The sequence below is a fragment of the Chiloscyllium punctatum genome, chromosome 13 (assembly GCF_047496795.1).
Source record: "Chiloscyllium punctatum isolate Juve2018m chromosome 13, sChiPun1.3, whole genome shotgun sequence".
Classification (NCBI taxonomy): domain Eukaryota; kingdom Metazoa; phylum Chordata; class Chondrichthyes; order Orectolobiformes; family Hemiscylliidae; genus Chiloscyllium; species Chiloscyllium punctatum.
In genome coordinates, this window is record NC_092751.1 from 1498754 (window position 1) to 1642932 (window position 144179).

Consider the following 144179-nt stretch of genomic DNA (forward strand, 5'->3'; position numbering starts at 1 on the left):
GAGACAACAATATTAAGATGAATTGCATTCTTTAATAACAAATTTGGGAAATAACTGACTAACGTATAACAGGAAGTGACATTTGTTTATTTTGCTGACATTAAAATTGACTTGTTTTTCATCTTTGTAACAGTGCAGAATCGAGTTATGTGCCCGAAATATTTGAATGAAGCTCTTTCCAATAAAAAAAAGTAAATATCAATACGATCACTTAGACTTCTTCATCTTTACGACAGCAACATTCTCAAATACTTTCCAGGAATTTAGAACCAACAGAATGAGTTAATTTGTTTTATTGGGAACTCAAAGAGAATAAACAGCAGATTCTGTGAATTTGTCATTCAATGCATGTATTCAGCTGAAGACAACGACTCTTCTTTGCAAAAATTTTAAACTTCTAAAAATTCTGTGTCATTGTTTAATGAAACGATACAGAGATGTTAATTCTTTTTCATTTAACTTAACAAAATGCATGAATTTTACATGATTTTATTGCATGAAAATACTTAAATCTTATTGTGAGTGCAACCACAATAAATATCCGCAACAAAGTGAAATATATTTAAATGAATTCAAAGATGGGTAAAGTAAGAATTGATATTAACAATGATTGAGAGATTGTATATGACAATATATTTCTAGTTATTCATGTAAACAGCCGTAATTCCACAATTCCAGCACATACTGGAATGAATAATCATTAGGTATGAGCAACAACTGAACTGTAAAATTCAATCAATGCATTTAGAAATAAAGAAAAATCTCATTTTGCGATGTGACTGAGGATTATGTGGAAATGAACAGAAATTATTGCAGTGAAAAGTAATTGCAGCTCCGTGAATTTAAAGCCTGTAATTCCGGTGATCATTTAAATTAGCAAACATCAGATATTTACAATGAATACTGGATGGAAATCATTGGATCCATTGTGGGATAGTTGATCTGAAACGAAGATGCAGTTTCATTCTGCAGCATTTGTACTCATAAACAACTGATTACTATACTTGTTCAAAAGACTTTCTTAAATAATTGTAATTATTGTCATGGCAATGACTTGATAAATCATGTTATAATATGAGCTATTAAGATGATTCAATATTTCAAAACCACTTTGCTGTGATGTTGATTGGATATTTATTAAGACCGGTAAACTGAGGAATAAAATATAGCAGCTAGCTTTATGGATTGAAGAAAAAAATACATTCAGTCATTATAGAACAAAATGCTTTCTTTTTCCACAAAAATATAGGTAATAAAAGAATTATGAATTTCCCTCTCATGGTTCCTTCATAAAGACATGGTAGTTTGATTCATATGGTTAATATTGTGATCAGTGTTCAGACATAAAGCCGTTTTCATAACTGTGTCATCAGTGTACAATGATGAATAATGTTGGACTAGAAGCAACAGGAAAATCAACATGTTCAAAGCAGTTCTTTTCTTACAATGAAATGAAACCAATAATCATTTTGCAGTGCCCATGATTTAAAAAGCAGTCATTTAATGTGTTATATAAACTGAAGACTACATTTCTTTTCGCAAAAATGCAGGAATCCACAAATTTGAAATTTAAGTTTTTGAATATACAACAAAATGATTGTGATTTGAAATTTCTATTGCACACAAATTTAAAATAAGTAAACTTAATGATTTTTAGAATGACAAAAGTTTAGTTGTTTGTGTGGTTGTATTACAGTCAATATCCATGATAAAGTAGAGTTCTTGTTTTAAATAACAAAATTCATCTTTAACTACTGAACTGAAATAAAAGATATCAATTGCACTTGTTGCATGTAACAGTAAATAAATGCTTAGTGTTGTCACTGGTTTCAGTAGCAATAAGGTACTTGCTCAGGTTATTCTACTGAACAGTAATCAGGTGGTCTTCAAGACCTTTGTGTTGCTTTATATGCACTGTTTAGTGTGAACATTGACTTCTATCAAATTGGGATATTTACATGAATGAGGAAAGACTGATAACTGGGTATGAACGATCTTATTTAAAATCAGATAATTTTTGATATTTACCAGGATTGCTGAGTAAATTGTTCTTAAACTGTCATGCGATAAATGGGAAAAGTGAGAGATATGCAATGTCAACTTTCAAATGAACACACCCTGATATTTTCAGACCATTTCAATGTCACATTCAATATGAATAGGTAACTGGAATGCGAAAAACAAATCCCACACAATTCTTAAACAGATAAATAATTAGAAATTGATAAATAATTACAAGTGGCATTTGTTTACTTTACTGAATAAATAATTGATCTTTTCTCATATTTATAGCATTGGATCATAATGTGGGCGGCATGGTGGCACAGTGGCACAGTGGTTAGCACTGCTGCCTCACAGCGCCAGAGACCCCGGTTCAATTCCTGCCTCAGGCGACTCTCTGTGTGGAGTTTGCACATTCTCCCCGTGTCTGCTTGGGTTTCCTCCGGGTGCTCCGGTTTCCTCCCACACTCCAAAGATGTGCAGGTCAGGTGAATTTGCTGTGTTAAATTGCCCGTAGTGTTAGGTAAGGGGTAGATGTAGGGGTATGGGTGGGTTGCGCTTCGGCGCGGTGGTGCAGACTTGTTGAGCTGAAGGGCCTGTTTCCACACTATCAGTAATCTAATCTAATTATAACGTTCTATTTGTTGTTTGAACTAAGCTCTTCAGAACAAGAGAAAATTAGTGACTATCACTACTTCGTATATTTCAGCTTTGTGACTGCAATATTCTCAAATTCATTCTGAGGGATATTGATTGAGTGGAGTTAGATACATCTTTCTATTAGTGACTCGAAGAAATTATGTAGCAGATAAAATAATTATTGGAATGAACAATGATACCTCAAAGAATCTACTGATATTGTGATTGGAGACACAATAATGTTACCATCAAAGTAAATTATAATCAACTCAAATCAAAAATGTTTCCAAGGTTAAAATTAATAGAATATTCGCAAGGATTGAGAGATTGTAGATTGCAACGTCCTTTCGTTATTTATTGTATGGAAGCATAATTCCACATTTATACCCCTTACAGGATTGAACAATTATTAGATATAAGATATGAGCAACAAATGGATTTAAAAATTATATTCGTGAATTTGTGAATAATGAGATACCTCATTTTTTAATCAATATTTTATTGAAAAAAATCCTATCCACTCAACTGAAACTAAACTACAAACATATTGAATAAATACTAGCTGAAGTTACATTCAAGTGACTTAAATTAGATAATGTCCTATTATTTTATTGGGTCTTACTTATCTCACTGCCACTGAGGCTCTCATCCCTGGGGGGAGCCCCTTCAGTATCCATATTCATTTCCTTCCAGTCTCCTCCTGGTGGGGTCCCACGGGCACCCATAAAAGTTCCCACGGCTATACCAATGCCCTGACTATGACTGTGGATATGTCAGTTTCAATATAATTTGAAAAGGGCCACCACGTCCATTAAAACTGTTTAATTTTGCAGTGCACCATATTTATGAAGTAATCCTGGGGGGGGGGGGGGGGGAGGGGGGGAGAGATATCTCATCTTGATATAAGACTGAGTAATGTGCACAAATGAAGAGAAATATTGCAGTGAAAAGTTACTGGAATTTTCTGAATTTCAATGGCTGAGATTACTGTGATTTTTCAAATGAGGAAGAATTTTGCAAGGGATATTATTGGTCTTTTTGTGTTTGCAATGTTCTGAACAAATATGTTTTAATATTGTCGCATTAACAATAAGAAATAATGAATGAAATCAAAAAAAGACATTGCATTTGTTAAAACGTCTAAGTTAAAGTGCTGTGCATTTATTGAAATTGACAGTTGTTTCCAAAATCCAGATGGATACATTAATATACTTAATATTTTGGAAACAATTTGTTTTCTTCCTTTAGCTTTCTTGAAGAGTCAAGTCAATTTTATTAATTTAATTTTCATTATGATAAATGTTTCGACATTTTTTTCAGAAGTATGAGGATAATAATTAAGCCATGAAAGTGACTATTATTGTGAACAAAAGATAGAGTCAATGACATTTGGTACAGAAAGGAATTCTCATGAATGTGTAATTATTGTGCATTGACAACTAGTGTTGGAAGGAAAAGGAAAATTGTCAACATTTCCAAGTTGTTTTTTCTTATAATGAAATGAAAATTAAACAAAAATCATTTTGGAGGGCACATGATTTGAAAAAAGGAAACAAGCATTTAATGTGACATTTCAGCTGTAGACTCATTCCCGTTTCCCCCATTGTAGTATTTTAAATAATTTAAAACATAGTGTTGGTTGAACTGAAAACCAAATGGATATACCACCATTGTTTTCTCATACACCAAATAAAAAGGAAAATGTATAGCAATTTTTTAATGATAATGACATCACTCTGAATGTAATCATTTCACACGCAATAAATGCTTGTATTGAATTGAAATTTCATCATAGCTGCGTGAGTGTTTTCCTCGACAGTGAGTAAAGACTCAGGAGGCAGGCAGACCTCAGGCAAGTGGTCGATGTTTACTCGTCCTGCAACCAGTTGATGCAGGTATCATCCCCCGAGGCCAATCTGGGAAGGGAGATCCATGGCACACTGTAACGTGTACAGTAAAAAGGAGCATTTTTCTGCACTTGCTGAATTACAATGGTCACATGCAATGTGGTTACAGCCCTTCCCTCCACATCCAAACACCCAATCCAAACACATAATCTCAGATGGGCATTCTAATGAACAGCCCCAGGTTCTTATGATCTCATGTTGTTTCACGGTAACAATAATCTTCAGGCCTTGGGATTTTCCAAGCATCTTGTTCACTCGGATTCCAAAGTTATTTGCTACACTCCTTCGTGCCTCTCAGGATGCTTTATCTGTAGGGGCATTTTGAATTCTGCTATTCATTGTATGCTATTTTATTAAAGTCAGTTAATCCTCATATTGTTCCTAATTAATTATAAAGTCCTGACAGTAAGATGTGCAGGCCAGGTGAATTGGCCATGCTAAATTGCCCATAGTGTTAGGTAAGGGGTGAATGTAGATGTAGGGGTATGGGTGGGTTACGCTTCGGCGGGGCAGTGTGGACTTGTTGGGCCGAAGGGCCTGTTTCCACACTGTAAGTAATCTAATCATCTAATCTAATCTAATCTAATCTAATCTAATCTAATCTAATCTAATCTAAATCTGTACAAAAAATACACATTGAGTTAGTTTTAACTTACTTGCTATAAAATTAGTAATATGACTTGTATTATAAAGTTAGATATACAGTGTAAAATTATGTAACCACTCTTACTGTCAGGACTTTATAATTAATGGGCAGTGAACATCATATCTTGAAGTTCGTTCCTAAAACTAGCTATCTTCACATCTCGGTCTAAATGCTTTTCTATAATGCTTTTTTTAATAGGCACTTGTTACATGTATCTAACTCATATTGCAAATTATCCCTATGATATTCAGGAATCTGTAATTAGAACTTTTGTTTAGTGCTCTAAGTAACTTTAAAATAATAGCTATTCCTGACAAACGACCCCTGTCTGTTGTCCTAATAGCTGCTTAGTGAGCTAATTGGGCTACCTCCTGAAGCTGCTGTTTATTCATTTACTGGGACATTTATCCTTTCATTAATGAAGATCAGGGTTTGTAGTTTGTCTGCATGTCGGCTGGAATTTTCTGGAATGCTGTACACCTAGCATTGGAGTAGGTCTATTGAAAGTGTTTTTTTTAAATTAAAGGATGGGCCAGACTGTTATTATTGTTTATCTCCCCTCTGACAGGTGCTTCATTTTGTTTGTCAGGCATTTTTTTATGATCCAACATGGACCATTCTGTTCCAGATAGGAGCAAGACATCTCTACAACAGCAAATCAATAAGGATTCCAGTATTAAAATCAAAATCAGCATTCGCTACCATTGATATCTGTACAGCACAATACGTTTACGTCACTGAGCCATAATGCCACACTGGATTTGATCAATTATTAAATCTTAGATATAAACAATATTTAATCTTAAAAACATTTTTAACAAACGTAAAATTGATTAGAAATCTCATATAGCTGTATGTGATATGAAGAAATGAACAGTTATTATTGGAGTGTAGAACTTAATTTGTAAGGCTGAATATTAATCCAATGCTTTCTGTTTACTGTGAGTGTTGGATGGGGAATGATTGGTTATTTTGTGGTTGTTCATCTGGAATAAAAAATCGATTATTCTTTGTAATATTGGCACGACGAAGTAATGGATTAAATTAAAATGTGAATTTGACGATGTTTGTTACAAAACCTAAGCAGAATTATTGTGTGATTGTTTGAATGAGAAAGAATTGATAATTAATTTTAGAACTTTGGCAAAGTAAATGATTCAATATTTCCAAATAGGTTTGCTCTGATGTTGACGAGGTATTTCTTAACAACAGTCAAATAAGAACTACAGAGCTGGCATGAGGGTTTGGAAATGACATTAGATTTTTTGGCAACATTGATTGGAAATGGTTTGTCATTCATAATTCTCAGATCTTCAAAAAAATTATACTTGGTATCTCTGCTTTTCTTTTGGATAAATATAATATATAAGAAGAACAAGTTATTTATTATATTTACTTCATCCATTTTTTCATATCATCAATAATTAGACATTTGAGTCAGCATTACAAAGAAAATAAGTCAATAAGGAACTTATCTTTTCACGGAAAAATACAGTCAATGGCATTTATCGAAGTTTTTGTTTCAATATTGTCTCTGAATACACAGATGAATATGTTTAAGGGGGATATGTTCATAATGTAATGAATCACAATTATATTTTTATCATAGATTTGGACTGGGAAACCTATCAGAAAACTTGCCTATGTTCAGGATTTCCTTCATCTTGATAAATGTTACGATTAGCATCCTCAGCCATAAATAATAAAGTGTCATTATTGGTCTCGGAAAGATGTAGTCTGTAAATTATCAGATGGTGTCATTTAAGATCTTTGGCTCTGGTGAGAATTTGATGTTTGCTGTGGTCATTCATCCATAGAACAAGAAGGTACACATAAAGAGTTTTTTTTTTTCCTGAACAGTAATTAGGTGTCCTCGTAGACTATTGCGGGTACTTTGATTTCAATAATGTTGACCTGATTTCCTTGACCTGGGAAATGTTTCACAACATTTTGCCAAAATTCTGGATTCTTCACATCCAATGGGTTCCGTGCACACACCCTTCACTTGTTGTCATTCTCAACCGAGGTGTATAATGCTCAGGCACTGGCTGGAAGTCAAGGGGCCAGGAAGTGTGCTTCAACCTCTCCAGAACATAACTCTCGGGTTGGTTGTAATGGATCTCCCGAACCTTTGTGACCTCCTTATCCTGGCTTTCCACTGTTTTCTGGAGCTAATTGACTCTGTCTATTGTTTCCGTTAGTTTGAACTTTTCTGTAGCTCCGATTTCTCCATCTGTAGGAATATATAGAATGTTCAATTATGGGCCAGAGGTCACTTGAACTCAGTGGATAGATAAAATGTGGTTTACTTATTGTTATAACAATGAATTGATAATTAATCTTTACATTTTACAAATAAAACGATTCAATATTTTTTAGCAGTTTACAATGACATTGATGAGATACACATTCAATGAGATCAAATGACAATTATAAGCTATTTACAGGATTATTTAATTTCAAAACGATACGAACACGCAGGGAACTTTTTTGCAAAGAATTGCTTTTTAATTCAAATATATAGGCTGTTCAAGAAGATGATGTAGCTGTTCATTGGTTCTCTTATCTGGATGATTATTCATAATTCATACCCTTTTTATTGAGCCCAGAATTTTGAGATTTGTATCAGAGATAAGAAAAGGAGGAGCAATTAATGTGAGAACTTGAGTGAATAGAAAGCACAGTAAATTTAAATTACAGAGAAACTTTCAGTATTTGCTCCAAATAAGCAGACATAGATTTTTAATGTCGACAGTGTTGTGCTGGAAAAGCGCAGCAGGTCAGGCAGCATCCATGAAGCCAGGCAGTCGATGTTTTGGGAATACGCCCTTCATCAGGAAAGATTCCCAATGAAGGCTTATGCCCAAAACGTTGATTCTCCTGATTCTCAGATGCTTCCTGGCCTTCTGTGCTATTCCAGCGGCACTGTCCTGACTCTGATCTCCATCATCTGCATTCCTCACTCTCTCAAAATATTTTCCATGGCCAACAACCGAACATGTTAACATCAGCAATTGAACGAAACCAAATTTACACTTTTTTTGCAATATTTGGACTGAAAACCTGTCTGTGACCATGCAACACATCAGGACAGATCAACATCTCTTCCATTAAAATCTTTGTCCGTTCATAATGTTTCCACTGATGGGTGAGTGCCGAACCAGAGGACACAGATAAAAATACGGGGTAGACCATTTAGGACAGAGATGAGGAAAAACGTCTTCACCCAGAAAGTGGTGGCTGTGTGGAATGCTCTGCCCCAAGGGCAGTGAAGGCCCAGCCTCTGGATTCATTTAAGAAAGAGTTGGATATAGCTCTCAAGGATTGTGGAATCAAGAGTTATGGACATAAGGTAGGAACAGGATACTGATTAAGGATGATCAGCTATGATCATATTGAATGGTGGTGTAGGCTCAAAGGGCAGAATGGCCTACTCCTGCTCCTATTGTCTATTGTCATAATAAAGAATAACCACAGCTTTGACCAATCAGTATCGTGTGGAATTACTGAACTGAAATACCAGAGGACAACTACTGCATTTATTGGAGGGAATTTTAATCAGATCCTTACTGTGATAGTAGTGACTGATCTCAGGAACAATAAGATAGTTACTGTGATTATTGCATTGAACAATGATTAGATGTTCATGAAGATCTTTGTGTGGCCTCATGTATAGTGTTTTATGTGAGCATTAATATCAATAACATAGTTTACAAGATTTAGGAACACATTGATAATCGAACGTTAAAGATATTAATCAAAGTCAACAAGTAAAAATGTGACAATTGCTTAAAGAAACACAATTAAACGATTGTAAAATCCCTGTCGTAACAGGCCAGTTACTTGAGAAAAATGACCCTCTAAAGAGTAACCCACCCAAACACTTTTCCCGATCATATCTTTTCAAATTTACTGCTAACTAATACACACATCCCTGAACACAATGTGCAATTTAGCATGGCCACCTCACCTGACCTGCACATCTTTGGATTGGGGGAGGTCACCACAGCAAAGTTACATAGACTTGTGGAGAACGTGCAAAGTCCACGCAGACAGTTACCCGAGGAGGGAATCAAACCGAGGTCCCTGGCACTGTGAGGCAGCATTGCTAACCACTGAGGTACAGTGTAATCTTATGTAATAAGTAAAATCAGTGAATGATACGAAACGGCAAGTTTCAAATAAACACTCTCCAATATTGTCAAAGCATGTCAATCTTACATTCAATACGAATAGGTGTATAGAAAACAAAAAAAGAACAAATTCCCGGCAATTCATAAATGAACAATAATTAGAAATTTAATTTAATCAAAGGTCATAACAATATTTAGAGGAATTGCAATTTTTAATAACAAATGTTGGTAATTAGCTGACTAATGAATAATTGGAAGTGGTATATATTTACTTAACGGCAAAGAAAGCGACTTGTTTTTCCCCTTGTCACACAGCAGTATAACAATGTGTGTGTTTGTGAGTGTGTGTGTGTGTGTTTGAGATGTTTGAATCAAGCTCTTTCTAACAAAATAACTGATGACTTACGATCACTTAGCCTTGTCACCTTTAAGACCACAACATTCTCAAATATTTTCCAGGAATTTACAACCAGCAGAACTAGTTAATTACTTTTCATAGGAACCCAAAGAGAATAAGTAGCGGACACTGTGAATTAGTAAGTCAATGCAAGCATTCAACTGAAGACAACATCCCTTCTTTCCAAAAATGTTCAATATTTGAAAAAAATCAAAATTTATTGCCATTGTTGAATGAAAGAATAAAGAGATGCTAATTATTTTTCATTTGATTTTGTTGCATGAAAAATCCGTAAGTTGTATTATGATTACAAGCACAATAAATGTGAGCATTGAAGTCAAATATGATTACTTGAATTCAATTATGTTTCAACAGGTAAAATAAAAATTGGTATTTACAATGATTGAGAGATTGTGCACTGCAATATCTTTACAGTAGTTCATGTATTGTGCCGTAATTCCACATTTGCGCAACCTACTGGATTGAATAACTATTATATATTATTTTAATTCAGCAGCAAATGAATTATCAAAGTCTGTCAAAGCATTAAGGAATAATGAAAAATCATTTTTTGGAAGTTGTTTAGCAATGTCTGGAAATGAACTGGAATTAATTCAGTGAAAAAGTAATTACATTTTCCTGAATTTTAAGGCTGAGATTACCGTGATCATTGGTTCCTTTGTGGGATAGATGACCTGAAAAATAAATGCATTTTCATACTGTGCTATTAGTACTCAGAAATAATGGATTAAATCTAAAAGTGAATAACACTATACTCGTTCAAATAATTGCGCCATTATTGTTATGGCAATGACTTGGTAATTAATGCTGTCTTTTGAAGAATTAACATGATTCAATATTTCAAAAGCACTTTGCTGTGATGTTGTTTGGATATTTATTAAGATCAGTAAACTCAGGAATAAAACATAGTACCTAGCTTTATGGATTGAAGAAAAGTGAGCCATTCAATGATTATTGATCAAAATTCTTCTTTTTTAAAGTCAAAAATGTACGTAATACAAGAATTGTGAATTTCCATCTTCTGGATTTCTTGGAGAGATATGTCACATCGATTTATATGATTAATATTATGATCAATGTTTCAAGATTTGTGTCAGAATTAGGAAGACAATTAGTAGATCATGAAAGTGAGCTTGAAACTGAACAATGTAGTCAATGACGTGGTGCATAAGCGATTTTAATAATATTGTCATTGTACAATGATGAATAATGTTGGAATAGAAATGACAAAAATCATCAACATGGTCAAAGCAGTTCTTTTCTTACCTTGAAATGAAAACAATAATCATTTTGTAGCACGCATGATTTGAAATAGCAGTTTTTTAATGTGACATATACAGTGAAGACTAAACCTTTTGCAAAAATGTAGGAATTTCACAAATTTGAAAAGTAGTGTTTGTTCAATTTGTTATAAAAATGGTTATAATTTGAATTGCCTCTTGTATATACACAACAAAAAAGGAGCTTAAAGATTGTTAGAATGACAAAACTTTGCTTCCCAATGTTATTGTAACACAGTCAATATCCGTGATAAAGTAGAATTATTGGATTAAACAATATAAATCAACATTAACGACTGAATGAAATATATCACATCAATTGCATTAACTGCATAGAACAGTAAATAAATGCTTACTATTGTCATTTGTCCCAGGAACAATAAGATACTTACTCAGGTTATTCCACTGAATAGTAAACAGCTGATCATGAATATCTTTGTGTCGCTTTATGTGCCCTGTTTTTTTGTGAACATTGATTTCAATAAATATAGATATTTACATGAATGACAACAGACTGATAACTGGGTGTGAAAGATCTTATTTAAGATTAGTACATTTTTAGCATTCACTAGATTTGCTGAACAAAACACGGTTAAAACATCATGCAATAAATGAGATTAGAGAGAAATATGCAAATTCAATTTTCAAATGAATGCTTTCGGATATTTTCACAGCATTTCAATCTTACTTTCGATATAAATAGGTGAGTGGAAAACTAAAAACAAATTTCAAGCAATTCATAAACAGATCAATAACTAAAAATTGATATGTAGCAGGAAGTGGCACTTGTTTATTTTACTGAAGAAGAATTTGATTTTTTTCTCATATTTATACCTTTGAAGCGTCAAGTTCTATGTGCAGTCTGAACTCAGCTCTTCAGAACAAAAGAAAATCAAAAAATATCTTTACTTTGCATATTTCATCTTTGTGAGTGCAACATTATCAAATATTTTGCAAAGAATATTGATTGAGTGGAATTAGATACATTTTGTTATTAGCGAACTGAAGAAAATCCATAGCAGATACTTTGATGATTGGAATGAACAGCAAATGGAAGCATATCTAATGTTGAATTGAAAGGCAATTTATTTGATTCTTAGATATTTTCTAATCGATATTCAGAGCTGCTCTGGCACAGCCATCTGCAAGTTGGGAATTGAAATTGTACCCATTGGTCTGGTAACAGAGACACTACCAGAGTTGCACAAAATTCCTTCATAACATTACCAACTAGGCTGGGCAGGGCTAAAAACTAATCAGATGTTTATTATGATAATTGGAATGGAATTAAATGGTTGGATACTCTGTGTAATCGACTGAAAATTCAGTAGTAGTTTACAATAATAATGGGAGTTAACAAATGTCTAAATTAAACATGATGTTTCAGTAAGATTAGGGAGGGTGGTAAAAAAGGGGGTGTGTGGCATTGCTAATTAGAAATGGTATAAGGGCTGCAGAAAGGAAGTTTGAGGGGGATCTGCCTTTGGAGGTAGTATGGGCTGAAGTCAGAAATAGGAAAGGTGCAGTCACCTTGTTGGGTGTTTACTATAGGCCCCCCAATAGCAAGGTAAAAACAATGACTGCAGATGCTGAAAACCAAATACTGGATTAGTGGTGCTGGAAGAGCACAGCAGTTCAGGCAGCATCCAATGAGCAGCGAAATCATCCAATAGCAGCAGAGATATGGAGAAACAGATTGGGAAACAGATTTTGGAAAGGTGCAGAAGCCACAGGGTCATAGTCATGGGCGACTTCAAATTCCCAAATATTGATTGGAAGCTCTTTAGATCACGTAGATTGGATGGGGCGGTGTTTGTGCAGTGTGTCCAGGAAGCTTTTCTAACGCAGTATGTAGATTGTCCAACCAGAGGGGAGGCCATATTGGATTTGGTACTCGGTAATGAACCGGGACAAGTGGTGGGCTTGTTAGTGGGTGAACATTTTGGTGATGGTGACCACAATTCTGTGACTTTCACCTTGGTTATGGAGAGAGATAGGTGCGCACAACAACGTAGATTTTACAATTGGGGGAAGGGAAATTACGATGCTGTAAGACAGGATTTGAGGAGCATACGTTGGGAGCATAGGCTGTCAGGAAAGGATGTGGTGGAAATGTGGAACGTTATCAAGGAGCAGATACGACTTGTCCTTGATATGTATGTACTTATCAGGCAGGAAAGAAATGGTCGTGTGAGGGAGTCTTGGTTGACGAGGGAGGTTGAATGTCTAGTAAAGAGGAAGAAGGAGGCTTACATAAGGTTGAGGAAACAGGGTTCAGACAGAGCACTGGAGGGATACAGGATAGCCAGAAGGGACCTGAAGAAAGGGATTAGGAGAGCTAAGAGAGGGCATAAAAAATCCTTGGCGGATAGGATCAAGGATAACCCCAAGGCATTTTATGCGTATGTGGGAAACCTGAGAATGACGAGAACGAGGGTAGGTCCGATCAAGGACAGTCGTGGGAGACTGTGTATTGAGTCGGAAGAGATAGGCGAGGTCTTGAACAAGTACTTCTCTTCAGTATTTACGAACGAGAGGGACCGTATTGTTGAAGAGGAAAGTGTGAAACGGACTGGTAAGCTAGAAGAGATACTTGTTAGGAAGGAAGATGTGTTGGACATTTTGAACAACTTGAGGATAGATAAGTCCCCCGGGCCTGACGGGATGTATCCTAGGATTATATGGGAAGCACGAGAGGAAATTGCAGTACCGTTGGCAATGATCTTCTCGTCTTCACTGTCAACGGGGGTGGTACCAGGGGACTGGAGAGTAGCGAATGTTGTGCCCCTGTTCAAAAAAGGGAATAGGGATAACCCCGGGAATTACAGGCCAGTTAGTCTTACTTCTGTGGTAGGCAAAGTAATGGAAAGGGTACTGAGGGATAGGATTTATGAGTATCTGGAAAGACACTGCTTGATTAGGGACAGCCAGCACGGATTTGTGAAGGGTAGGTCTTGCCTTACAAGTCTTATTGAATTCTTCGAGGAGGTGACCAAGCATGTGGATGAGGGTAGAGCAGTGGATGTAGTGTACATGGATTTTAGTGAGGCATTTGATAAGGTTCCCAATGGTAGGCTTATGCAGAAAGTCAGGAGGCATGGGATAGAGGGAAATTTGGCCAATTGGATAGAAAACTGGCTAACCGGTCGAAGTCCGAAAGTGGTGGTAGATGGTAAATATTCAGCCTGGAGCCCAGTTACAAGCGGAGTTCCGCAGGGATCAGTTCTGGGTCCTCTGCTGTTTGTAATTTTTATTAGAGACTTGGATGAGGGAGTCGGAGTGTGGGTCAGTAAATTTGCAGATGATACGAAGATAGGTGGAGTTGTGGACAGTGAGGAGGGCATTTGTCGTTTGCAAAGGGACTTAGATATGATGCAGAGCTGGGCTGAGGAGTTGCAGATGGAGTTCAACCCTGCCAAGTGTGAGGTTGTCCATTTTGGAAGAACAAATAAGAATGCGGAATACAGATTTAATGGTAGGGTTCTTAGTCAGGTGGAGGAACAGAGGGAACTTGGGGTCTATGTACATAGATCTTTGAAAGTTGCCACTCAGGTGGATAGAGTTTGTAAGAAGGCCTATGGTGTATTATCGTTCATTAGCAGAGGGATTGAATTCAAGAGTCGTGAAGTGATGTTGCAGCTGTTCAGGACTTTGGTTAGGCCACTGTTGGAGTACTGTGTGCAGTTCTGGTCGCCTCACTTTAGGAAAGATGTGGAAACTTTGGAGAGGGTGCAGAGAAGATTTACCAGGATGTTGCCTGGAATGGAGAATAGGTCATACAAGGATAGGTTGAGAGTTCTCGGCCTTTTCTCGTTGGAACAGCGAAGGATGAGGGGTGACTTGATAGAGGTTTATAAGATGATCAGAGGAGTAGATAGAGTAGACAGTCAGAAACTTTTTCCCCGGGTACAACAGAGTGTTACAAGGGGACATAAATTTAAGGTGAAGGGTGGAAGATTTAGGGAAGATGTCAGGGGTGGGTTCTTTACCCAGAGAGTGGTGGGGGCATGGAATGCCCTGCCCGTGGGAGTGGTAGAGTCAGAATCAATGGCGACCTTTAAGCGGCATTTGGATAGGTACATGGATGGGTGCTTAATCTAGGACAGAAGTTCGGCACAACATCGTGGGCCGAAGGGCCTGTTCTGTGCTGTATTGTTCTATGTTCTATGTTCTATGATTTTTATGATAACTTGTGGAACGACAACTTGACAGAATTGTGTGATTACTGTGCATTATAAATAAAAATGAATACAATTATTCTATATGTTCATAAGTTTCTCATTTTCTGAAATGCAAATTAAAATGTTTTTGATCTACACGTAAATTGGAACAAAATGATGACTTGGTCAATCAATGTGCCTAATCAGCTGAAGACAACTTTCATTCTTTCTGAAAATTTCTAAGAATTCTAAGACGTTACCATTTCCTGTGATTGTTTCATGAAATAAGAGAGATGTTAACCCTTTTTTTGTGCTTCAAAAAATTCATGGGGATTTAAATGATTTTGCACATGAAAAATATTCAACTGTTATTGTGATTAAAAACACAATAAATGTTAACATTGAAGTGATTTCCAATCAAATCAATTCAAAAGTGTTTCCAAGTTTAAAATGAAAAGCAATATTCAGAATGATTGACAGATTGTACATTGCAATGTCCTTGCATTAGTTATTATATGAAAACATAGGTCCACATGTACACCCCTAACCGAATTGAACAATTAATAGGTATTGGCGACAAATCGATTTGAAAACTTTGATTAATGAATTTAAGAATAATGAGGCATCTCCACTTACTATTCAACTGAGTAATGTTCAGAAATGTAGAGAAATATTGCAGTGTAAAGTAACTTGTGTTCTCTGAATTTCAATGGATGAGAAGACTGTGATCTTTCAAATGAGCAAAATTCTGACATTTACAAATGACGTTGCAATGGCAATTATTTGTCTTTTGTGGGTGTATTGGTCTTATCAAACAGGTATTAATATTGTAGCACTCACACTAAGAAATATGGAAGATATTAAAGGCATATTGTGCTTGTTATAATGCCTAAGTTAAAGTATTGTGTAATTATTGCAATTGAAAATTGCTTCTAAAATACTGATAGATAAATTGACTTAATATTTTGAATGCACTTTGCTCTGATGTCGAATGTATACACATTAAGATTAATAAACTCAAAATTAATATATAAAATGTGGCTTTAATAATTGTAAAAACTCAGCAACAATTGAACACAGTTCAACATTTTTTTGGTTGGTTCATGTCTATTTTATTAATGTAACTTTTATCATGATAAATGTTTAGACAAATGTCAGAATTAGGAAGTAAATAATTAGGCCGGGAAAGTAAATATTATTATGAACAAAACATCGAGTTAATGACATTTGGTACAGGAAGATATTTTGTAGCAAATGACTAATAATTGTGTGATAATTGTTCATTGGCAACTAATGTTGGAAGAAAATAAAGCTATCTCAAAATGAAATTAAAATAAATATCATTTGGAGGTCACATGATTTTAAAAACGGAAATTGTCACTTAATGTGACATTTGAGCTGAAGAATCCTTCTCCCCCCCCCCCAACACCCCCCCCCCCCCACTGTGTAGTCTTTTCAATAATTTAAAATTTAGTATTATTTGAACTAAATAACAAATGGTTATACCTACATTGTTTTCTTGCACACAAAAAAAGTTTAAAAATTTTAACGTGAAAATGATATTACTCTGCAAGTAATAATTTCACAGGTAATAAGTGTTTGTTTTGAATTGAAATGTCACCATAGCTGTAGGAGTGATTTCTCCTTACAGGGAATGGAGACTCAGGAGATAGGCAGAACTCAGGCAAATGGAAGATGTTTACTCATGCTGCAATCAGTTAATATAGGGATCATCCCCCGACGCCAGTCTGGGAAGGGAGATCCATGATACACTGTAACGTGTACAGTAAAAAGCAGTATTTTTAGACACTTTCTGTATTACAATGGCCACATGCAATGTGGTTACAGTCCTCCCCTCCTTATACAGACACCCGATCCTGTAGAACACCTAATCTCAGATGGACATCGCTATGGATAGCCCCAGCTTCCTATTGTTTCATGGTGTTTTACAGGTGCTATAATCCCCAGGCCTTAGGATCTCTCTGTGCATTTTATTCCCTCAGATTACAAAAGTAATTGCTGGAGTACTTTGGGACTCTCACTTTGCCTTATTTACGATTCTCAAGAATATGCAATTAGAAACTTTTTAAATGTTCTGAGCAACTTTAAAATAGCAACGATTTCTGACAATAAAACCCTGTCTGTTTCCCTGATAGCATCTGTGGAAGTTAGCTGGGCCCTGTCCTGCAGCTGGATTTTATTCATTCACTGGGACAATTAGTCTTTTATTAATGAAAGTCATGGTTGGTCATTTTTCTGTATGCTGACATTGTCTTATCACTGTCTGGAATATGACTGTCTGTAATGGCATACTTACGGATTTGGAGTAGGATTGTACAAAATGTTCTTTTTTATACTTAAGACTGAAACAGACTGTTAGTCCTATTTATCTCCCCTCCACCATTTGTGTTTTAGTTGCAAGGCAGGCTGCTCAGGGCATCCCTACAGCAGAAAATCAACAAGAATTTCAGCACTAAAATAAAAATCAGCATTCGCTACCATTGGGAAACAGTACCATGCTACATGCTTACGTCATTGAGACTTAATTCCACACTTAAAGCCGACTATACTGGATTAGATCAATGATTAAATCTTAGATATCAGTAACAATTAGTGTTAAAACTGGTCACTGTAAACTTAAAATGATTAGAAATGTCATATTGCTATCCGTAACATGTAGAATTGAACGTTAATTATTGGAGTCTAAAACAATCAGACATATCTTCATTTGTATGGCCGAATATTAAACCAATGATTTCCGTGAACATTCAAATGAGAAGATATCAGATATTTCCTGTCATTGTTGGATCGGAATCATTGTTTGGTTTGTAGTTGTGTTGACTTAGAATAAAAGATTCATTTTTCTTTGTAAAATCGGCACTAAGAAATAAGTGATTTAAATTTAAATGTGAATCTCACGATATTTGTTACAAAACCTAAACTGAATTACTGTGTGATTGTTGGACAAACAATGAATTGGTAATCTATTTACGAACACTGACACATTAAGTGATCCAATATTTCCAAACTGGTTTGCTGTGATATTGATTACATACTAATTAGTATCAATGAACTGAGCATTAGAATGCTGGCATGATGTTTTGGAAAATACATTCGATATGCAGTCATTATTGATCATTCAACATTCTCAGATACTCCTGCAATCTTTACTTGCTGTCTCAATTTTCTTCTGTGGAAATGCAATATAGAAGCCATGCAACTTTTCATGTCATCAATATTCAGACATTTGTGTCAGCATTACAAAGAAAATAATTCGACAAGGAACATGGGTATCACAGCAAAAAACAGTCAACCGCATTTATAGAGGAATTTTTTAAACATTGTCTCTGAGTAAATACATGAAAAAGTTTAATGGGGATCTGTTACAATGTACTGAACCGCAATTACATTTTTATCATGATGACTGGGGGGATTCTATCAGAAAACTCGCCTATATTCAGGAATCCTTTATCTCAAAACATGTTACGATCAGCATCCTTAGTCGTAAATAATGAAGTGTGATTATTGGTGTGTGAAAGATGTAGTGTATAAATTATAAGAAGGTATCTCTTGCATATATTTGGGAAGGTGTGAAAGCGTTATGTTTGCTGTGGTTATTCATCTTGAGAACAATACAATACTGCCAAAAGGTTTTGCACTGAACAGAAGTTAGGTGGCCTTGAATACTATCGTGTGACTTTATTTGCATTGATTACTTTTATTTCAAGAGCTTTAAGCTGTTTTCCTTGATTTGTAAAATGATTAATAATTTTGTGACAAATGGCCACATGTGGGCATGAGCTGGATTTAAAGATTCCAATGTGTTGGTGTGAAAACCCTTCATTGTTGACATTTGTAAGCGAGGTGTATAATGCTCAGGCACTGGCTGGAAGTCATGGTGTAAGAAAAGCTGATTCATCCTGGAGCTGATTGATTCTAGTTACTGTTTGACTTAGTTTGGTTAATTTTGTATTTGCCCCAATTTCTCAGCCTGCAGGTGAAGTTAGAACGTCCAATTTCTGTCCAAGGGTCACCACATCACTGAAGAGCTAAAATATAATTCACATATTGTGATAACAATGAATTTTCAATTAAAGTTTGCCTTTTAACAAACAAAACGATTTGATGTTTTCCAGAAATTTACACTGACATTGATTAGATATTTATTAAGATAGATAAACTGAGAATTATAATCTAGTTGCTGGATTGTTGAATTGTTAAACCACAGATTTAAGAGATTTGTTTTGGAATGAATTTAGAGGCGCCAGTTTTGGACTGGGCTGTACAAAATTATAAATCAATCACCACCACGTTATTAACCAACATGTTTATTATGAATAACTAGCTTTCAGAGCGCTGCTCCTTCATCAGGTGGTTGAAGGAGCAGCATTCCGAAAGCTAGTGCTTCCAAATAAACATGTTGGACTATAGCCTGGTGTTGGGTGATTTATGATTTTGTTTTTTGGAAGGAATGTTTTCTTTTATTCAAATATACAGGCTGTTCCAGAATTCTATCCAGCCTTCCGTGATTATCTTTCAAAGACCACTCATGTATAATTCATACAATTTTAATTGTAGCCAGTATTTCAAATTTCCATCAGATTTAAGATGAAAATGAGGACCAATTAATGAGTACTTCCATGAATGGAAAGCACAATAAAGTCAATTTACAGAGGCATGATTCAAGTTTTACCTGAATAAGCAAGTAAACACTTTGAGTGGAAAATATGTGAAAATGTTTACTTTTAAATTTGAGCTAAGTCAAAATACTTTTTTTTAAGTTCATGGCCTGAAAACCTGTTTTAAAATATGAACAAATCAGGACTATTAATATGTCTTGCTGTCAGTGTCCTTGGCCAATTGTCATTAAGAATAAAAACCACTTTCAGCAACAAGCATCATGTATAATTACTGAACTGAAAAGTAAGAGGATAGCTCTTGTATTTATTGGCAAGAATGATAACCAGATGGTTACTGTGGTTATTGCACTCAGTAATAATAAGATCAAGATCAATGGTTATTAGAATCATTGGCCACTCGTAATGAAGAATAGACACTGCTTTGAGCAACAAGTATCACGGATAATTACTGAACAGAAATTTCAGAGGATACCCATTGTATTTATTGGAGGGAATGCTGACCAGATGCTTACTGTGTTGATTAATCTCAGGAACAATAAGACAATTACTCAGATTATTTCCTGAACAGTAATTAGATGGTCATGAGGACCATTGTGTGGCTTTCTGTATCGTGATTTGTGTGAGCATTGATTACAATAACAATGTGATAGTATACAAGTGTGCAGCTGAGGTGAGTTGGCTATGCTAAATTGCCCATAATATTCATGGATGTTTAGGTTAGGTGCATTAGTTTTTGTTAGAGTGGTACTGGAAAAGCACAGCAGTTCAGGCAGTATCCGAGGAGCAGTGAAATCGACATTTCGGGCAAAAGCCCTTCATTAGGAATACAGCCTGTATTCCTGATGAAGGGCTTTTTCCCGAACGTCGATTTTACTGCTCCTTGGATGATGCCTGAACTGCTGTGCTTTTCCAGCACCACTCTTATCTAAACTCTGGTTTCCAGTGTCTGCTGTCATTGTTTTTACCAAGGTTAGGTGCATTAGTCAGGGAAAATGTCGAGTAACAGAGCAACGGAGTGTCTGGGTGGGTTACTGTTTGGATGGTCAGCCTGGACTGTTGGGCCAAATGGCCTGTTTCAACACTGTAGGGATTCTATGACTCTATGATTCTATGATTTTGGAATAGATTGATAAGTGAATGCTAAAGATACCACTTAAAGTCGACAAAATATTTAACTTTAGCAAAGTGTATTGAAGCCGTCATTCATGAAGTGAGATAAGTGAGAGCGAGAAACAAATTAAATGTTCAAATGAAAACACGCCAATAATTTCACAGCATATCAATCTTACATTCAATATGAAAATTTGAATGGAAAATAAAAACAAATTCCTGACAATTCATGAATGACTAATAATTAGAAATTTAATTTGATCAAATTACACACCATTATGAAGACGAATTGAAATATTTAGTTACAAATGTAGGTGATCAGCTGACCAATGAATAACATGAAGTTGCATTTGGTTATTTTGCTGAAGAGGAATTTCGACTGATAATATTTTCATCTTTATAATACCAGAGAATAAGGATTTATGTGCTCGAAATGTTTGAACTATGTTCATTTAAACAGTAAAATAAATCATGTGTATCATTTCTTAGGCTCTTCCAACTTTATGATTGCAACATCGTCAAATATTTTTCCAAGGAATGTAGAACCAGCAGAATTAGATGTAACATTTTATGAGTGAACTGAAGAAAATAAGTGGGAGATATGGTGATGATTGAAATGCAGAACAGATTGAAGAATATCAAATGTTGTTTTGAAAAGCAGTTCAATCTATACTCAGATATTTTCTAATGAAATTTCCGAGCTGCTTTGACACATCTCTGCTGAAGGTGGGAATTGAAATCATTCCTCTTGATCTTGTTGTAGAGACACTGTCAGAGTTCCACAGGGACCCGTCATAATGTTACCATCCGGGAAGGGCGGGTGTATAATCACATGCTTAAGGCAGCAACTCAAATGAAAATTAATCAGATGTTCCTTGTAATTATTTGGTTGGGAATTAATTACGTATTTCCTGCGCGTAATGAACTGACAAAACGAATTAGTAATTTACAGTAATGATGTAACAAAGCGATAATGACTTTAATTAAATATGAATCTCGTGATTATTCATGATAAGAAAAAACCTAATCATTTCATCAGTGTACACTAATGAACGAAACTCAATCAATCAAATAGTTCCATATGTTCAATGCAGTTTGTCGCAGAATGAAAAAAATAATATGCATTTGCAACATAAATGATGAGGAAAATAAATGAATTAGTCACTCAATGCGACTATTCATCTGAAGACAACTTCCCTTCTTTCCAGAAATGTTCAACTTCCCAAAGTTCAAAACGTACTGTGACTATTTCAAAAAAACAATAAAGATATAGTTGTTCTTTTGTTGTACTTCAAACAGTCACAAGAATTTTAAATGATTTTGTTCCATGAAAAATGATTAACTTATATTGTGTTTATAAATACAATAGATGTTAACATTGAAATTAAACATAATTAAATCAATTCAATTGTTTCCACGGTTAGAACAAAAATAGATATTCACAATGCCCTCTGCAAAATCTTGACATTATTCAATTTATGAGCCATAATTTCGTAGTCATACCCTGAACTATATTGAGCAATGATAATAGCAACAATTGGATTGTCAAAATTATATCATTTAATTTAAGAATACTGAGAAATCTCAGTTGATTATTTAACTGAACAATGTGGAGAAACGACCAGGAATTGTTCTGATGAAAATAACTACAGTTCTCTGATTCCTTCAGGCTGAGATTACCGCGATCATTCAAATGAGCAATCATCAGATCTTTACAATGAGGCATCGAATGGGAAGTCATTTGTTTCATTATGGGATCGTTCACCTGAACAATAAATTTATTTATATATTGTAGTGTACGTAAAAAGAAACACTTGATGCAATTAAAATGTGAATAGCACTATATTTGTTAGAAAGACTAAGTTCAATAATTGTGCGATTATTGTCATTGCAGTGATTGGAAAATTACGTTGTAATCTAAAAAAAAATAAATCGATTCAATATTTTAAACTCACTTTGCTGTGATGATGTTTGGATATTCATTGAAATCGGTAAACTGAGAAATACAATATGGCAGCTAGCTTTATGGATTCACAAAAATGAGCCATTCAGTGATTATTCAGCAGAATTGCTTTTGGCACAAAAATGCAGGATTACAAGAATTATATGTTTCCATCCATTGGTTTGCTTATTGAGATGTAGCTTTAATTTACAACTTTTTGTTCATGACCAATGTTTAGACATTCATGTCAGACGTAGGAAGTAAATACGTAGACAGTGAAAGTGCATATTGCAGTGAACATAGGATACAGAGAACTTCCATAATTTTGTGATTATTGTACATCGATAAATATCTTGGGAGCAAAAACGTAAAAAGAAATCAACATGTTCAAAGCAGTTTTTTTTCTTATAACAACTTGGAAGAAATCCTTATGCGTTGCGCATGGTTTGAAAACACATCAGTCACCAAAACATCAGTCAAAAATAAAATCAAGGTCATAATAAGCATCGGTTTAAGATAATAAGACCCTTATGAAGAGTATTCTGCTCAAAGTAATTAGAGGACCTTGAACATCTTCATGTCGTTCTTGCAGAGAAAACTCTTTCATTATGCATAAAGAGTTAATATAGTAAATATTTTGACATGTGTATCAGAACTAGGAAGAAAATGAGAAGCAATTCACATGATTGTTTTCGTGAAAGAAACTCAAAATAAATTAAATGTACAGTGCCACCTTTCAGTATTTTCTCTGAATAAGCAGATAAAGGTTATTAATGCGCAAAATCAACATGTTTTCACCTACAGTTGCACTAAGCCGAAATTAAATTATTTTATTTTGCGATACTTCAACTGGAACCCTGATTGACAAGCTGCTACATATGTTGATGTTAGCATCCTCGGTCATTTGTAATAAAGCATGGTCATTGGTTTTAGCTAAACATTTTGTGTGCAATTACTGAACCAAAATGTAAGAAATCAAATGCATTTATTGGATGGAACTGGTCACCAAATGTTTATTGTGGCGCTTGTTCCCAGGAACAATAAGAGACTTACTCCGGTTTTTCTCCTGAGCAGTAATAAGATGACCAGGAAGACATTTGTGTGGCTGTATGTGCCCTGTTGCGTGAACATTGATTTCACTTACATTGAGATATTTACTAATATTGGAAGGGAGTAATAATCGTGTGTAAAGTTCTTAATTAAAGTCATATTTTCTTTTTTTAAAAGTATGAGAATTCCTTTGTAAAACAATGATTTAGAGATGCTGGAGTTGGACTGGGGTGAGCAAAGTTAAAAATCACATGACACTAGGTGTTAGTCGAACAGGTTTATTGGGAAGCACTAACTTTCAAGGTGCTGCCTCTTCATCAGGCGATCTGCATCTCTTCATCTGCTCGGACTAGAGAATGAGGATTGGTGTATGTGAGGTGTTGAAATGCACAATAATGATGTGTTAAATGTTTATTGAAACTCTTCTGCAGAATTAAGTTCACAGAATAAACAAAATTTGAGCATTCATGAGCTGACTGGAAGTAAAATCCTGTTGCCCACCATATGAATAATACCCGAATGTATTTTGATTAAATAAAATGAATTTCATTTCTTAGACTCTTTAAAATTTTAAAAACTGCAGTGTCCTCAAATCTAAAATTTAGATATAATGTCATATGATACATAATGTTATTAGTGACCTGAAGATAATAAATTGCAGTTTGAGAGATTAATGGAATGAACAACAGACTGAAGCAGATCCAAAACTGGATTGAAAATCAATTCAAACTCTGCCTAGATATTTTATAATCACCATTCTAAGCTGCTCTGGTGTATCTCTGTTGGAGAAGGTAACTGAACCCACACCCCCTAGTCTCATAGGAGAGACATTATGAGAGCTCCACAAGTGTTTTTCATTATGTTCCTAACAAGGAAGGGTGGGATTATAATCAATTGTGATTACTCAGATGAAAACAAATCTGTGTTCATTGAAATAATTGGGCTAGGAATTAATTAGACTGTTTCTGTGTGTAATGGACTGAGAATGAAATAGTAATTCACAATAATGATGGTATTAAGCACATGTGCTCTTACTTAAAAATTAAAATCATGACAATTGAAAGAAAGATAAATACACATATCATGCGCTTATTGTAAATTCATGAAAAATATGACTGCAGAATGTGTTTAAACCAGTTTTTCTTATAATGGAAAGATAGCTACAATGCTTTGCAGCAGGATGTAACAGCAAAAAAAATCGTTCAATGTGACTATTCTGCTGCAGGCAGCTCCCATTCCTTACACACATGTATATCTTCCAACAATTCAAAATTTACTCTGATAAAGCGTGTAAATTCTTTTTTCTTGTTGACAAAAAGTCACAAATTTGAATTTTTTCAGCTTTAAAATATTTAACTATTACTGTGATCAGAAATACAATAAATCATCACGTTGAAGAAAAATCAAATCAAATCAAATCAAAATACACATCGATATTCACAATAATTGGGAGAGTGAACACAACAATACCTTTCCATCAGTTAATGTACTGAGCCATAATTCCATTGTTATACCCCTTACTGGAATGATCAATTATTAAATATTAGCAATAACTTAATTATTAATATGCTATCAGTGAACTGAATATTAATGAGAAATCTCACATTGCTGTTTGAATGAGCAATTTGTCGAAACAAACAGTAATTATTAGTGAAATGTCTTAGATATCTCTTAATCAATGAGGCTGTGATTATTTTGTTTATTGAAACGAGTAGCATTCATTTATTGACAATCATCATTGGATGGAAAACAATGCTTTTTGGTGTAGATCTGAAAGATTTTGTTATTGTAGTATAGGCAGTAAGAAATAATGGATTAAATTATGAAGTGCATCTCACCTTACTGAATATTTTCAAGTTTTCTAACATATTTCTGGTCCAATCTTCAGTTTAACAAGGGTAATTTTGGATTAGAACATCAGTAAAAGCAAACATTTTCAAAACATCTCCATCAAATTTCTTAATCTGATAATTCAGAACAAATATTTTAAAAAACCTCTGTAAATTTAATTGATTTTATTTTTAGATTGTAGTCAAGTTTGTTTTCTACTAATTTCCTTCCTATTTCTGACACCAGTGGCTAAATATTAATTAGATTAAATGTCACATGAGTTAGACGTTAGTTTTCTCTCACAGATCTGTGCAGCACAGGAATGGGTCCTTTGGCCTATAACATTGTGCTGAACGTAATGCAAAAGAAACTCATCCCTTCTGCCTCCCCTTGGTCCATATCCTTCCAAATTATCGGAATGAACAGTAAAGAGCCTTAATGTATATGCCTCCACCACCAACCCTGGAAGTTCATTCCAGACACCCACCACTCCCTGTGTAAAAAAACAAATTGCCCCTTACATGCCCCTTGAACTTTCCCCCCTAACCTTAAACGTATGTCAGATAGTTTTTGACGCTTCAACTCTGGGAAAAGACTTTCTGACCGTCAACCCTATCTACGTATCTTATGATTGTACAGACTTCCATCAAGTCTTCCCCCAGTCTCCACCACTCCACAAGAAAGCAATCTGAGTTTTTATTGCCTCTCCAAATCCAGGCAGAATCCTGGTAAACGCCCTCTGTACCCTCTCCAAAACTTCCATACCTTTCCTGTAATGTGGCGAACAGAAGTGAAAACAATACTTTAAGTCTGCCTTAACCAAAGTCTTATAAAGTTACAACATGACTTCCTGACTCTTGTAACTAGTTCCCCGACCAATAAAGGCAAGCATACCATTTGCCTTCCTAAACACGTAATTACTTGCATAGTAACTTTGAGGGAGCCATGGTCTTGAATGCCAAGATCCCTTTGAATAATAAAGCTGTTAGGGTCCTGCCATTAACTATCTACTTTTCCTTAACATTTGAGCTTCCAAAGTAAAACACATCACACTTGTATGGATTAAACTTCCCCTTTAATTTCTCTGCCCATATCTGCGATTTAACTTTTTCCTGCTGCACTATTTGACAACCCTCTACATTGTCCCCAACTGCAGTGAATGCTACATCATCTGCAAACTTATTAACTCACCCAATTAGATTTTAATCCATGTCATTTCTATATAGTTGTATCGCAAACAGAACGGTTCCAGTACAGATACCTGTGGAAAAAAGACAGAAAGTAAAGGAAATGCAGAATTCTTGAAGAAATTAGGTTTTTTCAATGACAGAACAATTCTGATGAATAATCTTCTAAGGTGTGATTTTTGTTTTTAACTTAACTCAATATTTTAATTCTCAGTTTACTGATCTTAATGAAAATCCAGTACAAACTGCTTTGATAATATTGAATCATTTTAAGTGTTGAGTTCTAACATTAACAATTATTTAATTGTTATTTCAATTATCACTCCAATATGTGATTTACATTTTAGTTCAATCCATTATTACAGCCATTATCATAATGAAATATTAACATTCTTTTCAGGTCAACGTCTGCAATCAACCAAAGTTGTTTCACCCAACAATCATTCTAACTCTCTCATTCTCTTTCATTTCAATTCTCATATTAATGGAAGGATCATTAATCAGTCTTATCAATTAAGAGATGGCTAACTATTTTTCACATAAATACTTCATTTTTTCCCAACATATTGCACAATTACATTGCAATAAGGGTTTGCTCATTATTCTTAAATTTGTTATCAGCCATTTTAAAACTAATTATTGCAATTATCAAACCGGTAATCATTGTTGAAATCCATATCTCCAGCTTTAGATGTGGAATTATGGCTCATTACATCAACTGACACAAACAATATTGCACTCTACAATCTCTTAATCTTAGCAAAAATAATTGGAAGTGTGGAAGCTTAGTTGGATTGAATTGGCTGTGATCAAAAATACATTCTGAGGAAAGGTCACTGGACCAAAAGTAATAACACCGAATGCTCCCCGCAGATGCTGCCAGACCTGCTGAATTGTTTTCCAGCAACTACTGATTTTGTTTCTGAGTTCCAGCATCCATAGTAGTTTGTGTTCTTGTATTAATTGTATTTCACTTCAATTCTAACATATCTGTATTTCTGATTGTTACAATAAGAGCTAAGTATATTTCATGTTCAGCATTATTTAAATTTCACATGGTACATGTGTAAATAAACCAGAATTAACAAATGTTTGTTCTATGCTTTTACAATAAATCTTGAATTCTTAGAAATCGCAATTGTTTGAAACTGAGGGAAGGTGTCTTTCGCTGAGTAGTCACATTGAATGACTAATGATTTATTTCCAATTCATATGCATTACAAAGCAGGTTAATTTTAATTTATGCAGACGAGTAACTGCTTCAAACATATTGACTTCCTTGATTATCATGAGATTTATGTTTATTTAAGATCATTGTTGCTCCGTTCCATCATTATTAGAAATTACTAATTCTTTTTATCGGTCCATTAAACACTGGAACTGTCTAATACAATCTTAGTCCAATTATAACAATAAATATCTGAGCAGTTTTCCCTGTGAATAAACACAGTAAGTATATGATTATAGTCCTGCCCTTCCTGCATGTGAATATTATGGAGGGTTCGAATAATGTCTGTTCTACTAGACCAGGAGCCATGGGTTCCAATCCCACCTTCAACAGAGATGTGTAAAAACACCTCAGAGTTGATTCGAAAATATCTAAGTGTCTAGTGAATTACTTTTCGACCACATTGTCTCAACTTGTATCTGTTGTTCATTATAATCATCACAACATTTTGGAATGTATTTGCTTCACATCATGATTAAAGTATGAATGTTATTACGATGCTTCTAAATACCTCTCAACTTTTAATAACTTTGCAGTCTTAAAGATTCTATGGTGTAAATAATATTTAAGGTGAGGGGAAAAGGGGCAACTGAGGGGCAACTTTTCCACACAGTGTGTTTCACATATTGGGAGAGGAAGGGCAGTGGCACGTACAGTTAAAACATCTAAAAGACTTTTGGACAGTTTATTGGATAGAAAACATCCAGAGGGATATGGGACAAACACAGTGAAATGGGACTAGTTTAGTTTAGGAAACCTGGCCAAAATGCCAAGTTAGGCTGAATGGCCTGTTTCTGTGCTGTATCGATCGAGCCTTCTACAATTCAAACTTCACTGTGATTGGTAAAGGAAAGAACAAACGGGTGTTAATTCTATTTCGTGTCCATAAAAAAGTGGCATGAATTTTAAATAATTTCGTCACGTGAAATAGTTCACTCTTATTGTGATTAGGAATACAATGAATGTGAGCATTGAAGTCAAATATAATTAAATGAATTCAACTGTGTTTCCATGGTTAAAATAAAAATTGACATTCACAATGATTGTGAGTTTGTGCATTGCAATATCTTCACATTACTTCATGCACTGAGCCATTATTACACATTTATACCCCCTACTGAACTGAACAATAATTAGATATTAGCAACACTTTAATTTTCGAAAATCTATCAGTACACTTAGAAGAAGCAGAAATTTAATTTTGCTACATGACTGTGCAATGTGCAGACATGAACAGGAATTATTGCAGTGAAAAGTAATTACAGTTCTCCAAATTTATAAGGCTGAGATTACTGTGATTATTCAAATGAGCAAAAGTCAGTTTGCAAAGCGTGTTTGATGCAAAATCATTGGTTCCACTGTGGGATAGTTGACCTGAAACCAATAGCATTGTTGCAATGGATTAAATTAAAATTTGGATTAAATTAATATATGGGTCTGACTATACACGTTAGAAAGACAAACAAATTATTCTGCAATTATTATAAGGACAATGAATTCAGAATAGATGTTGCATTCTGTACAAATACATTGACTTAATATTTTAAAAGCACTTTGTTCTGATGTTGATTAGACGTACATTAAGATCAGTAAACTGAAGACTGAAATATAATACCTAGATTGATGGATTGAGGACAATAAATGAGCCATTCGGTAATTATTGAAAATAAATTATTTTTTCTCAAAATGCAGACAATACAGAAGTAATGTATTTCATTCAATTAGTTTACTTGTAGAAACATGTGCTTTTAATTTATGTAATTTTATTCTGATCGATGTTCAAACATTTGTGTCTGAATTAGGAAGTAAATAAAAAGATAATGAATGTGAATGTCAGAGTGACCACAAGATACACTCCATAACATTTGATCGAAAAAGGAATTTACATAATGTCATGACTATTTAATATTAATAAATAATTAACTCCTGAGGTACTGAAGCAGTCCAAGTCCAAGTACAACAAGATCTGGACAATATCCAGGCTTGGGATTACCAAGAGGCAAGTAACATACATGCCACACAAATGCAGGCTATGACCATCACGTATAAGAAATAACCTAACCACCATCCCTTGACATTCGATGATGTTACCATCACTGAACACCCACTATCAACATTATCCTGTGGATTATCATTGATCAGAAACTGAATTGGTCTCACCACATAAACACAGTGGCTACAAGAGTAATTCAACTCCTGGCTCCTGAAATCCTGTCCAACAGGTACCAGAAGAAAGTGAGGACTGCAGATGCTGGAGATCAGAGCTGAAAGTGTTACTAGAAAAGCGCAGCATCGAAGGAGCAGGAGATTCGACGTTTCAGGCCCGAAACATCGATTCACCTGCTCCTTGGATGCTGACTGACCTACTGCACTTTTCCAGCAACACATTTTCAGCAACTGATACCAGACACAAGTCAGGAGTGTGATGGAATACTCCCACTTGCCTGGATGAGTGAAGCCCTAACAACACTCAAGAAACTTGATACCATCTGGAATAAAGCAGCCCACTTGATTGGCACGGCATCCACAAGCATCCACCCCCCACCACCACTGATGCTCAGTAGTAGCAGTGTGTAATATCTACAAGATGAACTGCAGGAATTCACCAACCAGCACCTTCCAAACTCATGGCCACTTCCATCTAGGAGGACTAGGGCAGCAGTTAACTGGAAAGACAACTAACTTCAAGTTCCCCTTCAAGGTACTAACCATCCTGATTTGGAATTATATCGCCGTTCTTTCACTGTCGCGGGGTCAAAATCCTGAATCCTCATCCCAATGGTATCGTGGGTCAACCCACAGCAGGTAGACTGCAGCGGATCAAGATGACAGCACACCGCCAATTTCTCAAGGGCAACTAGCAATAGGCAATAAATGCTGGGCCCAGCCATGGACACCCACATCACATCAAATAAATATTAAAAAGAATGTCTGCAATGTCAAAACAGCTCCACACTGCCCTAGCTGCAATCTCTGCCTCTTCTTATTGACAAAGATGAAAGAATCTTACATTGCTCAACTTTCTCATCAAAACTGAGTACAGTATTCACCCCAGCCCTCTCTGATATCAACCAGCAGTATTTCCACCACCAATAACAGCTCCTCTTAAAATATTTTGTCAGTAGCTTTTAATTAACAGTTTACTACAATTACAATGCAATCTCCACAAACTGACCTAGTACCTTTTAGGCAACAACAAATTTTCTAACAACTTTTCTCGGTCTCTCTCTGTCCTTTTGGTTAATGAGGTAGGGAGGGATGGAAATACGTCAGTGATGTAAGATATATGTAATACAGTGAGACAGGAAAGCTAGTATGGCTCATGTTGACTCTTAGACCCACACAGTGGAACAACACATTCACTGCATAATAAACACAACACAACATTTCAATCCCACTCACACCTGGCGTGACAGAAATAAAATGTGGATCGGTTAGACAGGCTGGGTTTGCTTCAGCTAGAATTTGGGAGAGTGAGGGGTGATATGACTGAAGTGTCTAAGATCCTGAATGGTTTGATAAGGAGGATGTGGAAAGTTTGTTTCCTCCTGTGAGCCATTCCTGAACTAGAGGGAACTGCTTTAAAATTGAGGTCACCCTTTCAGGGCAGATACGATGAGATTTGTTTCCTTTCAGAAGGCTGTGCAACTTTGGAACTCTCTGCCCCAGAAGGTGGATTTACTGAATATTTTTAAGACATAGGTTGACAGATTCTTGTTTAGGGACATTGGGGGAAGATGGAACACAAATCACTAACAGATGAGGGCTGGTATTATTGAATGGTGGGGCAGGCTTGAAGAGCCGAATGGTCATCTGATTCTTTCCCACATTAGATTAGATTACTTACAGTGTGGAAACAGGCCCTTCGGCCCAACAAGTCCACACCGCCCCGCCGAAGCGTAACCCACCCATACCCCTTACCTAACACTATGGGCAATTTAGCATGGCCAATTCACCTGGCCTGCACGTCTTTGGACTGTGGGAGGAAACCGGAGCACCCGGAGGAAACCCACGCAGACACGGGGAGAACGTGCAAACTCCACACAGTCAGTCGCCTGAGGTGGGAATTGAACCCGGGTCTCAGGCGCTGTGAGGCAGCAGTGCTAACCACTGTGCCACCGTGCCGCCCATAAGGAATCATGCCGCCCATGATCTAAGGAATGATAGCTTTGTTTAAAATTCATTCACTGGGATTAGGTGCCACTGGCTATGGGCAGCATTTATTACCCAGAGGGCAGATAAGATTCAACCATATTGCTGTGGGTCAGGAGTTACATGTAGGCCAGACCAGGTAAGGATGGCAGTTTCCTTCCGTAATGGGCAACAGTGACTCAGATGGGTTTTTCCTTTCAATTGAGAATAATTTCTTCAATAGGCTTATAATTCTACATTTGTATTGAATTCAACTTCCACATCTGCCGTGATGGGATTCGTATCAGGGTCCGCAGAATATTACCTGGGTCTCTGAATTAACAGTTCAGCAACGATACCACGGGGCTGTTACCGAGCTACAAAGGGACAGTTTTAAGAGTGGAAACCAAAACCTTGATCAAACAGGTAGAAATTAAGGAGAGCTGATAGAATGGAGGAGAATTGAAGGGAATTGGGGAAGAGACTGACCAAGTTTAGGTTCAAGGCAGCTAAAACTTAAATCATCAAGAGGGAGGAGAATAAAAGAAGAAACTCTCACACAGCTGGATAAGTGCAGATAACTCAGGGAGGTGTGGAACGACGCAGGGAGGACAGGGTGAAGTCACGGGTAGGTTTAAAAGCAGTGAACCAAATTTTGAAATATCTTCCTGAACATAATATAGATCAGGTTAAAACTGAAGTAGGTGTCTTACACAACTTGCTGCAAGGACACAGACAGTAGAATCTGAGGTGATCATGAGGATATGGAGGTGAATGTGGGAGACAAGCTGGGACTGTATTGGAGTAGTCACGGTGAGAGGGAACAAATGCTGGTTGCAGGGTTTCAGCAGCTGATGGACTGACGCTCAGATGAGCAATCGGAAACTGAGCAAGTTACAACCATCTAATAGGACAGAGAAACTGATCCATCAGCCTGAAACTGACTGACCACGTGGCTGTCAGTGACTCCAACACAAGTGAATGGAAACATTGCTCAGAGCCTGTTTCTGTAACATTCAACACAACCATAAAATGGAAAGTGAATAATTAGCTGAAAACAAGGCAACTGCTCTGTTCGTGTCAAAATCATTCAATGTTCAGTTATGGACATTATTGACTCAAATAATATTCTAACCTGCAGAATCACAGTAAAAGGGGGAAGTAAAGATATAATTCTTGGCAAAGACATAATGAACCAACTGCTTGTAAAAAGACAGCTCAAAAAAAACGGGTCTGAATCCTCCACAAACTGACAAACACAGATACCATCGGATTTATAGATAGATATTGGAATTCTTTAGAAAAAATCACTTCCCTGCTTAAGGTGTGTGGTAGAAACCATTCTCAGTGAGAACTGCCACTTATTTCCTTTTGAAAAGAATTTCTGTTTCCCCTCAGAAAAGCAGGTGTGTCGCGCACTTACAGACTGACTTACAGACAAAGGAAACCTGATCTGAGACTCGCAGGTTATTTAAGCTATTAGTGACAGTCCATTGCACACAACAAGAGCTTAGACCACAACAAATTCTAGTGAAACCAGCAATGCAATGAAAAAGGCGAATTAGTCTTTATAATCATGTAGCCTCTCTCAATCAAATAATCCCAGTCAACTTCCAAACATTTTTAAACTATTAATACCAATGTATACATATTTATTTATTTTGCTAATTTCCTCCAAAAACTATATCTGATTATTCTCTTCAAATTATATTTTAAATGGTCAATTCATAATCACAATTCATTTCCAATTATTTTTAGTCCAAAACAATTTGCAAACTAAAATAGTTTTCATGTCAATAATGACACTGGAAACTTTATTATGTAGTTTAACCATAATTCCAAATATTGTTTTGGCTCATTATTGCAGTGAAGCTAAAATTAAAGTCTATTTATTTTCTCTGATATCCTTCCATTACTTTATTCCTTAATAGCAATGCATGGTGTAATGAGTGACAAACATTAAATAAAATTGAATTTTCAGTGCAAGAACTGTTACAAATAATCACATATTATTCAGTTCATTCATTGTCGTTGATTATCAGTTACTTTCACTGTATGATCACGTTAAATTCACTTAAATAGTCACAGTACAATTCTCACCTCCATAGATATGTAAAGTGAATGTCAAATTATTAATGTTTCAAGTTAAACCAAATTTACATTTTGTTCTGTTTTCTTCCAGGAATGACGGAACATGTTACATGATTATGAGAAACAGGAACAAGTGAAGGTTGTGGCTGTCAGACGTGAGGCCTTAAAGCCAAAGGGCCAGGTGGTAGTTACAGTGGGGGAGGTACCTAGTGCCCCACTCTCCTCAGAAGGCAGTGAGGATGGTGACATTGACTGGAACAGGTTAGATGACAAAGCACCCACGTATGGACAGAGGGATCACCCACTGTCCTGTAACACCCAGAAGGACGTGTCCATTGCACCACTGGGCATCAAAGCTCAATTTGGACAGACAGTAAGGAGCAACAAAGGGAACTGACAGAAACCAAACCTGAACCGTTCACCTGCTGAACGACAGATGTTGGTGAATGAACACCCAGCCTGATAGAGAAATGGTAATAATGGACCTTATTGGGACAATGTGGATGAATTAGTAGAGGTACACAGTCTCACCGAAGATGGGGTCAGGCCAAGATCTTTCAGGCCAAACTCCCCTGAAGTGTACAGCAGAACATGTCCCTGCAATGAGAGGGTGAGGGTGTGAGCCGGTTCCCCCCAGAGTACAGCCGATCAGTGCCTCCAGGCATTTACAGATATTACAGAGACACACTGGGGAGGGGACAGGCTGAATGGGCTAAAATAACCTTGGTGATTCAGGGACCCAAGGGTAATAACGAGGATCATACAGAGAGGAAGTCTGAGGTGTGTACGGACCACGTGGGATTACCAAACCCCAATCTGTGATGATGAAATAGGTTTGAAGTATTTTAAAGATGACGTGGGACCCTATTTAAGTGTAATTATAAACATGGGACTCCCAGTGGGAGATACTTCTAACCACGCTCTGAATTGGACCATGAGTGCTGAGGCAAACTCAGAAACACAGGGGAATAGCTGCAGTACAGGCAGGGGAACCTGACCCACAATGTTACAAATGAAGCAGGAAAGGGCACATAGCCAAGGAACGTACACAGAGAGAGGGAGATAGATGTTCACATTGTGCGTGTACCTGTGTTCACGTAGGCACATGAATATTCATTGATGCTGTGTTTGGGAACCAGCAGAATATAATATTAACATCTATATCAGTTACCGATACGGATTTGCACCTCACCCCTCAATTACTAAAATGAGAGCAGTTGGAGAGAGAATCGAGGAAGCTGGATGTAATGAACCTGTCCCAATGCAGATTATGGATATGGCAAAATATATTCAGATATGGGAGTGTGAAACTGAGAAAGGGACCATTCTGGGAGTTACCCTTTTAGAACAGTTTGGAGCAACTATTGATGTAGAGAAACAAACTCTAATAAGGGAACAACCTGGACAGGCCCGGGACAGGAAGCAAAAGAGAGTCAACATCTCCAGGGTAGTTACCTTGCAGGGAGACTGGAACAGTCAGGGAATCTGGGGATTTATAGCTAGGACCCAAACAGCAGTGTGGGTAACTCAAACAGGAATGTGGGTTATTATCTGTGGATCCTGTAAAGATCGAGGGCCGTCTCACTCCCCACACAAACAGGATCCCATTTAAGCTGGGGCTGAGGAGGCAATAATTGTGACAGTAACAGATTGAGAGAAGCAGGGAATAGTCAGACCGACTATCCCAGACTAACTCATAGAAGCCGGGCGGCTCATCCCACCTCACTATTGAGTATACCTCCCTCAGTAAATCCGCCACTAAAGAGTATCCTACAATAGCGAAACCTGCTGCAGTATTTAATGGATTAAAATTGCAACAGGATACAGTCTCAACCCTTGATATTGTGAATGGGGTCTGATCCATACCTGTGGACCTGGAATCCCAGAATAAGCTGGTGTTTACTGTCTGAGGAAAACAGTACTCCTGGATTCAGTTACCTCAGCGATCCCACAATATTCCACTGTATCCCACCATTATATGGCTGATGGAGTTCGTCGATTTAATCTTACCAACACCTCATTATCTCAGTTGGAGAGAAAGAACAAATCTGGATATTAAACAGACTATAAGGTCAGGTCAGGCAGGCTGGACTTAAAATTAACCCACAGAGAGTGGGAAGGTAAGGAGTGATGTACCTGGGACATCACATCAGGGAGAACAAATCAGTAAGGGAGAGGGGAAAATCCCAGTGGAACGAAAGACCATGATTTTAAAACTATTCACCCGCACACCATGAAGGTTCTAAGGCAAACTTTAAGATTGGTTAATTACTGTGGGAATTTTGTGGAGAATTATCCAGAAATGGCAGAACCATCACAAGCCCTAATAGAAGAACTGACCTTAGGCAGGAGTCAGGGAGTCAACATTGACACAGTCAGACAGCATGCCTTTGGTATAGTTCATGACCATGTCCTGGGCTCGGTGAGGGGACATCACCCTGTCTGGGGGCACATAGAGTATGAAGGACAGGTCAGAGAGTTTTGGAAGCAGCTAACTTTCCCAGTGAAGCAGCAATAATGAAGATTAGGGCTTACAGGAAAGTAGAAAACCCACACCAACGGGACAGTAAGTATGTGGGTAAGGCAGGGGAATAGACAATAGACAATAGGTGTAGGAGTAAGCCATTCTGCCCTTCGAGCCAGCACCACCATTTATTATGATCATGGCTGATAAGGGCTTTTGCCCGAAACGTCGATTTCGCTTCTCCTTGGATGCTGCCTGAACTGCTGTGCTCTTCCTGCACCACTAATCCATCCTCAATCAGTATCCTGTTCCTGCCTTATCTCCATAATCCTTGATTCCACTATCCTTAAGAGCACTATCCAACTCTTTCTTGAAAGTATCCAGAGACTGGGCCTCCACTGCCTTCTGGGGCAGAGCATTCCACACACACACCAACCTCTGGGTGAAGTGGTTTCTCCTCAACTCTGTCCTAAGTGGCCTACCCTTTATTTTTAAATTAAGTCCTCTGGTTCGGGACTCACCCATCAGCGGAAACATGCTTCCTGCCTCCAGAGTGTCAAATCCTTTAATAATCTTATACGTGAAGTACTGACTGAAACAGTGCAGACATTTGAGGAGATGGCAGTGGCCATAGCTACATAAGTGAGAGAGGAAGGTTTAAAGATATTCCCAGAAACAGTCCCACAACAGGAGAATTAGAATGGGAAAAGGGTGGAGCAGTAATAGGACAAGACAGATTCTGGATGATCCAGCTGTGCCAATACACTGTGTAAGACAAACATTATTAAAATCATATCATGGGCTGGCCCATATTGGGCAGAACACAATGCAATATCAGATGATCCACTACAAGGGTGGCCTGGAATAGGGAGAGATATAGCAAGGTTTTGTCGAAGGGATGTAGTCTGTACACAGTGTGAGCCAGGGAAAGCAAACAGGACAAAATGGAGGGAGCATGCAGGGACCCAGGAGCCCATGGGAACAATAACAGATGGATTTTACATACACCCCCATCCCAATGCCAGGGATGGAAATCCTGCTGGGTCTTAATAAACAGGTTGATGCAGTGGGTGGAAGCATTCCCCTGCAGATGCTGACCAAGGGACACATATTACACGGAACGTAGTTAAACAGCTCTGTGGTCTATTAGGTACTGAATAGAAATCCCATCTCCCATACAATCCTTAGAGCTCAGATACAGTAGAAGGAATGAAGCATACACTGAAAGCTAGTCTGACTAAGGCCCTGACAGAGACAGGCCGGGATGGGTTCGAGTATTCCCCACCATCCTAATGAAACTGACGTCAACCCCAACAAAGGCAACGGGGCAGTCCCCCTTTGAATTAGTGACCAGACGGATTACGCAGATGCCACAGGGTATGGTATTGGGAGTGCCCGAGATTTGCAATGGCAAGGATAGGGTTAAACAATTCTTGAAAGAACTGGTAAAGCAACTGCATGAGCTGAGTGGGGAAGTTGCAGAGGGACAGAGAATCAGCAACTGGGAAAGGGAGCACAGAAACATCCAGGCTGACATTCCAAACCCAGGAGATCGGGTCAGGGGAAAATATTACTGGAACGCATGAAGGAAACCCAGCTGTACTTGGCTCGGGAAGCCAGAGAGTTCTCGAGATGGAACTATCCCATCATGCCTCAGTAAGGAGCGCTGAATACAGGTCACTCGTGCTGCTAAACACAGGCTTCTCTTTGACATTTCTCCCAGCAACAGTTGTGCAGGTGCATGTTGCTGGCTGGAGGTCTGTGGCCTTTGCTGTTCCACAAGGATTGCATGAAAATGCAAAGATTTAATTCGCAAGTTTGTAGATGGTGCAATTGATGAAGTTGTGAATTGTGAAGAATGTTGTCAAAGGACACAGCAAGAAAGATCAGTCAGAAGGTTACGTGGAGAAATTACAGATAGATTTGATTTGGACAAATGTGTGGTGATGCATTTTGGGAGGCACATTGCAAGAGGAATGTATATACTAAACGGAAGGTTCCTGAGCAGTATTGATATACAGAGGGATCTTCAGGTGCAAGTTCACAGCTCCCTGAATGTGGTGAAGGAGATGGATGGCAGGCTTGGCTTCTTCTGTCAGGGGAGTGAATACAAAACGGGAATTAGACCACCTTTGGTGGATTGTGTGCTGTTTTGAGCACCGCATAAGGAGGATGTGGAGGCTTTCGAGAGGTTGAAAACAGGTTTACCACGACGTTGCCTGAATTGGGAAAGGTTGGAAAGACTTGGATTGTTGTCACTGGAAAGGCATTGGCTGCGGGGTAAACCGAAAGGCACAGACAAAGTGAATAATCTGAGTCTTTTTCAAGGTGGAAATGATAAATTCTAGAGGCTATAGATTTAAAGGGAGAGGGGGCAAGTTTAAAGGAAATGAAAACCAAAACAACTGCAGATGCTGTAAACCAGAAAGAAAAACAGAAGCTTCTGGAAAAGCTCAGCAGTTCGAGCAGCATCTGTGAAGAGAAATCAGAGTTAACGTTTCTGAGGAAGGGTGACCAGACATGAATCATGAACTGATTTTTCTTCACAGATGCTGCATGATCTGCTGAGCATTTCCAACAACATGTGCAAGTTTAAAGGGAGTTGTATCAGGCAAGTTTCTTATGCAGGAGGTGTTCAGTGACTAGAATGTACTTGCCTAAGAGATGGTAAAAGCAGAAACAATTGCTCACAATGTTTTTGAGACATTTGGGCTGACAGATAAGCAGGCATGGGTTGGCAGGGATATGGATCATGTAAAGGCAAATGGAATTAGTTTGGAATATCATAATGATACGCACAGACATGGTGGACCGATTATTCCGGTGATGTCTTGTTCTGTTTTCCAGTTGGTAGAATGTCTGATTCGGGAGTTCATATTTTGAGTGGAATATGTCTCTTCTTTATAACACACAGTAAGTTGATGAATTTTGAGAAAAGCAATGTAGAAAGGGAATATATATTTGAATGGCACAGACACAAAGAGCAGGACAGTGGGAATGGGGGACAATGTGTACAAATCATTAAAGGAGAGAGAACACGAAGTATTTTGTGGAAAACATATGGGATGCTGGGTTTCATTAATAGGGGGAATTCATGGAATTCATGAATGGAAAAGATGCTGACCCTTGACAAAGCTCTCATTGGGTAACATTCAATCATTGCATTCAATTCTGGTCAACAGATTCCTGATCAGGATGAGGGAGTTAAAATACCACCGAGGGGCCAGTTCCATGCTTTGCTTCTCTTTCAGGACTCAAGGTTTACGGGTGGCACGGTAGCACAGTGGTGAGCACTGCTGCCTCACAGCGCCAGAGATCCGTGTTCAATTCCCACCCCAGGGAGTCGTCTGTGTGGAGTTTGCACATTCTCCCCATGTCTGCGTGGGCTTCCGCCGGGTGCTCTGGTTTCCTCCCACAGTCCAGGGTAAGTGAAATGGCCATGCTAAATTGCCCATAGTGTGAGGTGAAGGAGTAAATGTAGGGGAATAGGTTTGGGTGGGTTGCCCTTCGGCGGGTCGGTGTGGGCTTGTTGGGCCTAAGGGCCTGTTTCAACACTGTAAGTAATCTAACCATTACCCGGCCAAAATGCAGTATCAAATGAAGGCATGTAGCCTTACAATACAAACAGAACAGCTTAGAAGGGGAGAGGCTGACTGGAGCTTAGATAATAGAACCTATTTGAGCCATACATACGGGTAACTCCAGACAGAGAAATTTGCCCTTTCCAGACAAGACTGAGACCCCTGGTACAACCCTGTTAAACTGCCTCCCACTCCCATTGTCTTACCTCCCCCCATGTGAGCATAGGTAAGTGAATCCCCCAATTACTGAAGGAAGAACCTTTCTGCCTTAATCTCTTCCCATCAACACATAATCATGAACAATGTGATAATCAGTTACTTTAATTCATTCACAGGTTATCACAGGACATCGCCATTCATCAAGCTTTGTAAATTCATAATTACCTGCTTCAAACTATGTAATGACAATCACCCATGTGACTGATATGCCTTTGTCTAATTCCTATTAAATATACTGTCCCTGTGGGTAAGGCAGAGATTCGTGAAGAAGAGTCTCTGCAAGTCGACACTCGGCGACTTAGAGACGCTTTGAAACTCTCGCCGGCTGTCCAATAATATGGCGACTGCTGTTGTGCAGAAAACTTGCGTCATCTGGATTTGTCGAACAAAATGGGCATCAACAAGGAAGGATATGAGTGATTTTCAGAGTGTGGAGTACAGACTTACTGGAGTGGTTCACTGATGAAAAAAATGCAGTCACTGAATTGATTTGAAGAAATTTGTATTTTCTTTGAAGTAAGCAAGTTGAATATATTTTTGATTGAGGTGTATAAAATTATAACAGACCTAGATATAACAGACAAAAATATCTGTATTCGATAGGTGACAGCACAAGAATTAAGATCAGATATGAGATTTTGAGACAGTGGGAGATGAGTAAGTGTTTCTGCTGACTGTATTGGCTGGAAATATGCAGAACATGCTGCCTATTATGGTGTTGCAAGCAGAGAAGATGAATGATTGATAAAAAATAATTATATCAGATCTGAGGGAAATAAAATTGCAGAGTTTGGGGGACATATGGGGAATGAGAATGTTGGATTCTGCTACAGAGCGCCAGCTTGGATTTGATGGGCCTCTTTCTGTGCTATAAAGCATTTTGTTTGGACTTACCTAACTTGCTCTGGTCACCAATTAAATTGTCATTGAGGTAAATCTGCTCAGTGTTCCTACACAGACCAATACAAGGCTGTCCCTCCACAGCAGGTGATAATGTTTACTGCTTTATACTGTGTTCTGGGGGTAACGGTGTGTGTAACAGTCTGCCAGTATTTATCTGAAATGGCAAAACACTAGCGCAGCCACACTATGGACAGACTCTGGAAATGTGGGGAATGCCAGAAGGGAATACTTTACCCATCCCACCTGGAAACTGGCCAAACCAGCCAGACTGGGGAGAAGCTGTTCACCTGCTCTGTGTGTGTGTGTGTGTGTATGTGTGTGTGTGTGTGTGGGGGGGGGGGGGGGGGGTAGGTGGGGGTGCGGGGGCTGGTGGGGGGAGGGATTGACTCAGGCATCCAACCTGCTGAGTCACCAGTGAATTTACTCATAACCACATTTGGATGATTTTTTTTTCTTGTTAACACCAAGTAATGAACAATGGTTTTGGCAGTTCATAAAGTTTTGCACATAGAGAACTTAGTTTTGGAAATGTTCACCACATTGCTGAATATGTATAGATTCATACTGGGTAGAGATTTTCATTTTCCTTTGTTCATTCACAGGATGAGGATGTCGCTGGCCCGGCAGCATTTACTGCCCATCCCTAATTGCCCAGAGGGCAGGTAAGAGTCAACCACATTGCTGTTTATATTAATATTAATCAACAAGAATGTCAGACTAGATTAATTATCATCAAACTCAAATCCATTTGATATTCATATATTTACAATCAGTGTTCAATTCACCAAATGTAGCTGAAGGTAATGATAATCTTCAAGTGATTGTAACAGTGGAGACATCTGAATACTTGATCAGCAAATTAAAGCCTGTTGTGTTTAGATAGTAATAATTTTAAACAGGTTTTAAAAAGTAAGGTGATTTGAGAATAATGGAAGAAGTTGATTGGTGGGTAGCTGATAATGTTGTTTTAATCTGAAGTTAATTTAGGATTAGTGAACAAATAAACACATGGTAGGGAATCCCAGCCCCATGGAGTGCACATCCAATTCCATGTGGGAAAATCAGGACACTTCTTGTATCAGCGACAACCACAAGAACACAGAGGTGACACGGGAAATGTCAGGAACACTAGTTAATCCACAGTTAAAGTACTGCACTCATTCCTAGTCCACACATTGATGTGTTCTCATCAGAGAGGGTACAAATGATATTGAGCACAGTGTATCCATGATTGGAGAATGTCTGCTCTGAGGAAAGGTTGGATAGATTGGGGATAATTTCCAAGGAGGATGAGCTGAGATTTAATTGAAGTGATAAGATGCTGAGGAATCCACATCGAGAGGATAGGAATGAGCTATTCATAACAGAGTGGTCAAAAACTGAAGGCTTTCGATTGAAACTAATTCTCAGAAAGAAGGGGAGGGGAGAACTTATTTCACTCGGAGATGGTGGGGAGCAGGAACTCATTGATGGGGTGAAAGAGGCAGTAACCAGCATCACATTAGAATAAAAGGAGATGGATGTAACTGAAATGCTGGAACATGTAGGGCTATGGACTGAAGTTTGCTGAATGGGATCATTGCGATTTATTTGACATTTCTCCAGAATATTAAACTAAAGTCCAATTAAAAATTTATGAATATCATCCGACCTGAATTCCAAATGTCTGAATAAATTTGACAGAAAGTTCCAGCACAGATCGAGGCCACTTGGCTTATCCTGCATGTGTTCGCTGTAATAGAACGACCCAGGATTTACAGCATTCTGTACTCACCAATGAGAGCAACAATTTCAGACTGCATACTCTGCTCTCTATGTTGTTTTAATCTGTTTTTTTCAATGTATTTCTTTGACAGCTGCTCACCTTGTTTCCTGGTTTCTTACCCAGTCCTAACTCCATTCCCCATGGTCCTGAGGGACTACCATTTCTGCTACTTAATCTCTCCTGCCTACGCCCGTGTGACAGACTGTCTTTTTGTCCTTGTCTCAGTCCCACCTTGCTCACAACCTGTTACATTTCTGATGGTTCCCAGATCTCTGTGACTTCACAGCGCCCCCTGGGTCAGTAGCACGAGTTTTGAATTCTATTCCTCATGCGATAATTCGAAATCTTTCTGGCTGCAGTTTCCCCCAGATTCTATTTTGAAAAAAAGAGGATTTGCGTCAGAGTCAAGTATTTGTGAGCCTTCATCCACAATCCTGAGCACTTAGACATAATATGTGACCCTCCCACAGATGTGCAGGTTTGATGGTTTGGCCGTGGTAACATGGCCTGCAGTGTGTAGGTTAGGTGGGTTGGGTTAGCCATGCTAAATGTGGGGTTATGGAGGTAGGGTGGGACAGCAGGTCATTGCAGACTCAATGGATCAAATAGTCTCTTTGTGCGCCTAAGGGATTCTGTAATTCTAACTAGTTGTGATTGTCGTCACATTTTCCTAATGCCAGGTTCATTTAATCAGGTACACATGCTGCCTTTTGTGTTTCTGTGGGTGCTCACTCAATCCTTTCCTTCTGTTTTAAATCAATTTCACACTGTATGTGAGGGTGGGAATGAATGTGTAAATATAAATACTCCAACCGAAACCCACATAGGTCAGGAACTGTTTCTGCTACTAGCATCACTCACAACAGGATAATAAAGGTTCAGTCACAAATCTGACAGAAACACAGAGGTTATAATCACCAGGAAAGGCTTAATAGCTTAAAACTCTCAAGAAAAGAGGAGGCTGAGAGACAACCTGGTACAAGTAGGAAGCTTTGTGTCTGTGTTTTCAGAGATTTGAGATTGAAATCATTGGGTTGAAGCTTGTTTCATTGCCCCAGGTCATCAAAGGTGCTGTCTAAATGTGCATCTTTCTTTCTGCCTATCTGTCTGAGTCAACAATCAGATGGATAGGTCATTGTCTGAGTGTTTTCCCAAATCCCTGATTGAATCTGCCTCCCCCCACAATCTCAGGTGCCAGCTGCCTCTAGTCCACCCACATGGGCATGTTGAAGAGCATGACAGGAGAATGGATTGAAACCGAGAGTGCAATGCCAGAATTAAATAGGAAGAAGGAAATAAACGGGATTTTTGGATCCCACGGGAGACAGACTCCAGGATTAGTCCTTGTGGGCATTCCTGCAGTAACACGAGACAGCATTCCATGATGAGAGTTAAATCTGGGTGGCAGTGGAGGGAGCCACTGTTCATGAGCAGGTTTAGTTCAAACACAGGAGGTTTGTTCAGTCAGTAACAGTGTGTTAGACATGGATGTGAAGTGAGCATTGAAGGGAAATGTTACCACAAGCTGCAGATGGATAACTTTCATTGGAACAGGAGGAGGCCATTCAGCCCTTCAACCCTGATCTGCCATTCAATAGATCATGGCTGATTTGTGGCCTAAGTTGAAATGTTCAAAACTCTCCAAACTCATCAATAAACTCCTCTGCAACAGACAAGATCAATATTCAAAAACGAAACATCTGCAAATGCTGGGAAATCATGAACAAAAACAGAAATTGCTGGAAAGAATTCAGCAGATCTGGTAGCACCTGTGGAGAGTGAACCATTGGGTCCAGCGACCGGTCAGGGGACCAGCTGCAGCTGACCATTCTGCCTTTTTTGTAACACTCTCTGGAACAGGTTCTGGTGCGAGGGGAATGAGATTGTCAATAACAACTGAGAAAATAGGAGGACATGCTCAATCAGAATAAAACCCATTTTGGTCTTTCACTTTTAATTCAACTGCAAAAATTATTCATTATCATTTCAGAAATAAGATAATAGGCCAGAAATCAACTCTTCATGTCATTGGGTCTGAGAAAATGTTAATTCTGACCTGGTCCAGCCTACAAGTGAATCCAGACATTGAATAACGTGGTTGACTCTGAACCATCTCTTGGGCAGATAGAATGGATGACAAATGCTGCCCCAGCACGTGATGCCATGATCCCACGAACAAACAAAACAAATCCAATAGCTGTGGTTACTTGGGAACTCTCCGGTGTTCTTGGAAGAGGATGAATGGGAAGGTTTATGGGGTAAAGGCAGAAGAATAGCATTCAGTGAGGTGATCCTTTGGTGAGCTGATGAGCCAATCAGCCTCCTTTTGCACAGTAACATTTCTGTGAATATTTCATTCTGAGCCATCTAAGGAAATATCAGGGCAGGGTTTGTAAAGAGGTCAGATTGAATGAGTGTCTCAGTGAGCACAAGTGAGACACAGGTACGGAGAGGTTTTGGGATAGATTAAATTATATTTTATACATTTGCATAGTTATCAACATTACAGCAGTTAAAACTGGGACTCTAATTAGAGCAGCAAATAAATCTTAAACAGTTACGCAGCTAAAGGGGATGCTGGGTAAAGATACTGTAGTTAGCGATTATTTTATTCCAGGCACACCAGCCTAGGAGCACATCCTTCCTGTATCTATCCTCTGGAGCTCTTGAAGATTTTTGTTCCTTTGAAGGGTTTCATGTTTAGATACTCCAGAGAAGACAGCTTCAAGCTCCTCAATCTCTCCTGCCAGGGCAATGCTGCTGTTAGAATTCAATTCACTGGTGCATGTTACTGGCTGCTTCATGGACTGGAACTGACAACTGACACTGAAAGGTTACTGTATAAAATATCTTCAATGGTATTGCCAGACGTGAGTGGTTTTAGGAAAATGACCTTGGCTTACAGGCATTGAGTGCCAGAGCACTTCCTGTTGTGGGGCATCCTGTTTAGATTCAATCTATTGATAACTATTCGAACTGACTTGCACTGGCTCCGTCAAAGTGGTCAGAGCATTATGGCTGTCATCGAAGTGGTAACAAACTTCTCATGGGTTAAAAATCATAAAAGATAGAGTAGTCTGAATTGCAGAACTGCACACAGTAATCTAGCTAGGATCCCGCTGGGCCTCTGTATATCGCACTGACGACAGCAGTTTCCAGCCGTCTTCCGCTTTTTTGTAGCAAGTACCTTCGCGGATGACATCAAAAGACGTTCGCTGTTACTGTGTGATACTCTACCAATGGAAACAGCTCGATCACTGGAGGCAGCTCAGTCCGCTGGGACGGGTTAATTTCTGCAGTGTGTCCTGTGGATCATATACAGTACATTTTATCATTCAGATCATACAGAGTGAGAGTGCTCGAAAAGGCCAATTGGTCACTCGTACCTGTGTCAGCTCGGGAGTTACAAAATATGGGTTAAAGTGGAAACACTGGGGATTGGATCATGTTTCAAGTATTTACGTGAGGCAGGAAGCAGTGAAAGATACACTGTGAAGCGATGTCTTCTTTCTAATTTACCTGTTATTGTGCCTGCATTGAAGTTGCTTTGCTCCTTCTGCGTATCTTTTACAGTCTGGGTGATGTGATGCATTTGTATTGACCCACCTTCTGGCAGAATTTTCCACTTCACTTCAGCCCGCCCTAACTTCGCTGTCTGATACCATTCCCGTTGTCTGGGTGTTAAGCGCTCGTCTCAGACACAGACTACCCTCACCCAAAATAAACGCAAAACTCAGACACACTGTGATCACTGCAATATACCGGACAATAAAGTGGACAGCTCGAACTGACAACTGGAAGCGGCAGAGACAGGCCACTATAAATGCCGGAAGAAACAGCACAGAAGCGCGTCACAGGAGGCTCCCAAGCACTGAGGATGTCACCGAGACGAAACGTTTGCAAGACAAATTCCCAGCTCGGCGAACAGAACCACAACAGGGACTCTATTCTCTTCTCATGAGGTAGAATGTACTTATTTCAATGTGTTGTGGATCTGTGGAATTCCCTATTCAAAATGCGGTGGATGCTAGGACAATGAGCCAATTAAATGAAGAGATACAGATGTTTAATTTGCAATGAGATGAAGGGTGAGAGAGCAGGCTGGAAAATCCAGCTGAGACCGATGTGAGCTCAATTATCACCGTATTTAATGGTGGGGCTGGTTCTCCAGTGCCCAGTGCTTATTTTCTTACGGTAATAACTGGAAAGCTGAATCCAAAACTCACAACTTTCACCAAAGGAGATTTTCGGAAAATGACAGATAGTCAAGTGCATTTACATACCAAGCTTAGATAGTGAGGAAGTGTGTAGGAGATAATGATTTTGCAATTTTAAACTCAGGGAAGACAGTGATTTATGGTTTTAGACTGTGTGGTACATTCACACCGTCCAGAATACTCTGTTGTGATTACCTATCCTGTACTTTATTACAAAGCCAAGGTCTCTGGCAATGAAAACCAAAACACCCAGGAAACATCGCCTCCCCTCGTAATCTGATAAAAGAATTCTGAGAAGTCTGGTTGAACTTAGAACACAGATGGAAAGCTGGAAGATTAGATCCACTACCAAGATCCAGTGCTTAAACAAAAGGAGACTACAATAGGATGAGGCAGGAGTTGGCTAATGGAGACTGGAAACAAAGACTTTATGGTGGGAAAGTTGACGGACAGTGCCAGAATATCAAAGCAATTTTTCGAAGTGCTCAGCAAAAGTATATATCAGGGAAAAGGAAGGACTGTAGGAAAAGGAATAATCTGCCGTGGGTGGCTCAGGAAATAAGGGAGTCTATCAAAATGAAATAAAATGCATAAATATTGGCAAAGACCAAGGAGATTAGAAAAACTTTAAAGATCAACAGAAAACGAGATGGAATTGGCGGAGAAAAGTGATTAATACCTGTCCCTTGGGCTGGAATAGCAGTTTACACTGCTAGAGGGGAACCTATTGTGTGTGGAATATCTGGCCTCTGTAATTGCTGAAGTACTTAACTGTTACATTTGAGATAATCTTGATCAAGTTAAAAATCACAGCACACTCCAAAGGCTTGTACTTCCAAATAATCCTGTTGGATTACAACTTGGTGATGTGTGGTTTTTAACTTTGTCCACCCCACCACCGGCTCCTCGACATCAGAATCCTGAGAGATACCCCACTGAAACTGAAGCGCCTGTCAGATACTTGAGGGAGTCACAGGGGTGTGGGGGAAGGGTGTGTGGTTTACCCACAAAGTGCTGAACTGAACTAGACTTTCTAACTGCCGTTGCCATGGAGATAATACTGAGAGACAGTCTCTATTCAACGTCCCAAACCACAAAGGTATAAGAATGGGAGCTGTACATCAGACAGGCGGGGAGTTACCTGATGCTGTCTGGAGGTATTTTGTATGTACACTATCCAGGTATCTGCCATGTCTCATCAATAAAGACTCAAAGTAGACCTCTCACAGTTCTGTGCCGAGTTATTCCTATCCAGCAGGGTTCAGGAATATGAGAACACAGCAGTCAGCCTTCACAGTGGAGTATACGAAGAACATGGCAGTAATTGATAAGGAGACTAAGGAAGGTGAGGACCGAGATAATAACAATTATCGTGAAAGAGTTAGAGCTGGGTAAGTTAATGGAGCTAAAGGGACACAAGTCTCATTGCCCTGATGGAATACATCCCAGGATACCAACAGAGTTAGTGGGAGAAATAGCAAATGCACTTAGAATTGTAGAATCTTACAGCAGAGATAGGCCCGTTGGCCCAAACTGGCCCATGCCGACCAGAATGTCCATCCACGCTAACGCCATTTCCCTGCACTTGCCCATTTGCTTCTGACCCTTTCCTATCCATGTATTTGTCCAAATGTCTTTTACCTGTTGTGAGTGTTCCTGCCTGAACCACTTCCACTGGCAGCTCATTCCATATACATACCACCCTCTGTGTAAAACAGTTGCCCCTCAGCTTCCCTTTTATTCTTTCTCCTCTAACCTTAAACTGATCTAATCAAGCCGTCCAATCCTTGAGTTCCTGCGAAAAGGACTGAGTGCATTCACCTTATCCATGCCTCTCATGGTCTTATACACTTCCAGAAAAGAATCCACTCAGTTTCCTCTGCTCTAAACGTAAAATCCTCACTTGTCCAACCTCACCCTATAACTCAGACCCCTAAGCTCTGGCAACATTCTTGCAAATTGTTCTGCACTTTTTGCCGTTTCATAACAGAAAAATACATTACATTCATCATATTCTCACTATTTCCCCACGGTGCTGGAAACGACGTGACAATGCAAATGGATTACAATCCATGATCGAGAATGAACTCCTTGACAACAATCCCGTTTTCATAGTGTTTCCCATGGTGCAGGTATCCTTGTGTCTTTCTGGTTGTATGGTTAATTCTCACAGATACATTTGGAGCTGAAAAGAGTCTGAGATGATAGACTTAGCTTACTATTGATTTTTGTCTGGATTGATGGGCTCTCATTATCTGCTGCGAAATTGATATTGCCGACGGGCACATCCCAGCAGCTGTGCGAGTCGGAGAGTGATCATGGAACCCTTTTCATGTGACTTGGCATCTGTTGTTATGCAGGAGAGCACAGTTGGAAATGCAAGAAAATGGCGCACGCGGCCCGCTGGTTGTGTGGCCGAGCGGTCTCAGGCGCTGGATACAAATTCCACTCTTGAACAGGGCGTGGGTTCGAATCCCACCACTGCCATTTGTGCAGATCAACTCCAGCGCTGCAGCATGTTAAAATGCTGCTTCTGTCCCCACTGTATTGATGTGATGTGGTGAGCATGGACGAGATACACCGAAGTATCTGTTTCCACGCGATGTCCCCCAAGAACGTTGTGTTGCTTATACGTGCTTTAAAGGACTAGTTTTTAGCGGAGCTTGCCGTCGCAGTGTGTGTCACAATCCTTTACTGTGTTCGACTGCTCACGGGAAAGGTAGTATTGCGAAACACTGCAGAAAGGAACGACTTCCTTACTTTTGCTCCGACTGACCATACTCTGTGAAATTTTCCCAGATCCTCAGTTAAGGACTTTTGCAGCTGGAAGTTTCCTCAGAAACCCTGTTAACTCGTAAAGTATTGAGCGAATCGCAAAACAGAAAGCATTTAACACGGAACACAAACAAAGCTGGCATACCTAATGCATTTTCAGACACAGAGATGCATGAATGCTAAATGTGAGACAGTCCGAGGGCATGATTTATAAAGTAATCTCACAACTAACAACAGGACAATTCCAAACTACTCTTTCAAACATACTGCAGCCTTAGGGAACCACCACTTCCCAGACAATACTGAAAAGAGAGAAAGAAAGAACCTAATAAGAATGCGCCATAAAAAGTGAATTTCACCAATCACAGTCTCGATTAGATTACCTTTCCCTTCCGATGTCACCAGGACGGAAACTAAGGAAATGGGAGAAATTCAACAACATATCACATCGAAATTCGTTGGAACGATTTTCCCATTGGCCAAAAAACCAAAGAACGACGAGTCGAGTCACCCCAGGACTTGGTTTCACAACAGCGATGAAATAACGGTCTCCATTCGGTTCCAGTACGAGCTCAACTTGCCTGGAACAGCACAGCTGCTTGCGATTTTCTGCGCGGGAGGCGAACACGATCATGACAGACAGAGACACTTTTAAACATTCGGCACTATCCCACACCACAGTTAATTCCACGGGAAGCAAAGCCATTTTACTTTTGTTTTCAACATCAATACAGTGGGGACAGAAACAGCATTTTAACATGCTGCAGCGTTGGAGTTGATCTGCAGAAATGGCAGTGGTGGGATTTGAACCCACGCCCCTTTCGAGACAGGAATCTGGATTCAGCGCCTTAGACCGCTCGGCCACACTACCAGCCGGGCGCGCGCGCCATTTTTTGCATTTCAAACTGTGCTCTCCTGCATAACAACAGATGCCAAGTCACACGAAAAGGGTTCCATGATCCCTCTCCGACTCGCACAGCTGCTGCGATGTGCCCGTCTACAATATCAATTTCGCAGCAGATAATGAGAGCCCATCAATCCAGACAAAAATCAATGGTAAGCTGAGTCTATCTTCTCAGACTCTTTTCAGCTCCAAATGTATCTGTGAGAATATATGTTCGGTTATGATTTGGTCAAATAACCACGAGCTGCTTGACATTACTGCAATTTCGATTCTTGCTTTGCTAAATGATTTCACCCATTGCTTGAAACAGGACAAGTTTCACGTTTACACGGAACATGAAGCACACCGGACTACAGGGAAAATGCACAAAGCCGTGTTCCACATCATACCGTGCAGCATAATTTCAGTCACTGTGTCTGTTTTGCGGAATAAGAGTCCCAAACAATGTTCTCCACCCTAAAACCGGAGGTCGCATTCCTATTCGAGAGCGACAGATCACATTGTGAGAACGCTCTGACCTCGGGGCCAGTTCGAGATGACACTTTCATTGCCTTTTACCTTAACCGTGCAATTTGCTGCAGAGATGTTCACTCCTGGACATCAGCCACATGGATAGCAACTGAGTTGGAAACCTGTGTGGGAATCGATGAGAAGCGACTCAATAAATTTTGCTCAATTCCATGGTGCTTATTAGAAATGCATTTTCTGTTCACCTCAATCTAAAAGGCAGTTTCTCAACATAGTAACAAAGTCAAAAGGTAATTACCTCACCCCACCCCCACTCCGGAAGAGGTGCTAACTGCCCTTGATTGCTTTTTGTTCTCGATGTGAAGAGCTCTCACGCCTCTGAGTCACCTTCACGTGTCTGGTTGCTGAGTGAGTCACAAAGAAGGAGTTTCTCCAGAGCTGCAACTGCCTGACTTCCCCACTCGACTTCGCCGTTTACATTTTCCTGCTCCTCAGTGATTTCAAGAAAACCAAATGGATGCGATGTCATTCTGTAACCTCTCTGTCGATTCCTCCGTTTCAGTTCCAACGTGGCTTAGGTCTCGGGGCGCACCTTAATACTAGCGACACCATGAAAGCACAGGTCCAGAGGTTCCTCTGAGAGTGTAATTTCTTTCATTGCTGTTGCTGATTGAAAGAGCCACTCAAGTGCGAACTGCTCCAAAACATGATTCAGGACCTCTGGTGCCAATTCTCGTACGTTGAATAACGACAGACAGCTTCCAAACGAGGCCTTTCAGAGACGCCTTTGGGGGACATTTAACAGACAGACAAGTTCAGGAATCCGTGGTGCACTGTGACACCAGCGCATCGGCTTCTTCCCTGTCTTTGAACCGAGCCGCCTGCGCAAGGAATGCAAATGCGGTACTGCTTTTCGTAGAAGAATCAGAAGGGGGTAACTACACTCTCAAACAGAATTGCATATGATCAGAACCAGTTTGGATAAAAACTTTACAATTCTTTGCACAGTCATTAAATGGAATTGCATTACATTTCACTACGCGAGCAGATTTGTTCAAGCAACTTCGGAGGCAGGTTTGCAGATGGGCAAGCAAGCAAGAAAGCACCGTTCTTGTCCATGTAAAAGGTTGCCGATGAAGAACAAAGCAGTTTCTGCCCAGTTTCGAACTGGGGACCTTTCGCGTGTGAGGCGAACGTGATGTCCACTACACTACAGAAACAAGCCGCAGCCGCCCGTCCGGCAGCTCAGGCGCAACCAGCACTGAAAGTTGAAGCCATTCTTCGTTTCACCTTTCTGTTTCCAATAGCTCGTTGTTGTCCAGCGTAATTGACATCTTCAAAACATAAAAAAAAGACACGTGAAATTGATGATAAAATATAGACAAGGATGTGGTCAATGTTTGGACCGTAGGGCGAGGTCGACTAGGCTGGGACGACTTTCCCTGCAGCGTAACGACTGCGACATGATCTAATGGAAGGGTTGGAAACTGAGTATTTACGTGTTTTACCCAAGTTGGGGTGAGTTGAAAACTCGAGAGCATAGGTTTAAGGTGAGTGGGCTGAAATTGACAAAGGACCTGAGGCACATTTCCCACACAGAATGTTGTGCGTGTATCGAATGAGCTACCAGAGGAAGCGGAGGAGGCTCAGAAAATTGCATGAGTTTCTGGATAGGATGGGTTGAGAGGGTTTGGGGCCAAATACTGGGGAACCGGACTTGTTTATATTTGGCTATGTGCTGAGCATGGACGAGATACACCGAAGGATCTGTTTCCACGCGGTGTCCCCCAAAAACGTTGTGTTGCTTACACCTGCTTTAAAGGATTACTTTTTAGCGGAGCTTGCCGTCGCAGTCTGTGGCACAATCCTTTACTGTGTTCGATGCTCACGGGAAAGGTAGTATTGCGAAACACTGCAGAAAGGAACGACTTCCTTACTTTTGCTCCGACTGACCATACTCTGTGAAATTTTCCCAGATCCTCAGTTAAGGACTTTTGCAGCTGGAAGTTTCCTCAGAAACGCTGTTAACTCGTAAAGTATTGAGCGAATCGCAAAACAGAAAGCATTTAACACGGAACACAAACAAAGCTGGCATACCTAATGCATTTTCAGACACAGAGATGCATGAATGCTAAATGTGGGACAGTCCGAGGGCATGATTTATAAAGTAATCTCACAAATGGGAGAAATTCAACAACATATCACATCGAAATTCGTTGGAACGATTTTCCCATTGGCCGAAAAACCAAATAACGACGAGTCGAGTCACCCAGGGACTTTGTTTCACAACAGCGATGAAATACCGGTCTCCATTCGGTTCCAGTACAAGCTCAACTTGCCTGGAACAGCACAGCTGCTTGCGATTTTCTGCGCGGGAGGCGAACACGATCATGACAGACAGAGACACTTTGAAATATTCGGCACTATCCCACACCACAGTTAATTCCCCGGGAAGCAAAGCCATTTTACTTTTGTTTTCAACATCAATACAGTGGGGACAGAAACAGCATTTTAACAAGCTGCAGCGTTGGAGTTGATCTGCAGAAATGGCAGTGGTGGGATCCGAACCCACGCCCCTTTCGAGACTGGAACCTGGATCCAGCGCCTTAGACCGCTCGGCCACACTACCAGCCGGCCGCGCGCACCATTTTCTTGCGTTTCCAACTGTGCTCTCCTGCATAACAACAGATGCCAAGTCACATGAAAATGGTTCCATGATCCCTCTCCGACTCGCACAGCTGCTGGGATGTGCCCGTCTACAATATCAATTTCGCAGCAGATAATGAGAGCCCATCAATCCAGACAAAACTCAATGGTAAGCTGAGTCTATCTTCTCAGACTCCTTTCAGCTCCAAATGTATCTGTGAGAATATATGTTCGGTTATGATTTGGTCAAATAACCACGAGCTGCTTGACATTACTGCAATTTCGATTCTTGCTTTGCTAAATGATTTCACCCATTGCTTGAAACAGGGCAAGTTTCACGTTTACACGGAACATGAAGCACACCGGACTACAGGGAAAATGCACAAAGCCGTGTTCCACATCATACCGTGCAGCGTAATTTCAGTCACTGTGCCTGTTTTGCAGAAAAAGAGTCCCAAACAATGTTCTCCACCCTAAAACCGGAGGTCGCATTCCAATCCGAGAGCGACAGATCGCATTGTGACGATGCTCTGACCTCGGAGCCAGTTCTAGATGCCACTTTCCTTGCCTTTTACCCTAACCGTGCAATTTGCTGCAGAGATGTTCACTCCTGGACATCAGCCACATGGATAGCAACTGAGTTGGAAACCTATGTGGGAATCGACGAGAAGCGACTCAATAAATTTTGCTCAATTCCATGGTGCTTATTAGAAATGCAGTTTCTGTTCACTTCAATCTAAAAGGCAGTTTCTCAACATAGTAACAAAGTCAAAAGGTAATTACCTCACCCCACCCCCACTCCGGAAGAGGTGCTAACTGCCCTTGATTGCTTTTTGTTCTCGATGTGAAGAGCTCTCACGCCTCTGAGTCACCTTCACGTGTCTGGTTGCTGAGTGAGTCACAAAGAAGGAGTTTCTCCAGAGCTGCAACTGCCTGACTTCCCCACTCGACTTCCCCGTTTACATTTTCCTGCTCCTCAGTGATTTCAAGAATACCAAATGGATGCGATGTCATTCTGTAACCTCTCTGTCGATTCCTCCGTTTCAGTTCCAACGTGGCTTAGGTCTCGGGGCGCACCTTAATACGAGCGACACCATGAAATCACAGGTCCAGAGGTTCCTCTGAGAGTGTAATTTCTTTCATTGCTGTTGCTGATTGAAAGAGCCACTCAAGTGCGAACTGCTCCAAAACATGATTCAGGACCTCTGGTGCCAATTCTCGTACGTTGAATAACGACAGACAGCTTCCAAACGAGGCCTTTCAGAGACGCCTTTGGGGGACATTTAACAGACAGACAAGTTCAGGAATCCGTGGTGCACTGTGACACCAGCGCATCAGCTTCTTCCCTGTCTTTGAACCGAGCCGCCTGCGCAAGGAATGCAAATGCGGTACTGCTTTTCGTAGAAGAATCAGAAGGGGGTAACTACACTCTCAAACAGAATTGCATATGATCAGAACCAGTTTGGATAAAAACTTTACATTTCTTTGCACAGTCATTAAATGGAATTGCATTACATTTCACTACGCGAGCAGATTTGTTCAAGCAACTTCGAAGGCAGGTTTGCAGATGGGAAAGCAAGCAAGAAAGCACCGTTCTTGCCCATGTAAAAGGCTGCCGTTGAAGAACAAAGCAGTTTCTGCCCAGTTTCGAACTGGGGACCTTTCGCGAGCGAGGCGAACGTGATGACCACTACACTACAGAAACAAGCCGCAACCGCCCGACTGGCAGCTCAGGGGCATCCAGCACTGAAAGTTGAAGCCATTCTTCGTTTCACCTTTCTGTTTCCAATAGCTCGTTGTTGTCCAGCGTAATTGACATCTTCAAAACATTAAAAAAAAGACACGTGAAATTGATGATAAAACATAGACAAGGATGTGGTCAATGTTTGGACCGTAGGGCGAGGTGGACTAGGCTGGGACGACTTTCCCTGCAGCGTAACGACTGCGACATGATCTAATGGAAGGGTTGGAAACTGAGTATTTACGTGTTTTACCCAAGTTGGGGTGAGTTGAAAACTCGAGAGCATAGGTTTAAGGTGAGTGGGCTGAAATTGACAAAGGACCTGAGGCACATTTCCCACACAGAATGTTGTGCGTGTATCGAATGAGCTACCAGAGGAAGCGGAGGAGGCTCAGAAAATTGCATGAGTTTCTGGATAGGATGGGTTGAGAGGGTTTGGGGCCAAATACTGGGGAACCGGACTTGTTTATATTTGGCTATGTGCTGAGCATGGACGAGATACACCGAAGGATCTGTTTCCACGCGGTGTCCCCCAAAAACGTTGTGTTGCTTACACCTGCTTTAAAGGATTACTTTTTAGCGGAGCTTGCCGTCGCAGTCTGTGGCACAATCCTTTACTGTGTTCGATGCTCACGGGAAAGGTAGTATTGCGAAACACTGCAGAAAGGAACGACTTCCTTACTTTTGCTCCGACTGACCATACTCTGTGAAATTTTCCCAGATCCTCAGTTAAGGACTTTTGCAGCTGGAAGTTTCCTCAGAAACGCTGTTAACTCGTAAAGTATTGAGCGAATCGCAAAACAGAAAGCATTTAACACGGAACACAAACAAAGCTGGCATACCTAATGCATTTTCAGACACAGAGATGCATGAATGCTAAATGTGAGACAGTCCGAGGGCATGATTTATAAAGTAATCTCACAAATGGGAGAAATTCAACAACATATCACATCGAAATTCGTTGGAACGATTTTCCCATTGGCCGAAAAACCAAATAACGACGAGTCGAGTCACCCAGGGACTTTGTTTCACAACAGCGATGAAATACCGGTCTCCATTCGGTTCCAGTACAAGCTCAACTTGCCTGGAACAGCACAGCTGCTTGCGATTTTCTGCGCGGGAGGCGAACACGATCATGACAGACAGAGACACTTTGAAATATTCGGCACTATCCCACACCACAGTTAATTCCCCGGGAAGCAAAGCCATTTTACTTTTGTTTTCAACATCAATACAGTGGGGACAGAAACAGCATTTTAACAAGCTGCAGCGTTGGAGTTGATCTGCAGAAATGGCAGTGGTGGGATCCGAACCCACGCCCCTTTCGAGACTGGAACCTGGATCCAGCGCCTTAGACCGCTCGGCCACACTACCAGCCGGCCGCGCGCACCATTTTCTTGCGTTTCCAACTGTGCTCTCCTGCATAACAACAGATGCCAAGTCACATGAAAATGGTTCCATGATCCCTCTCCGACTCGCACAGCTGCTGGGATGTGCCCGTCTACAATATCAATTTCGCAGCAGATAATGAGAGCCCATCAATCCAGACAAAACTCAATGGTAAGCTGAGTCTATCTTCTCAGACTCCTTTCAGCTCCAAATGTATCTGTGAGAATATATGTTCGGTTATGATTTGGTCAAATAACCACGAGCTGCTTGACATTACTGCAATTTCGATTCTTGCTTTGCTAAATGATTTCACCCATTGCTTGAAACAGGGCAAGTTTCACGTTTACACGGAACATGAAGCACACCGGACTACAGGGAAAATGCACAAAGCCGTGTTCCACATCATATCGTGCAGCGTAATTTCAGTCACTGTGCCTGTTTTGCAGAAAAAGAGTCCCAAACAATGTTCTCCACCCTAAAACCGGAGGTCGCATTCCAATCCGAGAACGACAGATTACATTGTGAGGATGCTCTGACCTCGGAGCCTGTTCGAGATGACACTTTCCGTGCCTTTTACCCTAACCGTGCAATTTGCTGCAGAGATGTTCACTCCTGGACATCAGCCACATGGATAGCAACTGAGTTGGAAACCTGTGTGGGAATCGACGAGAAGCGACTCAATAAATTTTGCTCAATTCCATGGTGCTTATTAGAAATGCAGTTTCTGTTCACTACAATCTAAAAGGCAGTTTCTCAACATAGTAACAAAGTCAAAAGGTAATTACCTCACCCCACCCCCACTCCGGAAGAGGTGCTAACTGCCCTTGATTGCTTTTTGTTCTCGATGTGAAGAGCTCTCACGCCTCTGAGTCACCTTCACGTGTCTGGTTGCTGAGTGAGTCACAAAGAAGGAGTTTCTCCAGAGCTGCAACTGCCTGACTTCCCCACTCGACTTCCCCGTTTACATTTTCCTGCTCCTCAGTGATTTCAAGAATACCAAATGGATGCGATGTCATTCTGTAACCTCTCTGTCGATTCCTCCGTTTCAGTTCCAACGTGGCTTAGGTCTCTGGCGCACCTTAATACTAGCGACACCATGAAAGCACAGGTCCAGAGTTTCCTCTGAGAGTGTAATGTCTTTCATTGCTGTTGCTGATTGAAACAGCCACTCAAGTGCGAACTGCTCCAAAACATGATTCAGGACCTCTGGTGCCAATTCTCGTACGTTGAATAACGACAGACAGCTTCCAAACGAGGCCTTTCAGAGACGCCTTTGGGGGACATTTAACAGACAGACAAGTTCAGGAATCCGTGGTGCACTGTGACACCAGCGCATCAGCTTCTTCCCTGTCTTTGAACCGAGCCGCCTGCGCAAGGAATGCAAATGCGGTACTGCTTTTCGTAGAAGAATCAGAAGGGGGTAACTACACTCTCAAACAGAATTGCATATGATCAGAACCAGTTTGGATAAAAACTTTACATTTCTTTGCACAGTCATTAAATGGAATTGCATTACATTTCACTACGCGAGCAGATTTGTTCAAGCAACTTCGAAGGCAGGTTTGCAGATGGGAAAGCAAGCAAGAAAGCACCGTTCTTGCCCATGTAAAAGGCTGCCGTTGAAGAACAAAGCAGTTTCTGCCCAGTTTCGAACTGGGGACCTTTCGCGAGCGAGGCGAACGTGATGACCACTACACTACAGAAACAAGCCGCAACCGCCCGACTGGCAGCTCAGGGGCATCCAGCACTGAAAGTTGAAGCCATTCTTCGTTTCACCTTTCTGTTTCCAATAGCTCGTTGTTGTCCAGCGTAATTGACATCTTCAAAACATTAAAAAAAAGACACGTGAAATTGATGATAAAACATAGACAAGGATGTGGTCAATGTTTGGACCGTAGGGCGAGGTGGACTAGGCTGGGACGACTTTCCCTGCAGCGTAACGACTGCGACATGATCTAATGGAAGGGTTGGAAACTGAGTATTTACGTGTTTTACCCAAGTTGGGGTGAGTTGAAAACTCGAGAGCATAGGTTTAAGGTGAGTGGGCTGAAATTGACAAAGGACCTGAGGCACATTTCCCACACAGAAGGTTGTGCGTGTATGGAATGAGCTACCAGAGGAAGCGGAGGAGGCTCAGAAAATTGCATGAGTTTCTGGATAGGATGGGTTGAGAGGGTTTGGGGCCAAATACTGGGGAACCGGACTTGTTTATATTTGGCTATGTGCTGAGCATGGACGAGATACACCGAAGGATCTGTTTCCACGCGGTGTCCCCCAAAAACGTTGTGTTGCTTACACCTGCTTTAAAGGATTACTTTTTAGCGGAGCTTGCCGTCGCAGTCTGTGGCACAATCCTTTACTGTGTTCGATGCTCACGGGAAAGGTAGTATTGCGAAACACTGCAGAAAGGAACGACTTCCTTACTTTTGCTCCGACTGACCATACTCTGTGAAATTTTCCCAGATCCTCAGTTAAGGACTTTTGCAGCTGGAAGTTTCCTCAGAAACGCTGTTAACTCGTAAAGTATTGAGCGAATCGCAAAACAGAAAGCATTTAACACGGAACACAAACAAAGCTGGCATACCTAATGCATTTTCAGACACAGAGATGCATGAATGCTAAATGTGGGACAGTCCGAGGGCATGATTTATAAAGTAATCTCACAAATGGGAGAAATTCAACAACATATCACATCGAAATTCGTTGGAACGATTTTCCCATTGGCCGAAAAACCAAATAACGACGAGTCGAGTCACCCAGGGACTTTGTTTCACAACAGCGATGAAATACCGGTCTCCATTCGGTTCCAGTACAAGCTCAACTTGCCTGGAACAGCACAGCTGCTTGCGATTTTCTGCGCGGGAGGCGAACACGATCATGACAGACAGAGACACTTTGAAATATTCGGCACTATCCCACACCACAGTTAATTCCCCGGGAAGCAAAGCCATTTTACTTTTGTTTTCAACATCAATACAGTGGGGACAGAAACAGCATTTTAACAAGCTGCAGCGTTGGAGTTGATCTGCAGAAATGGCAGTGGTGGGATCCGAACCCACGCCCCTTTCGAGACTGGAACCTGGATCCAGCGCCTTAGACCGCTCGGCCACACTACCAGCCGGCCGCGCGCACCATTTTCTTGCGTTTCCAACTGTGCTCTCCTGCATAACAACAGATGCCAAGTCACATGAAAATGGTTCCATGATCCCTCTCCGACTCGCACAGCTGCTGGGATGTGCCCGTCTACAATATCAATTTCGCAGCAGATAATGAGAGCCCATCAATCCAGACAAAACTCAATGGTAAGCTGAGTCTATCTTCTCAGACTCCTTTCAGCTCCAAATGTATCTGTGAGAATATATGTTCGGTTATGATTTGGTCAAATAACCACGAGCTGCTTGACATTACTGCAATTTCGATTCTTGCTTTTCTAAATTCCCGCCTGAGGCGACTGACTGTGTGGAGTTTGCAGGTTCTCCCCGTGTCTGCGTGGGTTTCCTCCGGGTGCTCCGGTTTCCTCCCACAGTCCAAAGATGTGCAGGTCAGGTGAATTGGCCATGCTAAATTGCCCGTAGTGTTAGGTAAGGGGTAGATGTAGATGTCGGGGTAGGGGTAGGGGTAGGGGTATGGGTGGGTTACGCTTCGGTGGGGCGGTGTGGACTTGTTGGGCCGAAGGGCCTGTTTCCACACTGTAAGTAATCTAATCTAATCTAATCTAATCTAAATGATTTCACCCATTGCTTGAAACAGGGCAAGTTTCACGTTTACACGGAACATGAAGCACACCGGACTACAGGGAAAATGCACAAAGCCGTGTTCCACATCATACCGTGCAGCGTAATTTCAGTCACTGTGCCTGTTTTGCAGAAAAAGAGTCCCAAACAATGTACTCCACCCTAAAACCGGAGGTCGCATTCCAATCCGAGAACGACAGATTACATTGTGACGATGCTCTGACCTCGGAGCCAGTTCGAGATGACACTTTCCTTGCCTTTTACCTTAACCGTGCAATTTGCTGCAGAGATGTTCACTCCTGGACATCAGCCACATGGATAGCAACTGAGTTGGAAACCTGTGTGGGAATCGACGAGAAGCGACTCAATAAATTTTGCTCAATTCCATGGTGCTTATTAGAAATGCAGTTTCTGTTCACTTCAATCTAAAAGGCAGTTTCTCAACATAGTAACAAAGTCAAAAGGTAATTACCTCACCCCACCCCCACTCCGGAAGAGGTGCTAACTGCCCTTGATTGCTTTTTGTTCACGATGTGAAGAGCTCTCACGCCTCTGAGTCACCTTCACGTGTCTGGTTGCTGAGTGAGTCACAAAGAAGGAGTTTCTCCAGAGCTGCAACTGCCTGACTTCCCCACTCGACTTCCCCGTTTACATTTTCCTGCTCCTCAGTGATTTCAAGAATACCAAATGGATGCGATGTCATTCTGTAACCTCTCTGTCGATTCCTCCGTTTCAGTTCCAACGTGGCTTAGGTCTCGGGGCGCACCTTAATACGAGCGACACCATGAAATCACAGGTCCAGAGGTTCCTCTGAGAGTGTAATTTCTGTCATTGCTGTTGCTGATTGAAACAGCCACTCAAGTGCGAACTGCTCCAAAACATGATTCAGGACCTCTGGTGCCAATTCTCGTACGTTGAATAACGACAGACAGCTTCCAAACGAGGCCTTTCAGAGACGCCTTTGGGGGACATTTAACAGACAGACAAGTTCAGGAATCCGTGGTGCACTGTGACACCAGCGCATCAGCTTCTTCCCTGTCTTTGAACCGAGCCGCCTGCGCAAGGAATGCAAATGCGGTACTGCTTTTCGTAGAAGAATCAGAAGGGGGTAACTACACTCTCAAACAGAATTGCATATGATCAGAACCAGTTTGGATAAAAACTTTACATTTCTTTGCACAGTCATTAAATGGAATTGCATTACATTTCACTACGCGAGCAGATTTGTTCAAGCAACTTCGAAGGCAGGTTTGCAGATGGGAAAGCAAGCAAGAAAGCACCGTTCTTGCCCATGTAAAAGGCTGCCGTTGAAGAACAAAGCAGTTTCTGCCCAGTTTCGAACTGGGGACCTTTCGCGTGCGAGGCGAACGTGATGACCACTACACTACAGAAACAAGCCGCAACCGCACGTCTGGCAGCTCAGGGGCATCCAGCACTGAAAGTTGAAGCCATTCTTCGTTTCACCTTTCTGTTTCCAATAGCTCGTTGTTGTCCAGCGTAATTGACATCTTCAAAACATTAAAAAAAAGACACGTGAAATTGATGATAAAACATAGACAAGGATGTGGTCAATGTTTGGACCGTAGGGCGAGGTGGACTAGGCTGGGACGACTTTCCCTGCAGCGTAACGACTGCGACATGATCTAATGGAAGGGTTGGAAACTGAGTATTTACGTGTTTTACCCAAGTTGGGGTGAGTTGAAAACTCGAGAGCATAGGTTTAAGGTGAGTGGGCTGAAATTGACAAAGGACCTGAGGCACATTTCCCACACAGAATGTTGTGCGTGTATCGAATGAGCTACCAGAGGAAGCGGAGGAGGCTCAGAAAATTGCATGAGTTTCTGGATAGGATGGGTTGAGAGGGTTTGGGGCCAAATACTGGGGAACCGGACTTGTTTATATTTGGCTATGTGCTGAGCATGGACGAGATACACCGAAGGATCTGTTTCCACGCGGTGTCCCCCAAAAACGTTGTGTTGCTTACACCTGCTTTAAAGGATTACTTTTTAGCGGAGCTTGCCGTCGCAGTCTGTGGCACAATCCTTTACTGTGTTCGATGCTCACGGGAAAGGTAGTATTGCGAAACACTGCAGAAAGGAACGACTTCCTTACTTTTGCTCCGACTGACCATACTCTGTGAAATTTTCCCAGATCCTCAGTTAAGGACTTTTGCAGCTGGAAGTTTCCTCAGAAACGCTGTTAACTCGTAAAGTATTGAGCGAATCGCAAAACAGAAAGCATTTAACACGGAACACAAACAAAGCTGGCATACCTAATGCATTTTCAGACACAGAGATGCATGAATGCTAAATGTGAGACAGTCCGAGGGCATGATTTATAAAGTAATCTCACAAATGGGAGAAATTCAACAACATATCACATCGAAATTCGTTGGAACGATTTTCCCATTGGCCGAAAAACCAAATAACGACGAGTCGAGTCACCCAGGGACTTTGTTTCACAACAGCGATGAAATACCGGTCTCCATTCGGTTCCAGTACAAGCTCAACTTGCCTGGAACAGCACAGCTGCTTGCGATTTTCTGCGCGGGAGGCGAACACGATCATGACAGACAGAGACACTTTGAAATATTCGGCACTATCCCACACCACAGTTAATTCCCCGGGAAGCAAAGCCATTTTACTTTTGTTTTCAACATCAATACAGTGGGGACAGAAACAGCATTTTAACAAGCTGCAGCGTTGGAGTTGATCTGCAGAAATGGCAGTGGTGGGATCCGAACCCACGCCCCTTTCGAGACTGGAACCTGGATCCAGCGCCTTAGACCGCTCGGCCACACTACCAGCCGGCCGCGCGCACCATTTTCTTGCGTTTCCAACTGTGCTCTCCTGCATAACAACAGATGCCAAGTCACATGAAAATGGTTCCATGATCCCTCTCCGACTCGCACAGCTGCTGGGATGTGCCCGTCTACAATATCAATTTCGCAGCAGATAATGAGAGCCCATCAATCCAGACAAAACTCAATGGTAAGCTGAGTCTATCTTCTCAGACTCCTTTCAGCTCCAAATGTATCTGTGAGAATATATGTTCGGTTATGATTTGGTCAAATAACCACGAGCTGCTTGACATTACTGCAATTTCGATTCTTGCTTTGCTAAATGATTTCACCCATTGCTTGAAACAGGGCAAGTTTCACGTTTACACGGAACATGAAGCACACCGGACTACAGGGAAAATGCACAAAGCCGTGTTCCACATCATACCGTGCAGCGTAATTTCAGTCACTGTGCCTGTTTTGCAGAAAAAGAGTCCCAAACAATGTACTCCACCCTAAAACCGGAGGTCGCATTCCTATTCGAGAACGACAGATTACATTGTGAGGATGCTCTGACCTCGGAGCCAGTTCTAGATGCCACTTTCCTTGCCTTTTACCCTAACCGTGCAATTTGCTGCAGAGATGTTCACTCCTGGACATCAGCCACATGGATAGCAACTGAGTTGGAAACCTGTGTGGGAATCGACGAGAAGCGACTCAATAAATTTTGCTCAATTCCATGGTGCTTATTAGAAATGCAGTTTCTGTTCACTACAATCTAAAAGGCAGTTTCTCAACATAGTAACAAAGTCAAAAGGTAATTACCTCACCCCACCCCCACTCCGGAAGAGGTGCTAACTGCCCTTGATTGCTTTTTGTTCTCGATGTGAAGAGCTCTCACGCCTCTGAGTCACCTTCACGTGTCTGGTTGCTGAGTGAGTCACAAAGAAGGAGTTTCTCCAGAGCTGCAACTGCCTGACTTCCCCACTCGACTTCCCCGTTTACATTTTCCTGCTCCTCAGTGATTTCAAGAATACCAAATGGATGCGATGTCATTCTGTAACCTCTCTGTCGATTCCTCCGTTTCAGTTCCAACGTGGCTTAGGTCTCGGGGCGCACCTTAATACTAGCGACACCATGAAAGCACAGGTCCAGAGGTTCCTCTGAGAGTGTAATTTCTTTCATTGCTGTTGCTGATTGAAAGAGCCACTCAAGTGCGAACTGCTCCAAAACATGATTCAGGACCTCTGGTGCCAATTCTCGTACGTTGAATAACGACAGACAGCTTCCAAACGAGGCCTTTCAGAGACGCCTTTGGGGGACATTTAACAGACAGACAAGTTCAGGAATCCGTGGTGCACTGTGACACCAGCGCATCAGCTTCTTCCCTGTCTTTGAACCGAGCCGCCTGCGCAAGGAATGCAAATGCGGTACTGCTTTTCGTAGAAGAATCAGAAGGGGGTAACTACACTCTCAAACAGAATTGCATATGATCAGAACCAGTTTGGATAAAAACTTTACATTTCTTTGCACAGTCATTAAATGGAATTGCATTACATTTCACTACGCGAGCAGATTTGTTCAAGCAACTTCGAAGGCAGGTTTGCAGATGGGAAAGCAAGCAAGAAAGCACCGTTCTTGCCCATGTAAAAGGCTGCCGTTGAAGAACAAAGCAGTTTCTGCCCAGTTTCGAACTGGGGACCTTTCGCGTGCGAGGCGAACGTGATGACCACTACACTACAGAAACAAGCCGCAACCGCACGTCTGGCAGCTCAGGGGCATCCAGCACTGAAAGTTGAAGCCATTCTTCGTTTCACCTTTCTGTTTCCAATAGCTCGTTGTTGTCCAGCGTAATTGACATCTTCAAAACATTAAAAAAAAGACACGTGAAATTGATGATAAAACATAGACAAGGATGTGGTCAATGTTTGGACCGTAGGGCGAGGTGGACTAGGCTGGGACGACTTTCCCTGCAGCGTAACGACTGCGACATGATCTAATGGAAGGGTTGGAAACTGAGTATTTACGTGTTTTACCCAAGTTGGGGTGAGTTGAAAACTCGAGAGCATAGGTTTAAGGTGAGTGGGCTGAAATTGACAAAGGACCTGAGGCACATTTCCCACACAGAATGTTGTGCGTGTATCGAATGAGCTACCAGAGGAAGCGGAGGAGGCTCAGAAAATTGCATGAGTTTCTGGATAGGATGGGTTGAGAGGGTTTGGGGCCAAATACTGGGGAACCGGACTTGTTTATATTTGGCTATGTGCTGAGCATGGACGAGATACACCGAAGGATCTGTTTCCACGCGGTGTCCCCCAAAAACGTTGTGTTGCTTACACCTGCTTTAAAGGATTACTTTTTAGCGGAGCTTGCCGTCGCAGTCTGTGGCACAATCCTTTACTGTGTTCGATGCTCACGGGAAAGGTAGTATTGCGAAACACTGCAGAAAGGAACGACTTCCTTACTTTTGCTCCGACTGACCATACTCTGTGAAATTTTCCCAGATCCTCAGTTAAGGACTTTTGCAGCTGGAAGTTTCCTCAGAAACGCTGTTAACTCGTAAAGTATTGAGCGAATCGCAAAACAGAAAGCATTTAACACGGAACACAAACAAAGCTGGCATACCTAATGCATTTTCAGACACAGAGATGCATGAATGCTAAATGTGAGACAGTCCGAGGGCATGATTTATAAAGTAATCTCACAAATGGGAGAAATTCAACAACATATCACATCGAAATTCGTTGGAACGATTTTCCCATTGGTCGAAAAACCAAATAACGACGAGTCGAGTCACCCAGGGACTTTGTTTCACAACAGCGATGAAATACCGGTCTCCATTCGGTTCCAGTACAAGCTCAACTTGCCTGGAACAGCACAGCTGCTTGCGATTTTCTGCGCGGGAGGCGAACACGATCATGACAGACAGAGACACTTTGAAATATTCGGCACTATCCCACACCACAGTTAATTCCCCGGGAAGCAAAGCCATTTTACTTTTGTTTTCAACATCAATACAGTGGGGACAGAAACAGCATTTTAACAAGCTGCAGCGTTGGAGTTGATCTGCAGAAATGGCAGTGGTGGGATCCGAACCCACGCCCCTTTCGAGACTGGAACCTGGATCCAGCGCCTTAGACCGCTCGGCCACACTACCAGCCGGCCGCGCGCACCATTTTCTTGCGTTTCCAACTGTGCTCTCCTGCATAACAACAGATGCCAAGTCACATGAAAATGGTTCCATGATCCCTCTCCGACTCGCACAGCTGCTGGGATGTGCCCGTCTACAATATCAATTTCGCAGCAGATAATGAGAGCCCATCAATCCAGACAAAACTCAATGGTAAGCTGAGTCTATCTTCTCAGACTCCTTTCAGCTCCAAATGTATCTGTGAGAATATATGTTCGGTTATGATTTGGTCAAATAACCACGAGCTGCTTGACATTACTGCAATTTCGATTCTTGCTTTGCTAAATGATTTCACCCATTGCTTGAAACAGGGCAAGTTTCACGTTTACACGGAACATGAAGCACACCGGACTACAGGGAAAATGCACAAAGCCGTGTTCCACATCATACCGTGCAGCGTAATTTCAGTCACTGTGCCTGTTTTGCAGAAAAAGAGTCCCAAACAATGTACTCCACCCTAAAACCGGAGGTCGCATTCCTATTCGAGAACGACAGATTACATTGTGAGGATGCTCTGACCTCGGAGCCAGTTCTAGATGCCACTTTCCTTGCCTTTTACCCTAACCGTGCAATTTGCTGCAGAGATGTTCACTCCTGGACATCAGCCACATGGATAGCAACTGAGTTGGAAACCTGTGTGGGAATCGACGAGAAGCGACTCAATAAATTTTGCTCAATTCCATGGTGCTTATTAGAAATGCAGTTTCTGTTCACTACAATCTAAAAGGCAGTTTCTCAACATAGTAACAAAGTCAAAAGGTAATTACCTCACCCCACCCCCACTCCGGAAGAGGTGCTAACTGCCCTTGATTGCTTTTTGTTCTCGATGTGAAGAGCTCTCACGCCTCTGAGTCACCTTCACGTGTCTGGTTGCTGAGTGAGTCACAAAGAAGGAGTTTCTCCAGAGCTGCAACTGCCTGACTTCCCCACTCGACTTCCCCGTTTACATTTTCCTGCTCCTCAGTGATTTCAAGAATACCAAATGGATGCGATGTCATTCTGTAACCTCTCTGTCGATTCCTCCGTTTCAGTTCCAACGTGGCTTAGGTCTCGGGGCGCACCTTAATACTAGCGACACCATGAAAGCACAGGTCCAGAGGTTCCTCTGAGAGTGTAATTTCTTTCATTGCTGTTGCTGATTGAAAGAGCCACTCAAGTGCGAACTGCTCCAAAACATGATTCAGGACCTCTGGTGCCAATTCTCGTACGTTGAATAACGACAGACAGCTTCCAAACGAGGCCTTTCAGAGACGCCTTTGGGGGACATTTAACAGACAGACAAGTTCAGGAATCCGTGGTGCACTGTGACACCAGCGCATCAGCTTCTTCCCTGTCTTTGAACCGAGCCGCCTGCGCAAGGAATGCAAATGCGGTACTGCTTTTCGTAGAAGAATCAGAAGGGGGTAACTACACTCTCAAACAGAATTGCATATGATCAGAACCAGTTTGGATAAAAACTTTACATTTCTTTGCACAGTCATTAAATGGAATTGCATTACATTTCACTACGCGAGCAGATTTGTTCAAGCAACTTCGAAGGCAGGTTTGCAGATGGGAAAGCAAGCAAGAAAGCACCGTTCTTGCCCATGTAAAAGGCTGCCGTTGAAGAACAAAGCAGTTTCTGCCTAGTTTCGAACTGGGGACCTTTCGCGTGTGAGGCGAACGTGATGACCACTACACTACAGAAACAAGCCGCAGCCGCCCGTCCCGCAGCTCCGGGGCATCCAGCACTGAAAGTTGAAGCCATTCTTCGTTTCACCTTTCTGTTTCCAATAGCTCGTTGTTGTCCAGCGTAATTGACATCTTCAAAACATTAAAAAAAAGACACGTGAAATTGATGATAAAACATAGACAAGGATGTGGTCAATGTTTGGACCGTAGGGCGAGGTGGACTAGGCTGGGACGACTTTCCCTGCAGCGTAACGACTGCGACATGATCTAATGGAAGGGTTGGAAACTGAGTATTTACGTGTTTTACCCAAGTTGGGGTGAGTTGAAAACTCGAGAGCATAGGTTTAAGGTGAGTGGGCTGAAATTGACAAAGGACCTGAGGCACATTTCCCACACAGAAGGTTGTGCGTGTATCGAATGAGCTACCAGAGGAAGCGGAGGAGGCTCAGAAAATTGCATGAGTTTCTGGATAGGATGGGTTGAGAGGGTTTGGGGCCAAATACTGGGGAACCGGACTTGTTTATATTTGGCTATGTGCTGAGCATGGACGAGATACACCGAAGGATCTGTTTCCACGCGGTGTCCCCCAAAAACGTTGTGTTGCTTACACCTGCTTTAAAGGATTACTTTTTAGCGGAGCTTGCCGTCGCAGTCTGTGGCACAATCCTTTACTGTGTTCGATGCTCACGGGAAAGGTAGTATTGCGAAACACTGCAGAAAGGAACGACTTCCTTACTTTTGCTCCGACTGACCATACTCTGTGAAATTTTCCCAGATCCTCAGTTAAGGACTTTTGCAGCTGGAAGTTTCCTCAGAAACGCTGTTAACTCGTAAAGTATTGAGCGAATCGCAAAACAGAAAGCATTTAACACGGAACACAAACAAAGCTGGCATACCTAATGCATTTTCAGACACAGAGATGCATGAATGCTAAATGTGAGACAGTCCGAGGGCATGATTTATAAAGTAATCTCACAAATGGGAGAAATTCAACAACATATCACATCGAAATTCGTTGGAACGATTTTCCCATTGGCCGAAAAACCAAATAACGACGAGTCGAGTCACCCAGGGACTTTGTTTCACAACAGCGATGAAATACCGGTCTCCATTCGGTTCCAGTACAAGCTCAACTTGCCTGGAACAGCACAGCTGCTTGCGATTTTCTGCGCGGGAGGCGAACACGATCATGACAGACAGAGACACTTTGAAATATTCGGCACTATCCCACACCACAGTTAATTCCCCGGGAAGCAACGCCATTTTACTTTTGTTTTCAACATCAATACAGTGGGGACAGAAACAGCATTTTAACAAGCTGCAGCGTTGGAGTTGATCTGCAGAAATGGCAGTGGTGGGATCCGAACCCACGCCCCTTTCGAGACTGGAACCTGGATCCAGCGCCTTAGACCGCTCGGCCACACTACCAGCCGGCCGCGCGCACCATTTTCTTGCGTTTCCAACTGTGCTCTCCTGCATAACAACAGATGCCAAGTCACATGAAAATGGTTCCATGATCCCTCTCCGACTCGCACAGCTGCTGGGATGTGCCCGTCTACAATATCAATTTCGCAGCAGATAATGAGAGCCCATCAATCCAGACAAAACTCAATGGTAAGCTGAGTCTATCTTCTCAGACTCCTTTCAGCTCCAAATGTATCTGTGAGAATATATGTTCGGTTATGATTTGGTCAAATAACCACGAGCTGCTTGACATTACTGCAATTTCGATTCTTGCTTTGCTAAATGATTTCACCCATTGCTTGAAACAGGGCAAGTTTCACGTTTACACGGAACATGAAGCACACCGGACTACAGGGAAAATGCACAAAGCCGTGTTCCACATCATACCGTGCAGCGTAATTTCAGTCACTGTGCCTGTTTTGCAGAAAAAGAGTCCCAAACAATGTATTCCACCCTAAAACCGGAGGTCGCATTCCTATTCGAGAACGGCAGATTACATTGTGAGGATGCTCTGACCTCGGAGCCAGTTCTAGATGCCACTTTCCTTGCCTTTTACCCTAACCGTGCAATTTGCTGCAGAGATGTTCACTCCTGGACATCAGCCACATGGATAGCAACTGAGTTGGAAACCTGTGTGGGAATCGACGAGAAGCGACTCAATAAATTTTGCTCAATTCCATGGTGCTTATTAGAAATGCAGTTTCTGTTCACTACAATCTAAAAGGCAGTTTCTCAACATAGTAACAAAGTCAAAAGGTAATTACCTCACCCCACCCCCACTCCGGAAGAGGTGCTAACTGCCCTTGATTGCTTTTTGTTCTCGATGTGAAGAGCTCTCACGCCTCTGAGTCACCTTCACGTGTCTGGTTGCTGAGTGAGTCACAAAGAAGGAGTTTCTCCAGAGCTGCAACTGCCTGACTTCCCCACTCGACTTCCCCGTTTACATTTTCCTGCTCCTCAGTGATTTCAAGAATACCAAATGGATGCGATGTCATTCTGTAACCTCTCTGTCGATTCCTCCGTTTCAGTTACAACGTGGCTTAGGTCTCGGGGCGCACCTTAATACGAGCGACACCATGAAAGCACAGGTCCAGAGGTTCCTCTGAGAGTGTAATTTCTTTCATTGCTGTTGCTGATTGAAAGAGCCACTCAAGTGCGAACTGCTCCAAAACATGATTCAGGACCTCTGGTGCCAATTCTCGTACGTTGAATAACGACAGACAGCTTCCAAACGAGGCCTTTCAGAGACGCCTTTGGGGGACATTTAACAGACAGACAAGTTCAGGAATCCGTGGTGCACTGTGACACCAGCGCATCAGCTTCTTCCCTGTCTTTGAACCGAGCCGCCTGCGCAAGGAATGCAAATGCGGTACTGCTTTTCGTAGAAGAATCAGAAGGGGGTAACTACACTCTCAAACAGAATTGCATTTGATCAGAACCAGTTTGGATAAAAACTTTACATTTCTTTGCACAGTCATTAAATGGAATTGCATTACATTTCACTACGCGAGCAGATTTGTTCAAGCAACTTCGTAGGCAGGTTTGCAGATGGGAAAGCAAGCAAGAAAGCACCGTTCTTGCCCATGTAAAAGGCTGCCGTTGAAGAACAAAGCAGTTTCTGCCCAGTTTCGAACTGGGGACCTTTCGCGTGTGAGGCGAACGTGATGACCACTACACTACAGAAACAAGCCGCAGCCGCCCGTCCGGCAGCTCAGGGGCATCCAGCACTGAAAGTTGAAGCCATTCTTCGTTTCACCTTTCTGTTTCCAATAGCTCGTTGTTGTCCAGCGTAATTGACATCTTCAAAACATTTAAAAAAAGACACGTGAAATTGATGATAAAACATAGACAAGGATGTGGTCAATGTTTGGACCGTAGGGCGAGGTGGACTAGGCTGGGACGACTTTCCCTGCAGCGTAACGACTGCGACATGATCTAATGGAAGGGTTGGAAACTGAGTATTTACGTGTTTTACCCAAGTTGGGGTGAGTTGAAAACTCGAGAGCATAGGTTTAAGGTGAGTGGGCTGAAATTGACAAAGGACCTGAGGCACATTTCCCACACAGAAGGTTGTGCGTGTATCGAATGAGCTACCAGAGGAAGCGGAGGAGGCTCAGAAAATTGCATGAGTTTCTGGATAGGATGGGTTGAGAGGGTTTGGGGCCAAATACTGGGGAACCGGACTTGTTTATATTTGGCTATGTACTGAGCATGGACGAGATACACCGAAGGATCTGTTTCCACGCGGTGTCCCCCAAAAACGTTGTGTTGCTTACACCTGCTTTAAAGGATTACTTTTTAGCGGAGCTTGCCGTCGCAGTCTGTGGCACAATCCTTTACTGTGTTCGATGCTCACGGGAAAGGTAGTATTGCGAAACACTGCAGAAAGGAACGACTTCCTTACTTTTGCTCCGACTGACCATACTCTGTGAAATTTTCCCAGATCCTCAGTTAAGGACTTTTGCAGCTGGAAGTTTCCTCAGAAACGCTGTTAACTCGTAAAGTATTGAGCGAATCGCAAAACAGAAAGCATTTAACACGGAACACAAACAAAGCTGGCATACCTAATGCATTTTCAGACACAGAGATGCATGAATGCTAAATGTGAGACAGTCCGAGGGCATGATTTATAAAGTAATCTCACAAATGGGAGAAATTCAACAACATATCACATCGAAATTCGTTGGAACGATTTTCCCATTGGCCGAAAAACCAAATAACGACGAGTCGAGTCACCCAGGGACTTTGTTTCACAACAGCGATGAAATACCGGTCTCCATTCGGTTCCAGTACAAGCTCAACTTGCCTGGAACAGCACAGCTGCTTGCGATTTTCTGCGCGGGAGGCGAACACGATCATGACAGACAGAGACACTTTGAAATATTCGGCACTATCCCACACCACAGTTAATTCCCCGGGAAGCAACGCCATTTTACTTTTGTTTTCAACATCAATACAGTGGGGACAGAAACAGCATTTTAACAAGCTGCAGCGTTGGAGTTGATCTGCAGAAATGGCAGTGGTGGGATCCGAACCCACGCCCCTTTCGAGACTGGAACCTGGATCCAGCGCCTTAGACCGCTCGGCCACACTACCAGCCGGCCGCGCGCACCATTTTCTTGCGTTTCCAACTGTGCTCTCCTGCATAACAACAGATGCCAAGTCACATGAAAATGGTTCCATGATCCCTCTCCGACTCGCACAGCTGCTGGGATGTGCCCGTCTACAATATCAATTTCGCAGCAGATAATGAGAGCCCATCAATCCAGACAAAACTCAATGGTAAGCTGAGTCTATCTTCTCAGACTCCTTTCAGCTCCAAATGTATCTGTGAGAATATATGTTCGGTTATGATTTGGTCAAATAACCACGAGCTGCTTGACATTACTGCAATTTCGATTCTTGCTTTGCTAAATGATTTCACCCATTGCTTGAAACAGGGCAAGTTTCACGTTTACACGGAACATGAAGCACACCGGACTACAGGGAAAATGCACAAAGCCGTGTTCCACATCATACCGTGCAGCGTAATTTCAGTCACTGTGCCTGTTTTGCAGAAAAAGAGTCCCAAACAATGTATTCCACCCTAAAACCGGAGGTCGCATTCCTATTCGAGAACGGCAGATTACATTGTGAGGATGCTCTGACCTCGGAGCCAGTTCTAGATGCCACTTTCCTTGCCTTTTACCCTAACCGTGCAATTTGCTGCAGAGATGTTCACTCCTGGACATCAGCCACATGGATAGCAACTGAGTTGGAAACCTGTGTGGGAATCGACGAGAAGCGACTCAATAAATTTTGCTCAATTCCATGGTGCTTATTAGAAATGCAGTTTCTGTTCACTACAATCTAAAAGGCAGTTTCTCAACATAGTAACAAAGTCAAAAGGTAATTACCTCACCCCACCCCCACTCCGGAAGAGGTGCTAACTGCCCTTGATTGCTTTTTGTTCTCGATGTGAAGAGCTCTCACGCCTCTGAGTCACCTTCACGTGTCTGGTTGCTGAGTGAGTCACAAAGAAGGAGTTTCTCCAGAGCTGCAACTGCCTGACTTCCCCACTCGACTTCCCCGTTTACATTTTCCTGCTCCTCAGTGATTTCAAGAATACCAAATGGATGCGATGTCATTCTGTAACCTCTCTGTCGATTCCTCCGTTTCAGTTACAACGTGGCTTAGGTCTCGGGGCGCACCTTAATACGAGCGACACCATGAAATCACAGGTCCAGAGGTTCCTCTGAGAGTGTAATTTCTTTCATTGCTGTTGCTGATTGAAAGAGCCACTCAAGTGCGAACTGCTCCAAAACATGATTCAGGACCTCTGGTGCCAATTCTCGTACGTTGAATAACGACAGACAGCTTCCAAACGAGGCCTTTCAGAGACGCCTTTGGGGGACATTTAACAGACAGACAAGTTCAGGAATCCGTGGTGCACTGTGACACCAGCGCATCAGCTTCTTCCCTGTCTTTGAACCGAGCCGCCTGCGCAAGGAATGCAAATGCGGTACTGCTTTTCGTAGAAGAATCAGAAGGGGGTAACTACACTCTCAAACAGAATTGCATTTGATCAGAACCAGTTTGGATAAAAACTTTACATTTCTTTGCACAGTCATTAAATGGAATTGCATTACATTTCACTACGCGAGCAGATTTGTTCAAGCAACTTCGTAGGCAGGTTTGCAGATGGGAAAGCAAGCAAGAAAGCACCGTTCTTGCCCATGTAAAAGGCTGCCGTTGAAGAACAAAGCAGTTTCTGCCCAGTTTCGAACTGGGGACCTTTCGCGTGTGAGGCGAACGTGATGACCACTACACTACAGAAACAAGCCGCAGCCGCCCGTCCGGCAGCTCAGGGGCATCCAGCACTGAAAGTTGAAGCCATTCTTCGTTTCACCTTTCTGTTTCCAATAGCTCGTTGTTGTCCAGCGTAATTGACATCTTCAAAACATTTAAAAAAAGACACGTGAAATTGATGATAAAACATAGACAAGGATGTGGTCAATGTTTGGACCGTAGGGCGAGGTGGACTAGGCTGGGACGACTTTCCCTGCAGCGTAACGACTGCGACATGATCTAATGGAAGGGTTGGAAACTGAGTATTTACGTGTTTTACCCAAGTTGGGGTGAGTTGAAAACTCGAGAGCATAGGTTTAAGGTGAGTGGGCTGAAATTGACAAAGGACCTGAGGCACATTTCCCACACAGAAGGTTGTGCGTGTATCGAATGAGCTACCAGAGGAAGCGGAGGAGGCTCAGAAAATTGCATGAGTTTCTGGATAGGATGGGTTGAGAGGGTTTGGGGCCAAATACTGGGGAACCGGACTTGTTTATATTTGGCTATGTACTGAGCATGGACGAGATACACCGAAGGATCTGTTTCCACGCGGTGTCCCCCAAAAACGTTGTGTTGCTTACACCTGCTTTAAAGGATTACTTTTTAGCGGAGCTTGCCGTCGCAGTCTGTGGCACAATCCTTTACTGTGTTCGATGCTCACGGGAAAGGTAGTATTGCGAAACACTGCAGAAAGGAACGACTTCCTTACTTTTGCTCCGACTGACCATACTCTGTGAAATTTTCCCAGATCCTCAGTTAAGGACTTTTGCAGCTGGAAGTTTCCTCAGAAACGCTGTTAACTCGTAAAGTATTGAGCGAATCGCAAAACAGAAAGCATTTAACACGGAACACAAACAAAGCTGGCATACCTAATGCATTTTCAGACACAGAGATGCATGAATGCTAAATGTGAGACAGTCCGAGGGCATGATTTATAAAGTAATCTCACAAATGGGAGAAATTCAACAACATATCACATCGAAATTCGTTGGAACGATTTTCCCATTGGCCGAAAAACCAAATAACGACGAGTCGAGTCACCCAGGGACTTTGTTTCACAACAGCGATGAAATACCGGTCTCCATTCGGTTCCAGTACAAGCTCAACTTGCCTGGAACAGCACAGCTGCTTGCGATTTTCTGCGCGGGAGGCGAACACGATCATGACAGACAGAGACACTTTGAAATATTCGGCACTATCCCACACCACAGTTAATTCCCCGGGAAGCAAAGCCATTTTACTTTTGTTTTCAACATCAATACAGTGGGGACAGAAACAGCATTTTAACAAGCTGCAGCGTTGGAGTTGATCTGCAGAAATGGCAGTGGTGGGATCCGAACCCACGCCCCTTTCGAGACTGGAACCTGGATCCAGCGCCTTAGACCGCTCGGCCACACTACCAGCCGGCCGCGCGCACCATTTTCTTGCGTTTCCAACTGTGCTCTCCTGCATAACAACAGATGCCAAGTCACATGAAAATGGTTCCATGATCCCTCTCCGACTCGCACAGCTGCTGGGATGTGCCCGTCTACAATATCAATTTCGCAGCAGATAATGAGAGCCCATCAATCCAGACAAAACTCAATGGTAAGCTGAGTCTATCTTCTCAGACTCCTTTCAGCTCCAAATGTATCTGTGAGAATATATGTTCGGTTATGATTTGGTCAAATAACCACGAGCTGCTTGACATTACTGCAATTTCGATTCTTGCTTTGCTAAATGATTTCACCCATTGCTTGAAACAGGGCAAGTTTCACGTTTACACGGAACATGAAGCACACCGGACTACAGGGAAAATGCACAAAGCCGTGTTCCACATCATACCGTGCAGCGTAATTTCAGTCACTGTGCCTGTTTTGCAGAAAAAGAGTCCCAAACAATGTACTCCACCCTAAAACCGGAGGTCGCATTCCTATTCGAGAACGACAGATTACATTGTGAGGATGCTCTGACCTCGGAGCCAGTTCTAGATGCCACTTTCCTTGCCTTTTACCATAACCGTGCAATTTGCTGCAGAGATGTTCACTCCTGGACATCAGCCACATGGATACCAACTGAGTCGGAAACCTGTGTGGGAATCGACGAGAAGCGACTCAATAAATTTTGCTCAATTCCATGGTGCTTATTAGAAATGCAGTTTCTGTTCACTTCAATCTAAAAGGCAGTTTCTCAACATAGTAACAAAGTCAAAAGGTAATTACCTCACCCCACCCCCACTCCGGAAGAGGTGCTAACTGCCCTTGATTGCTTTTTGTTCTCGATGTGAAGAGCTCTCACGCCTCTGAGTCACCTTCACGTGTCTGGTTGCTGAGTGAGTCACAAAGAAGGAGTTTCTCCAGAGCTGCAACTGCCTGACTTCCCCACTCGACTTCCCCGTTTACATTTTCCTGCTCCTCAGTGATTTCAAGAATACCAAATGGATGCGATGTCATTCTGTAACCTCTCTGTCGATTCCTCCGTTTCAGTTCCAACGTGGCTTAGGTCTCTGGCGCACCTTAATACTACCGACACCATGAAAGCACAGGTCCAGAGTTTCCTCTGAGAGTGTAATGTCTTTCATTGCTGTTGCTGATTGAAACAGCCACTCAAGTGCGAACTGCTCCAAAACATGATTCAGGACCTCTGGTGCCAATTCTCGTACGTTGAATAACGACAGACAGCTTCCAAACGAGGCCTTTCAGAGACGCCTTTGGGGGACATTTAACAGACAGACAAGTTCAGGAATCCGTGGTGCACTGTGACACCAGCGCATCAGCTTCTTACCTGTCTTTGAACCGAGCCGCCTGCGCAAGGAATGCAAATGCGGTACTGCTTTTCGTAGAAGAATCAGAAGGGGGTAACTACACTCTCAAACAGAATTGCATATGATCAGAACCAGTTTGGATAAAAACTTTACAATTCTTTGCACAGTCATTAAATGGAATTGCATTACATTTCACTACGCGAGCAGATTTGTTCAAGCAACTTCGAAGGCAGGTTTGCAGATGGGAAAGCAAGCAAGAAAGCACCGTTCTTGCCCATGTAAAAGGCTGCCGTTGAAGAACAAAGCAGTTTCTGCCCAGTTTCGAACTGGGGACCTTTCGCGTGTGAGGCGAACGTGATGACCACTACACTACAGAAACAAGCTGCAGCCGCCCGTCTGGCAGCTCAGGGGCATCCAGCACTGAAAGTTGAAACCATTCTTCGTTTCACCTTTCTGTTTCCAATAGCTCGTTGTTGTCCAGCGTAATTGACATCTTCAAAACATTAAAAAAAAGACACGTGAAATTGATGATAAAACATAGACAAGGATGTGGTCAATGTTTGGACCGTAGGGCGAGGTGGACTAGGCTGGGACGACTTTCCCTGCAGCGTAACGACTGCGACATGATCTAATGGAAGGGTTGGAAACTGAGTATTTACGTGTTTTACCCAAGTTGGGGTGAGTTGAAAACTCGAGAGCATAGGTTTAAGGTGAGTGGGCTGAAATTGACAAAGGACCTGAGGCACATTTCCCACACAGAAGGTTGTGCGTGTATCGACTGAGCTACCAGAGGAAGTGGAGGAGACTCAGAAAATTGCATGAGTTTCTGGATAGGATGGGTTGAGAGGGTTTGGGGCCAAATACTGGGGAACCGGACTTGTTTATATTTGGCTATGTGCTGAGCATGGACGAGATACACCGAAGGATCTGTTTCCACGCGGTGTCCCCCAAAAACGTTGTGTTGCTTACACCTGCTTTAAAGGATTACTTTTTAGCGGAGCTTGCCGTCGCAGTCTGTGGCACAATCCTTTACTGTGTTCGATGCTCACGGGAAAGGTAGTATTGCGAAACACTGCAGAAAGGAACGACTTCCTTACTTTTGCTCCGACTGACCATACTCTGTGAAATTTTCCCAGATCCTCAGTTAAGGACTTTTGCAGCTGGAAGTTTCCTCAGAAACGCTGTTAACTCGTAAAGTATTGAGCGAATCGCAAAACAGAAAGCATTTAACACGGAACACAAACAAAGCTGGCATACCTAATGCATTTTCAGACACAGAGATGCATGAATGCTAAATGTGAGACAGTCCGAGGGCATGATTTATAAAGTAATCTCACAAATGGGAGAAATTCAACAACATATCACATCGAAATTCGTTGGAACGATTTTCCCATTGGCCGAAAAACCAAATAACGACGAGTCGAGTCACCCAGGGACTTTGTTTCACAACAGCGATGAAATACCGGTCTCCATTCGGTTCCAGTACAAGCTCAACTTGCCTGGAACAGCACAGCTGCTTGCGATTTTCTGCGCGGGAGGCGAACACGATCATGACAGACAGAGACACTTTGAAATATTCGGCACTATCCCACACCACAGTTAATTCCCCGGGAAGCAACGCCATTTTACTTTTGTTTTCAACATCAATACAGTGGGGACAGAAACAGCATTTTAACAAGCTGCAGCGTTGGAGTTGATCTGCAGAAATGGCAGTGGTGGGATCCGAACCCACGCCCCTTTCGAGACTGGAACCTGGATCCAGCGCCTTAGACCGCTCGGCCACACTACCAGCCGGCCGCGCGCACCATTTTCTTGCGTTTCCAACTGTGCTCTCCTGCATAACAACAGATGCCAAGTCACATGAAAATGGTTCCATGATCCCTCTCCGACTCGCACAGCTGCTGGGATGTGCCCGTCTACAATATCAATTTCGCAGCAGATAATGAGAGCCCATCAATCCAGACAAAACTCAATGGTAAGCTGAGTCTATCTTCTCAGACTCCTTTCAGCTCCAAATGTATCTGTGAGAATATATGTTCGGTTATGATTTGGTCAAATAACCACGAGCTGCTTGACATTACTGCAATTTCGATTCTTGCTTTGCTAAATGATTTCACCCATTGCTTGAAACAGGGCAAGTTTCACGTTTACACGGAACATGAAGCACACCGGACTACAGGGAAAATGCACAAAGCCGTGTTCCACATCATACCGTGCAGCGTAATTTCAGTCACTGTGTCTGTTTTGCAGAAAAAGAGTCCCAAACAATGTTCCCCACCCTAAAACCGGAGGTCGCATTCCTATTCGAGAACGACAGATTACATTGTGAGGATGCTCTGACCTCGGAGCCAGTTCTAGATGCCACTTTCCTTGCCTTTTACCCTAACCGTGCAATTTGCTGCAGAGATGTTCACTCCTGGACATCAGCCACATGGATAGCAACTGAGTTGGAAACCTGTGTGGGAATCGACGAGAAGCGACTCAATAAATTTTGCTCAATTCCATGGTGCTTATTAGAAATGCAGTTTCTGTTCACTTCAATCTAAAAGGCAGTTTCTCAACATAGTAACAAAGTCAAAAGGTAATTACCTCACCCCACCCCCACTCCGGAAGAGGTGCTAACTGCCCTTGATTGCTTTTTGTTCTCGATGTGAAGAGCTCTCACGCCTCTGAGTCACCTTCACGTGTCTGGTTGCTGAGTGAGTCACAAAGAAGGAGTTTCTCCAGAGCTGCAACTGCCTGACTTCCCCACTCGACTTCCCCGTTTACATTTTCCTGCTCCTCAGTGATTTCAAGAATACCAAATGGATGCGATGTCATTCTGTAACCTCTCTGTCGATTCCTCCGTTTCAGTTCCAACGTGGCTTAGGTCTCTGGCGCACCTTAATACTACCGACACCATGAAAGCACAGGTCCAGAGTTTCCTCTGAGAGTGTAATGTCTTTCATTGCTGTTGCTGATTGAAACAGCCACTCAAGTGCGAACTGCTCCAAAACATGATTCAGGACCTCTGGTGCCAATTCTCGTACGTTGAATAACGACAGACAGCTTCCAAACGAGGCCTTTCAGAGACGCCTTTGGGGGACATTTAACAGACAGACAAGTTCAGGAATCCGTGGTGCACTGTGACACCAGCGCATCCGCTTCTTCCCTGTCTTTGAACCGAGCCGCCTGCGCAAGGAATGCAAATGCGGTACAGCTTTTCGTAGAAGAATCAGAAGGGGGTAACTACACTCTCAAACAGAATTGCATATGATCAGAACCAGTTTGGATAAAAACTTTACATTTCTTTGCACAGTCATTAAATGGAATTGCATTACATTTCACTACGCGAGCAGATTTGTTCAAGCAACTTCGAAGGCAGGTTTGCAGATGGGAAAGCAAGCAAGAAAGCACCGTTCTTGCCCATGTAAAAGGCTGCCGTTGAAGAACAAAGCAGTTTCTGCCCAGTTTCGAACTGGGGACCGTTCGCGTGTGATGCGAACGTGATGACCACTACACTACAGAAACAAGCCGCAGCCGCCCGTCCGGCAGCTCAGGGGCATCCAGCACTGAAAGTTGAAGCCATTCTTCGTTTCACCTTTCTGTTTCCAATAGCTCGTTGTTGTCCAGCGTAATTGACATCTTCAAAACATTTAAAAAAAGACACGTGAAATTGATGATAAAACATAGACAAGGATGTGGTCAATGTTTGGACCGTAGGGCGAGGTGGACTAGGCTGGGACGACTTTCCCTGCAGCGTAACGACTGCGACATGATCTAATGGAAGGGTTGGAAACTGAGTATTTACGTGTTTTACCCAAGTTGGGGTGAGTTGAAAACTCGAGAGCATAGGTTTAAGGTGAGTGGGCTGAAATTGACAAAGGACCTGAGGCACATTTCCCACACAGAATGTTGTGCGTGTATCGAATGAGCTACCAGAGGAAGCGGAGGAGGCTCAGAAAATTGCATGAGTTTCTGGATAGGATGGGTTGAGAGGGTTTGGGGCCAAATACTGGGGAAACGGACTTGTTTATATTTGGCTATGTGCTGAGCATGGACGAGATACACCGAAGGATCTGTTTCCACGCGGTGTCCCCCAAAAACGTTGTGTTGCTTACACCTGCTTTAAAGGATTACTTTTTAGCGGAGCTTGCCGTCGCAGTCTGTGGCACAATCCTTTACTGTGTTCGATGCTCACGGGAAAGGTAGTATTGCGAAACACTGCAGAAAGGAACGACTTCCTTACTTTTGCTCCGACTGACCATACTCTGTGAAATTTTCCCAGATCCTCAGTTAAGGACTTTTGCAGCTGGAAGTTTCCTCAGAAACGCTGTTAACTCGTAAAGTATTGAGCGAATCGCAAAACAGAAAGCATTTAACACGGAACACAAACAAAGCTGGCATACCTAATGCATTTTCAGACACAGAGATGCATGAATGCTAAATGTGAGACAGTCCGAGGGCATGATTTATAAAGTAATCTCACAAATGGGAGAAATTCAACAACATATCACATCGAAATTCGTTGGAACGATTTTCCCATTGGCCGAAAAACCAAATAACGACGAGTCGAGTCACCCAGGGACTTTGTTTCACAACAGCGATGAAATACCGGTCTCCATTCGGTTCCAGTACAAGCTCAACTTGCCTGGAACAGCACAGCTGCTTGCGATTTTCTGCGCGGGAGGCGAACACGATCATGACAGACAGAGACACTTTGAAATATTCGGCACTATCCCACACCACAGTTAATTCCCCGGGAAGCAAAGCCATTTTACTTTTGTTTTCAACATCAATACAGTGGGGACAGAAACAGCATTTTAACAAGCTGCAGCGTTGGAGTTGATCTGCAGAAATGGCAGTGGTGGGATCCGAACCCACGCCCCTTTCGAGACTGGAACCTGGATCCAGCGCCTTAGACCGCTCGGCCACACTACCAGCCGGCCGCGCGCACCATTTTCTTGCGTTTCCAACTGTGCTCTCCTGCATAACAACAGATGCCAAGTCACATGAAAATGGTTCCATGATCCCTCTCCGACTCGCACAGCTGCTGGGATGTGCCCGTCTACAATATCAATTTCGCAGCAGATAATGAGAGCCCATCAATCCAGACAAAACTCAATGGTAAGCTGAGTCTATCTTCTCAGACTCCTTTCAGCTCCAAATGTATCTGTGAGAATATATGTTCGGTTATGATTTGGTCAAATAACCACGAGCTGCTTGACATTACTGCAATTTCGATTCTTGCTTTGCTAAATGATTTCACCCATTGCTTGAAACAGGGCAAGTTTCACGTTTACACGGAACATGAAGCACACCGGACTACAGGGAAAATGCACAAAGCCGTGTTCCACATCATACCGTGCAGCGTAATTTCAGTCACTGTGCCTGTTTTGCAGAAAAAGAGTCCCAAACAATGTACTCCACCCTAAAACCGGAGGTCGCATTCCTATTCGAGAACGACAGATTACATTGTGAGGATGCTCTGACCTCGGAGCCAGTTCTAGATGCCACTTTCCTTGCCTTTTACCCTAACCGTGCAATTTGCTGCAGAGATGTTCACTCCTGGACATCAGCCACATGGATACCAACTGAGTCGGAAACCTGTGTGGGAATCGACGAGAAGCGACTCAATAAATTTTGCTCAATTCCATGGTGCTTATTAGAAATGCAGTTTCTGTTCACTTCAATCTAAAAGGCAGTTTCTCAACATAGTAACAAAGTCAAAAGGTAATTACCTCACCCCACCCCCACTCCGGAAGAGGTGCTAACTGCCCTTGATTGCTTTTTGTTCTCGATGTGAAGAGCTCTCACGCCTCTGAGTCACCTTCACGTGTCTGGTTGCTGAGTGAGTCACAAAGAAGGAGTTTCTCCAGAGCTGCAACTGCCTGACTTCCCCACTCGACTTCCCCGTTTACATTTTCCTGCTCCTCAGTGATTTCAAGAATACCAAATGGATGCGATGTCATTCTGTAACCTCTCTGTCGATTCCTCCGTTTCAGTTCCAACGTGGCTTAGGTCTCTGGCGCACCTTAATACTACCGACACCATGAAAGCACAGGTCCAGAGTTTCCTCTGAGAGTGTAATGTCTTTCATTGCTGTTGCTGATTGAAACAGCCACTCAAGTGCGAACTGCTCCAAAACATGATTCAGGACCTCTGGTGCCAATTCTCGTACGTTGAATAACGACAGACAGCTTCCAAACGAGGCCTTTCAGAGACGCCTTTGGGGGACATTTAACAGACAGACAAGTTCAGGAATCCGTGGTGCACTGTGACACCAGCGCATCAGCTTCTTCCCTGTCTTTGAACCGAGCCGCCTGCGCAAGGAATGCAAATGCGGTACTGCTTTTCGTAGAAGAATCAGAAGGGGGTAACTACACTCTCAAACAGAATTGCATATGATCAGAACCAGTTTGGATAAAAACTTTACATTTCTTTGCACAGTCATTAAATGGAATTGCATTACATTTCACTACGCGAGCAGATTTGTTCAAGCAACTTCGAAGGCAGGTTTGCAGATGGGAAAGCAAGCAAGAAAGCACCGTTCTTGCCCATGTAAAAGGCTGCCGTTGAAGAACAAAGCAGTTTCTGCCCAGTTTCGAACTGGGGACCTTTCGCGTGTGAGGCGAACGTGATGACCACTACACTACAGAAACAAGCCGCAGCCGCCCGCCCGGCAGCTCAGGGGCATCCAGCACTGAAAGTTGAAGCCATTCTTCGTTTCACCTTTCTGTTTCCAATAGCTCGTTGTTGTCCAGCGTAATTGACATCTTCAAAACATTTTAAAAAAGACACGTGAAATTGATGATAAAACATAGACAAGGATGTGGTCAATGTTTGGACCGTAGGGCGAGGTGGACTAGGCTGGGACGACTTTCCCTGCAGCGTAACGACTGCGACATGATCTAATGGAAGGGTTGGAAACTGAGTATTTACGTGTTTTACCCAAGTTGGGGTGAGTTGAAAACTCGAGAGCATAGGTTTAAGGTGAGTGGGCTGAAATTGACAAAGGACCTGAGGCACATTTCCCACACAGAATGTTGTGCGTGTATCGAATGAGCTACCAGAGGAAGCGGAGGAGGCTCAGAAAATTGCATGAGTTTCTGGATAGGATGGGTTGAGAGGGTTTGGGGCCAAATACTGGGGAAACGGACTTGTTTATATTTGGCTATGTGCTGAGCATGGACGAGATACACCGAAGGATCTGTTTCCACGCGGTGTCCCCCAAAAACGTTGTGTTGCTTACACCTGCTTTAAAGGATTACTTTTTAGCGGAGCTTGCCGTCGCAGTCTGTGGCACAATCCTTTACTGTGTTCGATGCTCACGGGAAAGGTAGTATTGCGAAACACTGCAGAAAGGAACGACTTCCTTACTTTTGCTCCGACTGACCATACTCTGTGAAATTTTCCCAGATCCTCAGTTAAGGACTTTTGCAGCTGGAAGTTTCCTCAGAAACGCTGTTAACTCGTAAAGTATTGAGCGAATCGCAAAACAGAAAGCATTTAACACGGAACACAAACAAAGCTGGCATACCTAATGCATTTTCAGACACAGAGATGCATGAATGCTAAATGTGAGACAGTCCGAGGGCATGATTTATAAAGTAATCTCACAAATGGGAGAAATTCAACAACATATCACATCGAAATTCGTTGGAACGATTTTCCCATTGGCCGAAAAACCAAATAACGACGAGTCGAGTCACCCCAGGACTTTGTTTCACAACAGCGATGAAATACCGGTCTCCATTCGGTTCCAGTACAAGCTCAACTTGCCTGGAACAGCACAGCTGCTTGCGATTTTCTGCGCGGGAGGCGAACACGATCATGACAGACAGAGACACTTTGAAATATTCGGCACTATCCCACACCACAGTTAATTCCCCGGGAAGCAAAGCCATTTTACTTTTGTTTTCAACATCAATACAGTGGGGACAGAAACAGCATTTTAACAAGCTGCAGCGTTGGAGTTGATCTGCAGAAATGGCAGTGGTGGGATCCGAACCCACGCCCCTTTCGAGACTGGAACCTGGATCCAGCGCCTTAGACCGCTCGGCCACACTACCAGCCGGCCGCGCGCACCATTTTCTTGCGTTTCCAACTGTGCTCTCCTGCATAACAACAGATGCCAAGTCACATGAAAATGGTTCCATGATCCCTCTCCGACTCGCACAGCTGCTGGGATGTGCCCGTCTACAATATCAATTTCGCAGCAGATAATGAGAGCCCATCAATCCAGACAAAACTCAATGGTAAGCTGAGTCTATCTTCTCAGACTCCTTTCAGCTCCAAATGTATCTGTGAGAATATATGTTCGGTTATGATTTGGTCAAATAACCACGAGCTGCTTGACATTACTGCAATTTCGATTCTTGCTTTGCTAAATGATTTCACCCATTGCTTGAAACAGGGCAAGTTTCACGTTTACACGGAACATGAAGCACACCGGACTACAGGGAAAATGCACAAAGCCGTGTTCCACATCATACCGTGCAGCGTAATTTCAGTCACTGTGCCTGTTTTGCAGAAAAAGAGTCCCAAACAATGTACTCCACCCTAAAACCGGAGGTCGCATTCCTATTCGAGAACGACAGATTACATTGTGAGGATGCTCTGACCTCGGAGCCAGTTCTAGATGCCACTTTCCTTGCCTTTTACCCTAACCGTGCAATTTGCTGCAGAGATGTTCACTCCTGGACATCAGCCACATGGATACCAACTGAGTCGGAAACCTGTGTGGGAATCGACGAGAAGCGACTCAATAAATTTTGCTCAATTCCATGGTGCTTATTAGAAATGCAGTTTCTGTTCACTTCAATCTAAAAGGCAGTTTCTCAACATAGTAACAAAGTCAAAAGGTAATTACCTCACCCCACCCCCACTCCGGAAGAGGTGCTAACTGCCCTTGATTGCTTTTTGTTCTCGATGTGAAGAGCTCTCACGCCTCTGAGTCACCTTCACGTGTCTGGTTGCTGAGTGAGTCACAAAGAAGGAGTTTCTCCAGAGCTGCAACTGCCTGACTTCCCCACTCGACTTCCCCGTTTACATTTTCCTGCTCCTCAGTGATTTCAAGAATACCAAATGGATGCGATGTCATTCTGTAACCTCTCTGTCGATTCCTCCGTTTCAGTTCCAACGTGGCTTAGGTCTCTGGCGCACCTTAATACTAGCGACACCATGAAAGCACAGGTCCAGAGTTTCCTCTGAGAGTGTAATGTCTTTCATTGCTGTTGCTGATTGAAACAGCCACTCAAGTGCGAACTGCTCCAAAACATGATTCAGGACCTCTGGTGCCAATTCTCGTACGTTGAATAACGACAGACAGCTTCCAAACGAGGCCTTTCAGAGACGCCTTTGGGGGACATTTAACAGACAGACAAGTTCAGGAATCCGTGGTGCACTGTGACACCAGCGCATCAGCTTCTTCCCTGTCTTTGAACCGAGCCGCCTGCGCAAGGAATGCAAATGCGGTACTGCTTTTCGTAGAAGAATCAGAAGGGGGTAACTACACTCTCAAACAGAATTGCATATGATCAGAACCAGTTTGGATAAAAACTTTACAATTCTTTGCACAGTCATTAAATGGAATTGCATTACATTTCACTACGCGAGCAGATTTAGAACATAGAACATAGAACATAGAACATAGAACATAGAACATAGAACATAGAACAATACAGCACAGAACAGGCCCTTCGGCCCACGATGTTGTGCCGAACTTCTATCCTAGATTAAGCACCCATCCATGTACCTATCCAAATGCCGCTTAAAGGTCGCCAATGAATCTGACTCTACCACTCCCACGGGCAGCGCATTCCATGCCCCCACCACTCTCTGGGTGAAGAACCCACCCCTGACATCTCCCCTATACCTTCCACCCTTCACCTTAAATTTATGTCCCCTTGTAACACTCTGTTGTACCCGGGGAAAAAGTTTCTGACTGTCTACTCTATCTATTCCTCTGATCATCTTATAAACCTCTATCAAGTCACCCCTCATCCTTCGCCGTTCCAACGAGAAAAGGCCGAGAACTCTCAACCTATCCTCGTATGACCTACTCTCCATTCCAGGCAACATCCTGGTAAATCTTCTCTGCACCCTCTCCAAAGCTTCCACATCTTTCCTAAAGTGAGGCGACCAGAACTGCACACAGTACTCCAAATGTGGCCTAACCAAAGTCCTGTACAGCTGCAACATCACCTCACGACTCTTGAATTCAATCCCTCTGCTAATGAACGATAATACTCCATAGGCCTTCTTACAAACTCTATCCACCTGAGTGGCAACCTTCAAAGATCTATGTACATAGACCCCAAGATCCCTCTGTTCCTCCACCTGACCAAGAACCCTACCATTAACCCTGTATTCCGCATTCTTATTTGTTCTTCCAAAATGGACAACTTCACACTTGGCAGGGTTGAACTCCATCTGCCACTCCTCAGCCCAGCTCTGCATCATATCTAAGTCCCTCTGCAGCCGACAACAGCCCTCCTCACTGTCCACAACTCCACCTATCTTTGTATCATCTGCAAATTTACTGACCCACCCTTCGACTCCCTCATCTAAGTCATTAATAAAAATTACAAACAGCAGAGGGCCCAGAACTGATCCCTGCGGAACTCCACTTGTAACTGGACTCCATGCTGAATATTTACCATCTACCACCACTCTCTGACTTCGACCGGTTATCCAGTTTTCTATCCAATTGGCCAAATTTCCCTCTATCCCATGCCTCCTGACTTTCCGCATAAGCCTACCATGGGGAACCTTATCAAATGCCTTACTAAAATCCATGTACACTACATCCACTGCTCTACCCTCATCCACATGCTTGGTCACCTCCTCGAAGAATTCAATAAGACTTGTAAGGCAAGACCTACCCTTCACAAATCCGTGCTGGCTGTCCCTAATCAAGCAGTGCCGTTCCAGATACTCGTAAATCCTATCCCTCAGTACCCTTTCCATTACTTTGCCTACCACAGAAGTAAGACTAACTGGCCTGTAATTCCCGGGGTTATCCCTATTCCCTTTTTTGAACAGGGGCACAACATTCGCTACTCTCCAGTCCCCTGGTACCACCCCCGTTGCCAGTGAAGACGAGAAGATCATTGCCAACGGTACTGCAATTTCCTCTCTTGCTTCCCACATAATCCTAGGATATATCCCGTCAGGCCCGGGGGACTTGTCTATCCTCAAGTTGTTCAAAATGTCCAACACATCTTCCTTCCTAACAGATATCTCTTCTAGCTTATCAGTCCGTTTCACACTCTCCTCTTCAACAATACAGTCCCTCTCGTTCGTAAATACTGAAGAGAAGTACTTGTTCAAGACCTCTCCTATCTCTTCCGACTCAATACACAGTCTCCCACCACTGTCTTTGATCGGACCTACCCTCGTTCTCGTCATTCTCAGGTTTCTCACATACGCATAGAATGCCTTGGGGTTATCCTTGATCCTATCCGCCAGGGATTTTTCATGCCCTCTCTTAGCTCTCCTAATCCCTTTCTTCAGGTCCCTTCTGGCTATCCTGTATCCCTCCACTGCTCTGTCTGAACCTTGTTTCCTCAACCTTATGTAAGCCTCCTTCTTCCTCTTTACTAGACATTCAACCTCCCTCGTCAACCAAGGCTCCCTCACACGACCATTTCTTTCCTGCCTGATCGGTACATACATATCAAGGACACGTCGTATCTGCTCCTTGAAAAAGTCCCACATTTCCACCACATCCTTCCCTGACAGCCTATGCTCCCAACGTATGCTCCTCAAATCCTGTCTTACAGCATCGTAATTTCCCTTCCCCCAATTGTAAAAACTTCCTTGTTGTGTGCACCTATCCCTCTCCATAACCAAGGTGAAAGTGACAGAATTGTGGTCGCCATCACCAAAATGTTCACCCACTAACAAGCCCACCACTTGTCCCGGTTCGTTACCGAGTACCAAATCCAATATGGCCTCCCCTCTGGTTGGACAATCTACATACTGCGTTAGAAAAGCTTCCTGGACACACTGCACAAACACCGCCCCATCCAATCTACTTGATCTAAAGAGCTTCCAATCAATATTTGGGAAGTTGAAGTCGCCCATGACTACGACCCTGTGGCTTCTGCACCTTTCCAAAATCTGTTTCCCAATCTGTTTCTCCACATCTTTGCTGCTATTGGGGGGCCTATAATAAACACCCAACAAGGTGACTGCACCTTTCCTATTTCTGACTTCAGCCCATACTACCTCCAGAGGCAGATCGCCCTCAAACTTCCTTTCTGCAGCCGTTATACCATTTCTAATTAGCAATGCCACCCCCCCTCCTTTTTTACCACCCTCCCTAATCTTACTGAAACATCTGTAACCAGGAACCTCCAACAGCCATTCCTGTCCCTCATCTATCCATGTTTCCGTGATGGCTACAACATCGTAGTCCCAGGTACCGATCCATGCCTTAAGTTCACCCACCTTATTTCTGATACTCCTTGCATTGAAGTATACGCACTTGAGCCCATCTCTGTGTCCGTAAGTAGTCCCTGTCAGTGCTACCTTCTCCACAGCCTCCCTACAGTCTTGGACATCCTGACACACAGCTAGCTTACTTGCTGGACTACAAGTCCGGATCCCATCCCCCTGCCAAATTAGTTTAAACCCCCCCGAAGAGTGCTAGCAAACCTACCCCCCAGGATATTGGTGCCCTTCTGGTTCAGGTGCAACCCGTCCTGTTTATACAGGTCCCACCTTCCCCAGAATGCAGTCCAATTGTCCAAATATCTGAAGCCCTCCCTCCTACACCATCCTTGCAGCCACGTGTTCAACTGCACTCTCTCCCTATTCTTTGCCTCTCTGTCACGTGGCACCGGCAACAACCCAGAGATGACGAGCAAGTTCAAGCAACTTCGAAGGCAGGTTTGCAGATGGGAAAGCAAGCAAGAAAGCACCGTTCTTGCCCATGTAAAAGGCTGCCGTTGAAGAACAAAGCAGTTTCTGCCCAGTTTCGAACTGGGGACCTTTCGCGTGTGAGGCGAACGTGATGACCACTACACTACAGAAACAAGCTGCAGCCGCCCGTCTGGCAGCTCAGGGGCATCCAGCACTGAAAGTTGAAACCATTCTTCGTTTCACCTTTCTGTTTCCAATAGCTCGTTGTTGTCCAGCGTAATTGACATCTTCAAAACATTAAAAAAAAGACACGTGAAATTGATGATAAAACATAGACAAGGATGTGGTCAATGTTTGGACCGTAGGGCGAGGTGGACTAGGCTGGGACGACTTTCCCTGCAGCGTAACGACTGCGACATGATCTAATGGAAGGGTTGGAAACTGAGTATTTACGTGTTTTACCCAAGTTGGGGTGAGTTGAAAACTCGAGAGCATAGGTTTAAGGTGAGTGGGCTGAAATTGACAAAGGACCTGAGGCACATTTCCCACACAGAAGGTTGTGCGTGTATCGAATGAGCTACCAGAGGAAGTGGAGGAGACTCAGAAAATTGCATGAGTTTCTGGATAGGATGGGTTGAGAGGGTTTGGGGCCAAATACTGGGGAACCGGACTTGTTTATATTTGGCTATGTGCTGAGCATGGACGAGATACACCGAAGGATCTGTTTCCACGCGGTGTCCCCCAAAAACGTTGTGTTGCTTACACCTGCTTTAAAGGATTACTTTTTAGCGGAGCTTGCCGTCGCAGTCTGTGGCACAATCCTTTACTGTGTTCGATGCTCACGGGAAAGGTAGTATTGCGAAACACTGCAGAAAGGAACGACTTCCTTACTTTTGCTCCGACTGACCATATTCTGTGAAATTTTCCCAGATCCTCAGTTAAGGACTTTTGCAGCTGGAAGTTTCCTCAGAAACGCTGTTAACTCGTAAAGTATTGAGCGAATCGCAAAACAGAAAGCATTTAACACGGAACACAAACAAAGCTGGCATACCTAATGCATTTTCAGACACAGAGATGCATGAATGCTAAATGTGAGACAGTCCGAGGGCATGATTTATAAAGTAATCTCACAAATGGGAGAAATTCAACAACATATCACATCGAAATTCGTTGGAACGATTTTCCCATTGGCCGAAAAACCAAATAACGACGAGTCGAGTCACCCAGGGACTTTGTTTCACAACAGCGATGAAATACCGGTCTCCATTCGGTTCCAGTACAAGCTCAACTTGCCTGGAACAGCACAGCTGCTTGCGATTTTCTGCGCGGGAGGCGAACACGATCATGACAGACAGAGACACTTTGAAATATTCGGCACTATCCCACACCACAGTTAATTCCCCGGGAAGCAACGCCATTTTACTTTTGTTTTCAACATCAATACAGTGGGGACAGAAACAGCATTTTAACAAGCTGCAGCGTTGGAGTTGATCTGCAGAAATGGCAGTGGTGGGATCCGAACCCACGCCCCTTTCGAGACTGGAACCTGGATCCAGCGCCTTAGACCGCTCGGCCACACTACCAGCCGGCCGCGCGCACCATTTTCTTGCGTTTCCAACTGTGCTCTCCTGCATAACAACAGATGCCAAGTCACATGAAAATGGTTCCATGATCCCTCTCCGACTCGCACAGCTGCTGGGATGTGCCCGTCTACAATATCAATTTCGCAGCAGATAATGAGAGCCCATCAATCCAGACAAAACTCAATGGTAAGCTGAGTCTATCTTCTCAGACTCCTTTCAGCTCCAAATGTATCTGTGAGAATATATGTTCGGTTATGATTTGGTCAAATAACCACGAGCTGCTTGACATTACTGCAATTTCGATTCTTGCTTTGCTAAATGATTTCACCCATTGCTTGAAACAGGGCAAGTTTCACGTTTACACGGAACATGAAGCACACCGGACTACAGGGAAAATGCACAAAGCCGTGTTCCACATCATACCGTGCAGCGTAATTTCAGTCACTGTGTCTGTTTTGCAGAAAAAGAGTCCCAAACAATGTTCCCCACCCTAAAACCGGAGGTCGCATTCCTATTCGAGAACGACAGATTACATTGTGAGGATGCTCTGACCTCGGAGCCAGTTCTAGATGCCACTTTCCTTGCCTTTTACCCTAACCGTGCAATTTGCTGCAGAGATGTTCACTCCTGGACATCAGCCACATGGATAGCAACTGAGTTGGAAACCTGTGTGGGAATCGACGAGAAGCGACTCAATAAATTTTGCTCAATTCCATGGTGCTTATTAGAAATGCAGTTTCTGTTCACTTCAATCTAAAAGGCAGTTTCTCAACATAGTAACAAAGTCAAAAGGTAATTACCTCACCCCACCCCCACTCCGGAAGAGGTGCTAACTGCCCTTGATTGCTTTTTGTTCTCGATGTGAAGAGCTCTCACGCCTCTGAGTCACCTTCACGTGTCTGGTTGCTGAGTGAGTCACAAAGAAGGAGTTTCTCCAGAGCTGCAACTGCCTGACTTCCCCACTCGACTTCCCCGTTTACATTTTCCTGCTCCTCAGTGATTTCAAGAATACCAAATGGATGCGATGTCATTCTGTAACCTCTCTGTCGATTCCTCCGTTTCAGTTCCAACGTGGCTTAGGTCTCTGGCGCACCTTAATACTACCGACACCATGAAAGCACAGGTCCAGAGTTTCCTCTGAGAGTGTAATGTCTTTCATTGCTGTTGCTGATTGAAACAGCCACTCAAGTGCGAACTGCTCCAAAACATGATTCAGGACCTCTGGTGCCAATTCTCGTACGTTGAATAACGACAGACAGCTTCCAAACGAGGCCTTTCAGAGACGCCTTTGGGGGACATTTAACAGACAGACAAGTTCAGGAATCCGTGGTGCACTGTGACACCAGCGCATCCGCTTCTTCCCTGTCTTTGAACCGAGCCGCCTGCGCAAGGAATGCAAATGCGGTACAGCTTTTCGTAGAAGAATCAGAAGGGGGTAACTACACTCTCAAACAGAATTGCATATGATCAGAACCAGTTTGGATAAAAACTTTACATTTCTTTGCACAGTCATTAAATGGAATTGCATTACATTTCACTACGCGAGCAGATTTGTTCAAGCAACTTCGAAGGCAGGTTTGCAGATGGGAAAGCAAGCAAGAAAGCACCGTTCTTGCCCATGTAAAAGGCTGCCGTTGAAGAACAAAGCAGTTTCTGCCCAGTTTCGAACTGGGGACCGTTCGCGTGTGAGGCGAACGTGATGACCACTACACTACAGAAACAAGCCGCAGCCGCCCGTCCGGCAGCTCAGGGGCATCCAGCACTGAAAGTTGAAGCCATTCTTCGTTTCACCTTTCTGTTTCCAATAGCTCGTTGTTGTCCAGCGTAATTGACATCTTCAAAACATTTAAAAAAAGACACGTGAAATTGATGATAAAACATAGACAAGGATGTGGTCAATGTTTGGACCGTAGGGCGAGGTGGACTAGGCTGGGACGACTTTCCCTGCAGCGTAACGACTGCGACATGATCTAATGGAAGGGTTGGAAACTGAGTATTTACGTGTTTTACCCAAGTTGGGGTGAGTTGAAAACTCGAGAGCATAGGTTTAAGGTGAGTGGGCTGAAATTGACAAAGGACCTGAGGCACATTTCCCACACAGAATGTTGTGCGTGTATCGAATGAGCTACCAGAGGAAGCGGAGGAGGCTCAGAAAATTGCATGAGTTTCTGGATAGGATGGGTTGAGAGGGTTTGGGGCCAAATACTGGGGAAACGGACTTGTTTATATTTGGCTATGTGCTGAGCATGGACGAGATACACCGAAGGATCTGTTTCCACGCGGTGTCCCCCAAAAACGTTGTGTTGCTTACACCTGCTTTAAAGGATTACTTTTTAGCGGAGCTTGCCGTCGCAGTCTGTGGCACAATCCTTTACTGTGTTCGATGCTCACGGGAAAGGTAGTATTGCGAAACACTGCAGAAAGGAACGACTTCCTTACTTTTGCTCCGACTGACCATACTCTGTGAAATTTTCCCAGATCCTCAGTTAAGGACTTTTGCAGCTGGAAGTTTCCTCAGAAACGCTGTTAACTCGTAAAGTATTGAGCGAATCGCAAAACAGAAAGCATTTAACACGGAAGACAAACAAAGCTGGCATACCTAATGCATTTTCAGACACAGAGATGCATGAATGCTAAATGTGAGACAGTCCGAGGGCATGATTTATAAAGTAATCTCACAAATGGGAGAAATTCAACAACATATCACATCGAAATTCGTTGGAACGATTTTCCCATTGGCCGAAAAACCAAATAACGACGAGTCGAGTCACCCAGGGACTTTGTTTCACAACAGCGATGAAATACCGGTCTCCATTCGGTTCCAGTACAAGCTCAACTTGCCTGGAACAGCACAGCTGCTTGCGATTTTCTGCGCGGGAGGCGAACACGATCATGACAGACAGAGACACTTTGAAATATTCGGCACTATCCCACACCACAGTTAATTCCCCGGGAAGCAACGCCATTTTACTTTTGTTTTCAACATCAATACAGTGGGGACAGAAACAGCATTTTAACAAGCTGCAGCGTTGGAGTTGATCTGCAGAAATGGCAGTGGTGGGATCCGAACCCACGCCCCTTTCGAGACTGGAACCTGGATCCAGCGCCTTAGACCGCTCGGCCACACTACCAGCCGGCCGCGCGCACCATTTTCTTGCGTTTCCAACTGTGCTCTCCTGCATAACAACAGATGCCAAGTCACATGAAAATGGTTCCATGATCCCTCTCCGACTCGCACAGCTGCTGGGATGTGCCCGTCTACAATATCAATTTCGCAGCAGATAATGAGAGCCCATCAATCCAGACAAAACTCAATGGTAAGCTGAGTCTATCTTCTCAGACTCCTTTCAGCTCCAAATGTATCTGTGAGAATATATGTTCGGTTATGATTTGGTCAAATAACCACGAGCTGCTTGACATTACTGCAATTTCGATTCTTGCTTTGCTAAATGATTTCACCCATTGCTTGAAACAGGGCAAGTTTCACGTTTACACGGAACATGAAGCACACCGGACTACAGGGAAAATGCACAAAGCCGTGTTCCACATCATACCGTGCAGCGTAATTTCAGTCACTGTGCCTGTTTTGCAGAAAAAGAGTCCCAAACAATGTACTCCACCCTAAAACCGGAGGTCGCATTCCTATTCGAGAACGACAGATTACATTGTGAGGATGCTCTGACCTCGGAGCCAGTTCTAGATGCCACTTTCCTTGCCTTTTACCCTAACCGTGCAATTTGCTGCAGAGATGTTCACTCCTGGACATCAGCCACATGGATACCAACTGAGTCGGAAACCTGTGTGGGAATCGACGAGAAGCGACTCAATAAATTTTGCTCAATTCCATGGTGCTTATTAGAAATGCAGTTTCTGTTCACTTCAATCTAAAAGGCAGTTTCTCAACATAGTAACAAAGTCAAAAGGTAATTACCTCACCCCACCCCCACTCCGGAAGAGGTGCTAACTGCCCTTGATTGCTTTTTGTTCTCGATGTGAAGAGCTCTCACGCCTCTGAGTCACCTTCACGTGTCTGGTTGCTGAGTGAGTCACAAAGAAGGAGTTTCTCCAGAGCTGCAACTGCCTGACTTCCCCACTCGACTTCCCCGTTTACATTTTCCTGCTCCTCAGTGATTTCAAGAATACCAAATGGATGCGATGTCATTCTGTAACCTCTCTGTCGATTCCTCCGTTTCAGTTCCAACGTGGCTTAGGTCTCTGGCGCACCTTAATACTAGCGACACCATGAAAGCACAGGTCCAGAGTTTCCTCTGAGAGTGTAATGTCTTTCATTGCTGTTGCTGATTGAAACAGCCACTCAAGTGCGAACTGCTCCAAAACATGATTCAGGACCTCTGGTGCCAATTCTCGTACGTTGAATAACGACAGACAGCTTCCAAACGAGGCCTTTCAGAGACGCCTTTGGGGGACATTTAACAGACAGACAAGTTCAGGAATCCGTGGTGCACTGTGACACCAGCGCATCAGCTTCTTCCCTGTCTTTGAACCGAGCCGCCTGCGCAAGGAATGCAAATGCGGTACTGCTTTTCGTAGAAGAATCAGAAGGGGGTAACTACACTCTCAAACAGAATTGCATATGATCAGAACCAGTTTGGATAAAAACTTTACAATTCTTTGCACAGTCATTAAATGGAATTGCATTACATTTCACTACGCGAGCAGATTTGTTCAAGCAACTTCGAAGGCAGGTTTGCAGATGGGAAAGCAAGCAAGAAAGCACCGTTCTTGCCCATGTAAAAGGCTGCCGTTGAAGAACAAAGCAGTTTCTGCCCAGTTTCGAACTGGGGACCTTTCGCGTGTGAGGCGAACGTGATGACCACTACACTACAGAAACAAGCCGCAGCCGCCCGTCCGGCAGCTCAGGGGCATCCAGCACTGAAAGTTGAAGCCATTCTTCGTTTCACCTTTCTGTTTCCAATAGCTCGTTGTTGTCCAGCGTAATTGACATCTTCAAAACATTTAAAAAAAGACACGTGAAATTGATGATAAAACATAGACAAGGATGTGGTCAATGTTTGGACCGTAGGGCGAGGTGGACTAGGCTGGGACGACTTTCCCTGCAGCGTAACGACTGCGACATGATCTAATGGAAGGGTTGGAAACTGAGTATTTACGTGTTTTACCCAAGTTGGGGTGAGTTGAAAACTCGAGAGCATAGGTTTAAGGTGAGTGGGCTGAAATTGACAAAGGACCTGAGGCACATTTCCCACACAGAAGGTTGTGCATGTATCGAATGAGCTACCAGAGGAAGCGGAGGAGGCTCAGAAAATTGCATGAGTTTCTGGATAGGATGGGTTGAGAGGGTTTGGGGCCAAATACTGGGGAACCGGACTTGTTTATATTTGGCTATGTGCTGAGCATGGACGAGATACACCGAAGGATCTGTTTCCACGCGGTGTCCCCCAAAAACGTTGTGTTGCTTACACCTGCTTTAAAGGATTACTTTTTAGCGGAGCTTGCCGTCGCAGTCTGTGGCACAATCCTTTACTGTGTTCGATGCTCACGGGAAAGGTAGTATTGCGAAACACTGCAGAAAGGAACGACTTCCTTACTTTTGCTCCGACTGACCATATTCTGTGAAATTTTCCCAGATCCTCAGTTAAGGACTTTTGCAGCTGGAAGTTTCCTCAGAAACGCTGTTAACTCGTAAAGTATTGAGCGAATCGCAAAACAGAAAGCATTTAACACGGAACACAAACAAAGCTGGCATACCTAATGCATTTTCAGACACAGAGATGCATGAATGCTAAATGTGAGACAGTCCGAGGGCATGATTTATAAAGTAATCTCACAAATGGGAGAAATTCAACAACATATCACATCGAAATTCGTTGGAACGATTTTCCCATTGGCCGAAAAACCAAATAACGACGAGTCGAGTCACCCAGGGACTTTGTTTCACAACAGCGATGAAATACCGGTCTCCATTCGGTTCCAGTACAAGCTCAACTTGCCTGGAACAGCACAGCTGCTTGCGATTTTCTGCGCGGGAGGCGAACACGATCATGACAGACAGAGACACTTTGAAATATTCGGCACTATCCCACACCACAGTTAATTCCCCGGGAAGCAAAGCCATTTTACTTTTGTTTTCAACATCAATACAGTGGGGACAGAAACAGCATTTTAACAAGCTGCAGCGTTGGAGTTGATCTGCAGAAATGGCAGTGGTGGGATCCGAACCCACGCCCCTTTCGAGACTGGAACCTGGATCCAGCGCCTTAGACCGCTCGGCCACACTACCAGCCGGCCACGCGCACCATTTTCTTGCGTTTCCAACTGTGCTCTCCTGCATAACAACAGTTGCCAAGTCACATGAAAATGGTTCCATGATCCCTCTCCGACTCGCACAGCTGCTGGGATGTGCCCGTCTACAATATCAATTTCGCAGCAGATAATGAGAGCCCATCAATCCAGACAAAACTCAATGGTAAGCTGAGTCTATCTTCTCAGACTCCTTTCAGCTCCAAATGTATCTGTGAGAATATATGTTCGGTTATGATTTGGTCAAATAACCACGAGCTGCTTGACATTACTGCAATTTCGATTCTTGCTTTGCTAAATGATTTCACCCATTGCTTGAAACAGGGCAAGTTTCACGTTTACACGGAACATGAAGCACACCGGACTACAGGGAAAATGCACAAAGCCGTGTTCCACATCATACCGTGCAGCGTAATTTCAGTCACTGTGCCTGTTTTGCAGAAAAAGAGTCCCAAACAATGTACTCCACCCTAAAACCGGAGGTCGCATTCCTATTCGAGAACGACAGATTACATTGTGAGGATGCTCTGACCTCGGAGCCAGTTCTAGATGCCACTTTCCTTGCCTTTTACCCTAACCGTGCAATTTGCTGCAGAGATGTTCACTCCTGGACATCAGCCACATGGATACCAACTGAGTCGGAAACCTGTGTGGGAATCGACGAGAAGCGACTCAATAAATTTTGCTCAATTCCATGGTGCTTATTAGAAATGCAGTTTCTGTTCACTTCAATCTAAAAGGCAGTTTCTCAACATAGTAACAAAGTCAAAAGGTAATTACCTCACCCCACCCCCACTCCGGAAGAGGTGCTAACTGCCCTTGATTGCTTTTTGTTCTCGATGTGAAGAGCTCTCACGCCTCTGAGTCACCTTCACGTGTCTGGTTGCTGAGTGAGTCACAAAGAAGGAGTTTCTCCAGAGCTGCAACTGCCTGACTTCCCCACTCGACTTCCCCGTTTACATTTTCCTGCTCCTCAGTGATTTCAAGAATACCAAATGGATGCGATGTCATTCTGTAACCTCTCTGTCGATTCCTCCGTTTCAGTTCCAACGTGGCTTAGGTCTCTGGCGCACCTTAATACTAGCGACACCATGAAAGCACAGGTCCAGAGTTTCCTCTGAGAGTGTAATGTCTTTCATTGCTGTTGCTGATTGAAACAGCCACTCAAGTGCGAACTGCTCCAAAACATGATTCAGGACCTCTGGTGCCAATTCTCGTACGTTGAATAACGACAGACAGCTTCCAAACGAGGCCTTTCAGAGACGCCTTTGGGGGACATTTGACAGACAGACAAGTTCAGGAATCCGTGGTGCACTGTGACACCAGCGCATCAGCTTCTTCCCTGTCTTTGAACCGAGCCGCCTGCGCAAGGAATGCAAATGCGGTACTGCTTTTCGTAGAAGAATCAGAAGGGGGTAACTACACTCTCAAACAGAATTGCATATGATCAGAACCAGTTTGGATAAAAACTTTACAATTCTTTGCACAGTCATTAAATGGAATTGCATTACATTTCACTACGCGAGCAGATTTGTTCAAGCAACTTCGAAGGCAGGTTTGCAGATGGGAAAGCAAGCAAGAAAGCACCGTTCTTGCCCATGTAAAAGGCTGCCGTTGAAGAACAAAGCAGTTTCTGCCCAGTTTCGAACTGGGGACCTTTCGCGTGTGAGGCGAACGTGATGACCACTACACTACAGAAACAAGCCGCAGCCGCCCGTCCGGCAGCTCAGGGGCATCCAGCACTGAAAGTTGAAGCCATTCTTCGTTTCACCTTTCTGTTTCCAATAGCTCGTTGTTGTCCAGCGTAATTGACATCTTCAAAACATTTAAAAAAAGACACGTGAAATTGATGATAAAACATAGACAAGGATGTGGTCAATGTTTGGACCGTAGGGCGAGGTGGACTAGGCTGGGACGACTTTCCCTGCAGCGTAACGACTGCGACATGATCTAATGGAAGGGTTGGAAACTGAGTATTTACGTGTTTTACCCAAGTTGGGGTGAGTTGAAAACTCGAGAGCATAGGTTTAAGGTGAGTGGGCTGAAATTGACAAAGGACCTGAGGCACATTTCCCACACAGAAGGTTGTGCATGTATCGAATGAGCTACCAGAGGAAGCGGAGGAGGCTCAGAAAATTGCATGAGTTTCTGGATAGGATGGGTTGAGAGGGTTTGGGGCCAAATACTGGGGAACCGGACTTGTTTATATTTGGCTATGTGCTGAGCATGGACGAGATACACCGAAGGATCTGTTTCCACGCGGTGTCCCCCAAAAACGTTGTGTTGCTTACACCTGCTTTAAAGGATTACTTTTTAGCGGAGCTTGCCGTCGCAGTCTGTGGCACAATCCTTTACTGTGTTCGATGCTCACGGGAAAGGTAGTATTGCGAAACACTGCAGAAAGGAACGACTTCCTTACTTTTGCTCCGACTGACCATATTCTGTGAAATTTTCCCAGATCCTCAGTTAAGGACTTTTGCAGCTGGAAGTTTCCTCAGAAACGCTGTTAACTCGTAAAGTATTGAGCGAATCGCAAAACAGAAAGCATTTAACACGGAACACAAACAAAGCTGGCATACCTAATGCATTTTCAGACACAGAGATGCATGAATGCTAAATGTGAGACAGTCCGAGGGCATGATTTATAAAGTAATCTCACAAATGGGAGAAATTCAACAACATATCACATCGAAATTCGTTGGAACGATTTTCCCATTGGCCGAAAAACCAAATAACGACGAGTCGAGTCACCCAGGGACTTTGTTTCACAACAGCGATGAAATACCGGTCTCCATTCGGTTCCAGTACAAGCTCAACTTGCCTGGAACAGCACAGCTGCTTGCGATTTTCTGCGCGGGAGGCGAACACGATCATGACAGACAGAGACACTTTGAAATATTCGGCACTATCCCACACCACAGTTAATTCCCCGGGAAGCAAAGCCATTTTACTTTTGTTTTCAACATCAATACAGTGGGGACAGAAACAGCATTTTAACAAGCTGCAGCGTTGGAGTTGATCTGCAGAAATGGCAGTGGTGGGATCCGAACCCACGCCCCTTTCGAGACTGGAACCTGGATCCAGCGCCTTAGACCGCTCGGCCACACTACCAGCCGGCCACGCGCACCATTTTCTTGCGTTTCCAACTGTGCTCTCCTGCATAACAACAGTTGCCAAGTCACATGAAAATGGTTCCATGATCCCTCTCCGACTCGCACAGCTGCTGGGATGTGCCCGTCTACAATATCAATTTCGCAGCAGATAATGAGAGCCCATCAATCCAGACAAAACTCAATGGTAAGCTGAGTCTATCTTCTCAGACTCCTTTCAGCTCCAAATGTATCTGTGAGAATATATGTTCGGTTATGATTTGGTCAAATAACCACGAGCTGCTTGACATTACTGCAATTTCGATTCTTGCTTTGCTAAATGATTTCACCCATTGCTTGAAACAGGGCAAGTTTCACGTTTACACGGAACATGAAGCACACCGGACTAAAGGGAAAATGCACAAAGCCGTGTTCCACATCATACCGTGCAGCGTAATTTCAGTCACTGTGCCTGTTTTGCAGAAAAAGAGTCCCAAACAATGTACTCCACCCTAAAACCGGAGGTCGCATTCCTATTCGAGAACGACAGATTACATTGTGAGGATGCTCTGACCTCGGAGCCAGTTCTAGATGCCACTTTCCTTGCCTTTTACCCTAACCGTGCAATTTGCTGCAGAGATGTTCACTCCTGGACATCAGCCACATGGATAGCAACTGAGTTGGAAACCTGTGTGGGAATCGACGAGAAGCGACTCAATAAATTTTGCTCAATTCCATGGTGCTTATTAGAAATGCAGTTTCTGTTCACTACAATCTAAAAGGCAGTTTCTCAACATAGTAACAAAGTCAAAAGGTAATTACCTCACCCCACCCCCACTCCGGAAGAGGTGCTAACTGCCCTTGATTGCTTTTTGTTCTCGATGTGAAGAGCTCTCACGCCTCTGAGTCACCTTCACGTGTCTGGTTGCTGAGTGAGTCACAAAGAAGGAGTTTCTCCAGAGCTGCAACTGCCTGACTTCCCCACTCGACTTCCCCGTTTACATTTTCCTGCTCCTCAGTGATTTCAAGAATACCAAATGGATGCGATGTCATTCTGTAACCTCTCTGTCGATTCCTCCGTTTCAGTTCCAACGTGGCTTAGGTCTCGGGGCGCACCTTAATACGAGCGACACCATGAAATCACAGGTCCAGAGGTTCCTCTGAGAGTGTAATTTCTTTCATTGCTGTTGCTGATTGAAAGAGCCACTCAAGTGCGAACTGCTCCAAAACATGATTCAGGACCTCTGGTGCCAATTCTCGTACGTTGAATAACGACAGACAGCTTCCAAACGAGGCCTTTCAGAGACGCCTTTGGGGGACATTTAACAGACAGACAAGTTCAGGAATCCGTGGTGCACTGTGACACCAGCGCATCAGCTTCTTCCCTGTCTTTGAACCGAGCCGCCTGCGCAAGGAATGCAAATGCGGTACTGCTTTTCGTAGAAGAATCAGAAGGGGGTAACTACACTCTCAAACAGAATTGCATATGATCAGAACCAGTTTGGATAAAAACTTTACAATTCTTTGCACAGTCATTAAATGGAATTGCATTACATTTCACTACGCGAGCAGATTTAGAACATAGAACATAGAACATAGAACATAGAACATAGAACATAGAACATAGAACAATACAGCACAGAACAGGCCCTTCGGCCCACGATGTTGTGCCGAACTTCTATCCTAGATTAAGCACCCATCCATGTACCTATCCAAATGCCGCTTAAAGGTCGCCAATGAATCTGACTCTACCACTCCCACGGGCAGCGCATTCCATGCCCCCACCACTCTCTGGGTGAAGAACCCACCCCTGACATCTCCCCTATACCTTCCACCCTTCACCTTAAATTTATGTCCCCTTGTAACACTCTGTTGTACCCGGGGAAAAAGTTTCTGACTGTCTACTCTATCTATTCCTCTGATCATCTTATAAACCTCTATCAAGTCACCCCTCATCCTTCGCCGTTCCAACGAGAAAAGGCCGAGAACTCTCAACCTATCCTCGTATGACCTACTCTCCATTCCAGGCAACATCCTGGTAAATCTTCTCTGCACCCTCTCCAAAGCTTCCACATCTTTCCTAAAGTGAGGCGACCAGAACTGCACACAGTACTCCAAATGTGGCCTAACCAAAGTCCTGTACAGCTGCAACATCACCTCACGACTCTTGAATTCAATCCCTCTGCTAATGAACGATAATACTCCATAGGCCTTCTTACAAACTCTATCCACCTGAGTGGCAACCTTCAAAGATCTATGTACATAGACCCCAAGATCCCTCTGTTCCTCCACCTGACCAAGAACCCTACCATTAACCCTGTATTCCGCATTCTTATTTGTTCTTCCAAAATGGACAACTTCACACTTGGCAGGGTTGAACTCCATCTGCCACTCCTCAGCCCAGCTCTGCATCATATCTAAGTCCCTCTGCAGCCGACAACAGCCCTCCTCACTGTCCACAACTCCACCTATCTTTGTATCATCTGCAAATTTACTGACCCACCCTTCGACTCCCTCATCTAAGTCATTAATAAAAATTACAAACAGCAGAGGGCCCAGAACTGATCCCTGCGGAACTCCACTTGTAACTGGACTCCATGCTGAATATTTACCATCTACCACCACTCTCTGACTTCGACCGGTTATCCAGTTTTCTATCCAATTGGCCAAATTTCCCTCTATCCCATGCCTCCTGACTTTCCGCATAAGCCTACCATGGGGAACCTTATCAAATGCCTTACTAAAATCCATGTACACTACATCCACTGCTCTACCCTCATCCACATGCTTGGTCACCTCCTCGAAGAATTCAATAAGACTTGTAAGGCAAGACCTACCCTTCACAAATCCGTGCTGGCTGTCCCTAATCAAGCAGTGCCGTTCCAGATACTCGTAAATCCTATCCCTCAGTACCCTTTCCATTACTTTGCCTACCACAGAAGTAAGACTAACTGGCCTGTAATTCCCGGGGTTATCCCTATTCCCTTTTTTGAACAGGGGCACAACATTCGCTACTCTCCAGTCCCCTGGTACCACCCCCGTTGCCAGTGAAGACGAGAAGATCATTGCCAACGGTACTGCAATTTCCTCTCTTGCTTCCCACATAATCCTAGGATATATCCCGTCAGGCCCGGGGGACTTGTCTATCCTCAAGTTGTTCAAAATGTCCAACACATCTTCCTTCCTAACAGATATCTCTTCTAGCTTATCAGTCCGTTTCACACTCTCCTCTTCAACAATACAGTCCCTCTCGTTCGTAAATACTGAAGAGAAGTACTTGTTCAAGACCTCTCCTATCTCTTCCGACTCAATACACAGTCTCCCACCACTGTCCTTGATCGGACCTACCCTCGTTCTCGTCATTCTCAGGTTTCTCACATACGCATAGAATGCCTTGGGGTTATCCTTGATCCTATCCGCCAGGGATTTTTCATGCCCTCTCTTAGCTCTCCTAATCCCTTTCTTCAGGTCCCTTCTGGCTATCCTGTATCCCTCCACTGCTCTGTCTGAACCTTGTTTCCTCAACCTTATGTAAGCCTCCTTCTTCCTCTTTACTAGACATTCAACCTCCCTCGTCAACCAAGGCTCCCTCACACGACCATTTCTTTCCTGCCTGATCGGTACATACATATCAAGGACACGTCGTATCTGCTCCTTGAAAAAGTCCCACATTTCCACCACATCCTTCCCTGACAGCCTATGCTCCCAACGTATGCTCCTCAAATCCTGTCTTACAGCATCGTAATTTCCCTTCCCCCAATTGTAAAAACTTCCTTGTTGTGTGCACCTATCCCTCTCCATAACCAAGGTGAAAGTGACAGAATTGTGGTCGCCATCACCAAAATGTTCACCCACTAACAAGCCCACCACTTGTCCCGGTTCGTTACCGAGTACCAAATCCAATATGGCCTCCCCTCTGGTTGGACAATCTACATACTGCGTTAGAAAAGCTTCCTGGACACACTGCACAAACACCGCCCCATCCAATCTACTTGATCTAAAGAGCTTCCAATCAATATTTGGGAAGTTGAAGTCGCCCATGACTACGACCCTGTGGCTTCTGCACCTTTCCAAAATCTGTTTCCCAATCTGTTTCTCCACATCTTTGCTGCTATTGGGGGGCCTATAATAAACACCCAACAAGGTGACTGCACCTTTCCTATTTCTGACTTCAGCCCATACTACCTCCAGAGGCAGATCGCCCTCAAACTTCCTTTCTGCAGCCGTTATACCATTTCTAATTAGCAATGCCACCCCCCCTCCTTTTTTACCACCCTCCCTAATCTTACTGAAACATCTGTAACCAGGAACCTCCAACAGCCATTCCTGTCCCTCATCTATCCATGTTTCCGTGATGGCTACAACATCGTAGTCCCAGGTACCGATCCATGCCTTAAGTTCACCCACCTTATTTCTGATACTCCTTGCATTGAAGTATACGCACTTGAGCCCATCTCTGTGTCCGTAAGTAGTCCCTGTCAGTGCTACCTTCTCCACAGCCTCCCTACAGTCTTGGACATCCTGACACACAGCTAGCTTACTTGCTGGACTACAAGTCCGGATCCCATCCCCCTGCCAAATTAGTTTAAACCCCCCCGAAGAGTGCTAGCAAACCTACCCCCCAGGATATTGGTGCCCTTCTGGTTCAGGTGCAACCCGTCCTGTTTATACAGGTCCCACCTTCCCCAGAATGCAGTCCAATTGTCCAAATATCTGAAGCCCTCCCTCCTACACCATCCTTGCAGCCACGTGTTCAACTGCACTCTCTCCCTATTCTTTGCCTCTCTGTCACGTGGCACCGGCAACAACCCAGAGATGACGAGCAAGTTCAAGCAACTTCGAAGGCAGGTTTGCAGATGGGAAAGCAAGCAAGAAAGCACCGTTCTTGCCCATGTAAAAGGCTGCCGTTGAAGAACAAAGCAGTTTCTGCCCAGTTTCGAACTGGGGACCTTTCGCGTGTGAGGCGAACGTGATGACCACTACACTACAGAAACAAGCTGCAGCCGCCCGTCTGGCAGCTCAGGGGCATCCAGCACTGAAAGTTGAAACCATTCTTCGTTTCACCTTTCTGTTTCCAATAGCTCGTTGTTGTCCAGCGTAATTGACATCTTCAAAACATTAAAAAAAAGACACGTGAAATTGATGATAAAACATAGACAAGGATGTGGTCAATGTTTGGACCGTAGGGCGAGGTGGACTAGGCTGGGACGACTTTCCCTGCAGCGTAACGACTGCGACATGATCTAATGGAAGGGTTGGAAACTGAGTATTTACGTGTTTTACCCAAGTTGGGGTGAGTTGAAAACTCGAGAGCATAGGTTTAAGGTGAGTGGGCTGAAATTGACAAAGGACCTGAGGCACATTTCCCACACAGAAGGTTGTGCGTGTATCGAATGAGCTACCAGAGGAAGTGGAGGAGACTCAGAAAATTGCATGAGTTTCTGGATAGGATGGGTTGAGAGGGTTTGGGGCCAAATACTGGGGAACCGGACTTGTTTATATTTGGCTATGTGCTGAGCATGGACGAGATACACCGAAGGATCTGTTTCCACGCGGTGTCCCCCAAAAACGTTGTGTTGCTTACACCTGCTTTAAAGGATTACTTTTTAGCGGAGCTTGCCGTCGCAGTCTGTGGCACAATCCTTTACTGTGTTCGATGCTCACGGGAAAGGTAGTATTGCGAAACACTGCAGAAAGGAACGACTTCCTTACTTTTGCTCCGACTGACCATATTCTGTGAAATTTTCCCAGATCCTCAGTTAAGGACTTTTGCAGCTGGAAGTTTCCTCAGAAACGCTGTTAACTCGTAAAGTATTGAGCGAATCGCAAAACAGAAAGCATTTAACACGGAACACAAACAAAGCTGGCATACCTAATGCATTTTCAGACACAGAGATGCATGAATGCTAAATGTGAGACAGTCCGAGGGCATGATTTATAAAGTAATCTCACAAATGGGAGAAATTCAACAACATATCACATCGAAATTCGTTGGAACGATTTTCCCATTGGCCGAAAAACCAAATAACGACGAGTCGAGTCACCCAGGGACTTTGTTTCACAACAGCGATGAAATACCGGTCTCCATTCGGTTCCAGTACAAGCTCAACTTGCCTGGAACAGCACAGCTGCTTGCGATTTTCTGCGCGGGAGGCGAACACGATCATGACAGACAGAGACACTTTGAAATATTCGGCACTATCCCACACCACAGTTAATTCCCCGGGAAGCAACGCCATTTTACTTTTGTTTTCAACATCAATACAGTGGGGACAGAAACAGCATTTTAACAAGCTGCAGCGTTGGAGTTGATCTGCAGAAATGGCAGTGGTGGGATCCGAACCCACGCCCCTTTCGAGACTGGAACCTGGATCCAGCGCCTTAGACCGCTCGGCCACACTACCAGCCGGCCGCGCGCACCATTTTCTTGCGTTTCCAACTGTGCTCTCCTGCATAACAACAGATGCCAAGTCACATGAAAATGGTTCCATGATCCCTCTCCGACTCGCACAGCTGCTGGGATGTGCCCGTCTACAATATCAATTTCGCAGCAGATAATGAGAGCCCATCAATCCAGACAAAACTCAATGGTAAGCTGAGTCTATCTTCTCAGACTCCTTTCAGCTCCAAATGTATCTGTGAGAATATATGTTCGGTTATGATTTGGTCAAATAACCACGAGCTGCTTGACATTACTGCAATTTCGATTCTTGCTTTGCTAAATGATTTCACCCATTGCTTGAAACAGGGCAAGTTTCACGTTTACACGGAACATGAAGCACACCGGACTACAGGGAAAATGCACAAAGCCGTGTTCCACATCATACCGTGCAGCGTAATTTCAGTCACTGTGTCTGTTTTGCAGAAAAAGAGTCCCAAACAATGTTCCCCACCCTAAAACCGGAGGTCGCATTCCTATTCGAGAACGACAGATTACATTGTGAGGATGCTCTGACCTCGGAGCCAGTTCTAGATGCCACTTTCCTTGCCTTTTACCCTAACCGTGCAATTTGCTGCAGAGATGTTCACTCCTGGACATCAGCCACATGGATAGCAACTGAGTTGGAAACCTGTGTGGGAATCGACGAGAAGCGACTCAATAAATTTTGCTCAATTCCATGGTGCTTTTTAGAAATGCAGTTTCTGTTCACTTCAATCTAAAAGGCAGTTTCTCAACATAGTAACAAAGTCAAAAGGTAATTACCTCACCCCACCCCCACTCCGGAAGAGGTGCTAACTGCCCTTGATTGCTTTTTGTTCTCGATGTGAAGAGCTCTCACGCCTCTGAGTCACCTTCACGTGTCTGGTTGCTGAGTGAGTCACAAAGAAGGAGTTTCTCCAGAGCTGCAACTGCCTGACTTCCCCACTCGACTTCCCCGTTTACATTTTCCTGCTCCTCAGTGATTTCAAGAATACCAAATGGATGCGATGTCATTCTGTAACCTCTCTGTCGATTCCTCCGTTTCAGTTCCAACGTGGCTTAGGTCTCTGGCGCACCTTAATACTACCGACACCATGAAAGCACAGGTCCAGAGTTTCCTCTGAGAGTGTAATGTCTTTCATTGCTGTTGCTGATTGAAACAGCCACTCAAGTGCGAACTGCTCCAAAACATGATTCAGGACCTCTGGTGCCAATTCTCGTACGTTGAATAACGACAGACAGCTTCCAAACGAGGCCTTTCAGAGACGCCTTTGGGGGACATTTAACAGACAGACAAGTTCAGGAATCCGTGGTGCACTGTGACACCAGCGCATCCGCTTCTTCCCTGTCTTTGAACCGAGCCGCCTGCGCAAGGAATGCAAATGCGGTACAGCTTTTCGTAGAAGAATCAGAAGGGGGTAACTACACTCTCAAACAGAATTGCATATGATCAGAACCAGTTTGGATAAAAACTTTACATTTCTTTGCACAGTCATTAAATGGAATTGCATTACATTTCACTACGCGAGCAGATTTGTTCAAGCAACTTCGAAGGCAGGTTTGCAGATGGGAAAGCAAGCAAGAAAGCACCGTTCTTGCCCATGTAAAAGGCTGCCGTTGAAGAACAAAGCAGTTTCTGCCCAGTTTCGAACTGGGGACCGTTCGCGTGTGAGGCGAACGTGATGACCACTACACTACAGAAACAAGCCGCAGCCGCCCGTCCGGCAGCTCAGGGGCATCCAGCACTGAAAGTTGAAGCCATTCTTCGTTTCACCTTTCTGTTTCCAATAGCTCGTTGTTGTCCAGCGTAATTGACATCTTCAAAACATTTAAAAAAAGACACGTGAAATTGATGATAAAACATAGACAAGGATGTGGTCAATGTTTGGACCGTAGGGCGAGGTGGACTAGGCTGGGACGACTTTCCCTGCAGCGTAACGACTGCGACATGATCTAATGGAAGGGTTGGAAACTGAGTATTTACGTGTTTTACCCAAGTTGGGGTGAGTTGAAAACTCGAGAGCATAGGTTTAAGGTGAGTGGGCTGAAATTGACAAAGGACCTGAGGCACATTTCCCACACAGAATGTTGTGCGTGTATCGAATGAGCTACCAGAGGAAGCGGAGGAGGCTCAGAAAATTGCATGAGTTTCTGGATAGGATGGGTTGAGAGGGTTTGGGGCCAAATACTGGGGAAACGGACTTGTTTATATTTGGCTATGTGCTGAGCATGGACGAGATACACCGAAGGATCTGTTTCCACGCGGTGTCCCCCAAAAACGTTGTGTTGCTTACACCTGCTTTAAAGGATTACTTTTTAGCGGAGCTTGCCGTCGCAGTCTGTGGCACAATCCTTTACTGTGTTCGATGCTCACGGGAAAGGTAGTATTGCGAAACACTGCAGAAAGGAACGACTTCCTTACTTTTGCTCCGACTGACCATACTCTGTGAAATTTTCCCAGATCCTCAGTTAAGGACTTTTGCAGCTGGAAGTTTCCTCAGAAACGCTGTTAACTCGTAAAGTATTGAGCGAATCGCAAAACAGAAAGCATTTAACACGGAACACAAACAAAGCTGGCATACCTAATGCATTTTCAGACACAGAGATGCATGAATGCTAAATGTGAGACAGTCCGAGGGCATGATTTATAAAGTAATCTCACAAATGGGAGAAATTCAACAACATATCACATCGAAATTCGTTGGAACGATTTTCCCATTGGCCGAAAAACCAAATAACGACGAGTCGAGTCACCCCAGGACTTTGTTTCACAACAGCGATGAAATACCGGTCTCCATTCGGTTCCAGTACAAGCTCAACTTGCCTGGAACAGCACAGCTGCTTGCGATTTTCTGCGCGGGAGGCGAACACGATCATGACAGACAGAGACACTTTGAAATATTCGGCACTATCCCACACCACAGTTAATTCCCCGGGAAGCAAAGCCATTTTACTTTTGTTTTCAACATCAATACAGTGGGGACAGAAACAGCATTTTAACAAGCTGCAGCGTTGGAGTTGATCTGCAGAAATGGCAGTGGTGGGATCCGAACCCACGCCCCTTTCGAGACTGGAACCTGGATCCAGCGCCTTAGACCGCTCGGCCACACTACCAGCCGGCCGCGCGCACCATTTTCTTGCGTTTCCAACTGTGCTCTCCTGCATAACAACAGATGCCAAGTCACATGAAAATGGTTCCATGATCCCTCTCCGACTCGCACAGCTGCTGGGATGTGCCCGTCTACAATATCAATTTCGCAGCAGATAATGAGAGCCCATCAATCCAGACAAAACTCAATGGTAAGCTGAGTCTATCTTCTCAGACTCCTTTCAGCTCCAAATGTATCTGTGAGAATATATGTTCGGTTATGATTTGGTCAAATAACCACGAGCTGCTTGACATTACTGCAATTTCGATTCTTGCTTTGCTAAATGATTTCACCCATTGCTTGAAACAGGGCAAGTTTCACGTTTACACGGAACATGAAGCACACCGGACTACAGGGAAAATGCACAAAGCCGTGTTCCACATCATACCGTGCAGCGTAATTTCAGTCACTGTGCCTGTTTTGCAGAAAAAGAGTCCCAAACAATGTACTCCACCCTAAAACCGGAGGTCGCATTCCTATTCGAGAACGACAGATTACATTGTGAGGATGCTCTGACCTCGGAGCCAGTTCTAGATGCCACTTTCCTTGCCTTTTACCCTAACCGTGCAATTTGCTGCAGAGATGTTCACTCCTGGACATCAGCCACATGGATACCAACTGAGTCGGAAACCTGTGTGGGAATCGACGAGAAGCGACTCAATAAATTTTGCTCAATTCCATGGTGCTTATTAGAAATGCAGTTTCTGTTCACTTCAATCTAAAAGGCAGTTTCTCAACATAGTAACAAAGTCAAAAGGTAATTACCTCACCCCACCCCCACTCCGGAAGAGGTGCTAACTGCCCTTGATTGCTTTTTGTTCTCGATGTGAAGAGCTCTCACGCCTCTGAGTCACCTTCACGTGTCTGGTTGCTGAGTGAGTCACAAAGAAGGAGTTTCTCCAGAGCTGCAACTGCCTGACTTCCCCACTCGACTTCCCCGTTTACATTTTCCTGCTCCTCAGTGATTTCAAGAATACCAAATGGATGCGATGTCATTCTGTAACCTCTCTGTCGATTCCTCCGTTTCAGTTCCAACGTGGCTTAGGTCTCTGGCGCACCTTAATACTAGCGACACCATGAAAGCACAGGTCCAGAGTTTCCTCTGAGAGTGTAATGTCTTTCATTGCTGTTGCTGATTGAAACAGCCACTCAAGTGCGAACTGCTCCAAAACATGATTCAGGACCTCTGGTGCCAATTCTCGTACGTTGAATAACGACAGACAGCTTCCAAACGAGGCCTTTCAGAGACGCCTTTGGGGGACATTTAACAGACAGACAAGTTCAGGAATCCGTGGTGCACTGTGACACCAGCGCATCAGCTTCTTCCCTGTCTTTGAACCGAGCCGCCTGCGCAAGGAATGCAAATGCGGTACTGCTTTTCGTAGAAGAATCAGAAGGGGGTAACTACACTCTCAAACAGAATTGCATATGATCAGAACCAGTTTGGATAAAAACTTTACAATTCTTTGCACAGTCATTAAATGGAATTGCATTACATTTCACTACGCGAGCAGATTTGTTCAAGCAACTTCGAAGGCAGGTTTGCAGATGGGAAAGCAAGCAAGAAAGCACCGTTCTTGCCCATGTAAAAGGCTGCCGTTGAAGAACAAAGCAGTTTCTGCCCAGTTTCGAACTGGGGACCTTTCGCGTGTGAGGCGAACGTGATGACCACTACACTACAGAAACAAGCCGCAGCCGCCCGTCCGGCAGCTCAGGGGCATCCAGCACTGAAAGTTGAAGCCATTCTTCGTTTCACCTTTCTGTTTCCAATAGCTCGTTGTTGTCCAGCGTAATTGACATCTTCAAAACATTTAAAAAAAGACACGTGAAATTGATGATAAAACATAGACAAGGATGTGGTCAATGTTTGGACCGTAGGGCGAGGTGGACTAGGCTGGGACGACTTTCCCTGCAGCGTAACGACTGCGACATGATCTAATGGAAGGGTTGGAAACTGAGTATTTACGTGTTTTACCCAAGTTGGGGTGAGTTGAAAACTCGAGAGCATAGGTTTAAGGTGAGTGGGCTGAAATTGACAAAGGACCTGAGGCACATTTCCCACACAGAAGGTTGTGCATGTATCGAATGAGCTACCAGAGGAAGCGGAGGAGGCTCAGAAAATTGCATGAGTTTCTGGATAGGATGGGTTGAGAGGGTTTGGGGCCAAATACTGGGGAACCGGACTTGTTTATATTTGGCTATGTGCTGAGCATGGACGAGATACACCGAAGGATCTGTTTCCACGCGGTGTCCCCCAAAAACGTTGTGTTGCTTACACCTGCTTTAAAGGATTACTTTTTAGCGGAGCTTGCCGTCGCAGTCTGTGGCACAATCCTTTACTGTGTTCGATGCTCACGGGAAAGGTAGTATTGCGAAACACTGCAGAAAGGAACGACTTCCTTACTTTTGCTCCGACTGACCATATTCTGTGAAATTTTCCCAGATCCTCAGTTAAGGACTTTTGCAGCTGGAAGTTTCCTCAGAAACGCTGTTAACTCGTAAAGTATTGAGCGAATCGCAAAACAGAAAGCATTTAACACGGAACACAAACAAAGCTGGCATACCTAATGCATTTTCAGACACAGAGATGCATGAATGCTAAATGTGAGACAGTCCGAGGGCATGATTTATAAAGTAATCTCACAAATGGGAGAAATTCAACAACATATCACATCGAAATTCGTTGGAACGATTTTCCCATTGGCCGAAAAACCAAATAACGACGAGTCGAGTCACCCAGGGACTTTGTTTCACAACAGCGATGAAATACCGGTCTCCATTCGGTTCCAGTACAAGCTCAACTTGCCTGGAACAGCACAGCTGCTTGCGATTTTCTGCGCGGGAGGCGAACACGATCATGACAGACAGAGACACTTTGAAATATTCGGCACTATCCCACACCACAGTTAATTCCCCGGGAAGCAAAGCCATTTTACTTTTGTTTTCAACATCAATACAGTGGGGACAGAAACAGCATTTTAACAAGCTGCAGCGTTGGAGTTGATCTGCAGAAATGGCAGTGGTGGGATCCGAACCCACGCCCCTTTCGAGACTGGAACCTGGATCCAGCGCCTTAGACCGCTCGGCCACACTACCAGCCGGCCGCGCGCACCATTTTCTTGCGTTTCCAACTGTGCTCTCCTGCATAACAACAGTTGCCAAGTCACATGAAAATGGTTCCATGATCCCTCTCCGACTCGCACAGCTGCTGGGATGTGCCCGTCTACAATATCAATTTCGCAGCAGATAATGAGAGCCCATCAATCCAGACAAAACTCAATGGTAAGCTGAGTCTATCTTCTCAGACTCCTTTCAGCTCCAAATGTATCTGTGAGAATATATGTTCGGTTATGATTTGGTCAAATAACCACGAGCTGCTTGACATTACTGCAATTTCGATTCTTGCTTTGCTAAATGATTTCACCCATTGCTTGAAACAGGGCAAGTTTCACGTTTACACGGAACATGAAGCACACCGGACTAAAGGGAAAATGCACAAAGCCGTGTTCCACATCATACCGTGCAGCGTAATTTCAGTCACTGTGCCTGTTTTGCAGAAAAAGAGTCCCAAACAATGTACTCCACCCTAAAACCGGAGGTCGCATTCCTATTCGAGAACGACAGATTACATTGTGAGGATGCTCTGACCTCGGAGCCAGTTCTAGATGCCACTTTCCTTGCCTTTTACCCTAACCGTGCAATTTGCTGCAGAGATGTTCACTCCTGGACATCAGCCACATGGATAGCAACTGAGTTGGAAACCTGTGTGGGAATCGACGAGAAGCGACTCAATAAATTTTGCTCAATTCCATGGTGCTTATTAGAAATGCAGTTTCTGTTCACTACAATCTAAAAGGCAGTTTCTCAACATAGTAACAAAGTCAAAAGGTAATTACCTCACCCCACCCCCACTCCGGAAGAGGTGCTAACTGCCCTTGATTGCTTTTTGTTCTCGATGTGAAGAGCTCTCACGCCTCTGAGTCACCTTCACGTGTCTGGTTGCTGAGTGAGTCACAAAGAAGGAGTTTCTCCAGAGCTGCAACTGCCTGACTTCCCCACTCGACTTCCCCGTTTACATTTTCCTGCTCCTCAGTGATTTCAAGAATACCAAATGGATGCGATGTCATTCTGTAACCTCTCTGTCGATTCCTCCGTTTCAGTTCCAACGTGGCTTAGGTCTCGGGGCGCACCTTAATACGAGCGACACCATGAAATCACAGGTCCAGAGGTTCCTCTGAGAGTGTAATTTCTTTCATTGCTGTTGCTGATTGAAAGAGCCACTCAAGTGCGAACTGCTCCAAAACATGATTCAGGACCTCTGGTGCCAATTCTCGTACGTTGAATAACGACAGACAGCTTCCAAACGAGGCCTTTCAGAGACGCCTTTGGGGGACATTTAACAGACAGACAAGTTCAGGAATCCGTGGTGCACTGTGACACCAGCGCATCAGCTTCTTCCCTGTCTTTGAACCGAGCCGCCTGCGCAAGGAATGCAAATGCGGTACTGCTTTTCGTAGAAGAATCAGAAGGGGGTAACTACACTCTCAAACAGAATTGCATATGATCAGAACCAGTTTGGATAAAAACTTTACATTTCTTTGCACAGTCATTAAATGGAATTGCATTACATTTCACTACGCGAGCAGATTTGTTCAAGCAACTTCGAAGGCAGGTTTGCAGATGGGAAAGCAAGCAAGAAAGCACCGTTCTTGCCCATGTAAAAGGCTGCCGTTGAAGAACAAAGCAGTTTCTGCCCAGTTTCGAACTGGGGACCTTTCGCGTGTGAGGCGAACGTGATGACCACAACACTACAGAAACAAGCCGCAGCCGCCCGTCCCGCAGCTCCGGGGCATCCAGCACTGAAAGTTGAAGCCATTCTTCGTTTCACCTTTCTGTTTCCAATAGCTCGTTGTTGTCCAGCGTAATTGACATCTTCAAAACATTTAAAAAAAGACACGTGAAATTGATGATAAAACATAGACAAGGATGTGGTCAATGTTTGGACCGTAGGGCGAGGTGGACTAGGCTGGGACGACTTTCCCTGCAGCGTAACGACTGCGACATGATCTAATGGAAGGGTTGGAAACTGAGTATTTACGTGTTTTACCCAAGTTGGGGTGAGTTGAAAACTCGAGAGCATAGGTTTAAGGTGAGTGGGCTGAAATTGACAAAGGACCTGAGGCACATTTCCCACACAGAATGTTGTGCGTGTATCGAATGAGCTACCAGAGGAAGCGGAGGAGGCTCAGAAAATTGCATGAGTTTCTGGATAGGATGGGTTGAGAGGGTTTGGGGCCAAATACTGGGGAAACGGACTTGTTTATATTTGGCTATGTGCTGAGCATGGACGAGATACACCGAAGGATCTGTTTCCACGCGGTGTCCCCCAAAAACGTTGTGTTGCTTACACCTGCTTTAAAGGATTACTTTTTAGCGGAGCTTGCCGTCGCAGTCTGTGGCACAATCCTTTACTGTGTTCGATGCTCACGGGAAAGGTAGTATTGCGAAACACTGCAGAAAGGAACGACTTCCTTACTTTTGCTCCGACTGACCATACTCTGTGAAATTTTCCCAGATCCTCAGTTAAGGACTTTTGCAGCTGGAAGTTTCCTCAGAAACGCTGTTAACTCGTAAAGTATTGAGCGAATCGCAAAACAGAAAGCATTTAACACGGAACACAAACAAAGCTGGCATACCTAATGCATTTTCAGACACAGAGATGCATGAATGCTAAATGTGAGACAGTCCGAGGGCATGATTTATAAAGTAATCTCACAAATGGGAGAAATTCAACAACATATCACATCGAAATTCGTTGGAACGATTTTCCCATTGGCCGAAAAACCAAATAAACGACGAGTCGAGTCACCCCAGGACTTTGTTTCACAACAGCGATGAAATACCGGTCTCCATTCGGTTCCAGTACAAGCTCAACTTGCCTGGAACAGCACAGCTGCTTGCGATTTTCTGCGCGGGAGGCGAACACGATCATGACAGACAGAGACACTTTGAAATATTCGGCACTATCCCACACCACAGTTAATTCCCCGGGAAGCAAAGCCATTTTACTTTTGTTTTCAACATCAATACAGTGGGGACAGAAACAGCATTTTAACAAGCTGCAGCGTTGGAGTTGATCTGCAGAAATGGCAGTGGTGGGATCCGAACCCACGCCCCTTTCGAGACTGGAACCTGGATCCAGCGCCTTAGACCGCTCGGCCACACTACCAGCCGGCCGCGCGCACCATTTTCTTGCGTTTCCAACTGTGCTCTCCTGCATAACAACAGATGCCAAGTCACATGAAAATGGTTCCATGATCCCTCTCCGACTCGCACAGCTGCTGGGATGTGCCCGTCTACAATATCAATTTCGCAGCAGATAATGAGAGCCCATCAATCCAGACAAAACTCAGTGGTAAGCTGAGTCTATCTTCTCAGACTCCTTTCAGCTCCAAATGTATCTGTGAGAATATATGTTCGGTTATGATTTGGTCAAATAACCACGAGCTGCTTGACATTACTGCAATTTCGATTCTTGCTTTGCTAAATGATTTCACCCATTGCTTGAAACAGGGCAAGTTTCACGTTTACACGGAACATGAAGCACACCGGACTACAGGGAAAATGCACAAAGCCGTGTTCCACATCATACCGTGCAGCGTAATTTCAGTCACTGTGCCTGTTTTGCAGAAAAAGAGTCCCAAACAATGTACTCCACCCTAAAACCGGAGGTCGCATTCCTATTCGAGAACGACAGATTACATTGTGAGGATGCTCTGACCTCGGAGCCAGTTCTAGATGCCACTTTCCTTGCCTTTTACCCTAACCGTGCAATTTGCTGCAGAGATGTTCACTCCTGGACATCAGCCACATGGATACCAACTGAGTCGGAAACCTGTGTGGGAATCGACGAGAAGCGACTCAATAAATTTTGCTCAATTCCATGGTGCTTATTAGAAATGCAGTTTCTGTTCACTTCAATCTAAAAGGCAGTTTCTCAACATAGTAACAAAGTCAAAAGGTAATTACCTCACCCCACCCCCACTCCGGAAGAGGTGCTAACTGCCCTTGATTGCTTTTTGTTCTCGATGTGAAGAGCTCTCACGCCTCTGAGTCACCTTCACGTGTCTGGTTGCTGAGTGAGTCACAAAGAAGGAGTTTCTCCAGAGCTGCAACTGCCTGACTTCCCCACTCGACTTCCCCGTTTACATTTTCCTGCTCCTCAGTGATTTCAAGAATACCAAATGGATGCGATGTCATTCTGTAACCTCTCTGTCGATTCCTCCGTTTCAGTTCCAACGTGGCTTAGGTCTCTGGCGCACCTTAATACTACCGACACCATGAAAGCACAGGTCCAGAGTTTCCTCTGAGAGTGTAATGTCTTTCATTGCTGTTGCTGATTGAAACAGCCACTCAAGTGCGAACTGCTCCAAAACATGATTCAGGACCTCTGGTGCCAATTCTCGTACGTTGAATAACGACAGACAGCTTCCAAACGAGGCCTTTCAGAGACGCCTTTGGGGGACATTTAACAGACAGACAAGTTCAGGAATCCGTGGTGCACTGTGACACCAGCGCATCAGCTTCTTCCCTGTCTTTGAACCGAGCCGCCTGCGCAAGGAATGCAAATGCGGTACTGCTTTTCGTAGAAGAATCAGAAGGGGGTAACTACACTCTCAAACAGAATTGCATATGATCAGAACCAGTTTGGATAAAAACTTTACAATTCTTTGCACAGTCATTAAATGGAATTGCATTACATTTCACTACGCGAGCAGATTTGTTCAAGCAACTTCGAAGGCAGGTTTGCAGATGGGAAAGCAAGCAAGAAAGCACCGTTCTTGCCCATGTAAAAGGCTGCCGTTGAAGAACAAAGCAGTTTCTGCCCAGTTTCGAACTGGGGACCTTTCGCGTGTGAGGCGAACGTGATGACCACTACACTACAGAAACAAGCCGCAGCCGCCCGTCCGGCAGCTCAGGGGCATCCAGCACTGAAAGTTGAAGCCATTCTTCGTTTCACCTTTCTGTTTCCAATAGCTCGTTGTTGTCCAGCGTAATTGACATCTTCAAAACATTTAAAAAAAGACACGTGAAATTGATGATAAAACATAGACAAGGATGTGGTCAATGTTTGGACCGTAGGGCGAGGTGGACTAGGCTGGGACGACTTTCCCTGCAGCGTAACGACTGCGACATGATCTAATGGAAGGGTTGGAAACTGAGTATTTACGTGTTTTACCCAAGTTGGGGTGAGTTGAAAACTCGAGAGCATAGGTTTAAGGTGAGTGGGCTGAAATTGACAAAGGACCTGAGGCACATTTCCCACACAGAAGGTTGTGCGTGTATCGAATGAGCTACCAGAGGAAGCGGAGGAGGCTCAGAAAATTGCATGAGTTTCTGGATAGGATGGGTTGAGAGGGTTTGGGGCCAAATACTGGGGAACCGGACTTGTTTATATTTGGCTATGTGCTGAGCATGGACGAGATACACCGAAGGATCTGTTTCCACGCGGTGTCCCCCAAAAACGTTGTGTTGCTTACACCTGCTTTAAAGGATTACTTTTTAGCGGAGCTTGCCGTCGCAGTCTGTGGCACAATCCTTTACTGTGTTCGATGCTCACGGGAAAGGTAGTATTGCGAAACACTGCAGAAAGGAACGACTTCCTTACTTTTGCTCCGACTGACCATACTCTGTGAAATTTTCCCAGATCCTCAGTTAAGGACTTTTGCAGCTGGAAGTTTCCTCAGAAACGCTGTTAACTCGTAAAGTATTGAGCGAATCGCAAAACAGAAAGCATTTAACACGGAACACAAACAAAGCTGGCATACCTAATGCATTTTCAGACACAGAGATGCATGAATGCTAAATGTGGGACAGTCCGAGGGCATGATTTATAAAGTAATCTCACAAATGGGAGAAATTCAACAACATATCACATCGAAATTCGTTGGAACGATTTTCCCATTGGCCGAAAAACCAAATAACGACGAGTCGAGTCACCCAGGGACTTTGTTTCACAACAGCGATGAAATACCGGTCTCCATTCGGTTCCAGTACAAGCTCAACTTGCCTGGAACAGCACAGCTGCTTGCGATTTTCTGCGCGGGAGGCGAACACGATCATGACAGACAGAGACACTTTGAAATATTCGGCACTATCCCACACCACAGTTAATTCCCCGGGAAGCAAAGCTATTTTACTTTTGTTTTCAACATCAATACAGTGGGGACAGAAACAGCATTTTAACAAGCTGCAGCGTTGGAGTTGATCTGCAGAAATGGCAGTGGTGGGATCCGAACCCACGCCCCTTTCGAGACTGGAACCTGGATCCAGCGCCTTAGACCGCTCGGCCACACTACCAGCCGGCCGCGCGCACCATTTTCTTGCGTTTCCAACTGTGCTCTCCTGCATAACAACAGATGCCAAGTCACATGAAAATGGTTCCATGATCCCTCTCCGACTCGCACAGCTGCTGGGATGTGCCCGTCTACAATATCAATTTCGCAGCAGATAATGAGAGCCCATCAATCCAGACAAAACTCAATGGTAAGCTGAGTCTATCTTCTCAGACTCCTTTCAGCTCCAAATGTATCTGTGAGAATATATGTTCGGTTATGATTTGGTCAAATAACCACGAGCTGCTTGACATTACTGCAATTTCGATTCTTGCTTTTCTAAATTCCCGCCTGAGGCGACTGACTGTGTGGAGTTTGCAGGTTCTCCCCGTGTCTGCGTGGGTTTCCTCCGGGTGCTCCGGTTTCCTCCCACAGTCCAAAGATGTGCAGGTCAGGTGAATTGGCCATGCTAAATTGCCCGTAGTGTTAGGTAAGGGGTAGATGTAGATGTCGGGGTAGGGGTAGGGGTAGGGGTATGGGTGGGTTACGCTTCGGTGGGGCGGTGTGGACTTGTTGGGCCGAAGGGCCTGTTTCCACACTGTAAGTAATCTAATCTAATCTAATCTAATCTAAATGATTTCACCCATTGCTTGAAACAGGGCAAGTTTCACGTTTACACGGAACATGAAGCACACCGGACTACAGGGAAAATGCACAAAGCCGTGTTCCACATCATACCGTGCAGCGTAATTTCAGTCACTGTGCCTGTTTTGCAGAAAAAGAGTCCCAAACAATGTACTCCACCCTAAAACCGGAGGTCGCATTCCAATCCGAGAACGACAGATTACATTGTGACGATGCTCTGACCTCGGAGCCAGTTCGAGATGACACTTTCCTTGCCTTTTACCTTAACCGTGCAATTTGCTGCAGAGATGTTCACTCCTGGACATCAGCCACATGGATAGCAACTGAGTTGGAAACCTGTGTGGGAATCGACGAGAAGCGACTCAATAAATTTTGCTCAATTCCATGGTGCTTATTAGAAATGCAGTTTCTGTTCACTTCAATCTAAAAGGCAGTTTCTCAACATAGTAACAAAGTCAAAAGGTAATTACCTCACCCCACCCCCACTCCGGAAGAGGTGCTAACTGCCCTTGATTGCTTTTTGTTCACGATGTGAAGAGCTCTCACGCCTCTGAGTCACCTTCACGTGTCTGGTTGCTGAGTGAGTCACAAAGAAGGAGTTTCTCCAGAGCTGCAACTGCCTGACTTCCCCACTCGACTTCCCCGTTTACATTTTCCTGCTCCTCAGTGATTTCAAGAATACCAAATGGATGCGATGTCATTCTGTAACCTCTCTGTCGATTCCTCCGTTTCAGTTCCAACGTGGCTTAGGTCTCGGGGCGCACCTTAATACGAGCGACACCATGAAATCACAGGTCCAGAGGTTCCTCTGAGAGTGTAATTTCTGTCATTGCTGTTGCTGATTGAAACAGCCACTCAAGTGCGAACTGCTCCAAAACATGATTCAGGACCTCTGGTGCCAATTCTCGTACGTTGAATAACGACAGACAGCTTCCAAACGAGGCCTTTCAGAGACGCCTTTGGGGGACATTTAACAGACAGACAAGTTCAGGAATCCGTGGTGCACTGTGACACCAGCGCATCAGCTTCTTCCCTGTCTTTGAACCGAGCCGCCTGCGCAAGGAATGCAAATGCGGTACTGCTTTTCGTAGAAGAATCAGAAGGGGGTAACTACACTCTCAAACAGAATTGCATATGATCAGAACCAGTTTGGATAAAAACTTTACATTTCTTTGCACAGTCATTAAATGGAATTGCATTACATTTCACTACGCGAGCAGATTTGTTCAAGCAACTTCGAAGGCAGGTTTGCAGATGGGAAAGCAAGCAAGAAAGCACCGTTCTTGCCCATGTAAAAGGCTGCCGTTGAAGAACAAAGCAGTTTCTGCCCAGTTTCGAACTGGGGACCTTTCGCGTGCGAGGCGAACGTGATGACCACTACACTACAGAAACAAGCCGCAACCGCACGTCTGGCAGCTCAGGGGCATCCAGCACTGAAAGTTGAAGCCATTCTTCGTTTCACCTTTCTGTTTCCAATAGCTCGTTGTTGTCCAGCGTAATTGACATCTTCAAAACATTTAAAAAAAGACACGTGAAATTGATGATAAAACATAGACAAGGATGTGGTCAATGTTTGGACCGTAGGGCGAGGTGGACTAGGCTGGGACGACTTTCCCTGCAGCGTAACGACTGCGACATGATCTAATGGAAGGGTTGGAAACTGAGTATTTACGTGTTTTACCCAAGTTGGGGTGAGTTGAAAACTCGAGAGCATAGGTTTAAGGTGAGTGGGCTGAAATTGACAAAGGACCTGAGGCACATTTCCCACACAGAATGTTGTGCGTGTATCGAATGAGCTACCAGAGGAAGCGGAGGAGGCTCAGAAAATTGCATGAGTTTCTGGATAGGATGGGTTGAGAGGGTTTGGGGCCAAATACTGGGGAACCGGACTTGTTTATATTTGGCTATGTGCTGAGCATGGACGAGATACACCGAAGGATCTGTTTCCACGCGGTGTCCCCCAAAAACGTTGTGTTGCTTACACCTGCTTTAAAGGATTACTTTTTAGCGGAGCTTGCCGTCGCAGTCTGTGGCACAATCCTTTACTGTGTTCGATGCTCACGGGAAAGGTAGTATTGCGAAACACTGCAGAAAGGAACGACTTCCTTACTTTTGCTCCGACTGACCATACTCTGTGAAATTTTCCCAGATCCTCAGTTAAGGACTTTTGCAGCTGGAAGTTTCCTCAGAAACGCTGTTAACTCGTAAAGTATTGAGCGAATCGCAAAACAGAAAGCATTTAACACGGAACACAAACAAAGCTGGCATACCTAATGCATTTTCAGACACAGAGATGCATGAATGCTAAATGTGAGACAGTCCGAGGGCATGATTTATAAAGTAATCTCACAAATGGGAGAAATTCAACAACATATCACATCGAAATTCGTTGGAACGATTTTCCCATTGGCCGAAAAACCAAATAACGACGAGTCGAGTCACCCAGGGACTTTGTTTCACAACAGCGATGAAATACCGGTCTCCATTCGGTTCCAGTACAAGCTCAACTTGCCTGGAACAGCACAGCTGCTTGCGATTTTCTGCGCGGGAGGCGAACACGATCATGACAGACAGAGACACTTTGAAATATTCGGCACTATCCCACACCACAGTTAATTCCCCGGGAAGCAAAGCCATTTTACTTTTGTTTTCAACATCAATACAGTGGGGACAGAAACAGCATTTTAACAAGCTGCAGCGTTGGAGTTGATCTGCAGAAATGGCAGTGGTGGGATCCGAACCCACGCCCCTTTCGAGACTGGAACCTGGATCCAGCGCCTTAGACCGCTCGGCCACACTACCAGCCGGCCGCGCGCACCATTTTCTTGCGTTTCCAACTGTGCTCTCCTGCATAACAACAGATGCCAAGTCACATGAAAATGGTTCCATGATCCCTCTCCGACTCGCACAGCTGCTGGGATGTGCCCGTCTACAATATCAATTTCGCAGCAGATAATGAGAGCCCATCAATCCAGACAAAACTCAATGGTAAGCTGAGTCTATCTTCTCAGACTCCTTTCAGCTCCAAATGTATCTGTGAGAATATATGTTCGGTTATGATTTGGTCAAATAACCACGAGCTGCTTGACATTACTGCAATTTCGATTCTTGCTTTGCTAAATGATTTCACCCATTGCTTGAAACAGGGCAAGTTTCACGTTTACACGGAACATGAAGCACACCGGACTACAGGGAAAATGCACAAAGCCGTGTTCCACATCATACCGTGCAGCGTAATTTCAGTCACTGTGCCTGTTTTGCAGAAAAAGAGTCCCAAACAATGTACTCCACCCTAAAACCGGAGGTCGCATTCCTATTCGAGAACGACAGATTACATTGTGAGGATGCTCTGACCTCGGAGCCAGTTCTAGATGCCACTTTCCTTGCCTTTTACCCTAACCGTGCAATTTGCTGCAGAGATGTTCACTCCTGGACATCAGCCACATGGATAGCAACTGAGTTGGAAACCTGTGTGGGAATCGACGAGAAGCGACTCAATAAATTTTGCTCAATTCCATGGTGCTTATTAGAAATGCAGTTTCTGTTCACTACAATCTAAAAGGCAGTTTCTCAACATAGTAACAAAGTCAAAAGGTAATTACCTCACCCCACCCCCACTCCGGAAGAGGTGCTAACTGCCCTTGATTGCTTTTTGTTCTCGATGTGAAGAGCTCTCACGCCTCTGAGTCACCTTCACGTGTCTGGTTGCTGAGTGAGTCACAAAGAAGGAGTTTCTCCAGAGCTGCAACTGCCTGACTTCCCCACTCGACTTCCCCGTTTACATTTTCCTGCTCCTCAGTGATTTCAAGAATACCAAATGGATGCGATGTCATTCTGTAACCTCTCTGTCGATTCCTCCGTTTCAGTTCCAACGTGGCTTAGGTCTCGGGGCGCACCTTAATACTAGCGACACCATGAAAGCACAGGTCCAGAGGTTCCTCTGAGAGTGTAATTTCTTTCATTGCTGTTGCTGATTGAAAGAGCCACTCAAGTGCGAACTGCTCCAAAACATGATTCAGGACCTCTGGTGCCAATTCTCGTACGTTGAATAACGACAGACAGCTTCCAAACGAGGCCTTTCAGAGACGCCTTTGGGGGACATTTAACAGACAGACAAGTTCAGGAATCCGTGGTGCACTGTGACACCAGCGCATCAGCTTCTTCCCTGTCTTTGAACCGAGCCGCCTGCGCAAGGAATGCAAATGCGGTACTGCTTTTCGTAGAAGAATCAGAAGGGGGTAACTACACTCTCAAACAGAATTGCATATGATCAGAACCAGTTTGGATAAAAACTTTACATTTCTTTGCACAGTCATTAAATGGAATTGCATTACATTTCACTACGCGAGCAGATTTGTTCAAGCAACTTCGAAGGCAGGTTTGCAGATGGGAAAGCAAGCAAGAAAGCACCGTTCTTGCCCATGTAAAAGGCTGCCGTTGAAGAACAAAGCAGTTTCTGCCCAGTTTCGAACTGGGGACCTTTCGCGTGTGAGGCGAACGTGATGACCACAACACTACAGAAACAAGCCGCAGCCGCCCGTCCCGCAGCTCCGGGGCATCCAGCACTGAAAGTTGAAGCCATTCTTCGTTTCACCTTTCTGTTTCCAATAGCTCGTTGTTGTCCAGCGTAATTGACATCTTCAAAACATTTAAAAAAAGACACGTGAAATTGATGATAAAACATAGACAAGGATGTGGTCAATGTTTGGACCGTAGGGCGAGGTGGACTAGGCTGGGACGACTTTCCCTGCAGCGTAACGACTGCGACATGATCTAATGGAAGGGTTGGAAACTGAGTATTTACGTGTTTTACCCAAGTTGGGGTGAGTTGAAAACTCGAGAGCATAGGTTTAAGGTGAGTGGGCTGAAATTGACAAAGGACCTGAGGCACATTTCCCACACAGAATGTTGTGCGTGTATCGAATGAGCTACCAGAGGAAGCGGAGGAGACTCAGAAAATTGCATGAGTTTCTGGATAGGATGGGTTGAGAGGGTTTGGGGCCAAATACTGGGGAAACGGACTTGTTTATATTTGGCTATGTGCTGAGCATGGACGAGATACACCGAAGGATCTGTTTCCACGCGGTGTCCCCCAAAAACGTTGTGTTGCTTACACCTGCTTTAAAGGATTACTTTTTAGCGGAGCTTGCCGTCGCAGTCTGTGGCACAATCCTTTACTGTGTTCGATGCTCACGGGAAAGGTAGTATTGCGAAACACTGCAGAAAGGAACGACTTCCTTACTTTTGCTCCGACTGACCATACTCTGTGAAATTTTCCCAGATCCTCAGTTAAGGACTTTTGCAGCTGGAAGTTTCCTCAGAAACGCTGTTAACTCGTAAAGTATTGAGCGAATCGCAAAACAGAAAGCATTTAACACGGAACACAAACAAAGCTGGCATACCTAATGCATTTTCAGACACAGAGATGCATGAATGCTAAATGTGAGACAGTCCGAGGGCATGATTTATAAAGTAATCTCACAAATGGGAGAAATTCAACAACATATCACATCGAAATTCGTTGGAACGATTTTCCCATTGGCCGAAAAACCAAATAACGACGAGTCGAGTCACCCAGGGACTTTGTTTCACAACAGCGATGAAATACCGGTCTCCATTCGGTTCCAGTACAAGCTCAACTTGCCTGGAACAGCACAGCTGCTTGCGATTTTCTGCGCGGGAGGCGAACACGATCATGACAGACAGAGACACTTTGAAATATTCGGCACTATCCCACACCACAGTTAATTCCCCGGGAAGCAAAGCCATTTTACTTTTGTTTTCAACATCAATACAGTGGGGACAGAAACAGCATTTTAACAAGCTGCAGCGTTGGAGTTGATCTGCAGAAATGGCAGTGGTGGGATCCGAACCCACGCCCCTTTCGAGACTGGAACCTGGATCCAGCGCCTTAGACCGCTCGGCCACACTACCAGCCGGCCGCGCGCACCATTTTCTTGCGTTTCCAACTGTGCTCTCCTGCATAACAACAGATGCCAAGTCACATGAAAATGGTTCCATGATCCCTCTCCGACTCGCACAGCTGCTGGGATGTGCCCGTCTACAATATCAATTTCGCAGCAGATAATGAGAGCCCATCAATCCAGACAAAACTCAATGGTAAGCTGAGTCTATCTTCTCAGACTCCTTTCAGCTCCAAATGTATCTGTGAGAATATATGTTCGGTTATGATTTGGTCAAATAACCACGAGCTGCTTGACATTACTGCAATTTCGATTCTTGCTTTGCTAAATGATTTCACCCATTGCTTGAAACAGGGCAAGTTTCACGTTTACACGGAACATGAAGCACACCGGACTACAGGGAAAATGCACAAAGCCGTGTTCCACATCATACCGTGCAGCGTAATTTCAGTCACTGTGCCTGTTTTGCAGAAAAAGAGTCCCAAACAATGTACTCCACCCTAAAACCGGAGGTCGCATTCCTATTCGAGAACGACAGATTACATTGTGAGGATGCTCTGACCTCGGAGCCAGTTCTAGATGCCACTTTCCTTGCCTTTTACCCTAACCGTGCAATTTGCTGCAGAGATGTTCACTCCTGGACATCAGCCACATGGATACCAACTGAGTCGGAAACCTGTGTGGGAATCGACGAGAAGCGACTCAATAAATTTTGCTCAATTCCATGGTGCTTATTAGAAATGCAGTTTCTGTTCACTTCAATCTAAAAGGCAGTTTCTCAACATAGTAACAAAGTCAAAAGGTAATTACCTCACCCCACCCCCACTCCGGAAGAGGTGCTAACTGCCCTTGATTGCTTTTTGTTCTCGATGTGAAGAGCTCTCACGCCTCTGAGTCACCTTCACGTGTCTGGTTGCTGAGTGAGTCACAAAGAAGGAGTTTCTCCAGAGCTGCAACTGCCTGACTTCCCCACTCGACTTCCCCGTTTACATTTTCCTGCTCCTCAGTGATTTCAAGAATACCAAATGGATGCGATGTCATTCTGTAACCTCTCTGTCGATTCCTCCGTTTCAGTTCCAACGTGGCTTAGGTCTCTGGCGCACCTTAATACTAGCGACACCATGAAAGCACAGGTCCAGAGTTTCCTCTGAGAGTGTAATGTCTTTCATTGCTGTTGCTGATTGAAACAGCCACTCAAGTGCGAACTGCTCCAAAACATGATTCAGGACCTCTGGTGCCAATTCTCGTACGTTGAATAACGACAGACAGCTTCCAAACGAGGCCTTTCAGAGACGCCTTTGGGGGACATTTAACAGACAGACAAGTTCAGGAATCCGTGGTGCACTGTGACACCAGCGCATCAGCTTCTTCCCTGTCTTTGAACCGAGCCGCCTGCGCAAGGAATGCAAATGCGGTACTGCTTTTCGTAGAAGAATCAGAAGGGGGTAACTACACTCTCAAACAGAATTGCATATGATCAGAACCAGTTTGGATAAAAACTTTACAATTCTTTGCACAGTCATTAAATGGAATTGCATTACATTTCACTACGCGAGCAGATTTGTTCAAGCAACTTCGAAGGCAGGTTTGCAGATGGGAAAGCAAGCAAGAAAGCACCGTTCTTGCCCATGTAAAAGGCTGCCGTTGAAGAACAAAGCAGTTTCTGCCCAGTTTCGAACTGGGGACCTTTCGCGTGTGAGGCGAACGTGATGACCACTACACTACAGAAACAAGCCGCAGCCGCCCGTCCGGCAGCTCAGGGGCATCCAGCACTGAAAGTTGAAGCCATTCTTCGTTTCACCTTTCTGTTTCCAATAGCTCGTTGTTGTCCAGCGTAATTGACATCTTCAAAACATTTAAAAAAAGACACGTGAAATTGATGATAAAACATAGACAAGGATGTGGTCAATGTTTGGACCGTAGGGCGAGGTGGACTAGGCTGGGACGACTTTCCCTGCAGCGTAACGACTGCGACATGATCTAATGGAAGGGTTGGAAAATGAGTATTTACGTGTTTTACCCAAGTTGGGGTGAGTTGAAAACTCGAGAGCATAGGTTTAAGGTGAGTGGGCTGAAATTGACAAAGGACCTGAGGCACATTTCCCACACAGAAGGTTGTGCGTGTATCGAATGAGCTACCAGAGGAAGCGGAGGAGGCTCAGAAAATTGCATGAGTTTCTGGATAGGATGGGTTGAGAGGGTTTGGGGCCAAATACTGGGGAACCGGACTTGTTTATATTTGGCTATGTGCTGAGCATGGACGAGATACACCGAAGGATCTGTTTCCACGCGGTGTCCCCCAAAAACGTTGTGTTGCTTACACCTGCTTTAAAGGATTACTTTTTAGCGGAGCTTGCCGTCGCAGTCTGTGGCACAATCCTTTACTGTGTTCGATGCTCACGGGAAAGGTAGTATTGCGAAACACTGCAGAAAGGAACGACTTCCTTACTTTTGCTCCGACTGACCATACTCTGTGAAATTTTCCCAGATCCTCAGTTAAGGACTTTTGCAGCTGGAAGTTTCCTCAGAAACGCTGTTAACTCGTAAAGTATTGAGCGAATCGCAAAACAGAAAGCATTTAACACGGAACACAAACAAAGCTGGCATACCTAATGCATTTTCAGACACAGAGATGCATGAATGCTAAATGTGAGACAGTCCGAGGGCATGATTTATAAAGTAATCTCACAAATGGGAGAAATTCAACAACATATCACATCGAAATTCGTTGGAACGATTTTCCCATTGGCCGAAAAACCAAATAACGACGAGTCGAGTCACCCAGGGACTTTGTTTCACAACAGCGATGAAATACCGGTCTCCATTCGGTTCCAGTACAAGCTCAACTTGCCTGGAACAGCACAGCTGCTTGCGATTTTCTGCGCGGGAGGCGAACACGATCATGACAGACAGAGACACTTTGAAATATTCGGCACTATCCCACACCACAGTTAATTCCCCGGGAAGCAACGCCATTTTACTTTTGTTTTCAACATCAATACAGTGGGGACAGAAACAGCATTTTAACAAGCTGCAGCGTTGGAGTTGATCTGCAGAAATGGCAGTGGTGGGATCCGAACCCACGCCCCTTTCGAGACTGGAACCTGGATCCAGCGCCTTAGACCGCTCGGCCACACTACCAGCCGGCCGCGCGCACCATTTTCTTGCGTTTCCAACTGTGCTCTCCTGCATAACAACAGATGCCAAGTCACATGAAAATGGTTCCATGATCCCTCTCCGACTCGCACAGCTGCTGGGATGTGCCCGTCTACAATATCAATTTCGCAGCAGATAATGAGAGCCCATCAATCCAGACAAAACTCAATGGTAAGCTGAGTCTATCTTCTCAGACTCCTTTCAGCTCCAAATGTATCTGTGAGAATATATGTTCGGTTATGATTTGGTCAAATAACCACGAGCTGCTTGACATTACTGCAATTTCGATTCTTGCTTTGCTAAATGATTTCACCCATTGCTTGAAACAGGGCAAGTTTCACGTTTACACGGAACATGAAGCACACCGGACTACAGGGAAAATGCACAAAGCCGTGTTCCACATCATACCGTGCAGCGTCATTTCAGTCACTGTGTCTGTTTTGCAGAAAAAGAGTCCCAAACAATGTTCTCCACCCTAAAACCGGAGGTCGCATTCCAATCCGAGAGCGACAGATCGCATTGTGACGATGCTCTGACCTCGGAGCCAGTTCTAGATGACACTTTCCTTGCCTTTTACCCTCACCGTGCAATTTGCTGCAGAGATGTTCACTCCTGGACATCAGCCACATGGATAGCAACTGAGTTGGAAACCTGTGTGGGAATCGACGAGAAGCGACTCAATAAATTTTGCTCAATTCCATGGTGCTTATTAGAAATGCAGTTTCTGTTCGCTTCAATCTAAAAGGCAGTTTCTCAACATAGTAACAAAGTCAAAAGGTAATTACCTCACCCCACCCCCACTCCGGAAGAGGTGCTAACTGCCCTTGATTGCTTTTTGTTCTCGATGTGAAGAGCTCTCACGCCTCTGAGTCACCTTCACGTGTCTGGTTGCTGAGTGAGTCACAAAGAAGGAGTTTCTCCAGAGCTGCAACTGCCTGACTTCCCCACTCGACTTCCCCGTTTACATTTTCCTGCTCCTCAGTGATTTCAAGAATACCAAATGGATGCGATGTCATTCTGTAACCTCTCTGTCGATTCCTCCGTTTCAGTTCCAACGTGGCTTAGGTCTCTGGCGCACCTTAATACTAGCGACACCATGAAAGCACAGGTCCAGAGTTTCCTCTGAGAGTGTAATGTCTTTCATTGCTGTTGCTGATTGAAACAGCCACTCAAGTGCGAACTGCTCCAAAACATGATTCAGGACCTCTGGTGCCAATTCTCCTACGTTGAATAACGACAGACAGCTTCCAAACGAGGCCTTTCAGAGACGCCTTTGGGGGACATTTAACAGACAGACAAGTTCAGGAATCCGTGGTGCACTGTGACACCAGCGCATCCGCTTCTTCCCTGTCTTTGAACCGAGCCGCCTGCGCAAGGAATGCAAATGCGGTACAGCTTTTCGTAGAAGAATCAGAAGGGGGTAACTACACTCTCAAACAGAATTGCATATGATCAGAACCAGTTTGGATAAAAACTTTACATTTCTTTGCACAGTCATTAAATGGAATTGCATTACATTTCACTACGCGAGCAGATTTGTTCAAGCAACTTCGAAGGCAGGTTTGCAGATGGGAAAGCAAGCAAGAAAGCACCGTTCTTGCCCATGTAAAAGGCTGCCGTTGAAGAACAAAGCAGTTTCTGCCCAGTTTCGAACTGGGGACCTTTCGCGTGTGAGGCGAACGTGATGACCACTACACTACAGAAACAAGCCGCAGCCGCCCGTCCGGCAGCTCAGGGGCATCCAGCACTGAAAGTTGAAGCCATTCTTCGTTTCACCTTTCTGTTTCCAATAGCTCGTTGTTGTCCAGCGTAATTGACATCTTCAAAACATTTAAAAAAAGACACGTGAAATTGATGATAAAACATAGACAAGGATGTGGTCAATGTTTGGACCGTAGGGCGAGGTGGACTAGGCTGGGACGACTTTCCCTGCAGCGTAACGACTGCGACATGATCTAATGGAAGGGTTGGAAACTGAGTATTTACGTGTTTTACCCAAGTTGGGGTGAGTTGAAAACTCGAGAGCATAGGTTTAAGGTGAGTGGGCTGAAATTGACAAAGGACCTGAGGCACATTTCCCACACAGAAGGTTGTGCGTGTATCGAATGAGCTACCAGAGGAAGCGGAGGAGGCTCAGAAAATTGCATGAGTTTCTGGATAGGATGGGTTGAGAGGGTTTGGGGCCAAATACTGGGGAACCGGACTTGTTTATATTTGGCTATGTGCTGAGCATGGACGAGATACACCGAAGGATCTGTTTCCACGCGGTGTCCCCCAAAAACGTTGTGTTGCTTACACCTGCTTTAAAGGATTACTTTTTAGCGGAGCTTGCCGTCGCAGTCTGTGGCACAATCCTTTACTGTGTTCGATGCTCACGGGAAAGGTAGTATTGCGAAACACTGCAGAAAGGAACGACTTCCTTACTTTTGCTCCGACTGACCATACTCTGTGAAATTTTCCCAGATCCTCAGTTAAGGACTTTTGCAGCTGGAAGTTTCCTCAGAAACGCTGTTAACTCGTAAAGTATTGAGCGAATCGCAAAACAGAAAGCATTTAACACGGAACACAAACAAAGCTGGCATACCTAATGCATTTTCAGACACAGAGATGCATGAATGCTAAATGTGAGACAGTCCGAGGGCATGATTTATAAAGTAATCTCACAACTAACAACAGGACAATTCCAAACTACTCTTTCACACATGCTGCAGCCTTAGGGAACCACCACTTCCCAGACAATACTGAAAAGAGTGAAAGAAAGAACCTAATAAGAATGGGCCATAAAAAGTGAATTTCACCAATCACAGTCTCGATTAGATTACCTTTCCCTTCCGATGTCTCCAGGACGGAAACGAAGGAAATGGGAAAAATTCAACAACATATCACATCGAAATTCGTTGGAACGATTTTCCCATTGGCCGAAAAACCGAATAACGACGAGTCGAGTCACCCAAGAACTTTGTTTCACAACAGCGATGAAATACCGGTCTCCATTCGGTTCCAGTACAAGCTCAACTTGCCTGGAACAGCACAGCTGCTTGCGATTTTCTGCGCGGGAGGCGAACACGATCATGACAGACAGAGACACTTTGAAATATTCGGCACTATCCCACACCACAGTTAATTCCCCGGGAAGCAAAGCCATTTTACTTTTGTTTTCAACATCAATACAGTGGGGACAGAAACAGCATTTTAACAAGCTGCAGCGTTGGAGTTGATCTGCAGAAATGGCAGTGGTGGGATCCGAACCCACGCCCCTTTCGAGACTGGAACCTGGATCCAGCGCCTTAGACCGCTCGGCCACACTACCAGGCGGCCGCTCCCACCATTTTCTTGCATTTCCAACTGTGCTCTCCTGCATAACAACAGATGCCAAGTCACATGAAAATGGTTCCATGATCCCTCTCAGACTCGCACAGCTGCTGGGATGTGCCCATCGACAATATCAATTTCGCAGCAGATAATGCGAGCCCATCAATCCAGACAAAAATCAATGGTAAGCTGAGTCTATCTTCTCAGACTCCTTTCAGCTCCAAATGTATCTGTGAGAATTAACCATACAACCAGAAAGACACAAGTATACCTGCACCATGCGAAACACTATGAAAACGGGATTGTTGTCAAGGAGTTCATTCTCGATCAGGGATTGTAATCCATTTGCATTGTCATGTCGGTTCCAGCACCGTGGGGAAATAGTTAGAATATGATGAATGTAATGTATTTTCCTGTATGAAACAGTAAAAAGTGCAGAACAATTTAAAAGGATGTTGCCAGCGCTCAGGGATCTGTGTTAAAGGGAGAGGTTGGACAAGTGAGGATTTTACGTTTTGTGCAGAGGAAACTGAGTGGGTTATTTTCTAGAAGTGTATAAGACCATGAGGGTCATGGATAAGGTGAATGCACTCATCCTTTTCCCAGGAACTCAAGGATTGGATGGCTTGATTAGATCAGTTTAAGGTTAGAGGAGAAAGAATAAAAGGGAAGCTGAGGGGCAACTGTTTTAGACAGATGGTGGTATGTATATGGAATGAACTACCAGTGGAAGTGGGTCAGGCAGGAACACTCACAACAGGGAAAAGGCATTTGGACACATACATGGATAGGAAAGGGTCAGAAACAAATGGGCAAGTGCAGGGAAATGGGGTTCGTGTGGATGGACATTCTGGTCGGCATGGGCCAGTTTGGGCCAAAGGGCCTATCTCTGCTGTAAGATTCTACAATTCTAAGTGCATTTCCTATTTCTCCCACTAACTCTGGTATCCTGGGATGTATTCCATCAGGGCAATGAGACTTGTGTACCTTTCGCTCCATTAACTTGCCCAGCTCTAACTCTTTCACGATAATTGTTATTATCTAGGTCCTCACCTTCCTCAGTCTCCTTATCAATTACTGCCCTGTTCTTCGTATCCTCCACTGTGAAGGCTGACTGCTGTGTACTCATATTCCTGAACCCTGCTGGATAGGAATAACTCGGCACAGAACTGTGAGAGGTCTTCTTTGAGTCTTCATTGATGAGACATGGCAGACACCTGGATAGTGTACATACAAAATACCTCCAGACAGCATCAGGTAACTCCCCGCCTGTCCGATGTACAGCTCCCATTCGTATACCTTTGTGGTTTGGGACTTTGAATAGAGACTGTCTCTCAGTATTATCTCCATGGCAACGGCAGTTAGAAAGTCTAGTTCAGTTCAGCACTTTGTGGTTAAACCACACACCCTTCCCCCACACCCCTGTGACTCCCTCAAGTATCTGACAGGCGCTTCAGTTTCAGTGGGGTATCTCTCAGGATTCTGATGTCGAGGAGCCGGTGGTGGGGTGGACAAAGTTAAAAACCACACATCACCAAGTTGTAATCCAACAGGATTATTTGGAAGTACAAGCCTTTGGAGTGTGCTGTGATTTTTAACTTGATCAAGATTATCTCAATGGTAACAGTTAAGTACTTCAGCAATTTCAGAGGCCATATATTCCCCACACAATAGGTTCCCCTCTAGCAGGGTAAACTGCTATTCCAGCCCAAGGGACAGGTATTAATCACTTTTCTCCGCCAATTCCATCCCGCTTTCTGTTGATCTTTAAAGTTTTTCTAATCTCCTTGGTCTTTGCCAATATTTATGTATTTTATTTCAGTTTGATAGACTCCCTTATTTCCTGAACCACCCATGCCAGATTACTCCTTTTCCTACAGTCCTTCCTTTTCCCTGATATATAATTTTGCTGAGCACTTCGAAAAATTGCTTTGATCTTCCTGCACTGTCCGTCAACTTTCCCACCATAAAGTCTTTGTTTCCAGTCTACATTAGCCAACTCCTGCCTCATCCTATTGTAGTCTCCTTTTGTTTAAGCACAGTATCTTGGGAGTGGATCTAATCTTCCAGCTTTCCATCTGTGTTCTAAGTTCAACCAGACTTCTCAGAATTCTTTTATCAGATTACGAGGGGAGGCGATGTTTCATGGGTGTTTTGGATTTCATTGTCAGAGACCCTGGCTGTGTAATAAAGTACAGGATAGGTAACCACAACAGAGTATTCTGGACGGTGTGAATGTACCACACAGTCTAAAACCATAAATCACACTCTCCCCTGAGTTTAAAATTGCAAAATCATTATCTCCTACACACTTCCTCACTATCTAAGCTTGGTATGCTAATGCACTTGACTATCTGTCATTTTCCGAAAATCTCCTTTGGTGAAGTTGGTGATTTTTGGATTCAGCTTTCCAGTTATTACCGTTAGAAGATAAGCACTGGGCACAGGAGAACCAGCCCCACCATTTAATACGGTGATGATTGAGCTCACATCGGTCTCAGCTGGATTTTCCAGCCTGCTCTCTCACCCTTCATCTCATTGCAAATTAAACATCTGTATCTCTTCATTAAATTGGCTCATTGTCCTGGCATCCACCGCATTTTGAATAGGGAATTCCACAGATTGAGATAAGTACATTCTTCCTCATGAGAAGAGAATAGAGTCCCTGTTGTGGTTCTGTTGTGGAGCTGGGAATTTGTCTTGCAAACGTTTCGTCTAGTTGACATCCTCAGTGTTTGGGAACCTCCTGTGACGCGCTTCTGTGCTGTTTCCTCCGGCATTTATAGTGGCCTGTCTCTGCCGCTTCCGGTTGTCAGTTCGAGCTGTCCGCTTTAGTGGCCGGTATATTGCAGTGATCACAGTGTGTCTGAGTTTTGCGTTTATTTTGGGTGAGGGTAGTCTGTGTCTGAGACGAGCGCTTAACACCCAGACAACGGGAATGGTATCAGATAGCGAAGTTAGGACGGGCTGAAGTGAAGTGGAAAATTCTGTCAGAAGGTGGGTCAATACAAATGCATCACATCACCCAGACTGTAAAAGATTCGCAGAAGGAGCAAAGCAACTTCAATGCAGGCACAATAACAGGTAAATTAGAAAGAAGACAATTGAACACACTGAGAAGGAGTGGAATTATTTGAGGGAAAGGATTAAATATTGAAGCTATTTTACATACAGACTGTCGTCACATTGGAAAAAGGAATTTCCTGCAAAGTAACGGTGATATTTGCCTGCGACATCACAATTCCGAGAGACACTGACATATTATCTTCTGCAACAGCGTGGCCTAGTGAAAGCATGATCGGCCCATCAATCAGAATTTAATACTTCAAAGTTCTCCTCTGCGCTATACAACCTATTTGCTGCTCCTGTAGTCAGATCCTAATCGCTTCACAGTGTATCTTTCACTGCTTCCTGCCTCACGTAAATACTTGAAACATGATCCAATCCCCAGTGTTTCCGCTTGAACCCATATTTTGTAACTCCCGAGCTGACACAGGTACGAGTGACCAATTGGCCTTTTCGAGCGCTCTCACTCTGTATGATCTGAATGATAAAATGTACTGCATCTGATCCGCAGGAGACACTGAAGAAATTAACCCATCCCAGCGGACTGAGCTGCCTCCATTGATCGAGCTGTTTCCATTGTTATAGTATCACACAGTAACAGCGAACGTCTTTTGATGTCATCCGCGAAGGTACTTGCAACAAAAAAGCGGAAGATGGCTGGAAACTGCTGTAGTCAGTGCGATATACAGAAGCCCAGTGGGATCCTAGCTAGATTACTGTGTGCAGTTCTGCAATTCAGACTACTCTATCTTTTATGATTTTTAACCCATGAGAAGTTTGTTACCAGCTTCGATGACAGCCATAATGCTCTGAGCACTTTGACGGAGCCAGTGCAAGTCAGTTCGAATAGTTATCAATAGATTGAATCTAAACAGGATGCCCCACAACAGGAAGTGCTCTGGCACTCAATGCCGGTAATTTTCCTAAAACCACTCCCGTTTGGTAATACCATTGAAGATATTTTATACAGTAACCTTTCAGTCTCAATTGCCAGTTTCAGTCCATGAAGCAGCCAGTAACATGCACCAGTGAATTGAATTCTAACAGCAGCATTGCCCTGGCAGGAGAGATTGAGGAGCTTGAAGCTGTCTTCTCTGGAGTATCTAAACATGAAACACTTCAAAGGAACAAAAATCTTCAAGAGCTCCAGAGGATACATGCAGGAAGGATGTGCTCCTAGGCTGGTGTGCCTGGAATAAAATAAACGCTAACTACAGTATCTTTACCCAGCATCCCCTTCAGCTGCGTAACTGTTTAATATTTATTTGCTGCTCTAATTAGACTCCCAGTTTTAACTGCTGTCATGTTGATGACTATGCAAATGTATAAAATATAATTTAATCTATCCAAAAACCTCTCTGTACCTGTGTCTCACTTGTGCTCATTGAGACCCTCATTCAATCTGACCTCTTTACAAACCCTGCCCGGATATTTCCTTATATGGCTCAGAATGAAATATTCACAGAATTGTTACTGTGCAAAAGGAGTCTGATTGGCTCCTCAGCTCTCCAAAGGATCACATCACTGAATGCCAGTCTTCTGCCTTTACCCCATAAACCTTCCCATTCATCCTCTTCCAAAAACACCGGCGAGTTCACGAGTAACCACAGCGATCAGATTTGTTTTGTTTGTTCGTGGGATCATGGCATCACGTGCTGGGGCAGCATTTATCATCCATTCTAACTGCCCAAGAGATGATTCAGAGTCAACCACGTTATTCAATGTCTGGATTCACTTGTAGGCTGGACCAGGTCAGAATTAACAGTTTCTCAGACCCAATGACATGAAGAGTTGATTTCTGGCCTATTATCTTATTTCTGAAATGATAATGAATAATTTTTGCAGTTGAATTAAAAGTGAAAGACCAAAATGTGTTTTATTCTGATTGAGAACATCCTCCTATTTTCTAAATTGTTATTGACTGTCTCATTCCCCTCGCACCAGAACCTATTCCAGAGGGTGTTACAGAAAAGGCAGAATGGTCAGCTGCAGGTGGTCACTTGACCGGTCGCTGGACCCAAAGGTTCACTCTCCACAAATGCTACCAGATCTGATTTTTTCCAGCATTTTCTGGTATTATTCCTGATTTCCCAGCATTTGCAGATGTTTAGTTTTTGAATATTGATCTTGTCTGGTGCAGAGTAGTTTATTGATGAGTTTGAATGGTTTTGAAAATTCCAACTTAGGCCACAAATCAGCCATGATCTATTGAATGGCAGAGCAGGGTTGAAGGGCTGAATGAAAGTGATCCATCTGCAGCTTGTGGTAACATTTCCCCTCAATGCTCACTTCACCTCCATGTCGAACACACTGTTACTGACTGAATAAACCTCCTGTGTTTGAACTAAACCTGCTCATGTTCAGTGGTTCCTTCTACTGCCACCCGGATTTAACTCTCATCATGGGATGCTGTCTCGTGTTACTGCGGGAATGCCCATAAGGACTAATCCTGGAGCATGTATCCCCTGGGATCCAAAAATACTGTTTATTTCCTTCTTCCTATTTCATTCTGGCATTGAACTCTCAGTTTCAATCCATTCTCCTGTCATGATCTTCAACATGCCCATGCGGGTGGACTCGAGGCAGCTGGCACCTGAAATTGTGGGAGGAGGCAGATTCAATCAGGGATTTGGGAAAACACTCAGACAATGACATATCCGTCTGATTGTTGACTCAGACAGATAGGCAGTAAGAAAGATGCACATTTAGATCGTACCTTTGATGACCTTGAGTAATGAAACATGCTTCAAACGCAATGATTTCAACCTCAAATCTCTTAAAACACAGACACAAAGCTTTCTACTTGTACCAGGTTGTCTCTCAGCCTCCTGTTTTCTTAAGAAAAGATTTTTAAGCTGTTATGCCTTTCCTGGTGATTATACCCACTGTTTCTCTGTCAGATTTATGACTGAACCTTTATTTTCCTGTTGTGAGTAATGCTAGTACAGAAACAGTTCCTGACTTGTGAGGGGGTTCGGTTGGAGTATTTATATTTACATATTCATTCCCACCCTCACACACAGTGTGAATTTGATGTAAAACAGAAGGAAAGGATTGATTGAGCACCCACAAAAACACAAAAGGCAGCATGTGTACCTGAGTTGAATGAACCTGGACTTAGGAAAATGTGACAACAATCACAACGAGTTAGAATTACAGAATCCCTTAGGCGCACAAAGAGACTATTTGGTCCATCCAGTATGCAATGACTTGCTGTCCTACCCTACCTTCATAACCCCACATTTAGCATGGCTAACTCAACCCACCTAACCTACACACTACTGGCCATGTTAGCACGGCCAATCCATCAAACCTGCACATCTGTGGGAGGGTCACATATTATGTCTAAGTGCTCAGGATTGTGGGATAAAGGCTCACAAATACTTGACTCTGACGCAAATCCTCTTTTTTTTCAAAATAAAATCTGGGGGAAACTGCAGCCAGAAAGATTTCCGATTATCTCATGAGGAATAGAATTCAAAACTCGTGCCACTGACCCAGGTGGCGCAGTGAAGTCACAGAGGTCTGGGAACAATCAGAACTGAAACAAGTTGTGAGCAAGGTGGGAGGGAGACAAGGACAAAAAGACAGTCTGTCACACGGGGGAAGACAGGAGACATTAAATTACAGAAATGGTAGTCCCTCAAGGCCATGGGGAATGGAGTTAGAGCTGGGAAAGAAACCAGGAAACAAGGTGAGCAGCTGTCAAAGAAATACATTGAAAAAACAGATTATAACAGCATTGAGGGCAGAGTACACAGTCTGAAATTGTTGCTCTCATTGGTGAGTACAGAACGCTGTAAAGCCTGGGTCATTCTATTTCAGCCAACATATGCAGGATAGGCCATGTAGCCTCTATCTGTGCTGTAACTTTCTGATAAATTTATTCTGACATTTGGAATTCAGGTCGAATGATGTTCATAAATTCTCAAATTGGACTTGAGTTTAATATTGTGGAGAAATGTTAAATAAATCACAATGATCCCATTCTGCAGACTTTAGTCCACAGCCCTTAATGTTCCAGCATCGCAGTTACATCCATGTCCTTTTATTCTAATGTGATGCTGGTTACTGCCTCTGCCACCCCATCAATGAGTTCCTGCTCCCCACCATCTCCGAGTGAAATGAATGCTCCTCTCCCCTTCTTTCTGGGAATTTGTTTCAATCTAAATCGTCCAGTTTCTGACCTCTCAGTTAATGAATAGCTCCTTCCTAGACACTCGATCTTGATTCCTCAGCATTTTATCACTTCAATTAACTCTCAGGTCATCCTCCTCGGAAATCATCCCCAGCCTATCCAACCTTTCCTCAGAGCAGAAATTCTCCAATTGTAGAAACATTCTGATCAATCTCCTCTGTATCCTCTCTGGTGTGATCACATTAACCCTGGAATAAGGGGATCAGAAGTGTGTGCAGTACATTAACTGCAGTCAAATGAGTGTTGCTGATATTTCCCATGTCACCTCCGTGTTCTTGTGGTTGTCGATCACACAAGACGTGTCCTGGTTTCCCACTTGGAACTGGATTTGCACTCCATGGGGCTGGGATTCCCTACCATGTGTTTATTTGTTAACACATCCTAAATTAACTTCAGATTAAAACAACATTATCAGCTACCTACCAATCAACTTCTTCCATTATACTCAAGTCAACTTACTTTTTAAAATCTCTTTAAAAATATTACTTTCAAAACACAACAGGCTTTAAGTTGCTGACCAACTATTCAGATGTCTCCACTGTGACAATTACTTGAAGATTATCTTTACCTTCAGCTACATTTGGTGAATTGAACACTGATTGTAAATATATGAATATCAAACGGACTTAAGTTTTACGATAATTAATCCAGTCTGACATTCTTGTTGGTTAATATCTTGAAGAGAACTGTCCTCAGAACTCCAGCTGTGCTCTGACTTCATTCACAACTGGATTTGGATGGACTGCAAATCTTAGATCTGTTCTGTTGCTTCACTCTGTCTATCACTTGATGCTTATGCTGTTAGGCACACAAGTAGTCCTCTTTGGGAACTTCATCAGGTTAACACCTCATTTTCAGGTATTCATGCTGCTTTTACTGATATGCCCTCCTGAATTCTCACAGTTGAATGAGGACTGATACTCTGGTTTGATGGTAAGAGGCAAGTTGGGGAATATGCGGGGCCCTGATTGTATATGATTTGTTGGAGTACAATTCTACTGCAGTTCTTGGAAGGAATGAGCTAAACTCTTACACTGTTGGCCCCAAATAATACATGCAGTATCATGAACACTGATAGGCCAAGACATGAAATACAAGAAACACTGTACAATGATGCAGGACCACAACTGCAGCAAGAGGAGTTTAAGATCCAACTTGACACAGGAACTGGGGAAGAAGCAGCTGATCAGATTATCTCATTCATAGTCACAAAGAGACTGTGACATTATTGTATTGTTGGAGGTGAGGATGAAGGAGGTTGGGGAGATGGAGAGCCCTTCAAAAGAAACTAATCTGCCTGAGAGTTGTGAGATAGAATTGATTGCCATGCATTTAGCAGAAAGCTAATTGAAACTGTTTTTATCCCCAAAAGATAACAAGACTGATGATGCTTCCAATCATCATCAGAAACAAACCCCAGAATACATGGTTCGGAGATGGATGTCAATAGCCAATCAACATACAACTCCTTCAATCATTGAGCAAACATACGTGTGATTACCCAGTTCTGATGAACCAGAAAATCACTGTTCACTCTGTGCAGATGGACAGCGATGTGGGGAAGTATTGGTCTCGTGGTATTGTCGCGAGGCAGTTAATCTAAAACCCCAGATAGTGTTCTGGAGACCTGGGTTCAAAGCCTATTGCAGCAGATGGGGGAATTTGAATTCAATAAAAAAACTTGTGAAATTAGAGTCTAATGATGACCATTAAACGATTGTCAGAAAAACCCATCTGGATCACTAATGCCCTTTCAGGAATGAAGCTGCCATCCTTACCTGGTCTGGCCAACATTGTGACCTCAGATCCACAGTAATGTGGTTGACTCTTACCTGCCCTCTGGGCAATTAGGGATGGGCAGTAAATGCTGCCGTGCCAGCGACACCCTCATCCTGTGAATGAATAAAGGAAAATAAAAATCTGTACCCAGTGGGAATCTGTGCATGTTCAACAATGTTGTGAACATTTCCAAAGCTAATTTCTGTGTGCACAACTTTATGAGCTGTCAAAGCCATTATTCATTACTTGGCGTGAAAAAGAGGAAAACGTCCTTCAACTGTGGTTATCAGTAAATTGACTGGTGTCTCAGCAGGATGGATGCCTGAGTGAATCCCTTCCCCCTCACACACACAGAGCAGGTGAACGGCCCCCCAGTCTGACTGGTTTGGCCAGTTTCCAGGTGGGATGGGTAAAGAATTCCCTTCTGGCATTCCCCACATTTCCAGAGTCGATCCCTAGTGTGGCTGCACTGGTGTTGTGCCATTTCAGATAAATGTTGACAGACTGTTACACACACCGATAGCCCATCCCCATCACCCCCCCCCCCCCCCCCAAGAACCCAGTATAAAGCAGTAAACATTATTTCCTGTTGTGGAGGGACAGCCTGTATTGGTCTGAGTAGGAACACTGAGAAGATGTACCTCAATGACAACTTAATCGGTGACCAGAGCAAGTTGAGCAAGTCCAAATAAAATGCATTATAGCATAGAAAGAGGCCCATCAAATCCAAGCTGGCTCTCTGTAGCAGAATCCCATATTCTCATTCCCCATACGTACCCCAAACTCTGCAAGTTTATTTCCCTCAGAACTGAGCTAATTGTTTTTATCAATCATTGATCTTCTCTACTTGCACCACCAAACTAGGCAAGAGGTTCTGCATATTTCCAGCCAATACAGTCAGCAGAAACACTTATTCATCTCCCGCTGTCTCAAAACCTTACATCTGACCTTAACTCTTGTGTCATCACCTATCGAATGCAGATATTTTTGTCTGCTGTATCTAGGTGTGTTATAATCTTATACAGCTTTATCAAAAATATATCCAACTTCTTCACTTCAAAGAAAATCGCAATTTTTTCAAATCAATCCAGTGACTGCATTTTCTTTATCAGTGAGCCACTCCAGTATGGCTATATGCCACAGTCTGAAGATCACTCATATCCTTCATTGTTGATGCCTATTTTGTTCCAACAATCCAGACGATGCAAGTTTTCTGCACAACAGCAGTAACTTTATTATTGGATAGCCGGCGAGAGTTTCAAAATGTCTCTAAAGTAGCTGAGTGTCTACTTGTAGACACACTTCTTCACGAATCTCTGCCTTACCCACAGAGACAGTATATTTAATAGGAATTAGACAAAGGCATATCAGTCACATGGACGATTGTCTTTGCATAGTTTAAAGTAGGTAATTATGACCTTATAAAGCTTGATGAATGGCGATGTCCTGTGATAACGTGTGATGGATTACAGAAACTGATGATCGTATTGTTCATGATTATGTGTTGATGGGAGGAGA

General features: G+C 43.4%; 26 non-coding genes across 26 annotated transcripts; all 26 read right to left on the minus strand.

Annotated features, from left to right (window-relative positions):
• Positions 1-52836: 52836 nt before the first annotated feature.
• trnav-cac (transfer RNA valine (anticodon CAC)) lies at positions 52837-52909 on the minus strand. Its single transcript has one exon. It is a non-coding gene; the product is annotated as a tRNA-Val (tRNA).
• A 1327-nt stretch (positions 52910-54236) lies between these two features.
• Positions 54237-54318, minus strand: trnal-cag (transfer RNA leucine (anticodon CAG)). Its single transcript has one exon. It is a non-coding gene; the product is annotated as a tRNA-Leu (tRNA).
• Positions 54319-55967: 1649 nt separating this feature from the next.
• Positions 55968-56040, minus strand: trnaa-cgc (transfer RNA alanine (anticodon CGC)). Its single transcript has one exon. It is a non-coding gene; the product is annotated as a tRNA-Ala (tRNA).
• A 1328-nt stretch (positions 56041-57368) lies between these two features.
• Positions 57369-57450, minus strand: trnal-cag (transfer RNA leucine (anticodon CAG)). Its single transcript has one exon. It is a non-coding gene; the product is annotated as a tRNA-Leu (tRNA).
• A 1648-nt stretch (positions 57451-59098) lies between these two features.
• Positions 59099-59171, minus strand: trnaa-cgc (transfer RNA alanine (anticodon CGC)). The gene has a single exon. It is a non-coding gene; the product is annotated as a tRNA-Ala (tRNA).
• A 1328-nt stretch (positions 59172-60499) lies between these two features.
• On the minus strand, positions 60500-60581 carry trnal-cag (transfer RNA leucine (anticodon CAG)). The gene has a single exon. It is a non-coding gene; the product is annotated as a tRNA-Leu (tRNA).
• Positions 60582-62520: 1939 nt separating this feature from the next.
• trnaa-cgc (transfer RNA alanine (anticodon CGC)) lies at positions 62521-62593 on the minus strand. The gene has a single exon. It is a non-coding gene; the product is annotated as a tRNA-Ala (tRNA).
• A 1328-nt stretch (positions 62594-63921) lies between these two features.
• trnal-cag (transfer RNA leucine (anticodon CAG)) lies at positions 63922-64003 on the minus strand. The gene has a single exon. It is a non-coding gene; the product is annotated as a tRNA-Leu (tRNA).
• A 1649-nt stretch (positions 64004-65652) lies between these two features.
• On the minus strand, positions 65653-65725 carry trnaa-cgc (transfer RNA alanine (anticodon CGC)). Its single transcript has one exon. It is a non-coding gene; the product is annotated as a tRNA-Ala (tRNA).
• Positions 65726-67053: 1328 nt separating this feature from the next.
• trnal-cag (transfer RNA leucine (anticodon CAG)) lies at positions 67054-67135 on the minus strand. Its single transcript has one exon. It is a non-coding gene; the product is annotated as a tRNA-Leu (tRNA).
• Positions 67136-68784: 1649 nt separating this feature from the next.
• trnav-cac (transfer RNA valine (anticodon CAC)) lies at positions 68785-68857 on the minus strand. Its single transcript has one exon. It is a non-coding gene; the product is annotated as a tRNA-Val (tRNA).
• A 3059-nt stretch (positions 68858-71916) lies between these two features.
• Positions 71917-71989, minus strand: trnav-cac (transfer RNA valine (anticodon CAC)). Its single transcript has one exon. It is a non-coding gene; the product is annotated as a tRNA-Val (tRNA).
• Positions 71990-75048: 3059 nt separating this feature from the next.
• trnav-cac (transfer RNA valine (anticodon CAC)) lies at positions 75049-75121 on the minus strand. The gene has a single exon. It is a non-coding gene; the product is annotated as a tRNA-Val (tRNA).
• Positions 75122-78179: 3058 nt separating this feature from the next.
• On the minus strand, positions 78180-78252 carry trnav-cac (transfer RNA valine (anticodon CAC)). The gene has a single exon. It is a non-coding gene; the product is annotated as a tRNA-Val (tRNA).
• A 6189-nt stretch (positions 78253-84441) lies between these two features.
• Positions 84442-84514, minus strand: trnav-cac (transfer RNA valine (anticodon CAC)). The gene has a single exon. It is a non-coding gene; the product is annotated as a tRNA-Val (tRNA).
• Positions 84515-90822: 6308 nt separating this feature from the next.
• On the minus strand, positions 90823-90895 carry trnav-cac (transfer RNA valine (anticodon CAC)). The gene has a single exon. It is a non-coding gene; the product is annotated as a tRNA-Val (tRNA).
• Positions 90896-93953: 3058 nt separating this feature from the next.
• On the minus strand, positions 93954-94026 carry trnav-cac (transfer RNA valine (anticodon CAC)). Its single transcript has one exon. It is a non-coding gene; the product is annotated as a tRNA-Val (tRNA).
• Positions 94027-97084: 3058 nt separating this feature from the next.
• trnav-cac (transfer RNA valine (anticodon CAC)) lies at positions 97085-97157 on the minus strand. The gene has a single exon. It is a non-coding gene; the product is annotated as a tRNA-Val (tRNA).
• A 3058-nt stretch (positions 97158-100215) lies between these two features.
• trnav-cac (transfer RNA valine (anticodon CAC)) lies at positions 100216-100288 on the minus strand. Its single transcript has one exon. It is a non-coding gene; the product is annotated as a tRNA-Val (tRNA).
• A 6309-nt stretch (positions 100289-106597) lies between these two features.
• Positions 106598-106670, minus strand: trnav-cac (transfer RNA valine (anticodon CAC)). Its single transcript has one exon. It is a non-coding gene; the product is annotated as a tRNA-Val (tRNA).
• A 3058-nt stretch (positions 106671-109728) lies between these two features.
• Positions 109729-109801, minus strand: trnav-cac (transfer RNA valine (anticodon CAC)). The gene has a single exon. It is a non-coding gene; the product is annotated as a tRNA-Val (tRNA).
• A 3058-nt stretch (positions 109802-112859) lies between these two features.
• trnav-cac (transfer RNA valine (anticodon CAC)) lies at positions 112860-112932 on the minus strand. The gene has a single exon. It is a non-coding gene; the product is annotated as a tRNA-Val (tRNA).
• A 6191-nt stretch (positions 112933-119123) lies between these two features.
• trnav-cac (transfer RNA valine (anticodon CAC)) lies at positions 119124-119196 on the minus strand. The gene has a single exon. It is a non-coding gene; the product is annotated as a tRNA-Val (tRNA).
• Positions 119197-122545: 3349 nt separating this feature from the next.
• Positions 122546-122618, minus strand: trnaa-cgc (transfer RNA alanine (anticodon CGC)). The gene has a single exon. It is a non-coding gene; the product is annotated as a tRNA-Ala (tRNA).
• Positions 122619-128808: 6190 nt separating this feature from the next.
• On the minus strand, positions 128809-128881 carry trnav-cac (transfer RNA valine (anticodon CAC)). Its single transcript has one exon. It is a non-coding gene; the product is annotated as a tRNA-Val (tRNA).
• A 3058-nt stretch (positions 128882-131939) lies between these two features.
• On the minus strand, positions 131940-132012 carry trnav-cac (transfer RNA valine (anticodon CAC)). Its single transcript has one exon. It is a non-coding gene; the product is annotated as a tRNA-Val (tRNA).
• Positions 132013-144179: the final 12167 nt, after the last annotated feature.